Source organism: Plodia interpunctella, chromosome 13, assembly GCF_027563975.2.
Source record: "Plodia interpunctella isolate USDA-ARS_2022_Savannah chromosome 13, ilPloInte3.2, whole genome shotgun sequence".
Classification (NCBI taxonomy): Eukaryota; Metazoa; Arthropoda; class Insecta; order Lepidoptera; family Pyralidae; genus Plodia; species Plodia interpunctella.
Window position 1 is genome coordinate 4331179 of NC_071306.1, and position 142060 is coordinate 4473238.

General features: G+C 35.5%; 12 protein-coding genes and 1 long non-coding RNA gene across 32 annotated transcripts; 6 read left to right on the forward strand and 7 right to left on the reverse strand.

Annotated features, from left to right (window-relative positions):
- Window positions 1-1232: 1232 nt before the first annotated feature.
- On the forward strand, window positions 1233-14726 carry Chro (Chromator). 7 transcript variants are annotated; one of them, XM_053753383.2, is made up of 21 exons: window positions 1233-1262; window positions 1705-1816; window positions 2088-2221; window positions 2654-2839; window positions 3413-3505; window positions 3997-4098; window positions 4850-5046; window positions 5391-5532; window positions 6122-6204; window positions 6499-6641; window positions 6761-6913; window positions 7026-7144; window positions 7229-7285; window positions 7543-7698; window positions 8853-8987; window positions 9499-9741; window positions 10116-10205; window positions 11674-11802; window positions 12105-12242; window positions 12662-12824; window positions 13106-14726. In XM_053753383.2, exons 2-21 carry the CDS (start codon window positions 1711-1713, stop codon window positions 13213-13215), a joined length of 2679 nt encoding a protein of 892 aa, XP_053609358.1. In that variant the 5' UTR covers window positions 1233-1262; window positions 1705-1710; the 3' UTR covers window positions 13216-14726. The 7 variants fall into 7 exon arrangements, with proteins under 7 accessions (XP_053609358.1, XP_053609354.1, XP_053609356.1 ...); XM_053753379.2 differs by lacking the exons at window positions 1233-1262; window positions 1705-1816; window positions 2088-2221 and adding exons at window positions 2328-2488; window positions 8127-8150 and having other exon boundaries at window positions 7229-7247; window positions 7544-7698; XM_053753376.1 differs by lacking the exons at window positions 1233-1262; window positions 1705-1816; window positions 2088-2221 and adding exons at window positions 2329-2488; window positions 8127-8150.
- Window positions 14727-18169: 3443 nt separating this feature from the next.
- On the forward strand, window positions 18170-19546 carry LOC128674656 (uncharacterized). The gene is made up of 2 exons (XR_008405187.1): window positions 18170-18604; window positions 18952-19546. It is a non-coding gene; the product is annotated as an uncharacterized LOC128674656 (long non-coding RNA).
- A 114-nt stretch (window positions 19547-19660) lies between these two features.
- Bet1 (Blocked early in transport 1) lies at window positions 19661-20384 on the reverse strand. Its single transcript, XM_053753384.2, has one exon. It carries the CDS (start codon window positions 20094-20096, stop codon window positions 19758-19760), a length of 339 nt encoding a protein of 112 aa, XP_053609359.1. The 5' UTR covers window positions 20097-20384; the 3' UTR covers window positions 19661-19757.
- Window positions 20385-21525: 1141 nt separating this feature from the next.
- On the reverse strand, window positions 21526-32927 carry LOC128674795 (zinc finger protein 775-like). Of its 4 annotated transcripts, none has more exons than XM_053753696.1 (17): window positions 32771-32927; window positions 31671-31750; window positions 31009-31068; window positions 30688-30857; window positions 30514-30604; window positions 29808-30021; window positions 29389-29462; window positions 28694-28918; window positions 28150-28312; window positions 27575-27728; window positions 27090-27227; window positions 26563-26639; window positions 26237-26374; window positions 25851-25958; window positions 25364-25479; window positions 24938-25165; window positions 21526-24664 (listed from the first exon to the last, which is right to left on the reverse strand). In XM_053753696.1, the coding sequence occupies exons 2-17, from the start codon at window positions 31719-31721 to the stop codon at window positions 24410-24412; spliced, it is 2262 nt and encodes a 753-aa protein (XP_053609671.1). In that variant the 5' UTR covers window positions 31722-31750; window positions 32771-32927; the 3' UTR covers window positions 21526-24409. The 4 variants fall into 4 exon arrangements, with proteins under 4 accessions (XP_053609671.1, XP_053609668.1, XP_053609669.1 ...); XM_053753693.1 differs by having other exon boundaries at window positions 29389-29465; XM_053753694.2 differs by having other exon boundaries at window positions 29389-29465; window positions 31671-31761; window positions 32771-32903.
- A 109-nt stretch (window positions 32928-33036) lies between these two features.
- Window positions 33037-37150, forward strand: Cog8 (Component of oligomeric golgi complex 8). The gene is made up of 7 exons (XM_053754005.1): window positions 33037-33303; window positions 33598-33904; window positions 34593-34758; window positions 35328-35423; window positions 35705-35876; window positions 36030-36193; window positions 36405-37150. Exons 1-7 carry the CDS (start codon window positions 33249-33251, stop codon window positions 37095-37097), a joined length of 1653 nt encoding a protein of 550 aa, XP_053609980.1. The 5' UTR covers window positions 33037-33248; the 3' UTR covers window positions 37098-37150.
- A 104-nt stretch (window positions 37151-37254) lies between these two features.
- rad50 lies at window positions 37255-54174 on the reverse strand. Its single transcript, XM_053754002.2, has 19 exons — window positions 53804-54174; window positions 52819-53002; window positions 52176-52361; window positions 51811-52024; window positions 51631-51722; window positions 50847-51490; window positions 50521-50757; window positions 49783-49941; window positions 49331-49444; window positions 48871-49068; window positions 48384-48530; window positions 47855-48070; window positions 47276-47436; window positions 46724-46958; window positions 46180-46386; window positions 45823-46019; window positions 38349-38453; window positions 38011-38127; window positions 37255-37669 (listed from the first exon to the last, which is right to left on the reverse strand). Exons 1-19 carry the CDS (start codon window positions 54056-54058, stop codon window positions 37423-37425), a joined length of 3915 nt encoding a protein of 1304 aa, XP_053609977.1. The 5' UTR covers window positions 54059-54174; the 3' UTR covers window positions 37255-37422.
- Window positions 54175-54477: 303 nt separating this feature from the next.
- On the forward strand, window positions 54478-69036 carry LOC128674974 (uncharacterized protein). 3 transcript variants are annotated; one of them, XM_053754008.2, is made up of 7 exons: window positions 54478-54691; window positions 55906-55977; window positions 65131-65327; window positions 65693-65832; window positions 66126-66188; window positions 66486-66616; window positions 67134-69036. In XM_053754008.2, exons 2-7 carry the CDS (start codon window positions 55927-55929, stop codon window positions 67164-67166), a joined length of 615 nt encoding a protein of 204 aa, XP_053609983.1. In that variant the 5' UTR covers window positions 54478-54691; window positions 55906-55926; the 3' UTR covers window positions 67167-69036. The 3 variants fall into 3 exon arrangements, with proteins under 3 accessions (XP_053609983.1, XP_053609982.1, XP_064292393.1); XM_053754007.2 differs by lacking the exons at window positions 54478-54691; window positions 55906-55977 and adding exons at window positions 57445-57583; window positions 60096-60329; XM_064436323.1 differs by lacking the exons at window positions 54478-54691; window positions 55906-55977 and adding an exon at window positions 60068-60329.
- LOC128674973 (uncharacterized) lies at window positions 56406-57312 on the forward strand. Its single transcript, XM_053754006.2, has one exon. It carries the CDS (start codon window positions 56439-56441, stop codon window positions 57156-57158), a length of 720 nt encoding a protein of 239 aa, XP_053609981.1. The 5' UTR covers window positions 56406-56438; the 3' UTR covers window positions 57159-57312.
- A 973-nt stretch (window positions 69037-70009) lies between the features above and the next one.
- Window positions 70010-75231, reverse strand: RPA1 (Replication protein A1). Its single transcript, XM_053754003.2, has 11 exons — window positions 74987-75231; window positions 74644-74891; window positions 74292-74546; window positions 73933-74095; window positions 73275-73479; window positions 72863-72975; window positions 72520-72591; window positions 72075-72229; window positions 71472-71730; window positions 71060-71254; window positions 70010-70748 (listed from the first exon to the last, which is right to left on the reverse strand). Exons 1-11 carry the CDS (start codon window positions 75017-75019, stop codon window positions 70638-70640), a joined length of 1809 nt encoding a protein of 602 aa, XP_053609978.1. The 5' UTR covers window positions 75020-75231; the 3' UTR covers window positions 70010-70637.
- Window positions 75232-76366: 1135 nt separating this feature from the next.
- Window positions 76367-90444, reverse strand: LOC128674819 (glutathione hydrolase 1 proenzyme-like). Its single transcript, XM_053753729.2, has 9 exons — window positions 90342-90444; window positions 84348-84515; window positions 83060-83467; window positions 82355-82555; window positions 80356-80623; window positions 79893-80083; window positions 79226-79466; window positions 78478-78591; window positions 76367-77721 (listed from the first exon to the last, which is right to left on the reverse strand). The coding sequence occupies exons 1-9, from the start codon at window positions 90347-90349 to the stop codon at window positions 77566-77568; spliced, it is 1755 nt and encodes a 584-aa protein (XP_053609704.1). The 5' UTR covers window positions 90350-90444; the 3' UTR covers window positions 76367-77565.
- Window positions 90445-95735: 5291 nt separating this feature from the next.
- On the reverse strand, window positions 95736-98313 carry LOC128674740 (uncharacterized protein). 2 transcript variants are annotated; one of them, XM_053753598.2, is made up of 4 exons: window positions 97841-98313; window positions 96924-97071; window positions 96291-96442; window positions 95736-95936 (listed from the first exon to the last, which is right to left on the reverse strand). In XM_053753598.2, the coding sequence occupies exons 1-4, from the start codon at window positions 98021-98023 to the stop codon at window positions 95736-95738; spliced, it is 684 nt and encodes a 227-aa protein (XP_053609573.1). In that variant the 5' UTR covers window positions 98024-98313. The 2 variants fall into 2 exon arrangements, with proteins under 2 accessions (XP_053609573.1, XP_053609574.1); XM_053753599.2 differs by having other exon boundaries at window positions 97798-97933.
- A 1191-nt stretch (window positions 98314-99504) lies between these two features.
- On the reverse strand, window positions 99505-104642 carry LOC128674739 (uncharacterized). 6 transcript variants are annotated; one of them, XM_053753596.2, is made up of 7 exons: window positions 104327-104642; window positions 104016-104046; window positions 103323-103574; window positions 102994-103028; window positions 100736-102186; window positions 100202-100342; window positions 99505-99653 (listed from the first exon to the last, which is right to left on the reverse strand). In XM_053753596.2, the coding sequence occupies exons 4-7, from the start codon at window positions 103001-103003 to the stop codon at window positions 99615-99617; spliced, it is 1641 nt and encodes a 546-aa protein (XP_053609571.1). In that variant the 5' UTR covers window positions 103004-103028; window positions 103323-103574; window positions 104016-104046; window positions 104327-104642; the 3' UTR covers window positions 99505-99614. The 6 variants fall into 6 exon arrangements, with proteins under 6 accessions (XP_053609571.1, XP_053609570.1, XP_053609568.1 ...); XM_053753595.2 differs by lacking the exon at window positions 103323-103574 and having other exon boundaries at window positions 104331-104642; XM_053753593.1 differs by lacking the exon at window positions 103323-103574.
- Window positions 104643-106890: 2248 nt separating this feature from the next.
- Window positions 106891-133652, forward strand: swi2. Of its 3 annotated transcripts, none has more exons than XM_053753998.2 (9): window positions 106891-107135; window positions 111319-111514; window positions 113782-113941; window positions 115461-115623; window positions 120540-120697; window positions 123060-123233; window positions 125248-125406; window positions 129576-129776; window positions 133429-133651. In XM_053753998.2, exons 1-9 carry the CDS (start codon window positions 107129-107131, stop codon window positions 133609-133611), a joined length of 1401 nt encoding a protein of 466 aa, XP_053609973.1. In that variant the 5' UTR covers window positions 106891-107128; the 3' UTR covers window positions 133612-133651. The 3 variants fall into 3 exon arrangements, with proteins under 3 accessions (XP_053609973.1, XP_053609975.1, XP_053609974.1); XM_053754000.2 differs by having other exon boundaries at window positions 106895-106943; window positions 133429-133650; XM_053753999.2 differs by lacking the exons at window positions 106891-107135; window positions 111319-111514 and adding an exon at window positions 112952-113060 and having other exon boundaries at window positions 133429-133652.
- Window positions 133653-142060: the final 8408 nt, after the last annotated feature.

Consider the following 142060-nt stretch of genomic DNA (forward strand, 5'->3'; position numbering starts at 1 on the left):
TTTATAACGTTTAAGAGAGTCCTCATATGAAAGGTTCGATACGTTATTTCTATAGTTAAGTATTTTGATAAATTTCTTTTGCACTTTCTCAATTGTGTCTACGTCATCCTGATAAAAAGGATTCCAAACGTTACTTCCAAAATCTAATATAGATCTGACAAAACTGAAGTATAGAATTTTTAATGTGCTAGTATTTTTGAAAGGTTTGGTAATCCTATTAATGAATCCTAAATTTTTAAAAGCTTTTCGAGTGATATGGTCGTAGTGGTGCTTAAAAGATAGTTTGCTGTCCATGATGATGCCCAGATCTCGAATTGAGTCAACCCTTTTGACCAAGTTATTGTTGAGGTGATAATTAAAGTCAATGTACTGTTTTTTGCGAGTATATGTGATAATATGACATTTATCAATATTAAGGTAAAGTTGATTTTCTTCACAATAGTCAACAAGAGAGTCAAGATCATGTTGTATTTTGAAACAATCATTAATGTTAGTCACCACTCTGAAAAGTTTAGTATCATCGGCATATAGGAGTTGATCAGTATTCGCGAGGGCATCATGTATATCATTGATATATAAAGTAAATAAAACAGGGCCAAGATGCGAACCTTGGGGAACGCCCGAAGGAATTGGTAAAAAACTAGAGCAGTATCCTTTTACACAGACAGCTTGACTTCTGTTGCGAATGTACGAATCAATCCAAATTGCGAATGTACGACACAATTATAAATATGTAGGTAATGATGAATCCTAGAAAATTATTTTTTTGGTATTGACGACTTCTTAAATGTATTACTGCTATAATAACGAGGAAGTAATAGGAAGAGTTTACCATAGCTCTAAACTACATAGGTAGCCTACTGATTTTTTCATTTGATTCTCAAACCTCTGACCAAAATAACACAAGTTGTATTATTTCCTGTTTTAACCTAAAATAATTAAATGTCGATATAATTGACGGTGTAAATTTTCTTGTCGGCCAAAGCGTTTGGTGAGATCAAAACCACAAGTTTGTTACGTTATGCCTATTGCTACAAATTTTATGATTGGTCGACATGTCTGATTCTCGGAGCTTCCATTGGTCATTTCAGAATAAGATGTTCAATGAAAACAAGTATTGTCGCTGTTCGGTAGAGGGCAGCATAGAAGTGTCGGTGACGCTGTTTTTTTGGCATAAAAAATCTCATTCTTGAAGCGATTTGTCTCGTTTTGAGTTGCGTTCTGAAGAAGATTCATCAGTTTTAGAAAAAAAGATTGTTATTGTAAGTGTCATAAACATATTTATATTTTATTTGTGTAGTATATAAAATGTGTAGAGAAAGAAGAATAGCTTATTGACCAGATTTCATGTCTTGTCTAAATATAACACGGCACTCGATGCATTAATCAGCGCTATGTAGGTTGAAAAGTGACAGTACAATGCGTATCTTTAAATTATTTGTAATTTTTCTCAAATTTTTACTTAAATTATTCCCTGCGGTGTCCAAATATTCTTTCTCGAGTCTTTGTCTATAGCTGAATAATATTTACCAAGCGATTAGCATATATGTACCGATATTCCGAAAGTTGGAAGAGTTGGCGGGAAGACGCCGGTCTAAAACCCTAAATAGGTTATTTATCGTAGACCTTTCAGTGGACATCGTTTTCTATCATGTTTATAAATAGATAACTGAAGTCTCTTCTTATATACCTATTGTATATTAGATTACAATGACTTCAATGGAAGAAGATGGCCAGCAAGATGGCACATCAACAGCGGAAGAAGTGCCAGCGGGAAATCCTGATGAACTTACAAAAAATCCAGTTGCTTTGAAAGGTAAGCTACTAAAGCATCATTGAGTTGTACTCTTATTTAAAATATTCTTACCAAATTTTTGATGTTTGATACCTACAGTATGTATCACAAACAAGTAGTAACAAGTAAGCAGTTAAGCATAAAACAAGTCAAATATGACAAAATGCCTAAATAAAGAGATTTAGGTACTACAAAAAATTACCATTCTAGAGATTCAATTGATTTATTTTAGTTACTTAAGTTTTTCTTTGTGATTGGTTTAAATTATACTGTACTATTTGTTATATTGCAGAGGCACATGAACAAATGGCTACTTTAGATGTCCTTGTCTGTGGTCAATGCCATTCCGCCTTCCACTTTGTTGAGGAATTTAAGGAGCATAAGAGCAGTGAGAACTGCACAGGCAAATCTCCTGTGCGAGATAGTGTAAGTAAAATAAATACTGCTATAAGTCCACTCTTATGTATCACTTGTTTTTCTATGTTCTATATGGATACAATGTTTTTTTCTAATTTATGTCAATGATTTTAATGAGGACTAAAATTTAATGATTTTAATGAGGCACATGAACAAATGGCTACTTTAGATGTCCTTGTCTGTGGTCAATGCCATTCCGCCTTCCACTTTGTTGAGGAATTTAAGGAGCATAAGAGCAGTGAGAACTGCACAGGCAAATCTCCTGTGCGAGATAGTGTAAGTAAAATAAATACTGCTATAAGTCCACTCTTATGTATCACTTGTTTTTCTATGTTCTATATGGATACAATGTTTTTTTCTAATTTATGTCAATGATTTTAATGAGGACTAAAATTTTTCCTGCTACAAAGGAGATATAGTATATTTTTTATTTTCTTCCAGAATGAAAGCAAAGCTCAGGTTTGGGCATTCCTTTTGTGGAAATGCTCTTCATCACGAGATGGATCAGTTGACAACAGCTGGAAGCTGTATCAGCAGTGGTGCCGCATGGCTGAAGCCCAGCGGAATGCATGGATCGCTGCTGGCACCAATGTTCAAGCCTTGTCAAAATTTGCTCATGCTAAAGTAGTAAGTTGTATATTTTTATAAAACTAGTTATTCACCACAAATGTATACCTCGTGAACACAATGAATTTATGATATGTTTTTACAAAATTTTGAATATCTCTAAAGCGATTTTGTTGCCCCACAAACTTAAAAAATCTATTGACAGATCCTACATACCTTTTAAATTTCATAAAAATCAGACCAATAGTTCGAAAGTTTGGTTCAAAAGTTATCGCGTTATAAACATACATTAAAAAAAATTTTTTTGCCCCAAGTTCATTTGTAGAGGATTGGTAAGGGCAATTGGTTGGCAAAAGGTTGCCAATCCAATCAACTTTGAAGTAAATTTTTAACCTGCATGCCATATAAGACAATGGTGTATTTTGCATTGTCAAAAAGTTAACTTCGAAAATGACTGCTGCAACCAAACCATTTTCTACCAATGTGTTGTGGTTTCTGTAAAATATCAGAATGTTTATTATATGAACCAGAAGGAGTTCATTTTTACAAAAATCTTATTTTATCCACTGCTTAACATACATAAGCTTCATGCAAATTTTTCAAAAAATATAATTAACTTATTGTGTATAATAGATGGAAGTGAAGGGTGATGATCAGCTGGTACCAGTGCAAACACCACTTCTAGAAACCAGGAAGCGTGGACGACCAAAGAAAACTGCTAAAGTGGTATGGTATATTTTTATTTATGTCACGGTTGTGGTGTGTAAATAAAATTCAATGCTTTTTATAAGACTAATATGCTCATGTTTCAAATTGTGACATTTGGATGTATCATGTCTCTTTTTGCTTGATGATTTGTGGTAAGGTAAAGATTTCGTATATATCCACCAACCAATGTATTTCTATCCCAGTTTAGCATTAATAGAAATACACTTGCTAGAATTCATGGTTTGTATAGATGTAGTAATACATGCATGAATTGTTGCAAAAATAGACATACTATGCAAATTTTCCAATGACATTTGGGAATGGTTTTATTTATCAGTAAAGCAATAATGTCGAGTTTTATGTTATTAAATTGAATATAAATTAGTAAGTTTGACTCATACTCTTACATATGTTATACTTAAATTCAAAATACCAAGTCTGAGCACTCACCACATTCTGACCAATGTCAGTATTTGGTAAGGGGCAATAATGCTAGATTTGTTTTGTAGGATGACTCTGAAACCCAGCCATCTGGTGAGGAGAGTGATGACATTATTGTTAGCAAGAAGAAGGTATATACTAACAAGACAACAGCTCAGGCTAAACCTAAGGTTGGTGTTACTTTGTCGAGTAACTTGCATGTGTTAAGTTTTTGCTTTGTAAATATAAAATCTCAGTCCATATACCTATACTGTTTTTATTTCATTGATGTACACACACACACATTTGTCAATCACTAAATTTTTATACAATCTTTTTCTACCATGTAAATCTGCATTAAACATTGCCATTTCATTAAACACTCATGACTCATGGTCCAGTATGGTTAAGGGTTGATAAATGGCATGACTATTTTCCTCGTCACAATTAAATACTAATGTTACACAATACAACAACATCTTAAATTTTTTTTGCTATTTATAATATGGCGCACAATGCTAGTATTTAATAAAATCAAGCAGAGGAAATCTTCCATATTGATCTGGGAAAAACATAGAATGTCCATATCCTTATCTGTAGCATGCATCTTTTCATACAAAAAACATAGCTCAGCAGAACCTCTTTCCACCAGTGCTAAGTGAATAAATGATTTTTTAATGATGAATTAAGCTGGGAGAGAATGCTTATAGCATTAAGTTCGCCATTTGTTTATAAGTATGTTTTTACTTGGAACAATGAAGTTTTATAAATAAATAAATGATTGTGACTGATAGCTTATCTCTAGAGGAAAAGCACCCTTATACTTTTATCAGGATTGGTGATCTGTTATTTTTGAGTTTGTCGCGTATAGATAGACGCTACACGTGGACTTCTTTTTATAATTGTAAGGAAATAGTATAAAGTCGGTTGTGGTGGGCGCAGGAGGTGGGTGAGCGGGAGTCGGTCCGCAACGCGCAGGAGCGCGTGCCGCCCGAGGAGCGCATCGCGCGGCGCACGGAGCGCGAGGGCGCCGACCCCGCCGAGGCGGGAGAGTACGTCGTCGAGAAGATCCTCGCCAAGCGCTTCAACCCGCGCCGCAAGCAGTACGAGTACCTGCTCAAGTGGGAGGGCTACCCACAGTCAGTATACATCTCCCTCCATCTATCTCGCTCTCTCTTATCCCCGCGTGTTGAGGACGCGAAGCCCGGGGTCAAATCTTCGTGCTCTCTGCGTGTCCAACCAACAAGGCCACAGACAATGCTTTGACAGTGGACGAGGTTCTTATAAATTTAACGCTATAGTCGACTCGCTAAGAAGAATAAGCATACAAAATTAACCTAAAAAGTTTGAATTAATAATTAACTAAAATTTTTAATTTTATCACCGTCCGCCTGCCTGAAGTCAACCCTCCTTGTAGAGTTAAAAAAAAATTATCACATGTGGTTTGCCAAAATGGAAAATTTATCAATATGGTATGTCACAGTGACCAGAACACATGGGAGCCGGTGGAGAACATGGAAACGTGCAAGCATTTGCTGGAGGCGTTTGAGAAGCAGCTCGCGCGGCAGAAGGAGATCAAAGCGCTGCGACAACAGCAGCAGCAACAACAACAACACCCTGTGCAGGTAACATTGTTGTGATCTGTTTAATACCAGCACACTATCAGTTAACAGCAGCCTTACCAACAACTTTTATGAACGATTTCCACAGGGCTCTTTCACAATTTCTGTGGTCTTACTATCTGTTAATGTGATCATGATCGTCATTAATGTATGGTAGCAATAGTTTAGGACTACACTATACTAAACTGATCTACATCGCGAATTAGTACCATCAAGTTAATTTTTAAATATTAATGTGATACATTTCAAATTCTTTAGAAGCTGTATTTGAATCTTTTCCTAAAAGTTTGTGATTGTCCAGTATGGGGACATTTACAGCTAGGAATAAAAAATGATGCTAAATAACAACTACACCAGCATTATCATGATGATGATTGATTTTCTATGTAATGTCCTATTTATTTCAACAATTAATTTCAGTAAATTTCATGTTTTCTATGCATTAATTCAACATAGAAATAAGTTATAGTATTATTCAAGTAGTATATCCATACAGTATAGTAGATAGCAGCATTGTTCCTTTGCTAAAATAGCAATTATAATCATCTATTATCTCCTGGAACTAATGCTGACTAAAGATGTGTTGTACCAGGTGAAACAAATCAACGTACCTTTGCCCCAGGTTGTCAAGACCATCGTCAAGAAACCAGAGAGCCCAGCACTCACACCAACTGGGTAAGATTGTACATTTACGTTGTGAATTTTTGAAATATTTTTGAACCTGTGCACTACTTGGCTTAGAATACTTATTTTAAAATAATTATGCTGTCATATGGTTGATACGCCATTTGTTTGCTTCGGTCAACTTCAAAAATTAGTTAACATTATACATACAAAATAGTAATTATAAAGGTATAATTTACTAGCTTCTGAACAACGCAGCTGAAAAGAAATGTTGAAAGAAACTATAGTAATATATCGTATATCGTATAGTATCGTGCCAATAGTGTAGAACCTATTATGTTGCAGTCGTCTGCAGCGCACCAGCAAAGTGCGGGCGCTGGACCAGGTGAAGGCGTGGTGCGGGGCGGAGGAGGAGCCCGCCTCCAAGCGGATCAAGCGGGAGGCCTCCAGCGAGGACGAGGACTACTCCGATACCGACACAATCAAGGGTATGTGTTGTTGCGCGGAGGAGAAGTTTCTATGAAGAAGATTAAAAAGATTTCAAGTGGTTAAATCAGCTGTACAAACACCTATACCCTTATTAACAAAAAAAAAATGTTTGTTGCAGCTATAGAGAAGAAGGTTCTGAATGGACAATCTTCACCAAAGGGTAACCTGGACCCCGAGTTAGTAAAATCGTTAGGATTGGGCGGGAAAGGCATGCCCAATATCAAGGGTGTCATCAAGGTTGACCCCAAGCATATGCCCAATCTTACCACGGGTAATCATATTTTTTCATACATTTAACATTAGATTATGTACCGGCATGCAGAAGTTCATCTTCCCACTACATGATCTAGAGCTAAAATGATTTTTAAATACGGTTGTTTCAGGTGTTTACATAATGTCAAAGAGCTCTGGAATTATGAAGATTGACTCTCCAGGAAAACTGGGCCCGGGACTCAACATAGACCAAGATGTCATTCGGAAGCAGATCTTAGCTGCAAAACAGGTGATTGTCCATGTATTGTTTTTTCATTAACCATTTATCAAAGTCATTTCAGCAATTTTAAAACTTTTCTTTTTGATCTTATAGAAAAAGACTGTAGAAGAGCTGAAGAAATCTTCACCTGTGCGCACCCCTGTAACACAGGTATTTATATTTCTATTTATTATTTATTTCTCATTATTCCATCAATACTTCACTGCTATTCCATTATTGTTGTTCATTTAAAAGTAATGTGCTAACTCTATTCTAATGTTTTTTTATTCCTCACCGCGTGCCCGGTTTTACAAGGTCCAATCTGTCGATTAGTATGAAATGGAAGTTGTAAGGTCATCTCAAGTGGGTATGCTAGCCCGTCGTCATTAGTTTTGTCTTTGAGTGTAACACCATAATAACACGTCCAGGTGAAGAAAACATTCGGTTCTGGCGGGCAGCAGGTGACGGAGCGCACGATAACGACGCCAAGTGGACAGAAGATCATCCAGCGCACCATACAGCGGCCCGTGGGCGCCAACCCCGACCGCTCGCCCGTCACCATCCTCAACAAGAAGTTGCAGCAGGTGGGTTTGATATTACATTACAACGAAAAGTTATTGCTACATCGGACTAAGAAGAATTTCTTCTAGTCAACCAGCAGTACATAACCGAATGGCGAAAACCTTAGACTGCTGTCTTCTTATTGCGCCGACACAGCAGGTTTGATTAACGTTTGATTTACTGCGTTGATCAGTTGACAGAGAACGACGTCCCGCGACGAAGCGCTGGGGCCGCGCTCTTATAGGTTCGTCATTATGCTTGTCTGTATGTCATAGAGCTACAAAATTTGAACATAGGTAGATGTATTTTGTTAACCGCTATAAGATTTTATACAAAAATAAAATAATTTAAATTTAATATAATGTCAATGAAAATCTAAAACTTAAAAAAATACATAGGTAGATTTTTATTTCATGGTAATACATTCATTCGTAAATTTATTTCCTATCAGCTGACCCACCCTGGAGTGTCGCAGGTAATTAATTGTGCATAAGTTTTTCTTGTACACTATTTGTGTATCACCTGATTGATCGAACTATATTTAACAACTAGTGTATATTTATATTGACATGACTGCCGTGTTAACGTTGTCTATGGCATCCCTGTCAATTAATTGTCATAGTTACAGATTTATTTTTTATGTGTGTACGTCATAAGGCCCATGCGTGTAACCCTTCCCTTGCAAGAAATGCTAATATAATGCTAATATAAATATTCAAATCCTTCAAGGATTTGAGTAGAAGAGAATGTCATTAATTACACATAATAGTACAGACCCCAATGAATATTAAGCTAACTTTCGTGGGATTCAGCTTCGCCATGCGGACTACCAATTAATGTACTAATTCGGTATGTTTTCGTGAACACGTTAAGTGCGGTAGTTACTTCGTAAGGGTATGGAGGGGCGAGAAATGACGTAACTATTATACAATATTCCTAGGTAACTAATGGGCCAATAAATTTGAAAATGGTGTCAAATGAAAGATAATGCACAATACTCATTATTTGATTCTATTCATTTGTTGTTGTAAAACTAATACGTGTCAAAAACTTCGTGTATAAAACCCGATAACCGCACATAAATGGCATGCCATTACGCCAGTGATGAAACTGATATCAGTATGAAGTGTGTATGTACCATGTACTTATACATATATTGTCGATGTATTCGTGTCAGGGCGACAGTTTGCTGCGACGGACGGCGAGCGGGCGAGGGCGCGGGCGCGGCGGGTACACCGTGAGCACGGCGGCCGGCAACATCGTGCGCATCCGCGACCGCGCCGTGCTGCCCGCCAGCTTCGACTTCGACCAGGTACGCTACTCACCTGACGACTGTCTAATAAGAAAAAATATGTAACTTGGTTTTCAGTAAGAAAAAGTGCCGATGGACACATTTTTATTTTATGAAATTTGCCCAACGTAAAATTACTCATTAGCCTGCTAGAGGCTAGATCGTAATGTTATTAGCTTATTTAGTTTTAATAATTATCTTAAAAAAGGAGCGCCCTCATTTATTATCTCCACTCGACAAAATATGTATGGTTTAAAAAAACTATTAGAAAATTTTCATGTCGCTTCAACCATACAAATTACGATACGTAAGTTAGACTTTCTCGAAAGTATATTGCGGGAGTTAGACTTTTGGACAAAAAAATGTATTGTGAACTACATTTCTATGAAATTACCTCTTCGGTGTCTGAACTTTGAATCATATTTGTTTTAACTGTCGACCCAACGTCTTAAGTCGTTAAGACGTTGGGTCGACAGTTAAATTTTCATAGCTAGTTGACCCATGTTTATATATTGTTATTATCTCACCACAGTCGGACGCATCATCGGACACATCAGACGGCATCGTGGACCCTTGGCCGTCGGAACTGGGTCCGCTGCCTCCGCCGAGCCCGGACCGGCCGCTGACGGTGTGCCCGGTGACCGGCAAGCGGCTGGCACGCGCGGAGGGGGAGCCCACCCCGCCGCCCACACCCTCCCCGCCGCCCACGCCCTCCCCGCCGCCGCCCCCGGCCACTCCGCCCCCGTCCACTGCAGCCGGCACGATGCTTATGAAGGTAAGGACGTTGCTAAAGCAAAATTGGCCTTCATCAACAATTGTAAATAGACTTTTAATTGGCACCAGTAATGATCTACTTTCATCTTACTTTTCTTGCCTAATTTAAAATAACCAGGAAAGTCAAGCCCGCCTGTGCTCTCCTCAGGAGGTTCTAGTGAAACTAGGGTCATATCATATTGACTGAATGCACATAGCAATCGCCAAAAAGAAGTGCCTTTTAATCCATGTCTATGGATGAATAGGGTCTGAATTGACATGAGTTTAAAAATAATTATATCTGTGTGCTAATTTATTTTTAGTATTAAACACCTTTTCTGTGTTATGATTGTGTCTTGAGTCTTAGTTTTGAATATGTAATGAATAATTGTCTAGGTGGAGATGTCACCTGGCGGCACAACAGGAATGTTGGTGCAAGGTGATGCAGCTCAACCCTCTCTGCCCGTGCTGACTGATGAGGATGGTGTAAGTATACCTACAACAAACTGTGTGATAATATCTTATTTTTTACCGATAATATGATTATATAGTCGAAATATTATTGTTTATATAGTCGAAATTCGAATTCGTATCCTCATGTAAAGTTGTAAGACTATCATAAGTCTTTGAAGAAACTGAAATGTCTCAATGATTATCTATAGACAAGGTGTTTGGTCAATGGTATATAAAGCCGTGACAAGGCCATACCCCGAGGGTCATATAAGTTGTATGGTGATGAAAAAACAATTATATCTTGTAATATTTTTTTCCATACAAAAATAAAAATAAAAAAATATGGTGTATTGCCGTCCTACTTGACACCACCCGAAACTCCTTTTAAGATCTAGTCTCCTAGTACAATTTAAACTTGTGCGTCAAAATGTTTCAAAAACATACCTAATTTTCCTTTGAATTCGCCGCCTTTGATGAAGCCGGGCACGCGAGCGCGCGCGCGCGCTTCCCCGATATTGAACGACGCGACCTTGACACTACACACTTTTTACAATAGGTACTAATCTTCAACACATTCGTCCTAGATTTAATAATAAATCACAACACTTGAATATGCCGCCTTTAATGAAGCTGCGCACGAGAGCACACGCGCGCGTGTCTCCGATAGCGTCGGACGACGCGACCTTGACACTACACAATTTTTAATAAATAATGATTTATTTCATTAATTGAAAAACGTAAACAACAAACTACAAAGATTTCACATCAAACTTTTTTATGAGTAGGTAATAATAAATCATACAGAACCATGGAATCGACACTAAAAATAATAGGCAATATTTCATTCTATCAATCTCTTTCTATCCTATTTCTTTCACATTCATTCACACAGGCGCACACGTTATTTTAAAGATCAGATTCGCAGAAGAGATATTCCCTAAATTGTACCTAATTGTTTACTTTGTAATAATTTTAAAAGTTGAATTGCTTCAATTGTCAATAAGATAAAATTTCTTATTATTGCTTTTACTTACGTTTCCAATAGAGACAGTTCCGTAAAAGCTATCTTGCATGTATTTCATAATTAAAAATTTAATATTGTCCTCTCAGAGACTCAAAAATCTTAGGCATTATAATTTGCACCAATCCTGGTACTGAGGTCAATGAACATTAAGTTGTACAGATGAATGAAATCAGCTGTTCCAGGGTCAGCACTGCACTAATTTTACCATAATCTAAAATTAACTCCGTTTTGTGACGTTTTTTCCACATGGAAATATTTTTCTGAGAATGTGGATACGATACCCTATCTACCATTTTCGGCTTTATATACCATTGACCAAACACCTTGTATACTCAATATTTTTTGAAAACCTTGAAAAAAAGTCAGTCTCAAATAACTCATTATTTTTCTATTTTTTATGGTGTTTTCAATCAATATAAGCAGAGAAATGCATTGTAGGGCGATTATTAGTAAAAATAATTTTATTTATATCCTTAGACTGAAGTAAAAGTAGAAGCGGCGACAGTGAAACAGCTATTAGAAGGGGACGACGGCGAAGAAGTCAGTTTATTACACACGGGACACCCTCCCATAATGATCCGGGGCGAAGACGGCGTGCTTTACCAGGTACTATATTTTGTAGTGTTAATGAAATTTCACCTTTATTTTTGCGATTTTATGATATTATCATTTTCAATTTACAATTAATTTTCAAGTAACTGTTTGTTATTAAAAAGGACGGAAAGAAGAACATTTATTATACTATATGTTTAAAAACAAAAAACTGTGTTTAAAAATAAACAAAACTGAATGAAGTAAGTTGAGAAAAAGTGCTAATACTTAATTTATTGTCTCCTTTTTTAACATGAGTTTGAGTGTAACAAAAACTAATGTTGATGTTCAATATTAAAACCGTTCGTATGTACCAGGTGGCTGGCGAGAATGAGGCCGGACAGACTCTATTGGTCGCAGCAGAGGGGGTGGAGGGAGTGGAGGGCGCGGGAGAGGGCGAACCCGTCGACGCGGACGGAGACGGCGTCATGTACGTCACCAGGGACGACGGACAGGTCAGAGACTGTACTTCATATATTGTTAGTTTACTTTAGATTGGACCTGCAATGTAGATTGTTCAATTTTAAAATATTTTACATGTATGTTTATTATGAATAAATAGGGAATATATAACACAAAGCTAACGCAGATGTCGATACCAACACTTTCGACACAGATTGGACACTTTTAATTAAAATTTTATTTTTTTATTATGCACAGAGCAGAACGCGCTAGTGTGTGCATGAGTTACGATTTATGCGTGATTCGAAAATAGTGACAGGTTGCTAGCCCCTATGGCTATAATAAAAATCCCTAGTTTTTAGCCTATTCCTTAGATTGCTTACGATCCGTGCTGAATGAAATGCAGCTTGAAGGTTTTCGTCGTTTCCAAATGAAAATGGAAACAAATAATTTGAAATTGAATAAATTGCAGGACGTGTTGGCGATAGACCCGTCGCAGTTGGCGCAGCTAATGCCGGGTGCCGGCGGCGCGACGCCGGCGCTGCAGCAGGTGGCCGTGCAGGTGGAGGGCGAGCCCGGGGAGGACAGCACGCAGGTCATCGCGCAGCTGCTGCAGGCCGACCTGCCCTCGCCTGGTCTGTATCTGTATACCACATCACTCATATGACGACTAGAATACGATCACTCCATATCATCGGCAACACTAGGTTGGACGATTGTGATGATATTTATTCATTCTCAGTGTCACTCACTGCATTCACAGTGGCCCCAGCCAGAAGTCACGTCGCCATGTAACGTAAATCGGAATTGCTCACCTATTCCTTAGGAAACAACATTTTTTTATTGCGCTATTACATCAATAGCTCTATTGTGTAAAGATGAAAGTTGATTTTTTAAAATGTATTATTTTTTATAGGCGGCACTCGGCGGGTAGTCCTCATGCTGCCAGACGGCACACTGACGATGACGGAGCTGGATAAAGAACAGTATGAATCCATCACGGAGGCCGGAAGAGCGCAAGAATGAAAGTGCGCCGGCGATCTATTGAGTAGGACTATATGATCGACTACATCCAGTTAAGCAGTCTGCTGCGTGCAGCAGTACTTTGTTAGAAGTGGATTAACTGCCCTATTTAGGACATAATACAGATTACATTCCTTTCCGATTTATAATAATTTGAACTAGTCCAAGAATCGTGGCATATTTTTACTGACAGAATTTTTGCATGTAGTTAATAACTAGGTAGCTTTATTTCAACTACTAATAATGTACTTGGTCTGTGTATGCAAACTAATATGATGAATATTTCAAGTACCATTTTCAAGAATCATAAAAATATGCTATAAATTACAATGAAAATCATGTTATCAACATACACAATTCTTGGACTTTGTTTAGTTTTGAATTCCCTTTGTAAATGAATGATCCAAAATATTAATGCAGTGGATGAGTCAAAGTAAGACTAGTTTTTGTATAGAGTGTGAGTGATGTAATGTTCTGTAAATAGGAATAATGTTTTGAGGTAATAAATAATTCTTTGTACAGTGAGTACATCAACTTTTATTCTATCAGATAGTTACACATCGAAAAAAGAAATTGTTCATTTCTAAAGGTCGTGTCATTGGTGATGTACATACATACATAACAATGCGCCCCATCACAAAAACGACGTATTTATCTCAACGCATAACACATTCAAAATTCTTTATTAAATTTAGGATGATATACATCACTTATTGACGTCAAAAAATTACTTAGTCTACTGAAGCGCAGGTGAAGAAGAAGCGGCGCAACAAACTTGAATCCTACCCACATGCAATAAAAAATAATTAGTGAAACTCCTGTACCAACTGGTATTCACAGAGAATAATATGATATATATGAGAAGAATATGAATAGTTGCTACCCCGTTTATGTAAGGTGATATTTTAGTTTTCTATATATTCTTACAAGAAAAAAAGCATGTATACTTTATCATCGGTTTCGGTTTAAGGTGTTTTAGCTTAGGTACTCTTTCTTTTTAAAGGTAATTCATTTTTTAAAGAATTATATGCCAATGCAGTGAACACGTTTGTATGCTAATAAAATAACGGCCCACGCACAAAGGAGAATTTTACTTGAAAACTGCGCGCCCTTTCTATGTGAAAACTACTGTTCTGTGATAATTTAGGGAAAACCTTTCGTTCTTTTTTCTGTGAGTTGCGGTTTTGAAATTAGTATGGAACCTCGGGAGCTGACAGAGCAGTATATAAGTTTAGGCCAACAACGGTTGGCTGTGGAATCAATATTAAAAGGCAGCTGGACAATTTTTTAATTCACCCAAAAATCTTTAATTTTGTACTGGAGAAAGTACTAATGTACAACAGCATGTATTTTTATATTTAAAGTAAATGATATGTGCGAGAGATATGTGAAGTACCTATGTAAATAGACACGTCTGATTTGAAATGTATTACAATAATAATTCCAAATAGTGTTTAACAAAACTATTTTAAATTTTATTTTGATGATATACGTGTAATAAAATTAAACATATATCCATGACTTTTATTTAGCAAATCCCTTTGAAGCATGTATGTAAAGTACATAATCATCGTTATTTATAATACTAATATTAGTGGCGTGTTTTCGCTGGAGGTTTTCACTCCTAGAAAATGTGTAGAAAATAGAGAACCAACTCTTATGTTCTAGAGGTGAAAACCTCCGGTCGTAGAAGCTATCAATGTTCGTTTATATAGCTTCCGTAACCGGTATAAACTAAATTCAGATTTTGTGGGATTGCCTAACGTTATAGTATTTTTAGTATAGATTTTTGTTCGTTTTATACAATCATAATCAATCCCTCATACCATATAGGGTCAATACCCTGTGGTATGACTGTTCATAAAAACATTGTGGTCAATACCCACCCTATCGAGATAATATAAATACATTACTCAAAATAACAGTGCCTGTCATGGATTTAGTACGTACTGTGTTCCTACTAATTCCATGGTGCCTGTATGTACACGTACACATCTATCGTTTAATCACATATAGAAAGGTGCCTCGCGCGCGCGTTTTAATATTTTATGAACTTTTTTTTTACATTAAGTCAGACTGACATTTTAGGATGTTCTGTCCTTAGAGAATAGATCGTAATGGTTCTGTCTGAGTGCCTCATGAGTGTCTGAGCAATGGCAATGACTAAAGATAAAGAGGACTAAACTGCAAATCGTCGCCATTTTATAATGGCTGCCACTGCTAGGGATGCGACTAAAAGTTCCTTTTGGGTATAAGTAATTTAGAAGGAGAGGTAAAATTAACTTAATTTTAAATTATTTTACCCTATCTTATACTATTAAACTAATAATTTGTATATTTGTGATCGCGTGTTCGAAAACGGCGCCAAGGATTTCGTTGAAATTTGAAATATAGGTGATTACGATAAAATGACAATCTGGCTAGGTCCCACTAGTTTTCGCTAAGTACTAATGTACCAAATTACACTGTTTATGCCTGTACACCCGAAGTCTGCGGACTGATTATTGATATTGGATCGATCAGTGCCCTTCAGGTTCAATATAATAACGCATTTATAGTACTAACTTACTGTTGAGGCTGCCATGATGTGACGTTGCAGTACATCTGCATGTTTGCGGATGCAGATGGCTTTTACGCTGTGCTATCAAACGGACATTACTTTGCTGTTTTTGTCTGTTCAAGGTAATCTTACAGCAGATCCTATTTTAAACAGAGCACAATAAATAGGCTTGTCCTGAAAATGTTGTTTCCTGAAATTAAAAAAGAAACTACATTCACGCGGACGATCCGCGGACAAAAACCAGTATTTACTATTATATAAAATTAAAGGCCTGTCCTGCGTGATCCATTTATTACTTTATTTATGTACTCTGTATAAAATTAAGCTTACCCTGGGCACTGAAGACTAGTGGCTCAAAATGCAAGAGGGACATTACGCTCGGATTATTGCGAAGAGGGTATTTAGGATGAAAATAAAATAACAGTTTATTTTATATATTTTTATCAATTATAATAACAGATGGGTAAAATGTTATACTTTATTTTGATTGAGCATATCACTATTTCAGAATGTAAACAAATGACGAGATGAAATATATGAAAATACCACAAATGTACCACAATTGTACGAGGGCTGCTATTTATGTATCCGGAACTGGCCAATAATTCTAGAATATTTAAAAAGTAATTACAACATTTGAAAATAGAACTCTTCGGATAGAGAATAAATATTTTTCATGTCCCTGTCATTTGTTTTTTTTCAATTGGCGCCAATTTTGAAAATAGCTTGTCTTCATTGGCATGGATTTAACTCGTGAACATTTTCGCGCGATGATTTATTATGATTTTCGGCGTGGATTAACTCAAAAACAGTGCATCGAACAACTGATTTTAACTTTTGGAGATGAAGCACCATCGAAAACCACTGTGTATTATTGGTTTAAGGAATTTCAACGTGGACGGTCTATGCTCACGGATGAAATTAAGGAGGGTCGTCCTAAATCGGTAGTGGTACAACAAAATATTGATGCTGTGCGACAATTAGTAATGCAAGATCGTCATGTTACATACCGCGAGATAGAGGCGTCTCTGGGCATTAGTATGACGAGTATACACGCGATATTACACGAACATTTAATTGTTAAAAAAATTTGTTCGCGTTGGATTCCGCACAACTTGAGCGTAGATCAAAAACAGGCTCGTGTCGACTGGTGTAAGAAAATGATAAAAAAATACAACCGTGGCACGTCAAAAGCTGTTTATAATATCTACACAGGTGACGAAACCTGGATCTATGCTTATGACCCTGAAACTAAACAGCAGTCAACGGTGTGGGTCTTTCAAGATGAACCGAATCCAACAAAAGTTGTTCGTGCGAGAAGCACTTTAAAGCAAATGGTCGCTTGTTTTTTTGGTATCAACGGACATGTAGCTACAGTGCCACTAGAGAATAGTAGGACGGTTAATTCTGAATGGTACACCACCATTTGTTTGCCAGAAGTCTTTGAAAAAATACGAAAGAACAACCCACAACGCAGAATCATACTTCATCACGACAATGCTAGCTGCCACAAGTCGGCTGAAACAAATAATTTTTTGGAGGGTCAAAAGATTGAATTGACGGGTCATCCGCCGTACAGCCCCGACCTGGCACCCAATGATTTTTATTTATTTCCAAACATTAAAAATAAATTACGTGGTCAACGTTTTTCGAGCCGCGAAGAGGCCGTTGATGCGTTCAAAACACACGTTTTGGACATACCTCAATCAGAATGGAAAAAGTGCTTTGAAAATTGGTTTCATCGTATGCAGAAGTGCTTAGATCATCGCGGAGAATACTTCGAGAAACAATAAAACCATATGTAATAATATATGTTTGTTTAATTTTGTTATTCCGGATACATAAATAGCAGCCCTCGTATGTTTTTGTTTAGTTTTACTTTTGAATTGGAATGATTTTAATCGCTTTTTCAAAGAAAACAACTAACTAACCTATGAAGCGTCATTCGAGGTCGGTCGTCATTTCAAGGAGATTTTCGCGTAATTATGTCGCAAATCGCAATTTTATCTAAAAAAATACGACCTGTTGACAGCTAAACTACACGAAAGACGAAACCCGTCGCATAATATGGCGGACATGGCACGTACCTTTTGACAGGTGTTACCACAAATAAGCTATAAGCAAAATATGTTTGTCCTTGTCGTCAAATGCAAAACACGGTAGAAAAAAGAGAAAAGCATATATTTGACGCTCTGTACCATAATTGCTTGATAAATGTATAAGTAAAATTCGTATATGTTGACAAGACTCCTTGAGCTCAATGGAGCAATGGTCTGAGCTGAGCATGCTGAGACGTTAGACGTTATTAACAGCTGTGTTGGTAGAATTGTCTAATTGACAGTGACATTTGACTCTAACCAAAATACCACAGAGTACTTTCTACTTATAATGAAACAAAATACATACCTACCATGTGCATGTGGCCCGGCTTGTTTGTTTGTGTCGGCCGGCCGGGCCACGTAGGTAGATTAGGCATAGATAAGAATAATGTAATAATATCACTGAGATTAGGTAGGTACGTAGCTGAGTAGCGTTGTGCACAGAATACATACGTGCTCTCGTAGACACGATGTTCTATGTTGATTGCGCGGTTTCAGCCTAGCTTAAAAGTCGCAAGTGCAGTCTAGGCCTAATACTAGAGAGAGACCACACATAAGAACATTAAATTATATTCAAGTGATTAGATACTCTTTTGGAGCTATTCAAATAGTACCAGTTTCTTTTATGCAATCTGTTTGACGTTACAATTTGTTCCAAACGGCCTTGCAGACGACTTGCAATAAGTGTCCCTAATCTCAGTCACATCCCGACGTGATTCGTGAACATTGCGTAGTTAGTATGTGTGCTTTTATTTATCGCATATGAAAAACCAGTAATGTATATCGAATCCGCCAAAGTTTGGCAAACTGTTCGACTATAGTGTGGAACCGGCATTACACGTAATCTGCTTAAACACATTTCAATTTTGCACTATAAAAGTATTCAGTCATGAATTATATTATAAATGCACTAGTTACTGAGAATACTGAGTTGAGAACTTAGAAGGAAATATAATTCTTTTTTTGTAATAAATGTCGATTGTATAATAATATTAGTCTTGATACTTGATGAACAAATAAAATTATAAAATAGCATTTCTATTTTAAAATTTTGTTTTGATTTTAAGAACTTTGTTTCAGATCTGAATTTATGCATTTTATTGAAGCATGGGGAACATATGCTTGATTTAAAAACATTATAGGTACTTCATAAAATAGCCATTGCTTTATAATGGAATTTCGACAAGATAATTTATTAATTTATTATGAAGATGAACCGAAAAATCGCAAGAAATTATTTGAGGATGCCATTGAGTTTGCAAAACAGGGGAAAGTACTTTATATACTTCATGAAGAGTTGAATGAGTTGCCAGAACTATCCCAAGACCTAACCCTTATTAACAGACATTACATGAAGATGATTAGTTTTCTTTATGCAAAGACTTTAGAATCACTGATGGAAAGTATTTCTACATTGCCTGAGTGGAAAAGTGTTCCCTCATTAATTATATTAGATGATCTAAACAATTACTGCATAAAGAAAAACATGCAGGTTTTGTGTGCTATTATAGCACTATTGATAGATGCAGCTAGAAGTTGTAGTGTCACATTGGAGACACCATGTCAGCTACGAATATCAATCACTAAAGATAAACTTGGTGAGGAAAACTGTGAAACTTTAAAAGAATTGTATTGTATACCTATGTATTAAATAAAAATAATTCATTAAAAGTGATTTGTGCTTATATGTGTTAAAAATCCTATGCCAGCTGTATCCTCTACACACACTAGAGTAGTAGTGAACCATTTGGTGTGACACCAATTAGATAACATTAATAATAGACGTAACAATATAATACAGGATTTATTTACATCACAATGGGACCATCATAATAAATATATTGGGATTAAATGATGTTATAACCAGAGGGATGTACAATGTCAGATCATCTAAACTTCAAAACAATATAAAGTAGGAAGAATACAAAGATCGAGAACAAAAACAAATAAAATATATAATAGTTATGATTTCCTTTTCCCAGTTTCAGCACTCTTCCCATAGTTTTGCCCAGGAAGCCAGAACTCCGGTCAACATCATCATCGAGCCCTCGTAAAATATTACTTTGGTATCGCACTTCATCGCCGATTTGTATCGTCATGTGCTTTAATGTGCTGATCTTTCCACTGAGTTCTTCTGCCATTCGCTCATTTTCATTTTCAAGTACATCATCTGTAGCAACTCTTGGTATTGGCTGGTACGCGTACCCATCCCGGGCGCGACGCATATTGCTTCTACCCGCCGTTTTGAGGAGTAGATGTTAAGTTACTATATTAAAAAATATATTTAGTGGAGAATGTGTTGTCTTGTGATGTCCAGTCAATTCTTCTTTTTAGTACAAACGATGACCAATTACAATAAATATTATCTACAAATACGTACAATTCAGTGAATACTAGCCAATTTAAAGAAGTTTTTAGTATTATATAAACTCTTTAAAATCGGATAAATAATTCTATTACAAATTACAACACAACCGACATATCAAAACATAGTGACGTGCACTATTCTTGACGGTGTCATCATGACATTTATCAAAATGTCACATATTTATTATTTTTTTATTATGGCGCAGTTAAAGAATAGGTAGTAGGTACATACATACCAATATTCCCACGGAATATAAACTTTACCTTGTACCATACATTTAGTACGGGCCCCGCGAGCGGGTACCAGTGCAATGAGATCACAAATATAAAAACATTACTGCAATAAGGAAGTAACACATTCTAACGAGGATTTATGGTGAGGCCTAAGACTTTAGTCGAGGGCCTCGAACATCCGAGTTGTACTTTATTTCGAGTCATACATAGTACTTTATATACATATGACAGCTGCCTACGCGGTTTAAATAATGGGTATAGAAATAAGAATAAAATGCCCGCGCGCGGGCCCATTCTAAAATCCATGATAAAATGCAATTTTAATGCATAATTACAATAACGTCCATCAAACATTCATATTCGTAGTAAATATTGTTTTTAGAAATAGAATCTTTATTAATAAAAGCGAAAAACACTCATCGCGAAAACTACTGAGCCCATTAAGATGAAATTTGGCAGGAAGGTAGATTGTGACTAGGAGACGTTCGCTAAGAAAGGATATTTCGAAATTCCATCCCTAAGGGGATGAAATAGGGGTTGCCAGTTTGTAAGCAACTTCGTCATTTTTGAAGCGAGACACATGATTTTTTTAATTCGTAGTTAAAATAATAAATACATTAATTCGATTTTGAAAATTACATCCTTATAGGTCTGAAATAGGGGTTGCAAGTTTGTATGAAGCATCGTCATTTTTGGTAGAGGTGAAAATGTATCCGAAACTTTATTTTTGAAGAGGTTCATGAAATGTTCAGAAAGCGTTACGGGAAGCGGGTGTGAGACACGTAGAAGGAAATGGGATGGGGCACGTTGCGGGAAACGACGTGGGACAATTTGCAGGAAACCGGACTGGACAAGTTTTTGAACGACACGTAGCGGGAATCGGGAATCTCGGGGATTGAACTAAAGATGACGAAAAATACGAATTTATATCATAGTAACAAATAAATGTTACCAGTCTTTTACTTCGATTCCTTAAGAATTGACATGAATGTGCGACGTCTTTAATTCATGGCGCGTATTTTTCTATTATTGCTATGAAATAAAAATATGATCTCAAATTGGGACTGCTTTATTATATTTTTATTGAATAGACGACAATATTTACATAGAATAGGTGATGTGTATCTGTACAGTTGACCATACAATGTGAACGAAAGTACAGATGAAATAAGAAATAAAGTGATTTGTAATCTGGAAGCCCTTACCACATAAATAGATGAAAACCATATAAAACGTCTCAATATAAAACAATTATTAAAACAAACATTGTAAAAGTTATAAAAAGTCCATACACAGAATATTTGAAATAACTCTGATTCAGAACATTAACTGACATTCAGAACAATTTCTGACATTGATGGAAAAAATGTGGTATGGCAAAGCAACTTAAGGCGAAATAAAGTCGCAAAACCCTGAAAATCATAATAACGTTAATTTCTAATTAATGTATTTATTATGTATAATTTAGGTTGACATTGGTTTGTAATGTAATTACATTACAAAGATGGTTTATGCCTGTGAAACCCATCTCTGTTCAGTAGATTTTTTGGCATATCTTTAACTTGATAACTTATAATTAAATGTAGAAAACATTCAGCTTTTGTGAATAACATTCAATGTTCAATCTAGTGAATTGGTACCAAATATTGCAACCAAATTCAATTTTAACAACAGTATTACAATAGTCACAGTACAGGATACATTAGAAAACAAACTTGTCAATAAAGTATCACATTTGCAGATTGGGGAATGTTTTGCACTACAAAGTATTACAAGTTCATGTCTCAAATTAATTGGAAATTTAAAAAAGAAACAATGTACTGTTTTTAATCATACATCATAATAACTTTGCTTTGTTCTGTATTGTGAATTTAGATTTAGTTTCTTATATATTAAAACAAATGCATTATGGTTTGTTGACATAATTACAAATAATTATTTTAATCATGGACACAATGGCAAGTACAAATCACATTATTAAAATATTCCAGTAAAACATATTAGATTTGAGAATTAATTAAAATGAATATAAACGAACTAATCGATTATTTGAACTTTGATAATTTAGTTAATACAACTTTCTGCTGCAAGTATTAAAAAATATGTAAGAGTAAGAACAAAACGTAGGCTTGAATATTAGTAGAATTTGGCATTCATGTTTCTTGATATACTTAGCAAACATCCTTCCAGCAAGATTCAATGCGTGTAATCTATAAGACACGATCAACTTTCGCCACATTTATGTCTCTATTAAAACCGACATGTTATCACATAAACTGTACATGACACAAAAACACAGTATTTGTACTAAACCAAGAAACACTATGGTCACATACGTTATACATATTATGTACATCTTTATATCTAATATAACAATTAACATACAGAATACTAATCGATAAGTCAGTCAATTAGTAAAAATACAATGCAATCAAATACTAATTCTTGTTGTCTTAGTACTACCGACAACACTTAAACTAAGCTGGACTTACGTTCAGCGGTTGTGAGAGTTCTACTTGACTGTGGATACAAGCTATTTATATCCAACATTAACTAGGCCTTTACAAAGAAAAACAAACATACTAAGTACACAAAAGAGGTAGCAAAACTATTTGGCTACACTTGATGAATGCATCTGAATGTGAATCATGCAAGTCGATATCATAAAATTAATTCATCTAATCGTGTATGTCACACAAGTCAGTATGTATTGTATATGCTGATATTATAATCGACTCCGCAAATTTCTGATGATCTAATGAGAACAAGATTCTAGGAGATCCACAAGTTGATCATACTTAAAGTATTGTTGCAAATTATAACATTTTGAGAAATTTAAACTACCTTTCAGTGCACCCAGCCTCCATTAAAAAGTACAAGATTTATTTATATACAAAATTGACGATACCGTGGAACTGTATAGTCACTAAGCACAGAAATCAACAATAATTTTATAATTCAAATTATTCAACTATCACAAATGCACAGTACATAAATATAAGGTTTCATAAACTAACCACACAGGCGTGTATCGCGACAGACGACAGACATTTATACAGATAAACTCGGCTTGATTATTGGGTAATCCCAATTATACAATCTACAATTCTACATAATATATCAATTACAACATCTTTATCGGCTTTGGATTAATTTTACTAGATTTACAATCTTAAAGGAATGAAATAGGGAAACCGGTATTCACGGTTCACAGAGATTCATCTACATCGGATAACTGATAATAAATATTTTTTTACGTTTTCATCAATTGAGTCTTCCATATTGGTCTCGGAGTGGAAGAAAAATATAGAATATGTCATCTGCTTCTCCATCCGCTCAGATTGTAAATGTCAATCAAGGGAAAGGGCTACAAATTGGAGACTCTATAGCACGTGACATTGTATTATTATTAGATAAATATATTTTATTTGTAACACCCGTGTAAATCGAATACATGTAATTTAACATGCCTTCCCATAGAATAGTTCAACCATTCCTCCTCCTAACTTATAATCTTTGTAAAATTATTATTTGCATACACAATTCAAGTGACAACATTAACGGTAGGAATCGTGCTTAATTAAGCGCTATTACAATAAACATTCTAGACTTAATTCATAGTTCATATGTCAAACAGAATTCTTTAAACCATTAATGCACTAAGTAACACCACATATAAATGTATCGCTCGATCTCATAAAATGAGTTTTTGTAAAGTAAATTAAGAGCGAGAAAGAGCTACAGTCTGTTAATAAAGTGAAGAAAATAAATGAGGGCTGGCAACACTGGGTGTTTATCAACCAATCTCGACCAATTGGAATCAGGTTTTTTCTCTTTACAATATTGCAGTTTTAAGTGCTTTGAATCTTTATGTTTAATGACGCCTTTTAGTTTTATAGCGTTTTTTGGCTCTACGTTTCTTAGTTTTTGTCGGCTGTCAGATGTGTACCGGCACGTGTAGTAACAGAGCATCTCTACGTGGGAACTCTAGTGAGCACATCTCACACTTGTAGGGCCCGTCGCTGGCGGGGGACACGCTGCGCTCGCGCTTGACGCTGTCGGGCTCTGTCTTTGGTATCAGTTGGTGTTCGGGGGAGGGGGAGGGGGAGGGGGAGGGCGAGCGACTGCGCCGCGTGCTCCGGATCGCGAGGAGGTCGTCGGCCGGGTGCCGCGGCGGCCGCCGGGTCCGGATCTAATGGGGGCGATTCATTTTTTTAAAAGATTTTTGCAAAATAAAATATAGTTGTACAATACATAACATGATAGGTACATGTTTACAGTCTGGCACATCACATTTTTACATTAGTATCCTTAGTATGAATGGATTAAAAATAGTGCTTTTGACACTACCACAAATGACTATTCGAAAGTGAATTACAACAACGAAATAGTTTTTCTGTAACATATAACTTTATTAAAATTCGTTTAAAAATATTGACAACGATTAAATACACATATTACGCACCTGCTTAGTCCTGGGCCGTGGCTCTTCCGCGGTGTGGATCATGCGGGGGCGGGGCGGCGGGGCGCGAGGGCGGCGGCGGCGGCGCGGCGGCGGCGAGGGCGGCGGGGAGGAGGGTGGCGGCGGGGAGGGGGAGGGCGGGGCGGGGGAGGACGCCGGCGACGCCGAGCGCGAGCGAGACCACCGTTCAGGCTTCACTTTTCGCCGCCGCTTATATTTCCGGGGACCCGCCTGATCAAATATTATGCCAAATTAAAATCAACGTCATCTGCATTACCTTATCTCATTACCTGGGGTCAAAATCTTATGAAATATTTATCTAGGAAATGTTATCATTTCGCCGCATAAACTCATTTTCTACGACGACAAAATCTTTAATAAAAGTTTTAAATTAAAATACAAGACCTATTTTATACATATTCTTCTTACCTGCGGTTGTCTTTTGAGAGCGGTGTTAACGTCACAATGTTGTATCAAGTGTTGCACTAACTCCGCACTCGACAGAAGAGTTTGTTCACACACCACGCAGCAATATGAGGGACCACCTGCAACCAAACATATTTTATTCTTTATAATTACCATATAGCTATTATTTATTACATAACAATTGAACCAATAAGCAATACGAGCTTAATGGTTGGACAAAAAAAATCTGTTGTGTAAATTCTGACTAGCAAGATTTGCGAGAACGTAAAGTACAATGCTCTGATTTGCACCAAAGGGAATACAAATAACAAAAAGCTACCACACAATAACATACAATTGTTCGAGGGCCTTGTTAGGTAAAACATCCGTGCGATGACAATGCGGTCAGATTTGTCACAAAATATGAAAATCGCGACACTTTATCTGTCTCGATTACAATTATTTTTCAAAAAAGACTTGTATTTAGCATGAACACAGCAGAAGCACTGACCGGCGACGCGGCGGTCGGGCGCGGAGTGGTGCGAGCGCACGTGCTCGCGCAGCACCACGCGCTGGTTGAATGCGCGCGGGCACACTGCGCACGCGTACGGCTTCTCGCCTGCAACGTGCGAAAAAACAGACTGACAAAAATTACAATTTTGTAAAAATGCGTTGAGAATACAGTTGCTCATAAGTTAGTAATTGACATGTTTATATGTTACACCCGAAAAAAATATTGAATATTATTCTTGTTAAAAAAGCAACAGAGATAAATAACTAGAATTCTGTCATAATTAAAAAATCTAGCATCTGACATTTTGTCGAATGCGAATTTTCCAGATGCGTTATTTTTCTACATGGCGGCAAAAATGTAGAGTTAAAAAGCAAGCTATAGACCAGTGTGTATCCGCTCGTGCTTGCGCAGCGTGCCGCCGTCCGCGAACGCCTTCCAGCAGAAGCGGCACGCGTACGGCCGCTCGCCCGTGTGGATGCGGATGTGGATCTGCTGAGAGCTGCGAGAACCGAACACTTTGCCTGCGGATAAAAAAAAAGTGGTTTAACTAAACCGAGTTAGGTTCGACCGTAATCATACGAGACGTTGTATTCCTGGTGACATTTATATAATTCACTATCTAGCTCAATCTTGAAAAATGCCGATTTTTTTCCTTTACAATCACAAGTTACAAGAGATATGAGCAATCATGTAAAAAATTAAAACTCACCGCATTCCTTGCACGGGAACTGACGTAAATTATTTGACGACATGCTGTTGTTTCTTCCTCGTGACATTTTTTTTAATCTGTAAAAATAGTACTTATATCAGTGAATTACCATGAATTTCATATAAAAAATGGGATAATGAGCAAATCAAGTAGTACTATTTGCTCGACATCACTAATGGTAACCATTTAATTATCATGTTAAATTTTTTTTCTCAGCGCCTGACGATGAATGTCGTCAGTCAATATGTGTTCGTCCCTCCGGATGATCAAAGTTGATCCCTTATTTGGTCTCATAAGAAGGTTTACTCAAATATCACCAATTCGTCGCTGTTGTTGTGAAAACAAAATTTACTTTTGAGTTAATATGCGGGACATGCGCACAACCAAAACGTCAAAAATTTGATTCGCTCCATGTGCTACTTGTGCTATCGTGGCTTATGAACCGTCATGTACATTTACCATCTTTTGTAAACCTATGATCAATAAATAAATAAATAAATGACTGATTGATCGGTCGGTCACGTGACCTGGTAGCGGGCATCCGCACGCGCTCGGTGTGTAGCTCCGCGTGGGCGAGTAGTTGTAGCGCGTCCGTACAAGTCTCGCCGCAGACGTCGCAAGTGTGCTCGCCCCATGTGCTGCTTGTGCTGTCGTGGCGCTTGTAGCTGTTATCGAAAACACGGAATAATTGTATCGGAATAATTATATACGAAGTTTTGTGTATATGGAGGAACCACTTATGCCACTCGTCTGCCTTAGCCCCGCGTATCGTGCCACATATTTCGTTAAAGTAATGGCAATAAGGGTGGAAACGCTGAGTTAATGAAAAGTTTATTAAACAAAGGTAAATAAAAATACATATCGCGTGTTCGAAAACATTTTTCATCAAATTGACAAGTAGGCAATTGGTGCTACTTTAGATAGATTAGCTAACTTTTTATTGCACCATTTACACAAGAAATCCGCCTCCGCGCCAACGACGGCGCTAGCGGCAGTATGTAGGTAGAGGTACCTGTGAGCGGCGGCCACGTGCCTCCGCAGCAGGTCCGCGCGCTGGAAGGCGACGCCGCAGTGCTGGCAGAACAGCGACGGGCCGCGGACCGACTCCGCGCCCACGCGCTCCGACCCGCTCTGCGCTAGCGGCGACAACCGGAAGTCGTCGTCGTCTGCACAGGAAATTATATAGGGTATTATTCCGTATATATATAGATATATCGTAACATTCTGTAATTGCATCCATCTATATACATAAAAGGATACTGAATGACTTGGGTAACTTCAAAATTAGCATGTAGGTTCCTTATGTGGTCTAGGGGTGCACTAAGAAAGGTTATTCAAAATTCATCCTCCAAGGAGGTTCAAATTTGTATGGGGAAACCGGATTAGTTAAAATATCTAAATATTCCACTGAAAGGAAAATCACGCGGGCGAAGCCGCGGGGAAAGTTACTAATTAATATAAATGCGAGAGTCTGTCGGTCTGTCACGTTAACAAGCAATATTTTACGAATCATCAAAACTCGTCGAACAAAAACCATTGTTTATAACGTCAGCTATGAAAACATAGAAAGCCAAGGTAGCTAGTGACCTGATGCGGAGTCCCCGGCGGGCAGACGGCGGGGCGGCGAGCGGGGCGGGGAGCGCGGCGGCAGGTGCGGGTGGCGGAGCGCCGCGTGCGCCGCCAGCGCCTCGCGCGACCAGCACAGCTCGCCGCACTCGCCGCACTCTATCGGGGAGTCGCCGCCGTGGATCTGACCGATACTTCATTTTTAATAGCTCATTTTCAGATTTCATATTGGAATTTTTGAGAGATTTGAAGTATGTTTCAACATTTACCTATCTTTTGTATCAATCTATTTATAAACATGTTCTCATTAAAGTTCTATTGACTTTACCTCAACTTATCGCATTAATATTTTTGAGGTACAACATTAAGTTTTTATTTTCCTATTCCTTTGTATTTTCACAAAATATTTATTTTATTTGTTTCATTCCAAAGTACATAAAATACAATACTCTTTATTCTACCAAAAGCGAAAAAAAGAAATAGCATGGGCAAATAATATGGGCTACAGAAACTTTCACTGAAATTACATATAAATTTTAGATTTAAAAACACAATGGTCAATTACCCGGGAATGTGACTGTAACGCCTTCTCCCTCGCGAATCCAACGCCGCAGTGTCCGCAGACGAAGGGCCGCGAGGGGTCCGCGGGCGTTGGCGGGGTGGGCGGCGTCGGCGGGGAGGGCGGGGCGGGAGGGGCGGGCGGCGACGCGGCGGCCGCGGGGCGCGCGCCCGATCGTCGCCGCGACCACTGCTGCGTCCGCGCAGACGTCATGTTCTCCCATACGCCATTCTGTATTAACACCACCTTATGTTTAAAATTACTGACAATTGCTCACAATAATATCCTTACATATTATAAAAAAAGAAATCCGTCACATCAGTATGAACGCGGTAAAGTGAAAACTACCAAACTAATTTTTTTACGGTTTTCACCAATAAGCAATGTCATGGGTGTGATAAATATGAAGGTTTATAACGTTTATATTATGGTTTCACTCGAGCGAAGTCAGAATGGGCCGCTAGTAAATCAAAACTATATCAGTACCTAATAACTAATTTGAACTTAGTCCTTTGAATCAGTGCCAGAAAGTGAGGGTCACTTGCCACAGCCATCAGAATGCTGTTAATTCACCTTCTATTTGTATGTAAAAATTTACCAATATTGATTTGATTGAGTGGACTAACTTATTATATTTATGATAAAACCTTTTCATAAAACTAGGTGAAATAGCAAATTATTGAGATAATCCTCTTACATACCTCAACTGGCTCTGGGATCTTTTTTCGTCGTCCCCTTTTTTTCTTTGGCTTGATAATCCGTTCGTCTAATAATTCTTCTGAAAGCACATTAATAAATGAACTACACTTTGTAATCACTGTAAATATAGTAGTAAAGTAGGCAGTAGAAGACAGCCAATTGAAAAATTCTAGCCCAATCTTCAAAATTTCTAGGTTTTCTTCTTACGCTGACAACATAGACTTTGCGTCGCTTTAAATGTAACCAGAGCGCGAAGTGCGTGTTTGCATTTCATGATGCGAACCAATGTGGTTATTATGCCACACTGTGATTGGTTAGTTGCGTCTCACTGAGAATCGACTCGATGGTGAGATGTAAATAGCAAAGTTATACACAGGAACATGCAAGACTGAGACAGTGAGAGGCAGTTTAGGTTACTCACCATAGTCGACAGGATCATGCGAGTCGGGCACGAAGGCGTGCACCTTGAGGTGGTTCATGAGGTCGCACTTGCGCACGTAGCGCACGCCGCACAGATTGCACGCGTGCGGGCGGTCGTTCTGGTGCGCCACCATGTGGTTCATCAGCGCTGCCTTCTTGCGGAACCGCCGCGAACAGAAGTCGCAAGGCCACGGCCGCATCGCTGTGTACTCGTCCTGACAATATTGTGCTTAACTTGAAGCTTATAGATGATATAGAACTTATTTTATGTCGCCTATACTCTATCGCCGATTAGTTCGTCCAACTTTGACGGAATCGGTTTTTCATTGCGGTAAATAAAAGCTCTCATACAAACTCCGCAATGGTTTCGTACGCATTGGGAAGAGATAATGCTCACTGCAGAACCTCTTAAACCACCTTAAGAACTAGCACATAAACTAGAAACAAAACACCATCTATATTAAACGGCTAAAACGACATGACATTCAGGATTTAGATCACTATACAAAGAAAACTAAGTATATAATAAAATATAGACAAACGAGGATATATATTTATTTTACCAATTGCTAATTATTTCTCATAGGTATTTGCAACTAAACTAAGGTTTGTACTAAGGTATGCAGTCTTAGTGTTTGTTAAAAAACAAATGTTAAAATTGTATTATTAGTAACATATAAATGAATTCTGTATGGTAAATAATTTACCTGGTCAGTTGGCAATGGCACATCATCAATGTTGTTTTCTTCATGTACATTAGACACAGGATTCACCAAGTGCTCCAAGGGAACTTCCACTCTAAAAATAAAGTTAACATTAAGTACCAAAGCAGAAATCAACCAACACATATAGAGTTTAAGTATAATGTTTGGGAATTTCACCTTTCCTGGCCTCCAGATATGACCCAGTCATCAGTTATGACCTCTTCTGTGACACACTCAACATTCGGATCAATTTCTACTGCCTCTGTGTAGTTCACTATGTCTTGTGATAAGTACATCAGATTTTCTGCTGCCATTTGGTCTGTATGCTCTATCATTTCTTCAGAAGTCTAAAAATGTAGAAATTCTTTTAAATTACATGTGTGAATAATTAGATGTCTAATTTTAATTGTTCTTTCATAACAATACTAGTGTACAGAATCAATTCTATGAACTAGTCCTGGAAAAAAGAAGTTGAATAAATATAATTCATATTATTACCATTGTACTATACTCAGTTCCTAGGATTACTTCTTGCTCTGCTTCAACCACAGATTCTTGCTGAAAACAAAGTTCATGATTCAGAGTAATATGCAAATTAAAAGGACGGCATGTGATTCCTGCTCTAGAATGGGACCACACAATACCTCCCATAGATGTCTTAAAGCCATGATTAAAGCCGATTGGCAACAGATTTCCCAAGTGTTTGGCTTTTAGTTTGGATTAGTACCCTGTAACACAGGTTACTAACTAGTTATTTAATATTTTTTCATCAAGGATTCATTTTAATTATAAATAGTAATAATAGAAATAAGTACCTAGTAATGTTGTTCCGAATATGTATTAGTGTCTAACTGAATATTCTATTTTGGTTAATTTTGGATGGTTACAGCTTCAACCAATAATAGCTGAAACTTCAAAGGTACATTATGTAAGCTTTTACACACCATTAAGGCTCTAAGGAGACAAAAAATGTCAATATCAAAAATTTGAGCAGAATCAAATAAATATCACAATTGGATACTAGTATCTATTGATTCTAATGATTGAGCCAAATGCTGGTTAAGAAAAATTACTCCCGGACTCTCATTCTATGTTATGATGTCAAGCCCTAATGGCTTGACACATGCATGGGGTTAAATACATTACAAGATTATACAAACCTTCACATCCTCATCCTCCCAATGAAGGGAAAATCCGCTGACCCCGTCCATTCTTCACTATTTTATGATGTCCTCCATGCCTGGAATTACACTTTCATTCATTCATTAAAAAAAAACAACTTGAACATATATCCATCTTAGGATTTTACACAAATAAATAATGTATGCTATCAAAATGTTGTAACTGAACTAACTCATAGAATAATTGCAGTCTGAGATCACACATTGGCATATTGAGAACACAGATATCGGGCCAGACTGCAATAGAATAAAATTGCACTTGACAACTCGAACCAGATCTAAGGGTGACATTACAAGAAGTACACTTCATAAACTTTGGAATAATCTTATTGGATCATTGAGTGATTATATTACTTCAAAAACATTTCAGTTAAAATTTTTTTAAAGGTGAAAAAGCAAAACAGATATTATATAATGCAAAAAATAAGTAGGTATTTTCTTATTAGAAAACCCATAATGGAAACCTCGGTTGAACTCCAGTGTTGTGAAAATTAATGAATAAAACAGTACCTAATATAGTGTGTAAATAAATTCAACAAGTTTCAAATGAAAAATTATAAGTAGTGATATAAAATACTGCCAATTCTGATCGATTTACCTGTTACTATCAAATGGATTCTTAGGTAGCAATAGGGATTCTGTCAAAAAGTTTTTAGGTAATGGCTTTCCCAATCAAAACATCAACATAACCTAATCACAAGCAAAAAACAACATCATTCTTAAATCATTATAAGATCATAAGAAATATGAATAAAAAAAAGGCAATTGAATAAGAATGTCCATTTTTATAGGCTGAGGTGAAACAAAAATGGTGCCAGGACTAACAAAAAGCTTTAGGTTATCCCTGTCAAAAGAAAAGGTTAAGATAAACAAAAACTTCTCCAATTCGAAAATGTTCACTTAAACGTTATGAAAATCACCATCAGTATGCAAATAATGTAATGATTTTCATTTTATATGAAGCTACCTCGTATATCTATACGTTTACATGACGCAATCATAGAACTAAAGTGATAGTTCACTGAAGATGAAAACAATAATATAACCAAAGTCGTAAAAAAAATATTATTGATACTAACCCAGAAATCAATTGCTTGACTTATTTATAGTATTTTTAACACTTCAAACGGTGCAAATTATCAGAAATTTCTATTATTTGGTTATCAGACAAATGGCTATCTTCCATTTTCATCCAGTCAAAAAAATTAATACCAAAGACAATTTTTATAGTTTATCCATAAGAAAAGGCAAAGGGATCTAAGCCGATACAGCCATCGTCTGTAGAATACCAGAGACGCGCGCGACCTTTTCGTCTCTTGATTTGACAACTTTGATACGTCACGTCAGTCCTTAATAGATTAGCATATCAGAGACTAGTTAGTTGCATTAGTCGTGTCGTGTTGACTTTGCCATATGACATTTGCTTTGCTGTGTTGGTGTTTTTCTTTAGTGGTTTCGACTCGGTTTGGTTGGTTTTGGTTTTTAAACACATACCTACCTATCTATTGTAAATTCATCTCAATGAAGCACTAAATAAATATTCAACTATCGTGAGCCATGGCACAAGAATTGAAAGAATTATCTATCTTACTTTTTCCTGAAAATGATGCAGGTTAGTTTACCATCCCTTAATGCGACATTTAGTTTAATAATTAATTAGTTTTTACTGCATAATCAACTAATAGATAGCCATGTAATCATATCTGAACGTTTAATTAAGAATAGAAGAGTCTTTATCTCATGAAAATTAGACTTTACTAGGGGGTGGCAGCTTCCTTGAGACAGAGAAAAAAAAAATGTTTTTCATGAGTATTCCCAAGGTCTTGTGCAAGCCAAGCCAAAATATTCATAAGACTGTCAATAATAAGATATGTGTAATTACTATAATTTTCTTTATCAATTCCAGGAAATGCAGAAACATTTGCAGAGATTTCTGATTATATTAAAAAGCTAGGATCTCAAAATTGGGATCATATTCGAAGAGAGCCTGAAAGACTGAGTGAAGAAATGAAGCAGTTAACAGAACATACACAGGAGCTGGCATTTACAAATTACAAAACCTTTGTGGAGACTGCAGAAATATCTAGAACTATTATGAAAGACTTAGGGAAATCTAAACAGTCATTAGATAAATTTTTGGAGACAACTCCTGTTTTTATTCAGGAAGGTGAAAAATTTTCACATTTGGCTGGTAACATAGTAAAAGAAAAAAGGTATGTATGCATGGTAAAAGAGATCAGTGGAATGATTTCTTTTCAGTTTTAAAATATGTCTCTGTGTTTTATTAACATTTTAGCACTGTTTTTGAAATCACATGAGAATGATTATAAACTAGCTTTAGACCACATCTCCACTCATGTTTATTTCATGGGTCTGCTCATAACTTATTATTAATATCTCAGGTTCTAAACAACATATAGCGATGAAACCTATACCAGGGCCTTATACAATATCATTATTGTTTAACATTACAATATGTAGTCATCTACATATTGTAATGTTTATGTAGAATGCAAGTTAAAAAATTGTATTTAAATAAAGAATATAACTTACAAGTTTACAATGGTGGAAAACCTACAAAATTTTCAAATTGTAGCTACAATTTTACATAATACATATATCTGTTCAATAAAGATTTTCTCTCCACAGGCGAAATTTTACATATTTGTAGGGGAAAATGGTTTATTGTATTTGTATTTTTAATTGTATTACAACTTGTAATCTTTATTGAATAGTGCCCAGATTTTAAGTTAGACCATGTGCTTGAAATCTGCATCAAATTCCATTCAATAGTTGAACCGCAAATAAACATGCAGGTCGACAAATATACATACAGCCATAGCACACTTCTAGTTTTATTATATGTATAGATAATTTACGTTATCTTTTCTTCCATTGCAGCCGCTATAGTTCTATACGTGGGCAAGTAGACAAAATGTTGGAACTTCTAGAGCTACCATCCTTAATGCGAGAGGCTTTGAATGCAGAAGATTATGAAAGTGCTTTGGATATATTCTCGTTTATAAGAAATCTATCAAAGAGATACTCCGAAATTCCAATTATAGAGGTACATACATAATTTTGTATAAAAAATATGTCCCATAATCTATATATATAAAAGCGAAAAACACTCACTCATCACGAAATCTCGAAAACGACTGAGTCCATGAAGATGAAATTTGGCAGGTAGATTGTGACTAGGAGACGTCCACTAAGAAAGCATATTTCGAAATTCCATCGGGGGTGAAATAGGGGTTGCTAGTTTGTGGGAAACTTCATCATTTTTGACATGAAATTTTTAATTTAAATTTGTAGTTGGTAAAAAATAATAATGCATTAATTGGATTATGAAAATTACATTCCTATAGGGGTGAAATAGGATTGTAATACGATAACAATTATTTGAATAAATTTATAATTTTCTTTTTTTAAAATAAGTAAATGGAGACTTCACTCGACTTTTGTCACACTTAGCTTTTATCACGGGTCCGATGGACATAAACCGACGCAACACACCTAGAGCCGCAGACAAATATTTGTGATTACAGTACAAATATTCGCCCTTGCTGGTTTGACCTCCAAGAGCGGGCGGGCGTTGTGACTCCTAATTATTGACAGTTACACGTATTGTTTCAGAGTACAACTTCAGAGATCATGACCCTGTGGTTTGAGACCTTATACCACCTCTTCAATCAGTTACGGTATGACTTACCTTTACCTCAATGTTTGCAGGTAATTTCAATCGAGTTATAAACATATTTCAATAGATATAAAGCTACACCAGCATATTAGTTGGGGTATTTTAGGTAGATTGATCAAATATTGTTGTTCAAGTAGGTACCTACTTGATCCGACCTAGACTTCTCTATCATTTATAAAATGTACTATGTCTGTTCAATATAGCAGTCCTAATTTAAAACGTTCCCTTTTCATTTCATAATATGTTAACATATTGAAAAATATGCTGCGAAACGAAAAATCATCATATATAACTGTACGATTTTCCTTTTTAGATTTTAGGGTATTTACGCAGGGCTAACACAGTATATAAATCGACTGACGATGACCTGCAAGGACTCCAATACAACAAATCTATGGCAATGTCTGATGGACTGCATTTGCACTTTTTGAAAGCAAGGAATGCTTGGTTCGAAAATGCATTGGAGGATGCCAAGAACAATGAATGTATGTATTTGTAATAATAATAATACTGAATTCAAATCATTTACTATATACAGCTATTTACTATTATTCTATTCTGGCCAGATGGCCATATGACAAGATACAACACATAGATACAAGTGTTGTAAATGAAATTGTAATGTCATTTGATTCCAGCACCTGAAAAGTTACTGAGAAAAATAGTGGAATTGCACCGAATTCATCTTTTCAATGTGCTTACGCAGCACAAATCTATATTTCTATCAGACACTCAAGATACCAAAGCGAAACATGATGAGTTGAGTGGAACGAGTGCTTTGTCTTGCTGGTTAAAACAAAAGGTAAGTTAAGGTATGGTGTACAATAAAATGTCAGGACAAGGCTATATAAAAAAATAATAATATGTAAAAGTCTTAGATTAAAGACAATTAGGACACTCATTTATAATATCAGCTTTGTAGTTCTGTGTGGTTACCTCGTGTTTTACAAGTAACTGTACAACTGTTTTAGAATATTTTTAATATGCTAATTCCAGATTTTTATTTGTTCCAGGTTGAAGCACTGGCCCAAACATTAAATCAAGACTTGTTCAAGGAAGATGAGTCAAGCTTCGAATCGCTGCTAAATCAGTGCATGTTTTTGTGCCTCTCGTTCGGTCGTGTCGGCGCTGACATGAGATGTGTGCTCACTCCGCTATTCCGGAACAGTATTCTAGTGCAACTAAGCAATGGCTTAGAACGAGCTGTCAACCAATTAGACAAGCAAATGCGATCATACAAAGTGCCCAGTATAAAAAATGTACCCAGGCCTGTCAACGAAAATATGGCCTCTGGGCCTCCTGAGAATCTACTTGACTATTACCCTTTGGCAGAATTTTGCAATGGACTTCTGACTGTGCTCAATTCCTTGAGAGTTACAGCACCCTTGAATATTGTCAAAGAAGTTTATAGTGGTTTCCGGAAATCACTTGAGAAAGCTGTACAGATCCTAGTAGCATTTTACCATAAAGAACAACAGAGTTTCACTGATGTTGAGAGGCAAAACTTTGTTTTATTTTGCGTTTGCTTCAGTGAGGATTTAGTTCCATACATTATCAAGTGTCTTTCGCAATCATTCCCTTCATCACAAATAGCAGAACTGTTGGGCGTAACTTTGACGGTCTTGCAAGAAAGTAAAATTTTACACATCAATTTATTAGCTATTTGTGAGCCATTGGGCAGTATCACTGGTGTAGCAATGAATTAGAAAATAAGTTGTAAATTGATATGTATGCTATTAATAAACGATATAAATTATAAGGATTTTTAAATTCTAATTTTACCCTAGACTTAGAAGTCTGTGTTATAAAGAAGTGTTGTGAAGTGGTTAATTTAAATGTGACGGAATGTGAAAACAAAAAATATGTACGTAAAAATGAATTATACTTTGAAAAATGTATCTTCTCTTAAATCAAAATAATGTAGTGATTACACAGTTATTGTAAGGCACAGCCTTCTTAAACAGCTATTTCACTATAAATCATCAGAAAAAAGGAATGGCAAAATTGTTGAAATCAAAAATTAAAAGATATTTATGAGAATCTGATTCTCTTGATTCGGGATCTTCCTTCATCGTTTCTAGAAACTTCATAATAGTGAGTGACTTTATCAATGTTGCCCAGTGACTCGATAAATTCCCTGTCGTGTGTGATTATGATGAACATAAAGTTCCTCTGGGTCATTCTCTCCTGGACTATTTCTCCGAGGGCCGAGCACAGACTTGTAATGTTTTCTTGATCTAGATTTGTTGTGGGCTCGTCCAGTGCTAATATTCCGAATCTAAAAAAATACACACTATTAAGTATTTGAATAGAAACTAAATTGATTAAATGTTAGTACATTTAATTAAAAATAAGAAAAAGTTTTAATTGGTATTTCCCTTTTAGTAGTGTTACTCTCTATTGTAAAATCTATAGTTATGTAATAACCATTAAATATTGAAGATATTCGTCAACCAAATGCAGTTGTTTCGTAGTTGTCAAGGTTTTATTTATTAAACTTTATCAATTGCATTATCTCGGAAACTATCTTTAGGCGACTAAGACATGCGTCTTTGTCGCCTCGTGGAACACATCATAAAGAGGGAAAAGGTAACAAATATATGAGTATAAGTACAATACCTAGCACTGAAGGTCTCCGCCAGCGCGAGGCGTATGATGAGGCAGGCCAGCACCTTCTGCCCCGCGCTGCAGCGCCCGCGCATGTCGATCTCCATGCCGTTCTTGCATTGCACCACTCTGTCACATTCACACACATCATTTCAAGGGTGCTGTTCTCGAAAATTTCCGAGAATTTTCTACAGATCACTCTCGTAAAATTTCCGAGCACAGAGAATTTCTCAACGACAAATCGCTAATTATACTGTCAAAATTGCAATTATTTTTGCAAACTGTCATGATAATATAACACCTAGTGAATTAATCGATAAATTAAAATAATATATGTTGCATTAATTTACCTGTAATCGTATTTGCGCCGATCAGAATCTGAAGTCATACTGCCCTCAGTCTTAATTTCAATGTAATCTATATCATTGCCACGATAAATCTTTCTCCACATTTCTCTGAAATGTTTAATAAATTAATAAGCATATTATATTTCACGACCTCGGTGGCGCAGTGGTAAGCCACTGAACCAAGAGGTCCCGGGTTCGATCCCCGTCGGGTCATGATGGAAAATGATCTTTTCCTGATTGGCCCTGGTCTTGGATGTTTATCTATAATGTATTTGTTATAAAATATAGTATCGTTGAGTTAGTATCCCATAACACAAGTCTCGAACTTACTTTGGGGCTAGCTCAATCTGTGTGATTTGTCCTAATATACAGGGTGATTTTTTATCCAGTGTCCAAATATTTTCTAGGTATTTTGAGTACCATTAATACATTGATTTTTTGAAAAAAAAAAAAAAACAGTATGAAAAATTACAATTTAGAAATAATTTTCTTGTACTCCTATCAATGTTGACACCCGAGTAAACAGTACTCACGGGCCGGCCGCGCCCCGCCGAAAGGGAAGGCAATTGTAGTAAACGCCGCGCCGCCAGTCGCAAATAAGCCTAGCTCCCGTGACGTACGCGTGCGCTCTTACGCAATCGGCTTATTTCGTGATTCGCGATAGAAACTCGTTCGTATTGTTAATTTTCTACAATGTACTCGAACCGTGAGTACTACCGAAATGGTGCGGTGCTACATTTTGAGTGGTGAAAGTTTAAACACAGCCCAGAGGATGTATCAGGCCGAAAGTATTCCTCGAATTCGCGCTACGGGCATACTGGAACCAGCAGTTCCTCACCGTAGAACAATTTTGCGAGCTAACCAAAGGCTCTTGGATCATGGCCAGTTTACTGCACCCAGCCACTCGAGAGGAGGTGGTAGACCGGCATTGGCTCTGGAAATTGAAGACGATATTATAGTTTTTTGAAGCTGATCCCAGGGCAAGTACGCGAGATGCCGCACGGCGTTTTGTCCTGAGTCAGTCTTTAGTGCTTTAGTGTGGAAAGTGCTGAATACAGTTGGACTATATCCGTACCACTTTCAAAAACTACAGGCTTTATTGCAACCAGACGCCGTACGCCGTCGTACTTTCTGTGAGTGAATACTCTCGCACTCTGAAGCCTTAATTTTATGGACAGACGAGGCAATGTTGGTATTTATAATCAACACAGCACTGGTGGTCGTATAACAATGAACAGATACTCGGGCCTTACTTCATCGAGGGGCGGCTTACAGGTGGTACCTACCTAGACAGGCTGCAAGGTGTTATACCTGAGCTAATGGAGGACGTACCGCTCGCCGTTTTGCATCACAGAGACTTTTATTTCCAGCAGGACGGTGCAGCACCCCATTATGTGCCGTGCTGTGAAGCAACATTTAAACAGAACATACCCAAATCGTTGGATCGGTCGCATGGGCACCTCGGTCACCAGACCTTACGTCCTTAGACTTTTATTTATGGGGTGAAGTGAAAAGACTTGTTTATGTTGAAGAGGCCCAAAGCCTCGATATGTTAAAAACACAAATTGTGCGTGCATTTGACAGTGAATTTCTTAAATTATCTTTTAACTTAACTTATTAAGCACTAAAGTGTCACTTACTTTAGTGCTTAATAAGTTAAGTTAAAAGGTAATTTAAGAAAAAGAGCCAGGATCTGCTTAGAAAAAGACGGTTTACATTTCGAACAGGTCCTGAAGTATTGTGACTGATAGTGTAGGTGTCCTCGTAACTACACGTAAGTTGATTTTAGTAAACTTTTAATTAGTTAATTTTTAATTTTGTACATAAGTTGATTAAAATTTTTTAAATACGCCTGATTGCACGTGTTTTTTTTTGTTTTTACTCGTACCTATTCTTATTGTTAATTTTATTGGAATGAATCCAATAAGTATGTTCCTTCTCGTCCGAGCATTAGAAGTGAACAGACGTGTGTTGTGTCTTTTTCCATTAATTAATTATTAAAATTACTAAAATACAATATAAATTCGTGACGAGTACTAGGAGAGCAGAAGCCCGACGTAGTGGAAGACAAGGACAGGACAGGTGAAACGAGCGAAACAAATAGTGAGTCACACTTCCTACTTTAACTACACTCGAACTGGTGGTCAACACCACAATAACTGTGGACCTGTCTCAATTTTTCGGTAAAAAAATGCCTCGAGTAGAGAGATCACCTCCATCCACACCTGCTCACACTTCTGAGTCTGAGGCTGCCCCATGTGATGACAGAATAACGGAAGGTGTCACAAAACGACAAAAAAGAAAAAAGGATTCTCCTCCAAGTTCCTCAGGAAAACCACGAGATGATATCATGAATATGCTTAACAACTGGAAGTCCGGCCAGGATAAAGATATAAAAAACCTTTGTTCAAGTATGGCGGACATTTCAACACAGATGTCAAAAATGACGCAATCACATGACGAAATTATGAAACTGGTGGACTTCATCTCAAAACAATATGATGATATGAAGCTTAAAGTAGAATCACTGGAGAAAGAACGTAACCTTCAAAAAGAACACATCGTATCACTGGAAGCTAGGGTCGAGGATTTACAACGACAACAAAAATCTTCTCAAATTGAAATTCGCAATGTGCAGACAGCTAAGTTGAAAAGCAAAGAAGAACTTTGTGCGTTTACTGAAAAATGTTGCGAGGCCCTAGAGGTGCCAATCAAATCCTCAGATATCAGAGACATTTACCAGTTTAACGACAAGAAGGGAAATAGCACCATTGTGACCGAATTCCACTCAGTCCTCACCAAGGATAAAATAGTTGATGCAGCCAGGACCTACAATAGGAGATCTGCGACTGAAAAATTTAACTCCTCCAAGATTGGCTACAATAGCCCCAGTTTTCCCATATACATCTCCGAAAGCCTAACACCTAAGACCAAGAGAATGCTATTCCTGGCACGGGGCGTGGCAAATGATAGCGGGTACAAATTTTGCTGGACCGTGAGAGGGCGAATATTCCTGCGCAAGGACGTTGGCCTCCCTGCCATCGAAATTAGAAGTGAGTCACAGCTGCAAGCACTAAGAGAAAAAACCAAATGACTAGTCAGAGTCCACCAGCTAATCTGGCCCTTGACAGTGGGCATTTCCCCAGGCATGGTCCTTGGGTATGCTGTGTATTCGTACTACTATTTTACCTTCATACAATATTTGCAATTGTGTAGTTTTTTTGAATTTGTCTGTTTTTGTTTTCAACTTTCTTGTGTGGACTATTGTAAGGTTGTGCGCTTTGTGAGTAACTTATCTAAAATAATAGGACTTTTCTTTTCAAACAGTGAATTAACTAAAACGATTTTAAACTCAGAGTCGATTAACCCCAAACTTCAAAATTCGATTGTGTAAACCAACTTCTTAACAGTATTGACGATGTCTCTAATAATAATTCTAGCATGTGTAGCCCTGAGCAATGCCCTTCGTTGCCTTTCAAAAACAAACTGAAAGTAATAACGCAGAATATAAGAAGTGTATCGCACAATTTCGACCAATTTCAATTACTTTTAGCGCGAATAAAAGTAGAATTTGATATTGTTGTACTCACAGAAACCTGGAATTCTACAGTTGTTGTTTTTCCTACTCTTGAAAATTATACAATACACTTCACGACAAAATACAAAAATCAAAATGACGGTCTTGTTGTATACACAAAAGCTGACTTACCTTGTTCAATCGAGGAAATACCAATGATTGATGCCACGTGCATGACTATTAAAGTAAACTATGATACTCTTATTATTGCTATATATAGATCACCATCATTTAAAAACATTTCTAATTTTCTTGAATCATTAAATGACATTCTAACACGTTTTAAGTCTTTCTCAAATATTCTGATAACTGGTGATATTAATATTAACATCAAACCTGAAAGTACCAACACTGACTCATCCGACTACCTTAATTTGTTAGCTTCACACGGTTTGACAGCGGGGCATACTTTGTGTACTCGTGAAGATAGATGTCTGGATCACTCGATGGTTAAGTCTATAAATTCGACCACAAACATAGTTTTAAACTCCCCGATAACCGACCATAATGCAGTCATTGTTGGACTTGACCTTAGAGTAAAGAGAAATAAAGCTCAAACTCACATCAAGCACATCAATTTTGAAACCACTGTTACGGACATAAGCAACACTGATTTTAGTAGTATTCTATCGTCGAGTGATCCGGAATGGTCCGCCGAAGAACTCGTTAATATCTTATCTACGTGTATCACCAAAAACACATCCCTTAAAAAGATTCCGAGACAAAAAAGAAATATAAAACCGTGGATTACGCCAGGGCTAATGCGATGTATTTTAAAAAGAGATAAAATGCACATGCAATGCAGGTCAGAACCAAATAACCATACTCTAAAAGAAGAATACAATTTGTATAAAAATCATTGCAACGATTTACTTAAAAGACTAAAGAAACTATATGAAAAAAATGAACTTGAAAGACACAAAAACGATCCTAAAATGACATGGAAGACAATAAATTCAATCACAAATTTGAAATCTCAAAAAACACCGCCAAGGAATTTACTCAATATTTCGGCTACTCCTGAATCGTCCTTAGACCAAATAAACAACTATTTTGCAAACGTTGGAAGAGACTTGGCAGAAAAAATACCCAATAACGATAACTGCCCCGGTGCTTCAAATGGTGGAAACTTGGTAGGTAACTCATTATTTTTGGATTGTACTACTAAATACGAAGTTGGCTCGATACTGTGCAAATTGAAAACCGATTGTGCTGTGGGTTGGGATGGCATATCCTCTAAAATTTTGAAAATGACTCACCCTAAATTAGTTCCAGTTATCACGCACATATTCAATCTTTGCCTATCTGCAGGTGTTTTCCCGCGGGTATTCAAAAAGGCACTTATCCACCCCATACATAAATCCGGAGATAAGAACGTAATAAGCAATTATAGACCCATCTCAGTACTCTCAGCTCTCTCAAAAATATTGGAAAAAATCATGAATAAAAGATTAGTAGAATACCTTAATAAAAATAACATCATTTCCAAAAAACAATTTGGATTCCAAGCTGGAATGTCAACTGAAGATGGAGTGGTCGAGCTTACAGAACATGTCGCAAAATTAATAGATAATAAAAAGAAATCCTTAGGCATCTTCTTAGATTTGGCTAAAGCGTTCGACACGGTCTCTATTCCTAAGCTCTTAAAACAAATGGAACGGCTGGGTATTCGTGGTCTGGCTCTAAAACTATTTAGGGACTATCTTTCTAATAGAACGCAAAGAGTTGTCATTGATGACTATGCTAGCTCCGATGCTGCAGTAACATTTGGAGTACCACAAGGCAGCGTGCTTGGGCCAAGCCTCTTCTTAATATATATTAATAACCTGTGCAACATGAACTTATTCAAGGGAGAAATATTCGCATTTGCCGATGATACCGCACTAATATTTCATGGTGACACTTGGGAAGAAACTCGTAAAAACGCTGAGGTAGGGCTGGGACAGGTAATGAGTTGGTTATGTGCTAATACCCTTACACTAAATGTTAAGAAAACTAACTTTATTACATTTGGTATAAACCGTAACCAATTGCCATCCTCCTCAAAATTCCAAATTAAAGCCCACACCTGTAACCTCAATGCTCATTCAGGATGTGCCTGTAGCTCTTTGGAAAGATCTAGTAACATTAAATACCTAGGAGTACTTCTTGACGAAACGCTTTCATGGCAACCCCAAATAAATGCACTTACCGCGAGGATTAGGCGTCTAATACCAATCTTTAGGAAACTGAGGCACGTCGCTGATATTAAGCTTCTAAGATCCGTCTACTTTGCGCTAGGACAATCCATTTTAACATACTGTATAAGAGCATGGGGTGGTACCAGAAAGACAACTCTTTTGATTCTGGAAAGAGCACAGCGTAGTCTATTGAAGGTACTCCATTTCAGGCCATTCAAGTATCCGACCCAAGCACTATACACAGAAAGCGATGTTTTGAGTGTGCGACAGCTTTATGTAGCAAACATCGTTAAGTTTCAGCATAAAACAACACCCCTTAAACTTGATCAATATAATTTGATGCGTAGAAAAGATAAAGTCTGCCCAACATTTAGTCGTAAAACCTATTTTATTACAAAATTTCAATGTTTTACAGGACCTAAACTTTACAATAAAGTAAACGGAATAACTGAAATACACAACCTTAATAAATATCTAATGAAGAAAAAACTACAAAGATGGCTTAAAACCTTAAATTACGATGACACGGAAAATCTTCTATCAATCTTGTCATAATAAAGTTGTAATCTATATTAATATATAAATCATAATGATAATACTTAAATATTAAAAATACATTTTTAAATATCATATATATCCTAATTACATAACTCACTATATATACATATATTATACTTTACCACATAATATAAAACTAATAAAATACCTTTCAAAATCAAACTTAATATGTTAATAAACTTTGTACTAAACTAAAATACTAACAACCTGAATTTATATAAATAAAAGCGTTAACTTATTTGCCACACTCCATATTCTTCGTAGTCTAACTAAAATGAATTGAATGCTCACAGTCGCACGGCGCATGAGTCATGCTTGTTTACGCCAATCTTGGGATATTTTGTACCTCCGTGGTAATTATGTAGGTAGTTTGAATTGTTTAATTAGTTAGACACCTTTATGTTCGTAATATATTATAATTTTGTACTTAACTTGAGAAAATAATAAATGTTCTTTCTAAATGTAAATAAATATTCCTAAAATGTTATTTTGTGAAGGGACCTAGTGTTTATAATACAGGCTCGGCCTAGTTTAAACACTAGTGTGATGGACTCAACCAATAATTATGTGATTACGATTACCTAAATACATTATTACTGTACCTAATTAGACGTAAGTCCAAATATGTATGTTTTTTATGAAATAAATAAATTATTATTATTATTATTATGTTATTTTGCATTGCAATATGACGGTCCTAAGCCCGGAAAGTATGAAGGGAAAATTTGCAACTTATGTACACAGCAACTATGAAAAATCTGTATTTTGTCAATGGAAATGGAAGGGGTCAATGCCTACGAGAGGCGGGGCGATTGAAAGCGCGTGATCTTACCTACCGTGTTTATGGCGCGCGGTGTCAACTGTTGTAAATACTATTGGGATAACTTTAGCACGCTTTATTTAGATTTTTTTGTATGGAGAGGTACATAACGAAAAAATACGCGTCTTATTATTTTCGAGAAAGAATATAATACATAAATTTGGACACTGGATAAAAAATCATCCTGTATATTATATATTATGCTGTGTCAAATTTATTGCTTAAAGTAAATATATTATTATCTTTGGACTCTCCAGACGGCAGACAGCTGTTGTAACCATAAGTAGATTTTTCGAAAACTATTTTTAGTTTTATGTATATTAAATATATAAATTCACTTACCTAATAATAAGATTGATATTCTCCATTTTTTCTCTATGGAACTCCATAAGACTCTTCTCCAAAGCCACAGCGTAATCTCTAATATCCTTATCTATGGCTCTAGTCACATGCAGCTCAAAGAACTTTTCTTTATACTGCTTTTCAATGTTTTTAGCTTCGGCTTTTTTCAATTCCAGTTTGTTTTGTTTCAATGTGATCTGTAAAGTGTGTAAAATTTAGGATACAAAATTAAATTTTGTTTGATATTTTTGTAACACGAAATAGTGGGAGATTGATGTGATAGAGATAGTTGGAAGGCTGAAAAGTGATAAACTACACTGTGCATGTAACAGCTGTGAAATAATTGGCAAGTCTTACATTAAGCTGGCCAAGTTTCCCTTCAGTCTGGGCCTTCTCCCTGAAGATCTTAGTCTGCTGTGTGATGAGAGGCTCCTTTTCCGAAAGCATCTCGCGATTGAGTCCGCTCATATTCTCATCGTTCTTCTGTTGCGCCACCTTGCATTTCTCTATCTCTTCTTGAGCTTTGCGTAACTTCGAATTCTTATCCAAGTCGTTTTTGTAAATCTAAAACAAAATCACTTTATAAATCCAGTCTAAAATAGTACTGATTGAAAATAGAACTTTACATAGTTGTTTTAACCTTTCAAAAGATTGTTACTGCTACTTCAAGTGTTAACTTATATAATTATCCCGTTATTTATAAACAAGTTAAACCATACTTTAAGCTGTAAAATATGTTTTGTCACTTTATGTATATTACCATTTACAGAAAAAGACAAAACATACTTTAGCTTAAGGTACGTTTTGACTTTTTTATGAATAACAGGTAACAGGGTTCAAGTTTTGTTTCAGAACTTATTAGCTTTTAATATTGACTATTAAAATATATAAAGATATTTACATCTTGTTTAGCCAACTCATCTTTCAAAGAGTCTATCCTTTTGGTGAGAGCGTCGCGGTCGATCATGATTTGTTTCTGCTTCTCCATCAGCTTATCATTCGCTTCCTTTATCTTGTCCATTTCTTTCTCAATGTTCCTTTCTATGTGTTGTTTGATCTCTGCCTCTATCGTTTTCACTTTATCGAAAGCTGACACTACTTTGGTTATAAAACTATTTTTAACTTCAAGAGCAGCCCTGAAATTTTTTATTCATATCCATCATACGTCTTCACAATTTAACGTAATTGAACTAGAACCCCCCCGTGTGCTACAGGATCCTAGTTCAATTACGTTAAATTGTTTTACAAAATAATTAGCCCTATATGTGAACTTCCGCAACGATGCAAATTATATTAATACGACCTTGAACTGAACAATGAACTGCCATGTTTGAACCTACATTTGAACATAAAAAGGTAATAAATAATTGTACAAACTACTTTGATATTTAAAGATATTCATGGTCTTTGTCTTCTCAGATTCCGAAGAACTGATTATCTAAGCTTGCCTTACCTGTTCTTCTTGACGACCTCAGCCTTAGCTTTCTCTTTCTCTTCCAGTTCCTCCTTGAGGGGTGTAGTGCCGTCTTCCAATTCCTTCAGCTCGTCATTCAGCTTCTCCTCGTCTGTTTCCAACTGCTTTCTCTTCTCTTGCAACGTGACTATTTCTTGGACCTGAAGCATAAATTACCACAGGAGCCATATTAATTGTCAGGTGGCTCTAACCATGCCACTCTACAGCAAAATTGGCGCCACAAATGTACGTACTTTTACCAAGAATTTTTTTGGCGTAATGTATGTATAAGCCTTATTTTTTGTATTTGCGTTTCTTTTGGCAATATAAAGTATACTATTGTAAATGTAGGCTGCGTGGCTGAGTCATCTGAAGAATGCTTGAGGATCGAGGATCGTGGCTGTCTAATAAGCCAATCGTGGAAGAGTCGGGCGCCACTGCGGAAGCTACGTAAATTTGAAGCTGTCAACTGGCGAATAATTGAGCAGAGATTCTGGCACTCTCTTATTTCTGAGGCCAATAACCACTTTGGGGTCTCTCGAGCCAGAGGAGTAAGTATATTTTTTATAATACAAATACCTTTTTCTGTAAGGCGAGCAGTTGTTCCTTCAGCTTATTCTTCTTGTCAGCCATAGACTGTATCTTCTTGTTATACGCGTTCAGTTTCTTCTGGTTGTTCTTGACCCGCGTGCGCAGTGCACTGATCTTAGTTCTCAGGTCCGTTCTCTTGGCGTTGGCGTCGTCCAGACTCATGTCCGACTCCAGTTCAGCACACTGTTCCTTTAGTTTTTCATACTGTAAATAAATATTTATTTTTTTTTAACCCGAGTCTTCATTGATATTTATTACTGATCAAACGTTTTCATATCATGTAGGTGTCGTCATAAGACAAGGGGATTAGTAAACGGGGGTTTTGGTAAGGCCAAATATCATTGAAAAACTTGAGTTGTTTTTTGTCATATCTTGGGAAATACTTGGGATGTTGATGAGATTTTTCAAAAAGGCATTAAATCAGAATTTGTCAAAATACTGATTAAGTAGTGAATTAATAACATCACCTATTAGTATCAAATGTGATACATTCAAAAAGCATTACCACTAAACTCACTTTTTCAGTATCAGTTTTGATCTCCTTTGTGTAGCGATCTAGCATCGGCATATCACCCTGGATCTGCTTAGCAGTTTGCAACTTTTGCTCAGGTTCGATTACAGTCATAGATAACTCGTCGACAGAGTTTGATAATATTGATATTTTCTGAAAGAATAATTTATGATTAAGAATAACTTGATCACACGCTCAGAACTTTTATGTGAGAATGATCTCAAAGACATAACACTAGCAAATACTTAGTTTCTGCAAAGGTACAGGTAGATTTAACGGGTCGCCACCACATATAACAACACACTACAAAAAAGGGGTCTCAGGGAACTGGGTGAAATGGTCCCAGAATGGGAAAGTATAGAATAATAATTGAGACTTTTACAATAGAACTTACAATGTTAAATATTGGGAGACTCTCCCTTTAAACTTTGTGGAAAAGTATATGGAACACAGCGGAGTGAGAAAGCATAGTAATGATAGCCAAAGAACTTACTGCTTCAATATCCTTAAGTCGAGTTTCGAGATTTGGTATCTCTTTCTCCTTCAGCGAAGTTATCTTCTCATTGACAGACTTCATACTAAGCAGTTCATCTTTCTTGGCTGAATTTCTTTGCAGCTCTTCCGTGACTTTCTCTAATTTTGAAGGTACATTCATCACTTGAGTGGTCAACTGAGAGATTAAATCCGTTACCTGAAATAATTTATAGAAAATCTATGACTATAATAATAACAAAACTTGTTTAGCTGAGTTTCATAAAGTCAATAAAAAAAATGTTTATTTACTAATTATTTAATTTCTACAATTTATATCAGCATTTTCTCATTCTTTGAAAAAGTATAAAAATGTCAAAACAATTTAATTTTAATTACGTTATTATTTTACGAATTATTAAGACCAATCTATATGTGATGTCCCTGGTTCTAATCTTAAAAATGAAAACAATGAATGTTACCTCTGAATCATTGTCGAACCCTCGACTGCACAGGGGGCAGCAGCTGTTGTCTTTCAGCTGTGTCTTATATTTGGCGAAGATGAACATAGAAGATTGCAATACATTTTGTTCATCCTGAAATCACATATTACATATCTAGTGCATGAATTAGTTCAATTTTAAAGAAAATAGCAAACATCTTGCAGGACTAAAAGTTTTACAAATTTATTAAAATGCTCAATAAACAAATTTGTGGTATCTTTAACAGTGAAAGTACGATCTGCGATATAATGTAATGGGCCACATAATAAAAATATATCTTTAGTGAAAGGAAATTATACTAACAAAATAGATCTTGTTTATGTGAATAAATGAACATTGAATTGAATAAAGTTCCCTATCATACATTGTAATGTCTCTACTGCAAGGAAGCGAAAAGATAAAGCAATTTTATGTCTATGAGGCAATCAGACCTGGAGTGATTCCACAGTGGACGTCAGTTTAGCGAGGGTAGACTCGTATGTCTGCGTGCCACAAGCTTGATACATTTTGTCTTCAGCCTTGGTCAATTCACTGCGTTTCTCGTTGAGAGATTCCCGCACATGTTTACGTTCGGTCTCCAGACTTTTTTGCTGTAATTTAGAAACATATTACATCTTATTAGATGCTTAGGTTAATCCAGGATTTTGGCGTTAACTATGAAGTAGGGGGAGAGAAAGGGCTAAATCGACAAGGATGATGTCAGGGAGATTGAAGATATTAGGAGTGAATCTCTGTATGATTGAGCTATTTCCGGTCAGATCTGAAAGAAAGGTTTGTGGATAAAATAGACATGTTGTGCTGACTCGAAATAATGGTTCAAAATAAGACAGATAGATGAAGACTTAAAATCAGATCAATAGGTACTACACTAGTTATAGTTACTCCCTTTTGAGTTGGTTATATTACTGTGGCTGGGTGATAGGACTAACTTGCCAATACTGCAAAAAATACAGGAAAAATCTACTGTTAGCCAACCCAGTGTTATGATCATGGAAAACACAGTAATGAACTAATTCAAAGACCTTAGCTCTTTAAATAAACACCATGGATGCCACTGGCACTCGCCACTACGAACTGCTCATGTGGTCTCTATAAAAAAGGTTATATTAGAGTTGTGGATATGCCTAGCAAAGTTAATTCAGAGTGATTGTTAGTGATATTTAACCCACCTCCAATTGTTTCTCCTTCATTTTCTGCTTCATGGAGTCAACTTCATTGCGTATGTCACATTCTAACTTATTGACAGAAATTGCAAAGCCAGATTCAGGCATACTACCCAACAACTCTGTTAGAGCAGTCTTATGTTTGTTCTTCAATACTGCAAATTTCTTCTCTTTCTCTTTCAAAGAATTTTCTATCAATTCTCGCTCTTTTATTTTATCATTGTGTTTTTGAAGTTTCACTATCTGTGGGAAAAAATATATGATACTATAAAATATGAATAAAAATATTTATTTATTACACTTTGTCTTGATTTTTTTTTTACCAAAATTACCTTTTCGTCAAGTTCAACCAGCTCATTCTCGTGTGTCTCTACAGCCTTCTCATCATCATTGATCTCTTGCTGGCACTCTTCTGGACTCATTTCACTCTGCGCTTTTTTTAATTCCTCCTCAGCATCTTCACTTTTCTTCTCCATTGCTTCCAATTTCACTTTTGATTCATTCGCATCGTTGATAGACTTATCCAATTTGACTATTTCTTTCTTATTCTTGTTTATTTCTGTTTTTTTGCTACTTATTTTCTCTTGATGTCGCGAATGAGCCACTCTACACGCGTCTATAGCTTCTTGCATCCTTTGCTCTTCAGCATCAGCTGCAGACTTTTGCTCGTTAAGATCATTTTTGAGATTAGTAATTTTATCAGTAATCAGTTTTATACCCTTATCAGCTTCTTCATCAGTGGTGATTTCATTGACATCCTCAATTTCTGCCACTTTAGCCACTTCTACAATCATTGTCTTTCTCTTATCAATTTTTTCTTGGTTCTGGCTTTCAAGTAAAAGCAACTTGTTTAGTTTTATTTCATTAGAGGTTTTTTCATTTGCAATCTTCTCCTCCTCTTTATTAAATGTAGTGTTCTTCTTGTAAGATGCTTCCAGTTCTTTCTTCTTCTGTATAGCTGTTGTTACATAGTTGTCTGAAAATTAAATACATGTTTAACATAGTAGCCTCACATAGTTTTATTGCTATCATAGAACTGGCAGTAATTTGACACATTTGAATTCAGTTGATATACTGTACTTCAGGAGTCACATAGCAACAATAAAATAAACAGACTTATTGCTTCCTCCAGCTCCGCAGTGGTTCCTTCAAAAATATTTTTTATTTCTGTTTTCAGTTCTTCTTCTTGACTCTGACAATGCTCCAGCCTGAAAAAGGAATGGAGATATAATAAATTTGAATCTCAATAATAAAAAAAATAATAAGATGCATATATAATATAACAAATATATGTACTTTGTTTTTATTTTCTCTTTTTCAGTTTCAAATGTGAGTATATTTCTCTCTAACTGAGATATAGCCTTTATTTTATCAGTTATTGCCTTCAGTTCAGTTGTTAACTCAGCTAGTTTCAGTTCAGCCTCGGAAATTTCAGATTCGCCATTGACTACCTCCAGTTTTTTCTTGTCTAGATCCTCTTTTTTCTCTGTCAATATAGATACTTCTTGCTCTGTAAACAATTGTTAGAAAAAAACCATGACTGAAGATTTCTCAAATTCAATGTAATGTAATTACTATTAAGTAGTAAGAATGGTCCATTAAGTCTTTGCATAATAATAACTTTTTACTTAGAAATAATTAAAAAAGAGAAATAGTCATACCAAGTAGTTTTAAGATAATAGTGTAGTCTTTTCTTATTTTCCTCAACCGATCAAAACAATCACTGTACTTGTCTGCATCAAATATTTCATCAAATCGTTCTTTTACTTTCTTGCCTTCATCAAGTGGCCAGCTGGAATCTTCTTGATGACAAAATATCACTGAATTCAGGATCGCTTTTGACACACCTAGAATAATTATACAACATACATTATGTTGCTGAAACAAAATCACTTGTGGCTCTTTTATTTTCCATTTTCAATTACTTTCCATAATGACCAAAAGATCTTTCCAATTTTTTTTTAAATTTTAACTTGGAAAAGCTAACCAACAAGTATAAATTTTTATAATTTTATAGTGGTAAACTTTTAAAATGTCAAATGTCATCCTACTTTTTGTTTTCATTGTATGTAAAAAAACCACTAAGTCTATGTAGGAGTATTAATATATGTATGTATAACATAGATTTTACACAACATTATGATACAATTAATGTCCTGAAAGAAATGCAGACAAGGTAGTAGTTCATCTTCAACTGCACTTGTAGTGATGATAGAGTATAATCCCCCTTTAATTAAATATTTTCGTTTTTCCTACCAAGCATAGTGAGAAAAAGTAAACTACTACATAAGAATTGCAACATACCTAACTGTTCATACATGACAAAGTCCAAATCTGCACATCTTGATGAGATATCTTTAGTTTTGCCATTCACATCAATAATAGAAAGAAAGGAGTCTAATGTCTGGAATTTGGTTTTTTTCTTCTGCAGTGCTGTAACCTTCATGGATCTTGACACTTCCAGTTGTTCATCTTTTGCATTAATAATCTGAAATGGTGGAAACCAAGATTTGATGTAAACTAAAAGCTTTTTAGCTTATGTCAAAATGCTGATGTTATTACATCTAAGTAGCTGTGGCTCCAGCTCTCCAACTATCCCTACACCTCAAACAAACACACTTTCACATTTATATAGTTTAGCTGGACCATTATGACTTCTCTTCACATATTCCAGATCTTTGATTTTTATACTTCAACAGGAAATGCTCACCAGGCTGAACAATTTTGTTAAGGTGTCATTTCTTTATTTCCTATAGTTTAGCGGGACTATGATGGTTTTTATTCAGGCGTAAATGTTGGCTTATGTTGATCATACTGTACTGTACTTGAATATGTCTTCTAGAGGAAAGAAAGTACCCATTTTGGTTAGCTCATATTTATATATTTATTTATTCAAAATAAAAAAATAGCATTAATACAGACAAATTTGGCACAGAGATAGACAAAACCTTCGGGAGTAACATATGCAAATTTTTTGTTATGGTCTTACCCAAGCATATCCAGGGCAGGCCGTTAGGCCGCTATTATATGACAACTCTGGCACAAGATAGCAGGGAGGGCTTAATAAAGCCAGAATTAACAAAAGCTGAGGCATTCCTAGTTTGTAATGACTATAGACTAAAAAATTTATTTTATTATTCAATAAGTCAACCTTCAATACTGTAAGATGTTGGTGGAGTTTCATTGGGCAGAATTGAATGAATGACGGGCATTTAATTTATCAAAACCTTTAGGTTTAAATGTGTACAAACAAGTTAGAAGACAGAAAGACCATATCGCATACATTTACCTTCAGTTTCACTTGAGCGAGAACTTCGGTAGACCTGTTTACTTTAGGATCATGCACGAAGCATTCATTGCGGCTGCCTGGTGGCATATTACCGGTGATGGCATAACGTACACATTCAATAATCGTAGTTTTACCACAACCATTTTGGCCCAAAATAAGAGTAAGGGGTTTATCAAACAATATCCGTTGTTCATCTGCTTCTTCTGGACCGAAACTTCGTATGCCCCGAACCGCCAAGGATTTAATTCCCGCCATTACAAATTAATAAAATCTGTAATTATCACGCCTCAATATTAACGTAGAATTAACAATTTTGGTAAAATTAGCAACCGCCCGGCATATTGCATGCAAGACGGACTTAACATTTCTCAATGTTGCCACTAATAAAAACAGCAGACGCGACGCTTACTCGCTCGACGCATTTAAAACCTTTATGCTTATTGCCATAGATTTAGAAGGACGCGCTTAAAAGCTTTAAAAATGCTTTAAATGTTGCGTAGTTTGTATGAGAACTTTTATTTACCCAAAGAAAAAACCAGTAACGGATCCAAACTTTGACAAACGATAGTGCATGGCCAGCATACTTTACTCGTAGGTGGATCACCTTAGTGTATGTTACTATTTTTTTATGTCACTGTCAAATTTAGATCGCAGATTGAAGGAAGATGCTTGCTTTGGTTGGATTTTGATTCGGTAGCGTTGTAGATAACTACGCGTCGTCTCGTGTCGTCTGGTTATTTATTTATTTTTCTAAACACTGATCAATAAATATTGTTCATCGCATGAGTTAGTTTACTCATTATCTAAAGTGAAGTCACATGTTTTTGTTTTTATTTGGCTAAATCTGTGTCTGTAAGTTTAGTGATATAAAAGTGTCCCAATTTTGTGGTAAGTCTACTCGCAAACATTTATTTTCGTATCTTTTTGGGTGAAGGTTTTACATTTTATGTGATAGGTACCTACCTAGTTAAATAATAGTTAAATACTTTGAAATGATTTCTGTATCTATTCTTATTCAGGTAGTTCTGTTAGAAAATTATCTGAGTACTTACCTATACAAAGAAATCCTTGAGAGACATAGTTACTTCTGACTCATTGTTTAAATTCAACTGTTATTAATAAATTTATATCAGGTTTAATTTTAAATCATGTTTTTAGATTTTTGTGTTTAATGCAATAAAACATACAAATGTTCATATTTAACACTTGTCTCATAATAATGTCCATTCATTAATTCACAAGTTCACCTGTAATGATAGTGTAAGATATAATGTATGAAATAAATAAATTCATGTTCTATACCATATGGTACAGAAGTTTTAACAGTATTTTTATTTCTGTAAGAATGATATTATTGTCGATACAATAAATAAACACATAGGAACAAATCAACAAATATAAATATATCTCACCACAGGAACCGAGAAGACAGGATTTCAGTAATAGTAATTAAAATGTTCTTCAGTGAACTTTTATCAAATTTGAGTATATATTCTTTTTTTGATAAAAAATATATTTTTGGACAAATAACACAGAGCCAATTAAGTTGTTTTATGGGATAATAAAGATTACTATTTTTTTTATACCCCCTTTTATTTATATTTTGTTCCTCAAGTTGACCGAAAGAGATTGTACTAACAATATGGCTGTTAGTAATAAATTGTATCTTTTTTTTGGTGCAATAAAGTTTTTGCTTACTAACTTACATATACATTTAAATATGTGAGACCTCGGTCTATCTGAAAAAGATAATTTTCCATCTTGACCTGACTGGGGACTATATAGCAGCCTGACATGATGATCTTTAGGTTACAGTACAGATGTCGTAATTTATGAACACGCTAATGTTAACAAGAGCTTCAAGTCAGTTTCCAAAAAAGGTCTAAGCAAGTTGAGGTGTTTTGTGTTTTAAAAGTACTTGACTTTGATTGCTTAAAACTGTATTCAATCTTTAGGAATTTCTTGGCATCACAAATTGACAATAGGTAATACTTTTTACACAATTGTATATATTATACAAAAACATCCACAATAAATTACAGAAAAAAAAATTACAGAATTCTTTAGTCATTGTGAATTAAAAAGTATAAATATTGTTACAGGTAAAACTGGAGCTCAACAAGATGGCATCTACTACGATGATCGAGACTGTCACCATCACAAGACCATTAAAGGTAAGTGTGCCTAATAGTTATTGTTTTCAGAACCATGTTTTATTATGAAACTAAATAACAATGATAGCTTTTATAAATATTTGTTATTTTTTATTGTGTGCAGTGCATTGTCTATCAGTCAATTACAGAAGAATTTAATATATTTTGATGATGATTATAACCCACAGACCATTTAACCTTTACGGTTTTTAAGGTTAAATGGTCTGTGTTATAACCCTAAGGTTGGTACAAGTCGACGTCAATCTTGCAAGACAACAATAACTAAATGGTTAGCAAAATGTTGCTCTTACTTTTATGCAAGTCATTGAGTAACAAAATGGATTACTTGCGATTGTAGTTTATTAAATATTCGCTCTAGATCCAATTTAAAAGCCTCGACGTATCGTGAATACTGCTAAGTGCGCGAAGCCTACTATTGGATTAGCGACAGTTCGCGGGCGTTAGTGAAGATTGGAATCGTGATGCAAACGCACGGTAACCTGACCGCGAGCTACCTGTGGCAGCCGGGCGAGCTGGCGCGCCGCATGCTGGGCGAGCGGCCCTCGCCCGTACCGCCCACGCGGGACATCTGGCCGCCGCCGCGCCAGCCGCTCAGCATCAGCACTCTCCATGTCGCCTATCTTCAAGACGAACCCGTGCCGAGGAGAGCTGCCACTCTCCCCCCACAAACATACGCCCCCACCACGATACCACTTGAACATGAACATCAAGGCCACAGTAGACCCCGCGTTTGTACCGTTGGCACCAACACAGACCCTCCGCTTACGGTACTCGGCAGGTTGAGACGGCTAGTTAAGAAAGATGAACACGTCCCCACTGGTCATCCTCCACCCGGGAGGCTCACCGCAGTTCCCAGGGAAACTGCTCTCGACGTTAAAGAGGATGACAATGCAGCAAAAAGGGCATTGAATGGCATCAGAAAAGCAATTTCGGGTGCAAAGTATCGAATAGCCCCAGGTTCTGAAATAGTGGATAGTCCGAAGATTGTTTACGATATGCCTAAACCAGGAGATAGAATGACTACTACATTTGGCGTTCGAGAATCTAGGAAGTGGTTGTCACTGCCGTCGTCAGCGACTTGTTCAAGAAAAATCCGATCTCTGTCTGAATGGTGCAGACCTCGTCCCCAGCGCCCGCCGAAACGCCAGCCACAACCGCGCCTGCAGATCACTCAGGTGTGATGAGCGAAGAGTAGAGGATAAACCATGGACTAGTTCGCTATATTGCTTACCTATGTATGTACTTAAATGAGTGCCAGTTCGGTACGCTTAGAAATGTTTGTGTTGTACGATCGAAATTTAAGTAGCGTTTTGGCTAATAAATGTGTTTCCATAATCTGTGTTTTGTTGGCATGGGAGGGCGGCAGACGCGGCGGGCGGTGGGTCGCAGGGCGGCAGTCCCGCGTATGGCGCCGCGCCGCCCACTCCTCACCGTCGAGCTCTGTCCGCCCGCCCTGCGCGTATTCCGCTCGCATCCTTTATTCTTTGGGCTGATTCAATATTATTCCACATAAACAAATTTCCTAGCAATCATAAGATTATTGTCGTTCTTAAAATTGTAGTGGTTTAGTACTTAGTTGGTATTTCGTGCGCAAAGATTAGTGAAGGTGATTTTTGTGTAACACAAACGCAGAAACCAGCGCGTTCCAATGCGCAATTCTCAGGAATGGTCCAAAAAAATTGGGACACAATATTGTAAATTTTACTTAGTACAAGTTAGTACAATTAATTTTGTCAGAAAATAATTATCTAATTAATCTTGTTCAAAGAAAGTATAAATAAGGTTTGCTTTTCGATAGTGTATTCATGAAGACCTTTTAAATTATATTTATTCAATTATCTAGATAATACATAGATCTGTGTGAATACTTACACAGTATGTACATTTATCTCTTTTATTTTACTTGAATTATACTATAGATATAGAAAATGTAGGATATTTAAGGAAATTCGACACTTAAAAATAATGCGGCAATAGTTTTAGCGGAAAAGAGAGAAAACATAGGTGTTTAATTTTGAAAACTGTCTCCAACCTCTTCTTTTCGTCTTTCTGTTCTTCAACTATAGAATAAACGTGGTATTTTTATCGTTATCAAATGTGAACAACACGTGCCCAATAACTGTGTGCTTTAATACTAATTCCTTTGGGATTTCTCTTACACCACGGAGTACGTATAGAGTCTTACACCCTTTCACTTTCAAATGAGCTTGCCGCTTGCAATAAAATTCCGCTATATTTATAAATGTATGGAAAGTATTGAGCATTTGTGACTCATCTCACTCGTTGTCGATAACCAACTCTTATCCGGATGTTCTTGTATTATTTATTGTTGGAAACTTCTCGCTCCCCAACTGTTCGGAACGTCTGAAAATAAACATCTCAGCAATAGAATATTGTTTATTAATTTGTGTTTATTTGCATTTTCTCTGCAGCAATTTCAAATTAACATTTATTTGAGTTATGATCAAATAAACTTAAATTACGAGCTGTTAGCATAAATTTCCATTCCTTGCTACCTTACAAAGTCACATTTAGCGTTCTAGTTAACATGTTTAAATGTGCCTCTGCTGTGTTCTGTGTTTGATGGAAATTGACCAAACTATGCCAGAACTAACAAAATTCTCACACTTACTTCCATCAAGCAATTCAACAATCACATGAATAATCAAAAATATAATAAATTAAAATAATATAAACTAGGGTTCATGTAACGTTGAACTTTTGACATCGAAGATATTTCGTCTACGTCTTGTCTCTTTATAGGCGGGTCAGAGAATCTGATATCGCATCTACATAATTTTTGTCCAACGTCACTAGGACGGCCCGCGGCCAGTAGTCGACCTCATTCCGAGCACTGTCTCTCCGCAACGCGCGACTTCTGCTCTGACCTAAATAGAGGAAAACATGTAAAGGGGTAAACACTAGTCACTAATCTCCATTTTTTATAAATTCTCTAGCCGGCTACTTCCGACATTGATTTATAATTTCATCGGCACTCATTAAGGTTAAGAGTTGAACTCGTTTGTCGCTTTATTAATTTATCAACCCCTAGGCTGTGATTTCTGTCATAGTCCAAGTGGTCTGATTTCCTGGCAAATCACGGCCCCTTTTCATTTATTTTCCATTGATACAACTCTCTCACAATTCAATCAATGGTTTACATTTCCCTGGCAAGGACGATTTTTCTGCGTTGTCTGGATTTATATTGACATTGATGAATTATGTTCTATCAGTTACGAGCTTTTCGAAAATCCCCTCGTTACCTGTCCCTTCATTATTTTTTTAAGTTAGTGTTAGTTCGTGATAATAGTAGTTCAGTCAATTTTTATTGAAGCGGTACTGCATAAATATAGTTTGTCACATAAATAATATCTTTAACGGGTTCGATAAAATAGTATTGTAATATACCTAGTGATAACACGGATATTATTCGAATGTCATTAATTTCTATCTTGTCCTACTTTGATGTTACTTTGTTATGCACCTGCTGCCTGAGAGACAATAAAGTAAGATTGCACACTTTCGCGCTGGTATTTACGGATCCGACGATATATTTTATGTATGTATTGTAGGCGCCTTGAATAATGAAATCTTATTCTAAAGGGTTAGCAAGGGTACACTATTACACGTGTTGTCGGGTGCTATACTCGTGTTATTGCTTACACTTTGTTATGCTGTACTTGATCGCACGAACCGAGTAGAGACAGTGCTTTCGGCCGATTACTCGCTGCGTCTAATAGAAACATTCCGTTTTTACGCACTGAGTTTTGAAGCGATGGTGTTCCTGTGACCGCATAACATGAGTTTGTATACCAAACTGACTCATGTATTCATAGATCATTTGTGACATTGCTTCCGAAGTAGGGAAATTTAGTGAGGAAATCGGAACACTGGTTGACAGTTCAAGTTCACTAGTGTGTAGGTACCAATGCGATTACTTGCCACTAGACGGTAGGTAGTCGTAAAAGTCATGTTAGATGCCTCTAGGTGATTTCAATAAAATCAGACACCAGTCATACGACTCGTTGAGTAATCGGTCGAACGCGGCACTTTTGCAATAAGAACATAGAATAAAATTTTTGATTACTAGGCTCTAACACTAAATCCCTGAACTACAGAAAGACTGATTCAGATAAAGACAAGTGTATTAGTGGTTTGTACAGTGTAATGTGCTAAGTTGTCGGAGTTGTGTGCGGTGTGTGGTGGCGGTGAGGTAGCAACGCATGCAGGGGCGCGCGGACGCAACCGCGGGCGGGCTCCGCACACACCCGCGCGCCCTGCCGCCCGTGCTGCCGCCTCCGCCGCAGTTCGCCTCTGAACAGGACGAGATGCCGCCCAATCAGATCGCTCAGGTGCATTTTATTGCTTGTGATTGCAGCTATTTTTGGGTAACAAAGATCAACGTAATGTATTCAATCTATCGGAGAATCTATCAACACCCATCCTCTATCCTCCATGGATAGGAATATCCCTGTCAGATGTCAATTTAAGTCAAGCGACGAAAGAGCCAGGAAGTAATGAATATAGTCATTCTTTGGTAGGTAGGTTCAGCCTTAAGTCTAAGTTAGTAAAGTACTGTAAAGTTTAGCGGTGGTAGTACGATGCCACATACGGTGCTGTTGTCTATATTAGTGATAGTGTTCGTTCATCACAATGATTGTACATCATCGCTGTAATATTGTGGTAATATTATACCAAGTATATAAAGTTCTATGAGTACCTATAAGTAAAATCTATGCAAACGCGACTTCAAAAATCATCTTGCAAATACTCTTATTGTATTCTGACAAAACTATGTTTAGCCAAAAATGTGTTTGTTTTGGCATTGTATAGATAGATAGGTACTTAACCAAATGTTCGTTAGCCTAGCACATTATATATATCTCGATATAAAATGCATTTTCCATAATGTAATTCCAAATATAGTCTAGTAGTTGGTCGTTGTTGTCTATTTTGACAAATATTTTCCGCAGTACCGTATCAATGCTTCGGCAAATATTTACTGTCGCAAGAATCGTTTCTATTCAATAGATATATCGATATAATCTGAAACGAACTGCCTCGGCGAAGTATATTGGTGCACTTTAGTTCATGTTTACAACGTCATGGTATAAGGTTTTCAATCTAAGGTTCTATTTCTCGTGATTTCCATTTTTAGTGGTATGATGGGACCACAAAAACCACAAATATTTTGGGCACAAGCATTCTTCATGTGTCTACACTATAGTACTCCGGATAGATAAAATAAATATTCACGTATATACAGTACATGTATTATGTGTATATAGAAATTATATTCGTTTCCTTTTTATTATGACATTATCCCTTTCCGTGGCACCCTAGCGTCAATACACGGTAACTGTCCATCAAATTGGATAAATACACGAGACTCCTCATCTGAATCCACCACACTTTGTGATAGAAGCGTCTACTTTTTTGTACGGTCGACAATCTGCACCAATGTCCGGTGTTTTATTCCTCTTGATTTATATGCCACGCAGTGTCCGGTCAGCCGTGCCATTATATTATCAGTTCGCCCTGTGTTTGCCGTTGCAGTGTACTGTAGTATAGTTTTACAGTATTTATTTTTATAGTGTATCTAGGTCAGCCAGTAACTATCCTGCTTGTTTTGTACCCGTTGCTTGCCACCTGAAACTTTACAACCGCTTAGTTTATCTTGCATTTGATAGTTGTCAAGTTGTTTGCAAATAAACAACTAATTAGAGTTTCCGGTTTGTTTTTGCCAAGTATGGTCTACGCGATCAGCATATTTTTTGTTAGTTTATTTAGTAGCGGTCGCCCGCGAGTAGTAGTCTGTGTCTACTAGTAGCTTATGTTACTCCTAGTGGTCTAGTGTATCTATGTGCCTAATTTCATCAAATAGGTTTAGTAGATTTTGAGTTTATTCGATACAATATCATCCAAATAATATTATAACTGCGAAAGTAACAAACAGAAAGCTGTTTGTTACGCTTTCACGGCTAAATCGCGGGACTGACTGATGAAATTTGGAATAGATCTTAGATTAATAAAGACTTGTGGAATAGATATTATAGTAGCCGCGGTTGGACATGCTCGTACAATAGCTTATTACCTATATTTGATTATCTTCTATAATGTCTAATGAAATATTGGTTTTGTGGACTGAGAGTATCAGGACGTTAAAACAATCAAATTTCGCGTACGAATATACAAGTTTTATGTATATTTCCTTGGAAGGTTGAATTATAATATTGGTCATGGTCAGGATACGACTGTAGCCCAAACTGGGCTGGTCACTGCTGTCACTGTGTATCTAAGATTTCATTTTAGTAGGTACAATGTTGGTCAGTTATAATAAGTTTGCAATTTCCATTCCAACAGGGTGTTTTTACATCCACCAAATCTTAGCAATATACCTAGTACAACTTTTAAAAATAGGTATTCAGGGTGTCAGGGAAAGTAAAGACTTTATGTTCTTGTTTCACTATAAATTTCTATTGGAAGTTGTGTTCCATGTACTGAGAATATTATAAAAAAATTAAGTGTTAAAAATACAATGTAAAATGCAATATGGACATATCTACCTATATCTTTCGATATGTTCCTTGTAGTGAAAACCAGGTTACGAGTAGAGGAGAGTGAACTAAATAAAAACATCATCGATTTATATGATTTCGAGTCGAAGCAGTGTAGCCCCTCGAGCTCGTGTAATATTTTATAAATGCTTATAATTCAATGAATGCAAGCCCTCCTGATGACAGATGTTTCCGGCGGCCGCGACCGATTGACTAATGGGAGTGCTGGCCCTTTCAGAACCGTCTCTAAAGACCAATCAACTTTTCAATAAATCCCGTCTGCTTCCGAAATGCATGCAGCGCTTATGACAGTGTTTGTTTTGACATAATTAAATATTTTATTCATATTATTAGTCACCTGCATCGTTTATGGTTACACAATAATTCTCTAAAAACTAAAGTGTGAAAGGTCTCAGCTTAGACATAAAACAAAGTAGGTAGCTTCCACGCAAAGTACTTATTTTTTTGAAGGTTACCCGAGTGAAGCCGGGCCGTATATGTATATATACATTTTTTGAAATTACTGAAATGTTAATTGTGGGCATTAATTTATCCGTACTCATCTTATTGCTATTTTAATGAGATGCATTAACTGCCCTGTTGGATTGTTGTAGAATGCATTAATTTTCATGTTTAATTAGTTAAGACAATCAAAAACGTAATCGCGCTATTTGTCACAGCTTGGCTGCTTTGTGGCAAGAAATTCCTCGTTTCCTATCCTATAATATTATAAATGTGAAAGTAAGTATGTTTGTTACCTCTTCACGCTCTATCTACTCAACAATACATAATTATAATAGGTATACTCTACACAGGGTGTTATGTTGTCTGTCATATTTTGTTAATTACTGGTGACGTATATGGCTGTAAAGTACGTTACTGTTCCGTATGAACCTATTTAAATTTTTATCACAATATCCTTCTTCAAAATATGGTGTAGTTATAATTGGCCATTTTTTACAAATATTCACAAATATTAGACAGCATACCGATCAGTGCAAAGATCATAAAAGAAAAACGGCTATAAAATTTGCCTTTTATATTGCACTTCTGGGCTTTGTTTTATTTTTGTGGTGCGCGTTTTTAATTTTGGGATGAAAAAATGACGATTCTGAAAGTTGGTCGGGAGAACTGTTCGACGTCGACAACAGCTGATGGAGTCCCCGCGGCACGAGCGTCGGGACTGCGATCGATGACCGCACCCCGCGCCCTCTCACCCTCCCTCACCTCGAGACAGCCACCTCTCACTTTCCCGCTTTTCTTTCCCTCGGATATGTACAATCGGGCACAATATCAAACGGAACGAAAATTAATTCTTACGTTAGAATCGAAAATGGAATGAGATTACAATTTATAAAGATATTTAATTTACCAAGCCATCGTTTAGTTCTAAATTTAATTTTGGACTGTGTACTTTTGACTTTTGATGTCGATTGTACTCGACTACTGTTTTGATTTGGAGTGCCTAGTCTTATTTCGCCAGGGACCCGGGGGACGCACGATGGATGACAAGTTATGAGTGTAGTTCTTGTTGCGACTCATTTCACATCACTTTCCTTTTGTCCAGGGGTAGGTTTTTATATGCAGTTACTATAACTGGGTTCTGGCGCCTTCGGCTATAACACATACAGCAAATATCTATGAATAACCTTTGTTTGCTGAATAATTACAATGATCCAATCTTGCGCGTGTAGTGTTAATAAATGTATCCCGATTTTGTAGTTAGCTGGGATTAGTTCGTACTCTGGTGTTATTGGTAACACTAAACTTATTCCTGACATCGTCATTTGACCAATCTACCTCCAACTCTTACTATACATTCGAAAGATTAAATGAGATTTAGTGTGCGAAGATATGTTTCTCAATCATAAAATTTATATTGGACGGATTTGGTAAACGGGGAGAATATAACCGGAATAGCACACAAGGTACTTTTTATCTCGGAATCCTCACGGCCCAGGGCGCACATAATACTATTAAAAATCTTCATGCAGTCTTTTCAGTTAACCTGGAAAGACAGGAGTGCAAGTGCATACTTACGATGTTTAACTTAATATATTAGGAAGAAAAGCATCTTTTACATTACTTTCAGTGCAAAACTACGTGTGCTGTCGCGCGTTATTTCTGTAAGTCGGCGTCTAAGTAATAGGAGCAGAAAACTCCCAGCGTATACAAATAACAATGCCGGCGGCGCGAGATCGCCTTTCTTCCGAGTAAAAGAAATGGGTGTTTTTACAAGTTTCAAGTGAAACTAGCTCAGTCACCGTATACAATCTTGGAGGATTTATAAGAATATTGTTCACTTATCATTTCATTTAAAAAAAATGTGTTCTACTTTACACACAGTACGGTAACATGCAAATTTAAAATTTAAAACCAAGTACTGTGTATGTGAGGATGAGAGAAAGAGAGATGTATCTCATATATCATACTAGCATGTTTTCAGTTGCGTTGTCTGCCTGTGAAGCTCCAAACTCCAGCGTGCACGTAGAAACAATTAATATTTAGGAAGATTCAGTTGTTGTTTTACCGACTGATTTGTGACTATGATAAAAGTGAAAATAAAATAATTTAATATTGAAAATTTATATTCCAGGTGATCGCGCTGATATGCGGGCTGTTGGTGGTGGTGTTGATGGTGCTAGGATTGGCGTCGGCTGATTGGCTGATGGCGGCGGGCTGGCGACAGGGGCTGTTTATGCACTGCATAGACCCTGACGCGCCTACCCCTCTCCCCTTCGACATCACCGCGCAGCCCGGTTGCTACGCCGCGAGACCCGCGTCTTACATTAAGTGAGTCTCCCCCAGGGAAAGGGCTATTCATACACTGCACAAACCGACACAGCCACACACATGGATCGTCACTTACAATCACAAGGGAACACGACCACACAGCATGGCGCCAGAGATATTACAACGCTCGCACAAATTCATAATACACCTAAACCTTTTTCACAAAGCACATTATCTATTGGTGATAACCGGACAAAAATCCGTTTGCAAGTTTATCGCGTGCACGTGCATACAGTCGGACAGACGCGACAGGAAACTTCTTTTCCTAATATGAGTGCCAGAAGGGCTTACCATTATTGTTTCTTTTTTTCTAATAGTATAATAAAGCATGGTCAAAAAGTATATAGTGACAATGTAACTTGCAGGGCCGCGGCGGGTCTGTGTGTGGCGACGCTGGCGGCGGACGTGTGCGGCGCGCTGCTGACGGGGCTGGGGCTGCGCTCCGCCGACCACCGCACTAAGTTCCGCTACTACCGGTTCGCCGTCCTCGCCATGGCGCTTGCACGTCTGTATCAAATTTCTCTCTCTCTCGTGTGCGCATGTTTCGGGGATGTGACGCCAGGAAGCCCGGGATCAGCATAAAAAATACCCATATTTTTTTCCAAATTAAAGTGAAGTTAAAGTTATCTCCTCGGGACGCTTGCTCGCTAGAATACTTCGTCAACCTAGCTAGGTTGACGAAGTGTTCTACTTTTAAAAATTCTGATTCATAGATTCATCCAAGTAGGTACTGGCCACAAACTTGCTTTTTGTGATTTTATCGGTTATATTTGTAATGTATTTTTGTTCTATTTTCAGTGATGTGCATTTTAATAGCGCTGGTCATCTACCCGGTCTGTTTTGCCGCTGAATTAAATTTAGGTGAGTTTTTTTTACTAAGGTTCCACTTCTTGGTAATATAATAGTTATGACATTTGCCTTCTGTATTTCACATATTATAGTTGATAAATCACAACTCACAAGGTCACAGATCTCCTTATGTTTTCTGCGTTTATGGGATGTTTCAGACCCCGAAGAAATACTGATTAGCGTTTTCCTGGACGAGTAATTTAATAACAAATATTTGTCAGATTTAAGGCTTGTTTCACCTGATATAGTATCGGAAAGCTCAAATATTAATATCAATTATCAAATCGTGACGACGTGTGATCGTGACAGGCAACAGATCAGTGTGGGAGTTCGGGTGGGCATACGGCGTGGGATGGGGCGCCGCCATCTTCCTTTTCGGCGCCGTGGTGCTGCTGCTCTGCGACAAGGAGAGCGAGGAGCTCTACTACAAGGAGCGGAAAGTGAGTACAGTCCCATATTAAGAATACGTTGTCTGAAGGAGCTAAGCTGGCTTGATGAAACAGTAGCTAAGTCTTCGCACGCAGAAAGAGCCCAGACTAGAGGACTACCTGCGGAAAATAGTCCTCGAAGGAAGTAAGTAAAGTTGCATACACGCACATTTGTGACAATCATATTGTTATATATTTTTATCTACAAGCGAAAACTGATATCAATCTTTTTCTAACCTTTGCGTGTTCCCGGTTACATTAAGGGCTATGACGCCGGGTCAGAGTAAAAGTTATTCAAATTTTGAAGATTCATAGCCGAATCTATTATATTATGTTCGGCCGCCTGCCTGATGTTAATTCTCTTTGGGAATGCTTTGAATGTTGACAATGATAAGTTATGAGCGAACGCACGAAATAAAAGCGGGTAAAGCTGCGGCCAAAAGCTAGTGTGACAAATAATCAAGTTTTTAATTGGAATGATGTGTCAGGTATAATGTATATATAGTATAGCAGCTAAGTGTCCCCGCAGGTGGTGTCGGGGTCGAGCGGGCAGCGCCCCTAGGGCCGCGGGCGCCTGCCCGACCTCGTGCCGTGAGGCCACTGAGCGCCCCGGCCCGCATTCACACGCGACACTCTTCTACGTCTGACCTCACACGCACAATGCGACAGCTTTTACTTTATTATCGCTCTTCTCGTTTACACTCTTTTGTTTTGATTTCAGCCGGTTACATTTTTTAAAATTCCAATCGATCGAATCAAAATTCGAGTATCGATAGAGAATACTTTTTGATTATTCGACGCGTGCTCATATAAAAAACCTTCGATTTTGCTCTTAACTTTTAATTTCTAACGTACAAATTTTCAAACTTCACGACGTCGTGAAGTATTTTTCGGCACAAACATTTTATAACATGACTGATCTCCGTGTTCGCGACGAGACGTTGATATTGGATGCGGAATAAAATCGATTAAAAATTATTGAAATAGGTTCGTTATTTCATGGAAAGCAACGTCTCAGTCAGAGCCATATTGTTAATGATTTAAATTAGGTTTTAAGTTAATTTAGGCTATTTAATTTAGTATGTACTATATAATTTAGGCATCGATCCTATAGGCGCGAGTCGCTATCGTAGCGGGCGGAACACATTCAATTTTTAATCTGTACTACAGATTCGAATATAGAACGGAATCGTATATATATTTTCGTACCTCGAATGTAACCGTTCCAAAGAGCGTCGTTTTAATTTATTCGCTTTATTTATTGAGTTACTAGTAGTATCGTGTCGTGGAGTGTGACGTAGCTGGGTCCGCGCGGCGGTGGGGGAGGGAGGGCGGCCGGTCGGGCAGGCGACAGGACTCCAGCAGGTGTACAGAGTACATAGTGTAGTGCAGTGCGCGTGCGCGAGGCTGACATTCCGCGGCGGCACGACCGTCAGGCTATGACTATTGAGATATTTAAAGGAATTAAATGTATGTTTCAAAGTTACCTTTTAGTGCGGTATACTCGCTATTGTGTAAAATCTATTTTATTAATGTTTATACATAGTATTCCTCTGTATACCGTGCTTGAATATGGAAATTATTTTTCACCTTTGCAGTGATATTTTAGAATCTCATTCCATTTATTAATTTACGAAAATGACTGTAATATGATTGTAACTTTTTTGGAATTGAAAATTATTTAAAAATAAACTTGATATTTTCTTAATATTTATCTTTGAAGTGAAACAATGTATTATTATCGTATAAACAAGTGTTGATCAACAGTAATGTTTAATATAAGTGTAATCTTAATGTTATAAATTATGAAAGTAATTGTTTAAGATCATTATTAGAACATTATATTTTCAGTTTATAACACCACATACATTAATTAATCAAATAAAATAATTGTAGCATTGTGTCCATTCTTTTATCAGTTGGTTATGGCTTTAATTTCTAAATTATGGTTTATCGTTGTGATAACTATAAACATTGGAAAGTATATTAAATACATATACTTTATTATATTATATTTAGAGTATTTAGTATACATACATATATTGTATTTTTTTTATAAACTAAAAATATAAAATGTTGGGTTCAAAGTATGGAGCTTAACGCCTGTTCACGTACACGCCTGTTGGAATTTGTCAATTGAGCGTTTTGATATCGTGTAAGTATTTAGGGCTACATCGTGTGACTTTATTTACTGTTAAGTGCATGAACTAGTAGATATTAATTTATTCCAGGTGAATAAATTTACTATAATAAGTCTGTATAAAGGTCTGCACATATCGGACGCGTTAAAGTCTCTTGTACTGTTTCTTATAGTATATGTGTAAGAAATTCGGCAGCTACTCTGCATACCACGTCCGATATGTATTAGAGAGGAATAACACCATTTGTATTCGAAGGTAAATATTGGCTGCATATTAAATAAGGGCCGCCAAGACGCTACTATAATTATTTATTAGGCGTTTATTTTTAAATCATCTTCCATATCGCACTTTACTTTATCGTGATCAAATTGCATCGTAATATTTAAGAGTAAAGCAGCTATATTTATCTCCAAATACGCGTTGATAACACGCATTTTTTAAATTACACTGCCATGTAACAAACCAGTTAATTCTGTTATATAGTCATCCTTATTGTAATAACGTTAAATTATTTTATTTGTAAGTGTACATTCTAATAGAAATGATAACCCCTCGTAATTAATGAGTGACGTTAGCTACTTATTTTTGTGCACTTCTTCACACGTGCTCGGGCAATTGGCGATGCGTCCTAGTCAATTGGCCAGGTAACTAATTTATTTAAAACTTATATAGTCGGGTCATCCATTGTACTATAAACTTGACGAATTCGTATCTGACAATACCATGGTTTGCGGGGGGCGTAAATTAGAACATAGCAGGGCGTGAAAGGAGTATTGCGGCGTCACCCGCACCCATTAGTACGTAGTGTTGCACGAAGCAAATACAAGGAGGTTTTATTACCATTTCTCTAACAAAAGTAGTCTGGCGATACAAGGGGCTCAGGCAGACGGAACGGGGAAGTAGTTTCGCTATGGCTTCGCCCCTTTCTGAACGGAAAATTAAATAATACGTATTTCATTCTGCTTAAGTTGAAACACCTCTTTATTTGATCCGTGGAGTGCCGTATTTAGTGTACTGTATATCAATGCACGCGCGGTGAGGCACGTGGTCTCATTCATGCTAGCCTTATTGTTTTCCTTTTATTCTTTAAGTAGAGTCGACTGATGTCTATGTAATAAGAAATCTCGTTTGGAATCTCAAAGACATATTTTAAATTTTATATTGTTTACATTATACGCGTTGCAGTTGCTCGAATACGTCCATAATAATGTCCATTTTTAGCCAAATTATGAGTCATATCAATGAGATTTAATAAAGTACCTAGTGAATATAAATGTCTTTAATTGTTCACATATCGAAGTCCAGAGATACAGAAGTGAAACACCAAAAATAATTATAACATGGTCTCGGCTCTGCGGGCCTGTCAATAAACATGAATAAAATGCACTCGGTAAGGAAATTCAACCCTAAGAAGGGTTCTGCAAGGAACTGTAAGTCTCAATAGTAATAGTCACGACAGCTAGATTGATCTAGATGCTAAATGCGAAAAATGACAATTTAAGAGGATAACGTGAAAGACATGTTTACAAAAATAATTTTACTTCTTCAATATACATCTTTGCATTTAGAATGACTAACTGTAACAATTTCGTCCAGCGAATATTTTAATCACAGGTTCAATGTAGAATAGAATGAAATAAGACACTAGTTACATACTTTTCAAACATAAATATTCCATAATTACGAATAAAAAAATTTAATTCAAATGAGACAATGATTGTTCCACAAAATTATTATTCAAATTGAAAAAATAAATAAAAACTAAAACTTAATTTTAAAACATTAGGCATTATTGTTTTAAGTAGAAATCTTCACATGTACTTGGTACCACAAATAAAAACAAAAATCCTTATAAGTGGATTTTTTAAGGCGTTAAAAGGGTATAATAATAATTAGATTTCGACCCCAGCTATAGTTTTGATGTTTTTGAGCAATCTCGCGTTCGCGTCTTTGTAGTCTATTGGCTGGGCGTTCATAACGACTGTCTTGAGGCGGGTCTCGTCCTGAAAATATGTTATTTGTAGATCAGAAAGGCTTCATTTTGTAAGCAAAATAATATGTTATTATCGTTAGCGCAAATTCGGTGATGTGTTCCAATATCTCAACAATTAAGAAAATTAATAACTAATAAAATTTTAATAAGTAATAATTAGTAGGTATTAAAATATAAAATGAAAGAAATACGTTTGGTAAGATTTATGAATTATTTACAGTCTTCGAAGAAATAATTGTTAACAATATCAATAGTAAATAACCAGATAGATTTTATTTGCATTTTTAAGACTATGTGAAGGATATTCCAGTGAAATCTTACGTTGTAGGTCTCCATTTTTGTTCGGAACTTGAAGACGAAAGTCTTAAATTTGACCTCCTCGAAGAGTTGCGCGTACGCATTCTTGTCGCATTCGAACATCTGTCCGATTTCAGCCGACGTCTTCCCGAGCATCGCCTCGGCTGTCTCATTGAACGCTGTCACGCGTTGGTCGCCCGTCGGGTCCGATACATTAGCCTAAATAAATATTAAATTTAATTTCAGGTCTATCATTGACCAAATATAAAAAAAAAACTATCTAACTACGAATCACGCTTTTGAGTTTATGGCGAACAGACGCGGCAGAGGACTTTGTTTATAATATGTAATGTAAGGATGTATATATATATTTGTAAAAATTTGATATAATGGCTGTTATGTGCCAAATAAAATAAAAAAATATGTAAAAACTCACAGCCAACAACATCCTATGTTTATAATTAGGGTACTCCCGATTACACTTCTCGCATCTGTACGAGCCGTTGTCCTGGTCGATGACCTTCTTGTTGCACTGCTCCTGCGGACACGCCTTGTACACAGCGTTGTCCGAAAATGTGAACGTCAGCACCCCAAGCAAGTTGTAGTAGTCTCCCTTGTCTCCGGAGCCCAGTTGTCTGGCTTCAGTTTCTGCGAATGTCAGCCATTCGTTGCTGCCTCCACCGTATGCTCCGGTTCTGGAATATTTTTTTTTTACACGATATTAGTGAAGTGAATTGAGTATTTCAAAGCTGATATAGACGCATGCCTATATTATACGTTGCACAACTGACAGCAATTTCTTATGAAAGCTGGTAAAATTGTTACCATTGTTTAGTTTACATATAATAAATCGATAAACGTTACACATCCAGTAGTTTCGGCTGTTCGGTTGTCTGTCAGTCAAAATGAAATAATTTGAGTGTGTTTAGCCTTTGTGTCTTTTATTGTCTTTTTTGTATTTAATATTTCTGTATTTCGGTGCAATAAAGTATTGTATACATATAGGTCGATTTCCCACACGAGAGCCACTTGGACATACTTGGCAGAGATGTTGACGACCTCCATGTCGGCGCCGCCGTGGTCGTACCAGCCGCGCAGGCGGTGCGCCGCCGCCAGGTCGGGGCTCAGCCGCAGCATGGTGCTCGACAGGCACGACAGCGACTTGCTGCCGTTGAACTCCGTTACACGGGCGCCCTGCGGCATTTATTTATTACTAGCTGCGCCCCGGGGCTTCGCTCCCGTCAGAATTTCGGGATAAAAAGTATCCTATTTGTTATTCCGCTTTATATTCATAACAGGCCGTCCGTCAGTAGTAGATTTCGCGTGAAAGAGTAACAAACATGTCATTCTCCACTCTTTCAAATGGACTAAAAGGAAGACAAACACACTATTATAAATAAGCCATCAGGTCATTTTTGAGTTTCTTCAGGAGGGCAGTTCTAATAAGCATTTACTGTGGTTGAAATAAAAATGCCAAATCTTACCTTTGCTGCCACTACTGGATTAGTACTTCCATCAAAATTTTCAGCATCAGTTCCCCAGAGTGTTAGTACAACCTGAAAAAAGGAACAATTCTTATTCTTCGTCAAATCAAAAACAGCCTTTGCAAGACGACATCGGAAATTGACAGGACAATATGAACACTCGACGTTCCTCATCATCATCACGCCCATTCGCTATCTGGAGGTCCAGGGTTCAATTCCCAGCACAGGCAAAACTGTCTGCAGTTCTAGGTATGTTGAACGCTTTTCTGTTTTTGTGTCCATTGGCCCCGCTATACAAACTTACTGCGTAAGGCCCGTGTTGTCCACACAATAGCACACTCACCGCGCCTCCCGAATTGTCCACGAGCGTCACTTCTCTCTTCTTGAGTAATTTTCCTGTGCTCTTAGCTGTTAGCTCTTGAACTTCCGCAGCAAATTTGCAAACTCCAATTACATCTGAAATACAAAGCTTTTGTATGACTCTCGTTGTCTGGGCATGATGGCGTGGGCGTATCTAAACTTAAGACATATACAACCGGTCGCCTGATTGACATTATCCCTCTTTGAGAATACTACTGTTGCCTATCAGCTGCCAAGGCTGTTTTCTTTAGTCGTCTCGTACGGGAGGATAAGGAGTCCATTATAGAGCGGAACCTCACGCCAAGCACCACGCATTTATTCACCTTCCTCCATTCTTATATATTTATTTATGTTATTATTTTCTTCACAGACCAGCATGGAAGACAACAACTTACCCAATAAAGAATCAGGATTCTTCTCAGCAATCTCATTGATAGGAACGAAATCGTATTTGACGCATGGCACAGAGCCGGCATCTTCCTGGCACTCCACGACCACAGTGTTGCTATTGAATGTCATCTCGTAGTCATTCTTCAGGCTTGTGAACTGTTTGTTTGCTGTCTTCAGTGTGCACTGGCTGATGTAGTAGACTTTGTCCACCTGTTCAATATTTTTTATATATGAATAAAAAGAGGAAACTTGTATATTGGTTAATTATTTAGTTCACTAGCGTGTATGGTAATTGTAAAAGTCACATCTGAATGAATATGAATTAAATCTGACACCAGTGTTAGTATTATTGCACAAACCGGTGAGTGGTCACTATTTTGGAGTGTGGGTTCAGTGACCTGACCAGATTTAGTAACAACATACTTTATAAAAGAACATTTATTAAAAGAATATTAATGTGGGGTTAGAAGCTTTATGACTCCATCTCAATTAGACTAGGTAAACAAATAGACTAAATTGTGATATTAGTCACAATTTAGATGACAATGAAATGACATTCTTAGTGCCACCAGTAGACCCCACACAGCACTAGACGAAATCACTTAGATACAGTTTTTAAGTATTTCAAATTAAAAACATAGTTAAAAATAAAAATTGATTTACCTGTATCATATCATAGAACTTGTCACACTCTGCCTTGAAAGCCGTAGCCCTGATCTCCCCGCTCTCATCACAGAGGTCCATACTGAACAGTTTCCCTTCACCTCTTGCATTGCTCCATGTTCTGATTGCAGACTTGTTCATTACTCGTGCCTTGATCACCCATCTGTAAGTTTTTAAGGACTATTATTTTTTAATGGTTGGGGATGCCATTTCAAGCAGATACAATAATTGATATCATCAGTGCTCATTGCTTTTAACTATTTTAATTTTATTATTTAGAGGAATATTCAATCTAATGTCTATATTTGGTTGAAAATTAGTTATTTACAATCCATTTAAATAAAATTATTGTTACTCACTTATTTTGATATGGACTTAAACTAGCAATAGGATGTGTCATTTGTGAAGACAAGATACTGGTGTCAAGTCCTGCAGATGGTGCAGGGCGAGGAATCTGCACAGGTTTGGCAGGACTTGGTGCCGGGACATGTTGCATAGCGGACGGAGCTGGGGCTGAAGCAGTTTCTTCTGACCAGGTTTGTGGGTTCCCTAACTTTTTGCCCACTTTTTGGCCAGGAGCAAGGATTGTGACATCTAGTATTATCATAACACGTCTGTTGAAAAAAACACCATTGTTTTATTTTTTTAGAAGAAAAAAGATGTATTGAAAGAAATTTTAACTAAGAGCAATAATTAGCAATATGTGCTTACTTCTCTCCTTTACCAGTGTTTTTCAACAAAGATGTAACAAAGCGGTCAATTTGCACCACAGAATAGTCACAAAGTTCTCCTGTAATCAGTTTGTCATTGAGTTGTGTAGCAAGCATGGCAAAACTGTGAGAGTGCTTTCCATCAGACACCAACAGCCTGAATCTTTCATTCGCACCGCTGCCTTGTATTTTCTTACTACCCAGCACTTGCATGATAGGTTTATCATAATGGCCGCCAGTCATTATAATCTACAACAAAATATCAAAGTTTTGAAAACTGTTGAAGTAAACAACTTGAATCCTTTAAAGGTATAAAGATTTATCTTAACACCCATGTCACTTACCTCGAGGGAACCTTCGGATAGCTTGTGATCCATTGTGAAGAGCAAAATCAGCTCACGATTTGAACAGACTTTAGATGTATGAAGGTTTGGAATAAACAATTTATTTTGATGATACTATATGAAAATTTTCTGAATAATTCTAAACTATAAGTAGGTATTGTATTGTATTCAGTTTTTACCGCGAAACATACAAGACAACCAACCAAAATCTGTTTGTCAAACAAAAAACGCAATAGGTAGCCGGACCGGTGACGTTGACAAATAGATGATAACAAAGACAATGACAGCAACACAAACAACCTTTTTTCCCAATCGGCATGTTTGATCGCGGAATTTAGTTTTTTGTGAGGTCGTCTTGGAGGTGAGGAGAACCAGTGTGGCACTTCGGGGTTAAGACATATATAGGTGGCTACTTGGCCATAAAAATCTAGACCACTGGAAACCGTTCTCAGTATAAATACACTCGTTTTTATATCTGTGCCGTTACTATACATTTGGCACTATACCGTCAAAGAGTAAATTATCTTTCTTTTATGTTGATCTATGTTGCTAATCAAGAAGTCTCCTCCATGGATTTAGTAAGTACTTCGTAAGTACTTCATACAACTAGATTACTACGAAATACCTAACAAACAATAATAAACTCAAATTGCAAGGCACTAAAGTCTATTTTAGAATAAAAAAAGAATTGAAAGACAACACTGTGTCCCTTTTTTGTGTATTGTGACCATATATTTTGATTTCTAATCATATTTTATGGAATATAATATCCTTATTAAGGATAAAAAATCCTTATTATAAAGAATTACAAAAAAAATGGGCTGAAGTGACTCCCGGAAAATTAAATAATAGCCAGATTATGCTAGACTTCACAGAAAGTGGCGTAATTCCATATTTTTTTATCAGAAGCGAGCGAGGTCTATAAAAAAACTTGAGGCAAATATGGTATTTTTGTATGTATGCGTACATAATGTATTTATGTATACATGTATGGATGGATAGATGAATGTATGTATGTAACGCGACATGTATCAATAATGAATTTTAAAAGGATCTGTCAATAACATTTTTAAGTTCGTAGGGAACCAAAATCGGGTCGTTTTTGAAAAATTCACAAATATTGTGAGGTCAAAATTTGTTGCAAACAACTAGTATTAACTTTCAGCTCACTTATGTGATTCAGAGACAGCGTGACTTAATACTATTTGGGTTGTATGCATAATATAATGTATAATATCCTTACTAATTCCATGGTCTCCTCACCTGAGGCCCTTCTAAATCTATATACTCCCACCCACACTCCTTTTTTGTTGAGTATAGGAGGTAGGTAAAAAAAGGGGACCGTATAGTCTGTTGGTTGAGGAAATAAAAATGCAAATGTTAAACATATTCATAATTTTATGAAATTACGTACATACATTAACAATAACAGCACCTTAAATACTCGACTATCTAAATCATTTAAATATTTACAAAGAAATTAAAAGATAGTCCTCTCAACTACAAAACAAAATATTCAACAATCGGTCTCTAAAATTCATAGGTGGCATAATTTTTACAACACTGGTAATTTAAATTACATTGTTGTACTGTAGATATATGCATGTACAGCTACGCGTACTATCGATTGCCATATTATAGACCATTATAATTAATAATATTCTAGTCCCTTACTCTCCTCTTCTCGTCTTAAGAGACAATAATTTCTAAATCGATTAAAAATACAGAGCAAGGTATGTCTAATAAAAATTTTGATCATCTAAAATCCATAGCTCAAGTATTAAATAGTTATGAATAGTTTAATTTATACCAATCATCTGAATGTAATAATATATCTAATAGTAGATAAGAATATCACAATGTTCACTGTTGTCTACGAAGCCCTAAACGCATGAAGGTACTTTTTAATAATTTCAGTAACCTAATTCCAAAGTATGAGACAAAACAGTTTTACAGAATAATACGAAAAAAAGCCATGGCATTGGCTACCCTACTTAGGGTCGAGATAAATTTATTTTCACATTTATTAAACTCTTAGTCGGTGTTAATAAGTACTACGAACTAAATGAAATGCGTCCCTTTATTCCTTTCAGGATCTCCATAAACAAAAGCGGTCACTCACGTTCACGTGTTTTTAATGAATGGGCATACTAGTTCGTGCAATAGAATATAGGTCAGGGGCGGCCCTACCTGGAGGTGCAATGGGTGTGCCGCACACGACTGCCGTGGCTCAAGGGGCGCGGTTAAATTCTCCAATAACTTTTAGGTCATAGCCGCCCCTGTACGTGCTCACGTTGTATGGAGCGCTTGATGTTAGAGATCTTACAAATAATCACAAAGCCAGTGGCGCAGCTAGGTAATCATAAGCCCTGGTGCAAGGGCCCCAAATAAGCCGTTTAAGTTTTATTAGGTATATGAAATGATGAGTAAGTACGTGACGAAATAACGCTGGTCAGGCGGTCCCCTGAGTTTGGGGTCTCAGTGCACGACATCGTAAAATTCTTTGGTAGCTACGCCACTGCATATAGCATAACCTCGATTAGGAGTCAAGGTCTTTCCACTTATTATACTCTATGGATTTAAAGTCCGTCCTGGCTTCCGATGCGCCGAGGGTCCGTGGCTGCTACGATCCTGCCGTCGGCTTCTCTCACTGCTGCTATCATGGCGGCGAAACCTGCAGTTCTACTCAGCTCGGTGGTGGCATGGCCCCGGTTTCGGAGTGATTCGATGATGGACTGTACAAACAATTCTATATTATTCTATTGTACTTAGGTTAATTTACATTACAATCAAAATAGGAAAAATCCTAGGATTACAAAGATCACAGTCACAAATAAATTAGCATGAAATGAAAAAAATAGACATACATAATCTATGAGCCCCTGTGCTCAGTCCGGGTCTTTGTGATATACTTAAATGACAAAATGGCTATTGTTACGTCATAGTTATATAAGAGCTCAAGGTTGGAGTGAGCGCTTTGTATTGTGATCGCCGTAGGCACCTGAGATGATTTCATTTGAATGCAATGATTCAATATACCTAGGTTAATTTTATTGCTAATTCCTACTTTTTCTATACCACTTAGCACGATCTTCCGCATCTTTAGTAATTGGCACGCAAATCGTGCTTGGCAACATTTAAGCCATCACTTTTTGATATAACTTCAGAGATAACAACGATTTAGCGCATCTTTACCTGATCCCCACGGAAAATAGACGTGACAATAATAATATACTTACATTGCCTCAACTCATTATTTTTCCTTACGAGACCTAACATGTAAACAATCTTTAAAGTATCTACCTACTTATTATTGAATTTTGTTGAAAATAAATCAAATATTATATTTTAAAGCAGATAGGTACGTTCGTAAAAGTATAATACGTAATAAATATAAACGAATAAAAAGATATAGTACATGGTATTTATAATAAGACTTGTAACTAAAAACAGAGTGTACATGAAACGACACTTGAGAATCATTAATTTACCTGATCAAAATCGTGTTCATATTCCACCTCCATTGGCACAAGTTGGTGATGCACACGGGGCCTTCGGATCGTTTCTGGCAAACGGCCGCCTTCCAAGAAGATTGCTCTTACGGCCTAGAAAAGGAAATGGTCAATTATTAAGTGAATATATCCTTTGAAACTATCGCTCGTTAACTGGAATTACCTTCTTGTTGTTATTAAAATATGTTCTTTGTATACCTAAGTACAAATAAAGATATTACAAGCAAAAAAGTAACGATATAGGGACAAATCAAACATATTGAGTTATCTAGAAGTACTTATTTCTAAAACCGGATGCGTCGTTGTACCAAATAAACGGTTTTTCTTTCTTTTCTACTCACTTCTTGTTGGTGAGTGATTGAAGTTTTTACGGCAAACCGAAAGTCGAATGGTTTGGTAGAGAAAGGTCATGAAATATTTCGTCAAACTTTAAAGAATATTGGGTAAGCAGATTTTTAAATACTGTAACTTCTTAGAATAAAAATGTCTAATTCGGTGAAATGTATTTGTTATACATGTGTAAATGTAATATGTATAAACTTGTTTTTTATCGAATATTTTTTCTTTCTGTCACACTGGTTGACAGATAAGTTCATTAGTGGTTTGCGACTACTTGCCACAGATGACTTTAGGCGATCTGAATAAAATCTTAGAAATAACAAACTCTATAAGAAGAAGAATGTGTCTACAGTAGAGTTTAATGGAACAGATGGATTTAAGGACTAACCATAGCGACTTGAGTAGTAATTTTCGTGCCGCCAGCGGCGCCGCACACCATGGCAACCTCGCCGTTTTGGCGAAGAGTTATGGTCGGCACCATGGAGCTCAACGGCTGAAGACCTGGCCCGAGCAGGTTCGAAGGCGAAGGCAGCAGACCGTATGCTGACTCTCGGTGGGGAATAGCGAAGTCATCCATCTCGTTGTTCAAAATGAATCCAAGGCTTTGTGATCGCCTCAGAGACCCCCAGCTGGAAATAAAATAATAAGTATTTTCCATTTAAGACATGAATACAAAAGGTAGAGTCTATAAATTAGAAATTAAGGAGTAATAGATTGACTTGGTATGGACATGGAGAGAAAACGAACAGTTATAGAAAAGTACGTTGAACAAGAAGGTTCCTTCCTTGTTACAGAAGAAGAGGGAGACCAAGAAAGTAGACAGTAGTGAGTGTGACAGTAAATAGAAACTTATGGATAGAAAAGGTATATTGTACCGATCCCAAATTAGCACTGGAGTTCAGATCAAAATACGAATTTTTAGGTCTGAACTGTGAAATGTAGTGCTGTAAATTTTTTTTCTAATCGAGTTCCTCCTAGGGTCCCAATAGGTACATTGTCCGTTTCATAAAATAGAAGATGAATGATGGAAAATCTGTGAGAAAACAATGCCTTACATATAATTCACAGTACTGGTAACAGACACAGCGCTGCCATCAGTGCCAATCACCACCACCTGCGCAGTGCCGTGGTCGTCCGCACCCTCGAAGTCGGCGCCGTAGTGCTTCCAGTCATCGTACGTGCGCGCGTCGTCAACCTGACCCCTGTACGCGGTTGCCCATGAGGGCTGGCTCATGTTGGTTTCCAGCTGTAATGTGCAAGAGGTCACAAGTAGGTTAGATAATGTGACTTTATTATTGTGATGATAGAAGTTATTGTCTTTCCATAAAACAAGGGTGGTTATGATGTTTTACATACAGACGAGTGAGAGGCTGAAAATTTCAGTTGTTCGACTTACAGGATTATGCTGTAGTGCAGGTGAGTCTTCGGAAGAATGTGGTGGAGATGATGATAATAAATTGAATATATGGGGCCTATTTCAAATGGGCCCCTTCGGCTAAGATGGTGATAATGTCTAACCTCATTGATGCTGAAGGTCAGGTTGTACTGTTCCGGTGATCGTGAAGGGTCTCCGAGGTGTGTGCGCAGGCCGTACGCGTACTTGAAGGTCTCGATGACGCGATGGTAGTACAGGTTGGAGCCGGGCGGCGCCGACGTGCCGACCTCGACCCAGCCTCGGAGCATGTTGAGGATGAATGCTAACACGCCCCCTGACCCGGGGAGGGGGGAGGTGTAAAGAGTCAGGTCGTCTGTTAGCGGCACTTCTACTGGCTCTTGCCATACTGGCCTGAAATATAGCTTGTCTTATGATTATGTCAACTAAGACCGCGATTGGATGGTTGGATGGTTCATTGTAATGCATTAGCTACCTATGTCAATTGTTTGTCTGTAATAATTACTTTTTTGAGTGAAAAATAAGTACATAAAATAATATTAATGAAAGGAAATACACATATACAACTTATCCCATGTAGGGATCCATATTACAGTCAACCGGCGATAGCCTGCTGTGGCTTGCTACTGTATAGAATAGTCTTACAGAGGCAGGCTAGACACATACGAATTATCGACTGGATTGTACAGGACAAACCAATGTTAAATTTTTTGTAGTATTTTAATCATGATTGATGATGAACTTGTTATAAATATATTTTGATATTTTGACAGAAACTGAATAGTATTAAAGGAGAAATGGCGTAGACGCTGCACTGCACTACGTTGTACTGCACTCACTATATGTAGGTATAGGAAATACCTAGTCTCATTTAAGTTTGTATCTTTTTGTTTTAACAATATTTAAAATAATGAAATATTGTTATTTCTACTAATCTTTTTTAGGATCACGCAAAAAAATAGTTTGATATGATATGTTTGACCTGTGGCCCTGAATATATGACGTCAGTATCAGTCAGAGTCAAGTCAATGATAGCAATCTAACAAATATTCAATCGGAAAGGAATAAATACTAAGTATAGTTACTTGACGCAAATAATGACAGATACCATGTAGATAAGTTAACATTTATGTCGTTTTAAATGATAAGGCATAAAAATATAGTCACGAAGCCACGAAGCCTATAAAAATAGGACGTTCCAATAAAACACCAATTTATATATTTCACTTGGAACGTCTTGATTGTCTAAATTGTTTTGGAGATTAATGTACCCATTCATGAATAAGAAATACATTTTACTCTTCATATGTGCATTAAATGTATGGAGAAACGCCCTAGTTGTAAGCCGATTGGTCACGTCACCATGGTTACATGTGGTACCTATACCAATACTTTAATGTATCGTCTGAATGGAATTTTATGACCGGTGTAAAACGGTCGCGTGTGCGATACAACTTTGAATGGGTTATTGTATATTCGTCACAAAGTTAATTCGTCACGTTTTTGTACTCTCCATACATTCAAAGTAAATTCGTCACATGTATTAAAAAAATGTGTTAATTATTAATAGGTAGGTAAAGGTTACTGTAAATTCGTCACAATTTCACATTTTACATACTTTTTGCATGAAGTAGCGATAGCAAGCAAACTTATGAGCTTACGAAAGATTATGAGCGCTTGGAACGAGAGAAAATAAATCTTAAATTAAGAAAGTACTTACAGGTAGTAAGTACTAAGGTAAAATTTAAAGACATGACGATGGTAACTGTGATTGAATTATCTTTTTTATTTATAATTATAATGTGGGCAAGTCAGCTACTTAAGAACTACTGTTGAAACTGATGATGTTGATTAAAAATAAATAACTTTTTTATTCTATTTATTGTTTGATTTTTTCAGCTGTCTGTATTGAAAATAACGATGTGACGAATTTACAATAATCAAAATTAATATTTATTAGAAAATTATAAGTGTGACAAATATACACATACAATTTTTCGTGACGAATATACAATAAATAAAGAAGAGTTCTTTATTCAAAGTTGTTTTTACTACAGCTGGGAACCAAACAAAATAACTATAGAAACTAAAGACGTGTGGCAAGAGCTATATAGATATACAAACTTGTAGGTCTTGAGGTCTTCCTCCGTGATGATGCCACCGTGCTGGCGAATGTCTCTGACGAGCGGAATGGTAAGGGAGCCGTTGTGAATCGCCTCCGGGCCCTCCCGGGCGATAGTCTCCAAGGTAACGGCTAGTGTTGGGTGCCGGATCAGGTCTCCTAGCTGGTACACCTCGCGCGTCTCCGGGTTCACGTACGTTTCCCTGAAATTCACAAAGAATTCTGAGAGTTGTGCGGACAAAAACGGTCCGACTATTATCTTTTCCCTCTGAAATTCTCTCTTCTAATAACCGGAAGGCTGTTGCAACATAAGTAGGCTACGATGATTTGTGGAAATTAAGTATATTTAGATCGAGGCCGTTGGCTTTGTTGTCACTGGTATACCTAGTACAGAAATTGGTCCAATGCCCATGAAAAAAATAAAGAGAATTTTTATTTCATTTCATAGCTGGTATAAATGATATCATTACGAGGCCATGAATTACCTAATATGGGAGATCGGCTAAAATACTCAAGTCTAAAAGTTAAGATAAAATAGCATATCATTTTGTCCTGTGTATTTGCGTTCTGGTCGAAGAACATGAAGTGTTTCTTATTTAATCTACTTATGTATATTTATTGCGAAGTCGTGAAGCCTGTGGCGATCAAGCGATTAAGTAAACATGGTAATCTTTTATCTTAGAATTACTAGTTATAATCATTCATACCTCATGGAGGGCTCCGCCTTGATTCTGTCGCTGTAGCTCAAGAGCACGCGCGCCATGTACTCTGTAACGCGCACTCCGTTCTTGCAGAGGTCTATAGTGGGCTGCACCAACTCCGCCCAGGGCAGGCGGCCGTAGCGGCGATGCATTTCGCCGTAGCCGCGAAGTTCGCCGGGGACCGCGATGGCTAGCCCGCCGACGGTTGACGAAGCGTTCGCGAACATGTCCAGAGTTGTGGCCATCGGCGCCCGCTCGCGGGCGTTGAGCACGTCGACCTGTCCGCTCGCCGCATCGTACATGGTCGCGAGGAACCCGCCGCCGAGCCCCATACATTGTGCGCACGCGATGCCGTCGCAGAATAAAGTTGCAATGGCCGCGTCTACGGCTGACCCGTTCTTTTCTAAGATTTGTCTGTAACAGTTTATTTTGATGATCATTTTCTAGATGTGATCTTCAAGTAATAAGATGACTTGAAGAAATCTTCCTTCAGCGTATCGTGGCACGTAACTTATTATGTCCTTGGTTTTGTGTATAATATGTAACCAACATACGAACTAGTTATAAAAACTTGCTAAATTTGGATCTGAAAGGATCCGGAAGTATAAGTTTCCCCTGTGTGTGTGTGAACTTGACTTTCACCGCTGAAAGAGGCCGTACCTATTGGATATCAATTTCAACTCGATATTTCATATTTTATTTTACCATGGCAGGTACAGAACCCTAAAAACGAACTTTATTTATGAATTATTCGACATAATTCATCGTACATTTATGTAGTTCGTTTCTATTGTAACGCGTCGAGAAGTAACAAAATGGTAAGTTGAAATTGTACGTGCAACGAAATGGCGTAACAATTGATTGGATTCATTACAAAAACAGTTTTAAAATTCATGAAAAGGAAAATCAGCAAACTGCCGTTCGTCTTATCTTCTCTCAAGGATATTACTGTCTAATAAGTACTAGTACCTACCGGCTACACACTATCAGCAGAGACATTGCCGATCTTTGGCGGATTCGATATACGTTTCTGGTTTTTTCTTGGGGTAAAAAGCTCACATATAAACGCGTTATACGTTCATTCACGTCGGCATTTGTGTGCAGAGATGGGTTTGCGCCCAGTATTTGCCATGTTTCTTCCTAAACAAACCATATACTAGTTGGGGTTGCTGGCTTTTTTGGTAAATTGGGCGTAAACCCATCTATGTCTGTGTGAGTTCGCCATGTGAGACCACAAGTTGTACAATGTTTTATGCTCCAAATAAATTAGTATTTCTAAGTTTTCCAGACTCACCGCCCGATCCCAGAGCACTCGTAGCCATTCGCCGCAACCGTGGCGCGCTGGTAGCGCGGGTGGTCGTCGGCAGCCCACGGCTGCAGCACGAGGACAGCCACCAGCGCGCCCAACAACAGCGTCGCTAGCACGCTGCCTACCACACAACACCGCCTTGACCGCACACAGCTAGAAAACAAATGCCCTTAGCAAACTAACACATACAAATTTTATCCATGTAATATTTTGGTCAATTTCAAATCAAACTGAATTGACGGTTGGCAATGACATGTTTGGTGATTTAAAAGAAAATCTGTGACGGGTGCCGAGGAGGTGCGTTTGAATATGTTTGCTTCGATGAAATCGTTATCGATGTGTTTGAATCATTTTTTGCATTCTGCCCGCAATAAAATGTGTTGTGTACTTTTCATACAAATTTTCACTTTTTTAAACGTTGCGTGTGTTTGACCTCGGATTTTTAGTTAAATCTAAACTATATTTCATTAAATCAATCCAGGCATTTAGGCATAAAAGCGTAACAGATAGACTTCTCCATTAAAAATATTTTTTTAAAATGGAAATATGACAGTGAATTGTGCATTTCATCATCGAAATCTAATAAATATTAGATTTAAAACTTAATAAACAAATCGAAACGCTAAGCGCTAAGGAAAAAATCAATCTATTAAAATTAGAGTGACGTATGTTAAATACTGTTGACCTGCGGTTGGTAATTCCTATTCGTTGGTAATTATTGGAAGTAAGTATATTACATAAATCTGTGCTATGTTTTTAACCACTGCAAAAACATATAGTTTCATCTATTTTTTTTTACACTGTTAAAACCCTTACCTGTAGCGACAAGGCCCGCAATTTGAATTCTACTTGAACGTCATGAGTTTTGTAAACTAATCTCATATATTGATACAATACGCGTTACCATTAGCTCGCAAGGAAGGAAAACATCGTGAGAAAACTACACCTGCTTGACAGTTGATGAGATCAATTTGTGTGCTAAATTAACAAACATCCACGTTTGATATAAGTAGATGTGTAGGTTGTTATGTAAATATCATTTCACATAGCTTTTAAATAAAATCACTATATTAGGTATGTAATATAAAATAAAGTCGTCTGTCTATTTCTAAGCCTTATTCTTTTAAACCACGCAAACGGGGTTTTGATGCAATTTTCAATGTTATTTATACAATTTATTCCCGTAGGTTTATACATACATAGATGAAACTATATGTAACACGAATTACTTAATTATATTCTTTAGCGTTTATATATGTATATATAATTATGATATGACTTCTTCTTCATTTTTTTTAATCATTGCAAAAAATACGCCGGCTCCATTTCATAGACCAGCGATGTTCGGCGATAATAGCTGTAAATTCGCAATGAATGAATGAAAAAATGAAATATTTTATTGCAAAAAATACGCCTGACAACATAATTAATTACGAACTTGGCGGATTCGGCATACATTGCTGGTTTTCATTGCGATAAATAAAAGCACTCTAACTACGCATTCTTTATGCACTGTGAGAGTATGGCGATAAGTACACACGTACTTGGCATATAGGTCCACGCCACGCGGTCGATCTGTAGTTGTACTAAATTGTTTGCTTAGCTACCAGTGTTGTTGACTCACAAATATATTAAGTGACTTGTGTGCTGTACATATGTGTATATTTTATAAGTTGTAAAAATTCATCAACTAATAAACACATTTTTTTAGTTTTACTTAATTTTTCTATTTGTACTTATGATGATTTGTGGTAGACATTTGAAATAATATTTTCAACCAATATTTGATTTTTTGATAAAACATTTGAGGCGAAGCGAAAATTTACTTAAAAAGACATCAACGCGTTGAATGTATCTTTTGGAGATGAGTGCATAAATATGGAAGTTTAAGAATGTAGGTATAATGTAGGTATTATTTTGTTTTTGTATGTTATTCCTTATAATCATCTATAAATTCTATAAAGTCATTTACGTATATTAATTTTATTTCTTTAATGTATTTAATTTTACGTAATATTTGAAATCTTGTTGTTAATAAATACCGTAAGCCTCACATAATAAATGGGTTTAGATTTTAATAAATTATGTTAAGTATATAAGATAAGTTTTAAACTAATACATTACCTTTTTGTTTTCAAATAATGGTACCTTGTGTAGGTACTTGGTACCTTGGGTAGGTATTTAATCAGGCTCTTACTATTTTAAGGATATGTCTACGGATATTTAATATTAATTGTGAAAGTCTCGCTCGAAACTTCGCTAGCTGACACATTATCATATTAAGGTTGGCTTGACCTCGGTTAGGATCGCCTTTGATCAAGGAATATAGGATTTCTGATAAATATTTCGTACAATATCGGGTTGAGAATGAAGTTTGTGTCAATAATTAAATATTTGTTTATTTCTTTCAGGTGCATATCTCAAAAACCAACCGGTCGTTTTGTTTAAATTGTCAATAAAAACGATACCAATTTGAAATCACATTCGGAATGACCACTGCTGAGAATGAAAAAAGTGCCGAAAGAAACTTATTCAAACAGCTGGTCCATGAGCGACATCCATCGTAAGAAACTTTCACGTCTAAGACATGCATAGTTTCGTTTTGCCATAATTAGAAAGTAGACGAGCCGCGCTGTGAGGCCCATATTAGGATGTATCTTTATGTAGGATCCTGTAGCTCATTAGTTTTGTTTCCGCTGTTACCCAACCAGTGGGTCATCGCTCGTACGTGATAGCGGAATGACATTTGGCCCAAGGCCGCAGAGCGGTCGGTTCGAGCCGGCCGGGCCTTTGGGTCGCGAACTCTCACTATCTCAATTTGGTTACACGCAGTTACTTTAAAAAAAAATTAAAAAAAAAAAAAAACAATCAGCCGCATTTATTATCTCTATTGGCCACTTCCTATTTTTATTTATTTCGCAAGCTATAATTACAGTAAGTACATATCTTGATTTGTATTGTTTATTATGAAAAACTAAGAGAAAATTGCAATACTAGATGCAATTTTCTCTTAATTCCTAGATAACGATCTAACAAATTATGTATACCTAGCCGTCAATATTAGATCGATGAAATCAGGCAACGATTACCTACCATGTCAAATGAAACGTAGGTAAATACAATTAAGTAAGTATGCTTATCCCAATATTTTTGCTGAACATTGCACAGCAAAAATATTGCAGTACTTATAAAGTACCTACAATACAATTACATAAGTAGTACGACAAAAATTGATAGCACTCTATGACATGTGTGATAAGACCTGACGATGTATGCCTTAAATATTTCTATTTCATGCTTGATAACATTGTTGATAAATATATTGTAATCAATGATTGTAATGAACTTTCTGTACTTATTATGTAAGATGGGACGAAGTATTTCAGGGATGTTTATGTCACCAGTACCATCGTTAGATTTCTTATTCCTAGTAGGTATCTAACATAGATAAAAGAAATGTATATATATATATATACACATTTCTTATTATTTTTATATATATATATATATATACCTAACTAACTAAATATTACAAATAATATTTTTCGTCATATTTTTAAAACAAAAACTTGTCGATAACGCTTTAGAAATTTTAAATTAAAGCTTACATTTGTAATCTGATTTTGCAAGAGTATATAATAAGATTAAAAGTTATTTTACATAATATTCAGAGGACCTAGAGGACTATAGGCAGTTTGCGACATGTGATATTCATAAGGTCGCAGACTCCGCCGGCTATATGATTATAATAATAATAATAAAGTTATTGTTACTCGTAAAATGTGACTAGAAAATCCGGATTCTAATTTCTAAATGACGAAAACAATTGCCGTTTAGTTGGTGTATTTAGTATGTAATGTAGATAATGCATGGTATTTATTTAATTAAATCTAGTTATCTAAGATACGACTGCAAACGATGAGAAGTGAGATACGGCGTCGTAAACTTGCGATTACGCAGTTGGTACATCCGTAACGGGATTATTAATGAGCGCGGCAAATTCACTGGAAATTATGTAAATATAACAGCAGTATCAGGGAAGACAGCGCTGATGATAAACGTCGAATATCTCAATATCTAAATTTGATAAAAATTGTACCGTGCTGAGCACAAATGATTGTGGATTAGGTATCTACAACAACACCAAGTTATCTTGTACCAACTTCACTACATAGTATAAAACAAAGATAGGTTTCCCGCTGTCTGTCCCTATGTATGCTTAGATCTTTAAAACTACGCAACGGATTTTTTATAAGGGTTAATAGATAGTGTGATTCCTGAAGAAGGTTTATGTGTTTATGGTTTAACCCGAGTGAAGCCGGGACTGGCCACTAGTATATTATATTTCTTATGAAGAGCCGTATTTTGGTGGTATTGAGATAGTGATGATCTATAAATATTTTCTTTTTAATTTTTTGGAAATTTTAATAGTAAACCTATATTAATTGCGTCACGATCATAATGAAACGAAGAACGGGAACTTTGTATGACGTGTATGTAATATAAGTACCTACCCATAACGTTGGTTACTGATATAGGTAGCGAAATATGTAGGAACTAACGATGTCTTTTTAGGAACATATCTAAACAAAATTGACAGGCGATTCCGTAGACTGGTAATTAATAAAATAATACTTAGCACAAAAAAGCGATGACCGATGATGATGAAGCTCTAAGTCGACCTCTGGTGTTTCGCCGGATGATGTCATCACAATGGAATGCATAACGAAAAAAGTGCAAAAAGCGTAAGTAGCAGAAAAATAGACAATAACTGCCATACATCTTTTTGAAATTAAATAGTGGATTTTAACATTTTACGAAGTTGCACACTAGAATTCTGTTTGCATGAGGAAAGCGTTTTATGTGTTATTTCAGGTTTTATTCTTCATGTAAATAATTTCATCGAAATCATAGATTGCTCTTACTCAAACGGATTATGCGATATTCAGCAACAAACATTTAACGCATAAAACCTCCGAATTTTTAAAATACCACACTTTTATTAGGTTTTTCATCTATTTTAAGGGCTTTCCTTTAGGAGGACTTCCCCATACTGCCTAAATAGGCAAACGCTGCCCATGGGCAAAAGTTAAGATTAGCACACTGCCCCGACCAAAATACGTGACGTTGGTTACCTCTTCAAGCTTTGTATACTCCACCAATCAAAATCCAATATTATTTATTTGAGGAGCGGGATATATTACTTTCCCGAAAAGTGTTCCTGTGGGAAATTCACCTGGTCGAATCCGCGGGTAAGCCATAGTCATAAGCGGCTATAAGATTATTTCACGGCGATTTCGTCATTAGCTGACATGTTACTGATAGTCCACAACTTGATTAAGATAATATTCGCGCTCCACAGAGCACTTCAACGCGCAATTTCAGTTCTATGCACAAAGGTATAAGTGGTGAAAAGTAATTTATTATATTTAATAATTACACAGTATTTCTTTCTTCAAACTTAGTTAACTATAGCACTTAGGTACAGCCTTTATTTATACAATGAAAAAACAATACGACCTAGTTATAATTAACAACTAGTTTTTCATGTTTTTTTTTAGTTTAATTTTGAATCTACAGTTACAGTTAGGGGTGTCCAGTGTAAGGTACCTAATCAATTCAAAATGTTTGTAAGCATGATACTTATATGTTATCACTTCACTATATCACTGTATATAAAACAAAGTTGCCTTCCGCGTGTTTTCCTATATGAGCTCCCAAAACTATATTGCACAGATTGTCACCTACACGTATGTAAAAAATACCTATTATTTGGCACCTATGTTGCTAATATTATAAACGCGAAAGTTTAGATGTGAAGATGATTGTACTCGATCCATTGGACGAATTTCGATTAAATTTGGTAGTAGGCTATACTACTTGGAATAGCATATAGGGTACTTTTTGTCTTGAAATCAGTGAAGCATGCAGCGAAGCCGCGAGGCGCAGCTAGTGCGTAATAAATAGTCACGTTCTCACCTCAACATTTTGCTGTGGACGCGAGTCGACTCGCGCGCAGCACCTCACTGACTGATTGCGAACAGGCAATCAAACACAGTATTAGTCGGTTACGTCCTTTTGTTATTGTAACAATGTATGATTTACATGCTTCTGCAAGTTAATAAGATAAAAATTCACTGTAAAACTTATCTGTAATATTTGTTTATCCTATTAAAAGCATTCTGTAAATAAAACTAGCCAAGCAAAGGTCTCGATGATGCTGTTTGATTTTCTATAAAAAGTAATGAAATCTCTTGGTAAAACTAAGCCAAGTCTAAGGTTCCTTACTGTGATTTCTTGATTAGTATAGTTAGATTTTATGTGACCGATCGTTGGATTTCTTTAAGCATAATTCGTGTTGATAGAGAAGACAACACTAAGTTAAATTATTCATTTTATGCTATTAATGAAAGATATTAATGATGGTATACGCACAATCACGAGTTAAATACATATAAATTGGGCTTATTATCAGTTTCACTAAGGCCGAAGTTACTAATGATTTATTAAAATTATGATTATGTAGGTTTTTTAAAAGCATTTTAGATTTCTTTACTTGATTAAGTTCAATCAATTCTTAGTTGGCTTAGTTTTACCAAGAGATTTCATTACTTCTTATAGGTAAAATACATACAGGTGTGTTGACTCGAGTCGCATAAGTAGGCATAGGTAAGTTCCAATGAAAACTAAAAGATTACTTGTAAAAAATATTTATTTAGAATAATAACAATTTTATATACATTTATAATTATAACACCAAGAAAAAGTCATTTTAGCATGTGATGTTAGTTTTTATTTTGGATAAAAAATATAATTACACGTTGGTTTATTACGTACGTATTACGTTAGTATATTCTGTAAAAAAACACATATTTGCGTACGCGCAAAATGTATTGAGAAAATAAAAGGTCTAGCAGGCTTTGGATATTGGTGAAAAATAAGTTTGTGGCAAGTATAAATCGTAACACAAATATGGCTAATGTGTGTATATACTTTCAATCACTAAAATACGGCAAACTAGCTGCGCCCCGGGCCCTCGCTCCCGTGAGAATTTCGGGATAAAAAGTACCCTATGCGTTATTCCAGGTTATATTTTACCCGTGTACTAAATTTCGTAACAATCCGTTCAATAAATACACATACGTCCATAACAAATATACACACATACATCCCCACAAACTTTGAATTTATAATATTTGTATGATGGGAAGAGCCGCTGCCGATCAGTTAAAATGTTCGTGTAATAGTATAACGCATATTAATTATATCTATAGCAAGAGATCAATCTACAAAACGATAAAAAATATCTATTATTTTACAGTGCTTTGGGGGTTCGTTGCTTTGCGCGCAGTTACGACGTCACTAAACACATGCATTCGGACAGAAATCTAAACTGTACTGCATTGCAAATAAGTACCATCTACTTAGTTAAATTTTAATACTAATGCGAGGCTAATGCGAATTAGAACTCAAGTTGGTTGAGCAAGGCTCCTCAACCAAACCAAATATTTGTAGTATATAAGAAGAAAGAAGAACTGCATTTGAATCGGGAAGTCGACGGTAAGTCGGCAGGGTCGTAATCTAGGGCGGCGTCGTCATAACTACGCGTACGCACATCAATTGTGCTTGCACAAACCGCAGGCACAGATATACAAAAATAATACTTATTAAAAAAGTAGTGAATATACCGTAGACAGAGATAACTATAGACTTACGAGAAATAAACCAGATGAAGCGGGACAGAGCTCTAGAGAATATGCCTCATCGTGTGCATGGGTTTGGGAAGTTGTATGTACATTCTCTCTTGGCTACGCTAGCTCGTCGTCTTTAGTTTTCTTTGACTTTGGAATACACCAACAATGCAAAGATATCATTATTTTTTGCATTGTCATAGTCTATCGTTGAAGTCGTTGTGTAATTTAAGATGCACTTTCATTAAAATCCTGAAGTTTAGACCGAAACACCATTGTCTTAAAGCTCAAACATTTATTGAACGTAATGAACACCTTGGCATCAATTTGACACGCGATAAAAAATTGGTATTGGACTGTTTTCGCCACTGCTGTATATTGTATGCTATTAATTCATTAAAAATTATAAATGCAAGTGTTAATTCCGCATATCTGTAAGGTGAATAAACAGTTTTTTTTTGTGGAATTTGTTATTTTATTTTGCTGAATTTTATAGGTAATTAGGATTCAACGATAATGAAACGATAACGCGGCGAGGCAAAATGGAATATCAAGAAAACAAATTATTTCAATAATTTAATAGATAGTAAGTAGGGACGGGCCTAAAGGGATGCAAGGGGTAGTGGATGGTTTTTGCACACTATAACTATAACACATACAACTTTACAGGTACGAGGCTCGGTATAGCTCGCAGAGTCTCCGCTCTGCTAGGTCCGCCTCTAATAGTAAGCTATAGTCCAGCCTGTTTCAAAGGGAGTTATGTTTTGAAACAATGTGTTACCTACGTACTGAACTATTCAAATACGATATTTAGTACATGTTATGAAACTGCCAGATTGTAAATGTTTAAAATATAATACCATCTTAACATCAATTAAACTAAGTACTATGTTATCTTAATTATTATACAAAGGGTGTTAAGACACTTATTTCTTTGGTCTTGAGTATATTTGCTCATGTATTTTTTAGTTTGACGTACTTGCTACCTACATGGTTGATATACGTTTTATGTATTACACCAAAAAATGAATATAGTCTAAAAAGACAACAGCTGAAATTTTGTCTATTCTGTTTTTGTGCCCATTGCTGAGCAAAGGAACGGTTCTTTCTTTCAACAATTTTAGTTATAGATAGTTATAAATTCGTGCGTTTAGGTAGGTATTTTTTATATTGTTACTTTATTATATATATAACTCTTGAGCTACACTAATCAACTGTGTAGGTACAGTCTCTCAAGAAAGTGATGTAAATAAATGAGCGCGTTGTCTCGCGCGCGATCAACCAATCTTGATCTTCTACTTGGTTTTACAATGGCTAAATAATGTAGTTAATTTAAAAACAGTTTTGTTGTTTCTTGATACGTACATTGCGAATTAATTAATAACAAAAGATCATCGCATCGCCTCATTGATAATAATGCTATTTTCACAAGAAGTTATTATTGGGGAGCCATGGAGGCATTTAGTAATTTCTTAAAACCCGCACACTAGCGCCACCATTATAAAAGAAATGGATTTTATTAAAAAGTAAACAATGTAGTCAGAATTTACTACACAGGTTTTATAAATTGTGGCAACCGAATGAAAATTATAATATTTTCTAATAAAATCCTTTATCTTTTATACAGCCTAATGTGCATATGTTTTGTAATATAATGTAACATTATTTAATTACTGATTATGTTATCTTCCGCGATCATTACTTTGCATTTATTGTAGCCCAGACATTTCTACACCGCCATTGATTTACATTATTTTTTTATTCCTGAATATAACTTTATTTCCTGATATAGTACGTCTATAAAATGCTGCATCAATGACGCAGTCACTGGTGTTTGTAGCACGAACATTAACATAGGTAAAAAAATACATTAGGCATATTATTATATTACATAAATACTAAACTTAAACGGAGGTCACTATTGCAGCGCCACTGCCAGCAGTAATATGGATAATACTTCATAATATCAATCTTTTTATTATCTTTTCTCTTTCATTAATTATTTTGACGTTATCTTTTTGTTAATGTAACTATTTGTCAGCGAAAACTTGTAATTGGTCATATCTATTTTTGTTATCATGTTCTACATATGTAATTAGCTGTAAGTTTTCCAAAAATAAAATGAATAAATATTTTTGCGATTATTCAAAAAGGACTTAACCGCATTGATACACAAATTATCATGTGAAGCTACAATGAGAAAACAAACAAACAATATTGTGTTAATAACACAAGCATAGATTTACACTCTACAGGTGATGTTTAAAGATAAACACTTGCTAAACCTTCCGTTAAGTAATTTTAAGTCCCTTTCACACGACTGATATACCCACGACACAACCGGTACGATGGAGTAGTCGGGAATTCAAGAACTAACTGCTCGATTCCCCCTAATACATATAGGTAGATGTGTTATGGGGTATCGAACGGTTACTTTATACTAAGTTTAGCGGAGCTTGAATAGTCTAGCTCTGCTAAACCTAATGTTGTGTGTCGCGCAAAAAAATTAAATTCAAGACATGGCCAAACACATACTAGGGCCATCACATTTTTATCAATTTATATTATTTAACAGCGAAAAATAAAAAAAGTGTTCTACAAACTATGCTATATGATTTATTTCAGTAGAAAGTGAAACGTGACGATTTGACTAAGTTTATGACGTCTCACCAGGAAATTGTGACTATTAATATTTTATCATTTTAGATTTAGATAAAAATAATGTTATATAGTTATCGATATCACTCATATCTATATGCAACCTAACTATATTTTTACTTGAAACATACTCTCTTTTGAAATAACAACAAATAACGTTATTAATATATTAAGAGGGCATTAAGCCCAATGGTATCATTAAACAAAATTTATGCTTACAGAAATAAAAAAAAATTGTGATCTTAGATTGATTGAAATATTGACTTGAAATGAGGTCACCACTGGGTTTATCTTATTGCTAGATAAATGTATTGATTTAAATATCAACATTTGACGAGGTAAGTGTTAAATATCACTAGTAAAATATCACATAACAAAATAATAACGGGAATTAGCACGAACCTATATATAGCTTTTGTAGTTATTGTTGCTATTCAGTTGAGACGAGCTCATAATGCGGTTATGACAGATCATCAAAATAATCAAATCGTAACTTGTACATGGCGGCGTTCCATTACGGTTTTACGGTGGAAATACCGTATTTACCTCTTAAAAATTATCCTATACATATTTCTTTCAATGTAACCTTTTCAAAATTTTAAAAGCTAGATAATAAATAAATAATAAATAAATAAATATATTAGGACAAATCACACAGATTGAGATAGCCCCACAGTAAGTTCGAGACTTGTGTTATGGATACTAACTCAACGATACTATATTTTTATAACAAATACATATTATAGATAAACATCCAAGACCCAGACCAATCAGAAAAAGATCATTTTCCATCATGACCCGACCGGGGATCGAACCCGGGACCTCTCGGTTCAGTGGCAAGAACTTTACCACTGCGCCACCGAGGTCGTCTAGATAATAAAGCAAGATATGACATGTGTCATAACCGCATAGCGAGCGCGTATTCGCGTAACTAATTCATTATCCATATTACTACACAATAACGCAAACAAACAGACTTCATTACAAATTAATAAATCCTAAAGCTACCTGCTACACGAATTCTTTAATCCGGTGTTCTCGATCTCGGCCGTTCATCGCCGAAGCAGTGTTTATTCGCTGGGTCTTTGTAGGAATTCTCGTGCAGCACGCTGTGGGAACTCGTACGGCATTTTGTTAAGCACAGTTCGTAGTCGTCCGTCAGTGATCGGAACAATACGTTCTCCTCTGCAGACAACTTCGACAGCACCATTTCGAGCATGTCTCTCTGGAAAATCATTCAAACAGTTGAAATATAGGAAAGGAATGTATACCGGCCATTTGCCTAGAGAAAATGTTTTTTGTGTAAGTAATAATTGATGTTCTATCTATTTTTCATGCAATAAAAACCATTTTGATGACTCAAAAACTAAACAGCAGTCTCACATATTAAAAGGTTATCTTTTCTTCAAAAGGCATTTGGACAATAACATAAGAATATGTTTCTGGAGCGGTGTCTCCTGGCTCAGGCATTTATATGCTTAAAAGGGGACACCAATAAACTAAACAATTTTTATAAGAATGTATTTTTAAAAATAAAGAAATTATTAAATTAAGAATCAGAGACTAAATGACTGCACACCTTACTGGGATCCAAGCAACATGCAACACAGTACTCGTAGATCACACAGCAATTGTTTTCCTTGCATGTCTGACAGCTGTATCTGCTTGTATGATCAGAGTCTGGGTCACAACATCCATTTTTCATAACATCAGTCCTCTGGCACACATAACCTAAAACGGTAAAAATAAAAGTTGGTTATATTTATTTCAAGTACTTATGTTATTTCAGCTGTCTAAACTAGGTGTGATTGGCCATTGGTCAAACTCAGATATAATCTACCGACAACTAGATTTATTGATATGTGGCTCCTGCCCTTGATCAAGGACCACCCCCATACCCTTGTGGATATTGGAGATTTCAGATTTGAATGAGAATAGAGTATCTTTAATATAGGACACAAGGCAGGGCAGGTAGCACCTCCATAAATATTGCAAATGAAGTTATAAAATATATATGTATAATAATTCGTAAGATTAATGCAGATATTTTCCAAGAAGGACGAATTTTAAAACTTGCCATAAATGTCTTTGGAACTTTTGAAATTACTTTTTTTTAGTTCACATAATAATATTGCAAAACTCAGCTAACTCAATCACTGATTAATATTACAATAAATAATAAGTCTATTAAAGGATTAAAAAACAGTCTCACCTCTGTCATCAACTAAAAGCATTTTCCCTTGCACTGAATTCCTACACATAATACCATCATTGGTATCATTGTGTTCCTGAAGGGTCCTCCATACAAATGGCTTTCTTTCTATTGATATATCCTGATACATAATGTTGCGATTGCTACCCTGAAAATTTTAGTAAGGAAAAACTGACATTTACTCTATAACTATCAAAATGTTATCACTGTCTGAATTATTCAGTTAGCTGCCATTTGGCTGTTAGTGGAACAGGATATTTGGCAGAATTATTCTGTTAACTACATATGTAGATGAACCAAATATTAACATTATATTTGGTTATATACCAAATATATTCATTATATTTATCTTGTTCCACTAATAATTATTTATCTACATCAAGAAACACCTCTATATCTACACAGCAGTTTTCTTCCTCAGCTATTAAGTGACCAAGCTCTTAGGCTTCATTGCATGTTAAAAGTCAAATTGCATAGCCTTCGGTATCAGAAGGCTAGGTAGAATTCAGACCATGCATATCCTCATTGACAAAATCAAGCTTGCACTTTTTGGGTTTGTTTCTTTCTTCCTTATGTAATTCACACCAACAAACACCATAGTCAAAAACTACTAAGTTTACTCTAGTGTTTGTGTCTTTGCATGTTACTTTTTGAATTTGATTTTGTTGTGTTAATGAAAGGCCTAAATAAATATTAGGAACATTGTGTAAACACACTTTATTTCCATAACATACAAGAAAAGTTAGAAAATACATACAAACCAGGATAACTTGCTATAAACAACGTTTGACCATTGGTACAGTTAAAATTACAAATTGGAGTATCATTCTTTGGTGTTGTACTTTTGTAAATTGCACTGCCAAAACTCATCTACCTTGTTAATATCAATCATAGACGTATTTAGCAATAAAACCAACCTCTCGTAGAAAGCTGACAATGCAGTATGTTAACGAAGAAGCAAAAATAATTCCCAACACTAATCGTCTCCTAATAAACCGTATCAGGGCAGCATACCACATTGTGTAAACAGTATTTTTTTCCGATTTACAAGAATAGTAAATACTGTAGACATTTACGGAACAATAGAGACATAGGAACATTTTCTTTTAGTTTAAAACTGCATGGATTTTATTATTCTTAACACTTTCTCCAGTATCATTTTGTTATCATATCGTCACTAAGTATTGGTTTCAATCACAAAATATTTTCGGATCAACGTTCACGAACCAAGTATTGAAATAAAACTTTATAAAGTTTTTAAAAGGTTATCCATAACGATAAGCCAATAGTGCCACAAAATGTATTTTCATATAAATGTGCCTTCGCAGTCTTCCAGACCGCAGTTTCTCTTTCTCAATTCTCTCAGTCTTCAGCTTGCTTGTTTGTTTGAAGTAATTTGACAATTTTGACAGTGACAGTTTAGCGATGGTTTAGTCATGGAATTAGTAGGTACTGCGGGTTTAGTAGCGTATACGCCCAACAAACATGTTGGCTGCCTAAATACCTACTTTATTAAGCAACCAGCAGAAATCTGTGTAAAGGATAACGTGATACGGAACAAAGAACCTGCTTTCCGTTACATTTGTAGGCTCAGAACAATAACTACTTGTAGCCTACATAACACCACACTAAGCCACACTAAGAAGATTAATTAGTAAGATATGTTTGCTTGTTAGCACAAGAAAACATATCTTACTAAAGTTTAGCGGCATAATTGGTAGACTTTGTTTTTATGCATACTATGTAGTGATTTCTGTAGGCAGGCCTGCGTGAGTTAAACAGACACTCTGCCCATATCATTCAAAAAGACCAGACAGTATCAATATTACGAAATCGATAATGGACAAATACCACATGTACCAGAAGCCCTGCTGAAGACCAACAGGATCTCATAATAATCGATAACGGATAATGCAACCCGATGACAGAGGTAGCAGACTCCCGCAGGGGCAATCGAGATACTATAACAAAGATGAGCATTTTCTGTTGAGGTATAAAAATCGAAGAACACCTGATGGATACCCAAGATGATCTAGATAAACTATAGGAAAAAAAGAAATGATGCCTTAACAAAAGTTGTTCAGCCTGAATAGCATTTTCTGTTGAGGTTAAAAAAATTGAAGATCTGGAATACCTTATGCAGACCCAAGATGGCACAGCTAAACTACAGGAAATATATAAATGACGCCCTAATAAAAGTTGTTCAGCCTAATGAGCATTTCCTGTTGATGTATAAAAATCGAAGATCTGGCACACCTGAAGAAGAGTCATAATGGTCCAGCTGAACTATAGGAAATATATGTTTAAGTCGTATGAGCATCTTCTGTATAGGTATCGTTATGCTTTGTCTACAGTTAAATTTCTCTAATAATTTTGATTCCTTACCAAAAATTGTTCGGCAATGCGAACGAAATCGCGGGCATCAGCTAGTTTAAAAATAAATGAATAAATAAAGTTTTTCATTATTTTTTCGGAAAACACTGTTGTTGAATATTAACTAGCGCGCCTTTCTAAATCTATGTCAGCAGGTAATAAATATTGTGAATATGAAAAATGTTTGTAGAGGAATAAAAAAGTGAAGAACAATCCAAGTTTTTAATAAGTAACAATGTCTTAGAGGTCCTTAGTATAAGTAATCAAGTATAATCAAGTAATAAAAAATCAACTCTTCCACTTCCCGGTCTTGTCAAGTCAACGACATATCAGTCGATGATTCTCCCAATCTACCCTCTGGAACAAAACACGTAAAATATTAAAGTAACACGGTTTAAAATCATTAAAATTGCACTCTATTTATTTGTTACGATTTATCAACTCAACTACGTACTACGGTACGGAAAAGAACATAGGGTACCTTTTATCCTGGAAAAATAACTGCTTCCGTGGAAATATCACGCGGGCGGAGCCCCGGTTAAAAGTTAGTCAAAAATAAAATCAGTGTTACTAGGTAGATATTACGTTTAGGAAAAGCAGTTGCTTTTCCTGGTAATATATTCTACATGTAGTTACATGTAGTATATATTACCAGTTAAAATATGTGACTAGCAAAGGTATCAATTGAAGGCAGCTGTCAACATAACAGGACGGGTGATAAATATATTTAACCATAGGTATACATCGCATCGCGTAAGAAGGAGAGGACGAACTACGTACGACTGAAAGATATAGCAGTACTTATATGTAAAAGTTTTTAATATCTAGTGTTCCCCGGTAAGTTATTATCTATGCATAGCACTTATTAGGGAAGATAAATATAATACAATTCATCGAGGATTTACCTGGCATTGAGTGCTACAATAATTCGTTTTGAAACATGCCGCGCACATTAATGTAGATTTTGCGTGACATACATGGCAAGTTATCTTGGTAGCTGGTGATTTGGTCGGTTGAATACTATTCTCCAGTTCGAGTAACTGATTCTGTAATAAAGGTACATTGTTGCTTTTGAATGTAATACATCTGTAGTCATATCATTAAAGAAACATTTTTCAAATCAGATCTGTTCCAAGGACTTTTCCAAACAAACAAATTGGACTTCTATATTCTTTGACTCTCATCAAGGTTCGGTCCAAATTTGAATTGTAAAGAGAATTATTTTCTAAAAATATAATAGCCTGAGTATATCGAAACTGCTCTTGAGATGATGGGGTTGGTATCAGTCAACACATTGTAGGTATGCATCCATTCTCACTAGATGGTAATCATTCGTAAGTCATGTTAGATGACTATAATAAAATCAGACACAATGTTAGCAATAACGCACTCAATAAGAAAGTGGTACCTAGGCACAATTTAACAAGTTTAATAATTACCACGATATCTTCTATAGCGTTACTACAAGTTTTTGATCCAATTGGGCTAATAAATCCACTATCCGTAGAAACAGATGATCTTGTGAGGTCAGGGCCGCTTGACATATCTGACTGCACGACAGGAGCCTGGTTAATGAGTTCTATCTGATTTCGATAATCCGCTATCAGTGAACTATACGGTGGTGGTCTAAGCATGTCTTGTCCAGGTGTTTGTGTGTAAACATTTTCTCTTCTAAATGATCGTAAATTTCCATATTGATTTCGAACTACTTTGGGAGGTAATTCGGCAGTTCTGTGCATTATATTATTTCCAGTGAAGTTATTACTTTGATAATTGTTCGTAGTATGGTAATAATTGAAATATGCGTTTTGGCTAATTCCATTATTTTCATTCACAACATATGGTTGATATTGTTGTAACCTGCTTTCAGATTCCCGAACATTTTGTTGAGCTTCAGAAATGGTATTCGGAAAATTTATGTTATGAAATGAAAGGTTTCTATTTAATGGCAATTCATTATGGTGCTGAATCACTTGATTATGTTCTAATTCAACGGAATTTCGCACTGGCTCTTTATTATGATTCGGTATTTGATTTTGATTTGGTATTAAAGATTTATCAATATTTATACTTATTTCACTTCCAATGGGCCCAGAAGAAAAAATACATAATTTGTTTGGGTTTGTATTAGATGAATATAATTGTTGAACATTCATTGCAATATCCTTAGCTGATGATATTTTCGATGGATCATTCAAATGTTTTCTTAATATTGATTTATCTATGCTATTATTCAACATTTTAAATTGTCTTAACTTTACCCATTGAATCATTTCAAAATACAATTCTCTGATACTTAAATAATAGTCAGTTTTGATTCTTTCAATTACTATATTGCTAGTGTAGTTTAATAGTAATTCAGTGAAGGACTGGTTTGTTTCATTTGGCAAAATATAGCTGACAACGTAATTATAAGCTGCGTTGAAAAAGTGTTGTTTGGTTATCAAAAAACTTATTTTTGATTGAGATACATAATCATATGTGTATTTTTTGTTTTTGAGGACGGATAAATAATGGTTATATGATTCAATAATTAGGGTTAGGTATTTTGATATAGTTTTCAATTCCTCAGTAACATATTCATGACTGATGTTAGAGACTTTCTTCTGTTTCCGATTTTTTGAAGTATTGCTACGATCAGTCGTTTGTTTCCTTTTGTTATTCTTTTTTGAAACGTTAAATAGTTTTTCGGATGACTTTTCACTTATTTGTGTTTGGCCAACGTTGTCATTTCTAGCTTCCGTATTTAATAACACGATTTCTTTCTCATTAGAATCCGGTGAAGATGTTAAATCAATGTTAATAACTTCATTGGAATTTTCTTCATCAAACCAAATAATATCTATGGGTGCCTTAAAATCATATGAGGCCATACGATTTAAAATATTGCCTGAAACAATTACAAAAAAAATCAGACGTGGAAATAAAAAATCTGTAACAATAAACGCATATATTTATACACAATGTAAAACTGTTAATTTTATGTTTGTATGAATACGAGTTCAGGAGCTATTAAAAATATATGATGATGGGTCTTTATACAGATGGTCTTTTTTAACAATTTTTGTCTGTCTGCTTTTCTGTGTATAAAGAAAGAAAGAAAACATTTATTTGCCAAAAACATGAGTACAAATAGACAAATTGATGTCAAAATGAATTAAACCTACATGTTTTACCGAATAAAGGTATGCAAATAAGCTGTAGAAATGTTTTTTATTTGATACAAATTATAAGTAGATTTCGAAAATATCTTTCTAATTACAATAATAAATAGAGGGAGGTTCGTTACGTCCTGAATTTGGATCGTTTACTTTTTTCATGTAATTACCTATATATGTATATAATATTTAAATATTGTTTCCTTTTCCGTGAAGAAGTACCAGGGTTGATTATTTTCGAGTTACCAGCAAGAAACGAGAACCAGTCCACAGGATTTAATCAAAAATGTTAGCTATCGGTATTTGTATGTTAGTTATCGGTACCTATTTGACATTTTATATGTATGCATTCCTTTACAAATAGACAAAACAATTGTGTTCCAATAATATCAAATTTGATCTAGAATTAATAAGCAGATCGCAATTTCGAACTTATGATATTAATAAATATCTGTAAGAAATAGCATATTATTTATTATAGTGTATGTTGTCCAATTGTTACCAAAAAAAGAGAAGTAGGTACTTATATATATACTTACTTGATTCCATTTCGCAGGCTAAGGAAAATTAATATCTGTAACAATTGAAAGAGCAGCATTTACTGAAAACTGCAATGTTTTCTTTAATTAATTATTGAATTGGATTTGCTTAACACTATTATAAAATACATTCAACAATATGAAGAAAGTTGTAGAAATATTAGTGTAATTGATTTGTATAGTTGTAATGTAAAAGATGAAGTGTAGGATATCGCCAGACTCCTCATCAATTAATCTGATGTTATAAATAAATTTGAAACCGAAATGTTTGACGCAATCCCGGAAAAGAAAAAAAAGAATAGATGCTATCTATAAATTTTGCAGAATACCTTTGTTTTTTTAAATAAATTTTTGTATTTTTTGCTCGATTCTGAAGAGTCTCCGTATGACACACATAGTGACACACTTTATTTACCAGAAGAAATAGACTGCGTAGAGTCGATCACGTTTTCTGATTATCACGGAATATTTGGAAATCAACCAATTGATGTTATTCCTCTGATGAATCAATATGATGTCTTGCTTCTTGTTAGCGCTGGTTAAACGAAGGGACAATATGCCTTTGAATATCATCCATTATTCTAAAGAGGTAAGCGTTTGTGAGTTTGTATGTTTGAGGCGGGTTATTTTCGAAACTACAGAACCGATTTCAAAAAATCCTTCACCATTAGGAAGGTATATTATCCAAGATTGCTATAAGGCTATATTTGATCGCAAAATTCCCACGGGAGCGAAGCCCCGGGCAACATCTAGTTAATAATAAAGCATATGTTGACTCCAGAAACTTGTTTTATTTTTATATAAGACAAAATCAGCTTCGTTTAGGACATTTAAAAATAGATATTTCAAAATAAAATAGCCGAACTTTGCGAAACGTAGACTGAATTCATAATGGAGAAATGTTTTTTTTATTGCTTTATATATGTTATGGCTAAACCCCGAAATTATTGAGATAATATAGTCATACGATTTTAGGTTCCTAATAACCCATTAAGAAAAATACACAATCACCAGGTACTTACAAATAATCACAGAGGAAACAATATTAACACTCTGAAAATAAGAAATAATCATTAATTTATAGATATGTAACAATACAAGAAATATGACTCCTTTATTATAGCGATATAATGCATTCAAACTTTGATTACATGAAAGTAGTAGTCATTTTGGAATTTATTATATATTATTAATGCGAAAGTCAATCTTCACGGTTAAACCGCTGGGACGTTTTTGATGCGATTTGGAATTGATACCGTTATTATTAACATTCCCATTATGAACTGCGGTCAACACCTAGTAAATAACCATATTTAAATCAGGATGTACCCACCTACTTGCTTATTTGTACTAATCACCCAATGACTCTCAAGCGTTCCAGATAATAAAGCTTTAAGAGATAAATTTATTCCATAGGTAACCAATCCAATTTATCACTAGACAATATCACTAAAACACAATAAATATATTTGTGACTTTAGAATTTCACTTTTTCATCAAATCATATGCACTGTTTAAAAAACTAAATCTAATGAAGTATGATACGCGCGTGCGCAACCCTAGGGCGCTGCGGAGGGAGTGAATAAATAAAGACCGTGAATGAATGAAAAGGCATGACAACAAACTAACCGGTCACACTACCTAGACAGATCGTAGTACTGTCCCAAGTCCCAACCCAGCCCAACTGTCCCACATTCTGAAGATTCTGCACGAACTATGAATGAAGACCTACTCAAACTATCTATACATGTTTTACTATTTTGTTTATGCTTTTTATAGTAACAAAATATTATGTCATGATTAAAATAGATCGATATGGAAGCATCTCATAATATTCCACCTCAGTGCCACAGATTAATAAATTAGTGTGGCCGCCACATATTGGTCTGTGGTGTGATGTCACGTACGTCACGTATGTCACAACATTATTATTTTGATTATTTAGATATTTCTATCACGTAGTATCATACTATCACGTAGTATTAAGTATATATAAGTATATGTGATAATGAATAAAGGCAGATAGAATCGGAATCTTATCCGAGAGGTTGTCCTCAAGCCTTGTGTTTTCTTACCATCGCTACCACCCCTACACGCCACACCACAGGTCGAGTATAATGTAATAGCCATTTCGACTCGATAAGAAGTTATTCTTGTCAACAAACAAGCTACCACACACATGTCAACAATGTATTTATACTTTGTTTATACTTATAACACTGGTAGGTATACTGACGCTGATAGGATCCCTGATCTGTTTATAATATAATTTTCGATGGATCAAGGATAGGGTTGAACCATATATTTCTTTTATCTATGGTTGTACTTTATCGTGTGAATTCATGTGATTCTATTTATTATAAAAAGTGTACCCCGGTATTACAAAAGTTGAAAGCATACTTTAAGATTTAGTATTTTCGTAGTTTATAATATTTGAAATTGACAGAGAGCGACAATAGATAGTTTTCAAAATATATATATTTTTATTTTTTTTATTTATTTATCATAGAATCAACAGCACTTGAACAAAATTACATTTTATCTTACAGTGTTAATCTTAATGCCAATTACATATTCTTGTTTTGTAAATTAAAAAGTTATAAACAGCTTAGAACAGAAAGGAAAGAAAAACAATATAACAGGGCTAGTGCATAATGAATGTTTAAAGATCGTATATTATTATGATTTAGAATGCCGTTTGCGCAATATTTTATTTAAACAAACGAAATTTTATAAAAGTAAAGTCTTTCATCTTGATAAAGTAAACGGTTGTGGGTAACTTGAAAAACATCATAATACAGAGTAGCAAGTTATAGTGCATTTAAAAGGTGAACCATCACTGACTCATGTAAGAAAAATACATTGGCATTGTAGGTAGGACTGTCATAGTCTGGGTTAATAAAGTAAAATTTCTGGGTTATTTTACAATACATACCCGGCATGCTATTGACCAAATTTTGACAACAGAATACTAAAATTTATGTAGTACTTTTAACTAACCATTGAAAAATAATTCATAAAACGTTTTATGTTTTTCATGCAATGACTTTAAAACTAGTAACAGTTTGAAATTTGTATGTTATCAGTAAGCCCGACGACGCCACCATAAAATTATGACCTTCCCTTTGATTTTTACCGCCACCAGACGTCCTCTCTATTCGGGTGGCCTTCTGCTCGCTTAGAATTTTTGTTTCTTATTTCACTTCAACAAAGCTTAACTTAACTAAACTTATTATACGAAATTGTTTGTATAGCCTAATTGATGTACTTGCAATATAATAGTTTAGCCCAAAAAATATGGTAACCAATATAGGCTATATTGTTTTTTTTGTTCCTTACACCGTAACATTACGCGCAGGCCACGTGGTCCGACTTCCTTTGTTTTAGTTATAATTCTACTTTAAATTATTTCTTACTTAAGCTATAGTTATACCCTGTTATTCATAAAAATGTTAAAACGTACTCTAAGCTAATTGTTTTGTCCCTTTCTGTCAATTTCAAGTATTATAAATTGCGATAATAATAAAACATATTTTAGCTTAGAATATGTTTTGACTTTTTTTATGAACAACAGGGATTATGTATTATTATATCATTATATACAACTGATCGCATTCCAGAGCTCCAATCCCGTGGGAAATTTAGGATCCCTAAAGAGTGCATATACACGACATGCTATAATTGCATTCTAGAAGGCAATGAAGTAAATATTTGATATAACGTCATAGAATATGTATTTTTTTCCTCTTTGACCATATAGGACAATCATTGCAGTTTACAAACCAATTAGATTAGAGTATCTAATCTCTGTGTAAACGAATACAACGAGTCGTGTTGATTTTTTCCATAAATTTGTAGGTGGTTGTTTTCTTGAATTTCAGTTTCAGAAGACTTCAGTCTCGGACCAGTCGGCGGGTGAGCTCCACGCATTCCCGAGCCCTGGAAAAAGGGTAGTTTTTCGCGCGCTTTTCTTCGAAAAATACGCACAGTAACTTTTTTAAAATACCGTAATGCATTCCTAAAAATACTAAATAAATTGCAATGTCTATTTAAAAGAAGAAAAGTTTTATGGTTATACCGATTTTTTTTTAATTTGTAAAAAATATTATTTATTTTGGACGTACTAATTTTTGAAATGAAAGGTGAGTAAGCTGAATGGAATTTTCATTCATTTGTATGAATCAATCTCAAGTTAATTTACGAGCAGTTAAGTCAAGTCGTCCTAATGTTTTAATAAAGTTGCAAAGTGTTTGCTTAGGCAATTTTTGGTATGTATATTATCATAAAATATGTTTACTTAGATATACAGGGTCCTAAAAGAGATCACAATATTTCTCATAAGCCAAATGCGAGCGTGACATAGAAGTGAAGTAATGGATTTGAGAGTCACGCTCAATGATCACTACTAAAATTGGTAAATGACATATGTATGGTAATATAATCGTAAAACTAATTAATTAATGCGATTGTAAGTACTTATTTTAAAAAATACACCAAACAAATAACGTGCATGATAATAAGTATAAGACAATAATAGGTAAGTAACCTTATTTTTTATCAAATACATAAAATAAATTAGATAGGTACTTAATTGGAAAGTTCGTAAAACCTTATTTTATAAATATATATTACTTTTACAACAGCAATGTTGGTATCCTAACAACTTTTTTGTATTTTAAAAATAGTATACTTATATAATATGCTTGTCTGTGTTTGGTTTAATAAACTGGCACGATAAAAATAATAAAATTTCAATTATAACTACTCCTCAGTGAGCTAATATAAATATTTTCATTTTACCGAACATTAAAACAAAACGAAAAATAACTTATTAGGATGTAGAAAAAATAAATAATCTTATTTTTATTTTAAATTTAAAAGTTGTTGCTGTGCATGTCGCGAAGGTAAAATATATTTTTTTTTAATATTAGAATGTACCTGCTCTTTATTATGCTGTGACAAAACTATACGAAGTCTGGCAGTAGCGGCAGTGGCAGTGATGTCTGACAATGTTCCGAAGAAATTATTAAAAAGCTATCTAACGTTAAGTACTTTAGCTAAATTAAAAGTATAGTGTAAAATAAATAATATTTAGAACAAAAGAAGTATGATCTAAATTTCATACTTGCAGATATTCTCATACCTGCCTACGAGAAACATCCACAGTGATTATTTTAACTTCTGTTGTATCGAGTTTGGCTGCTTTCTATATTGTGATTAGGTTAAAAAGATTTCTATTAACAACAATTTCATTTCATTTCCTTTGTACAACGTGAGCTCATTTAAAGTCGTTGAATTAAATATAAGAGCCAAGTTTCTTAATTTAAAGCGTTTGCTCGTAACATTGCATTGGTTTGTAAGATCAGAGTGGACGACTTCGCGGAGTTATGCTGTTCTGCGCACCACTTCAAGTGCTCTTACCCCAGAAAAATATTTACCAATGCTCTGAACATGTGTCAAAACACTATTTTTATAGTACACATTTTTAAAATTTTTTATTTATATATTTTTTTATTGTTAAATAACAAAAGAATCAATAATTATTTTTTAGTTATAACATAATTATTAAAGAAAAAAAAGATTTTCGCCATTCGCGTTTGATTTTGTACCTACTGTGAAGGTGGAAAGATACATTTGTGTAAATGTATGGGCGTCAGAACTCACTGAATCATAACACGAACAGGAAAACATTGGAATCCCTGACGATTGACATTTTTGCCAACGAGTAGGGACGCGATAATGAAGGAGAAAACTATTTTTGAATAAGACAATATTGAGATGAATCAGTTAATTAGGCTTTAGAATTGGAGATCATCACATGCAGTTTAAGCGTTATGATTTGTAGACAAAAGGCTATTTATTTATAATAAATTGCCTAACGGTAGTCTGCGTTAATTGACTATGATTAAGAAAATAAGGTAAAATTGTTGCTGCTGTACATCACGTACGTAATTTTGGTACTTCACACATAATTCATTTTTTCGCCTATTGTCTACCATTTTCGAACTTATTTATGCATATTTAAAAGTGCGGATAAATTTAAAGACACTGGACCCCAACTAAGTACCAAATGGAAGAGTGGATAAAGATAAGAATGTTTCAGAAATAAACCTTTTCTTATTCATAAATAATTAAATTAACATTAAAGCGTTAAACCGTATTATTTATAGGTTTGTTTGTTCGTTTCAAGGTCGGTTGAAATGATTTTAGTAAATTGCGATGTCACGAGTGTACTCTTTAGAAAACAGATGTGTTCGGATACACATGTTATTGCTTCTCGTTAACGCTAATAAGTCACATTACGTAGACCAAACGAACTATAGCTCAAAGTATGAAATTGAATGCTACAAATACACACAATAAGACATTTTATAGACAAAGTAAGAAAAACAAAAATAGTAATAGTACATTCAATGTAAATGTAAAAATGTTTGTGTTGAAAAAACAAAATGTCGTGCAACAACCGCGTACATACCCATTATAATGATCGTCGTATATGTTGCGTGGTTGTCACGTCGGGGTGTTTTGGCGTTGAAGTTAAACCACAGTTACCGTTAAAACGTAAGCAAAAATATATATACCAAAAATAATTATTTACATGTATAGAGTGGGTCGCTGAGTTAGGAACGCGTGTTTTGGTGTAAGTACGTGGTTGAATATTACAAAATTGCAATGTTAATACACTTCCTATAGTACGTCAAGTTCGTATTCCTAAAGTTGCTATACCCATCGCGCCCTCTGTCTCTGTTATGGCAAAATGTGGCAAAACAACGATAGAACGCAATTCAATAATAATAATTTTAGTAATAACGCGCCGCGACAGAATTTCTCTCACCAAGCGTCACAACGCAACCTATCGGCGATTCAGAGCCCATCTCATACATACATGGATAAAAATAAGCGACAATACATCGTTTATACACCGGTCGCTGAAGGCATTGAAGTGGAATGTCGAGAAGGTGTGCGACAGACTCTGTCCTCAAAAAGGAAACTCCGGGGGAAATCCTAAGAATACCCGAACTGAAAATGCAAGCAATTGAGCAGCCAATACCTATTCAATTTAACATTGATGAAAACCGAATACGGCAACAATTGAAACAATTGGAAAACCTGCAAACTCTCCAATATCACAACCTCTTCTCTGTTATGATCACATCAAAATGTCATATTAAAAATTGAGCATTCACGAACCCGACGTAACAGGAATTGTGTTGAATATGCAACCAACATCTGAACCATCGACATCTTCAATGTCCCTTCGTCCTAAAGGTATATGTACAGTTCCGGAGAGGAAGAGTTCTGCTCCTATCAGTCTAGACGCCATAAAATCCCCATTATGAAGATAAAGGCAGAGTAGGCAGTATAACTATAATCACTAAGTACAATTTCTATTAATTAATAAAGTTTTCCTTTTTTTTGGGCCGTCGTTTCGCTAAAGTTAGAAGTCGCGTGTAACAAACATATTCACAACTATCTATTTTATAATATTAGCGGCGGGATTAAGGTAAAGTAGGTTATTATAAGCAAGCTGACATTTGAGTTTATAGTAAAAATTAAGTTACAACTAAAAATCAGTTTATTTGTGATTTCTATGAATTTTGTAGTGACAAAGTTTTTGGTAACAAAAACGTATTTCTCAAATTGGTAAATTCAGAAGTTGTAACTTTACGATACCTTTGATTTTACTTTTGTACACCAAATAATTTTGCAACTTTGATAATTGTGAATTATTTTCAGTGAAACAATTAGAAACAACAAAAGTTTCGATGGAACAAAACAGTTGATGAGTTGAACATCGGAATTTTGAATAAAGATAACTGGGAGCTTGAGTGAATCTCCGCCAAGTCGGGCCAACGAAGAAAAAGGCATTCACTTTTTTTTCTCTGAACTGTTTCGTCGTTATTTCGACCCACATCATACCACAATCTCAAAAAGTTCATTTTCCATATTGATGGGGCTTCGAACCCCAGTCAGGTCTTCGGTATAGCAGACCGGCAAGATCACCATTAGGCCACAGAGCTCGTCAAAATATAAATAAACAGAATAGCATTAATTTCAATTCAATTCATTCTTCCATTTAACAATAAAATATTTTGCCGAAAATTAAAAGTAAGTAGGTACATAATGGGTACAGATATATAAATATAAATATTTTTTATAATAATAAATATTTTTTATTTAATTTTTTTATAATTACGTCTAATAATTAATTATAAAATTATTTTTGTCAATTGTTATATAACAATAGATATTAAAAATAATAAATATGAATAGGGAGCATTTGGCCTATAACTTTCGCATTGAAATGAACCCACTTTTTCACAGTAACTCAACAGTGTCTCCTGCTGTTCATTCTGATTACTACGGTGGCGCCAGTCATCCGAATCCAGACGAACAACACGGAGCTGAGCCGAAGGGACTGTCCTGTCCGGGAGCGCATCACCAGGGCGCATTGCCATCAGATACAGTACCGGCTGATATGCAAAGGAGGGTTCACCGGTGAATGGACTATGGGAGTCAGGTAACTATCTGTTGAATCGTGTTTTACTTGAGTCTTTTACTTGAGTTATCCTGAGCTCCGACGCTCAACGGCTGAGACAGCTCAGATTATAGAGAAAGATTATTCAAGTGTAAACTTCACATACAAAATTTAATTTTATCATCGAAATAGAGCCATCTATTGTGGATTTATAAGTAGTAAAATTGCATGGCAGTGGTGGAACTGGATATAGATATTTGTAACAAAACAAAGTATCAAAAAAGGTCTTTTACTATTAGTCAACAAAAATATTCAATAAACTCTGTATTACGATTTCGTAAAAAAAGCAGACTCCAATTTTTGAAGGATTTTATAAACAAAACAACACATTATTTAATATTTTTGATGTTCTGTAAATCAGAATAATAGAGTAGTGACGGGTATGGCGCATCAGTCGAACATTTTATAATTTCATGTTCAGTGTATGTAAAAATGGGGTTGAAATAATTCTAGTTCACTCAATCCCTTATCCGCGTACGCTATGACAATCTACGAGAGAGCTACGAACGAGTACTACGATCGTAGCCCACTTCGGTGGTAAATGACGCGAATGAAGAAAACGTGACTTTTCAGCCAGTCCACGTGCGGGTTTACAAGGAAAATTTTAATATGTAAATATGAGTGTACCAATTAGCAATAAGTACATATCGTGTATCATAAAGCTACGATACTGTATGTCTATTAAAAATGAACATACATATAAAATGTGGAAAATCATTTTATTGAAATGTAAAAATGTTTAAATACTTTTCCATTCAAAAAATATTACTTTACAAAATAAAATGCATTATTTCAATTTGCGTTATTTTCAGTCGTGTACGTAACGGAGATGCAACGTCATCTAATAATAAAATGTTCATACTTTTATTGTACGTGGATCAAATTCTATCCATAAATGTGTGATCGAGGTTATTGCCCTTTGTTTACTTTGATGTATTGCGCAAACGATTCAAATATAAAAACGAAGTGATGATGTTAGTGAACTTAAATAACTTTATTAGTTAAATTGAAAAATAATTTCGAAATAAATAAAAAGAATTCATGCCCTACTAAAAAGGTACCTACAGCAAATAAAATTGCATTGGAAGCATGTCGACAGCTTTTATCACGTTTATAAGTACAAACTTAGTAACATTTACATAATAGAACAAGTAGGAAGAGCAGCGTTTTATGCATGTGCAGATAACTCCATGTCAAGAGAGCATACATAGACATCTATTCCATATTTAATATAGGATGCATAGTAATGATGTCCTCTTGATTACATATGTGTGTTACATATGCAAGTGAAATGGCTAACAAGCTTGCGTGCCTATAACTGGCATGTACTACGTGCTGTCACTTTGACACGCTAGTTACATGCATGTATGCATGTGTTGTATACATTGACATTTGTCATCATCAAGAAATATATATCTTTTAAGTTTTACTTGACTAGCTTGGAATTTTGACTGTCTTTTTAATTCACGGAGAGCTGAATGCTTTCTTTTGATGATTACGATCAATTCTATAACGGAAAATTATTGAAGTAAAGTTGTATTATCGTGTTCTTTAAATAAAGAGATTTCATTACATATTGAAAGTCAAAGTTTGTATTTAAATGTCCAAGTCGTAAAATGTCAAGGTTTTTAATCGTGAAAAATAACCAAATTTCAATGATTTGTGTTTTTTGAATGCGATCTAAATTTAGCGATATTTTGATAAGAAACCTTTTGATTTTTAACTTTTAAATTTCTGTTTCCAATATTGGAACGTATATCGCTCAAATTGAGAACTTAGCATAGATATGTATATGGGTATGTTTCACATGGGTTGAGCATGGGTTGCTCCAGTCCACTTTGACGTTAACTTGCAAAGATTGCTATTCTAGAGCCATGCATGCCTTGCTCAGACGCGCTCCGTCATTTTGTATAGGGCGTTTCTTATATTGTCCCGGGTTCGATTTCCGGTCAGGTCAAGATGGAAAATGATCTTTTTCAAACTGACATACTACACAAATATAATATTGTTAGTATTCCATTACACAAGCCTTGAACTTACCTCAGTATGTATGTCCCCCAACTTCGTTCGGGTAAAACCATAATAAAGTGAGTGACATAGGCTATATAGCCTATGTCACTCCTGAAGGTTTCGCCTATCTCTGTGCCAAAATTCATCAAAATCGGCCTAGTGGTTTTGACTTTATTCATTACAAAAAAAAAATATTTTTCCTCTTTATAATATTATTATGGATATAATTTTTGGTACAGGTACGACATATCCCATTTGCGCCTGGTGGGCTGGCCGGGGGAATGTTTGAATGTGGACGATATCCAGGCGCACCTGCCTGGGTTGAGGAGTTTAGAGATCGTGAACTGCACCAACCTTCATATGTTTCAGGGTTACTTCACTTCTCATAGTAAAATCGAGGTAAGCACACGTAAAATTTAAGAATTGTATACGTAGACCAGCTCTTGCTCGCAGCTTCGCCCGCGTTTATTTCGTGCCTTCGCTCATAATTTGTTATTGTCAATATCTCTAGTTCTAAGCATCGTATTGCGATGAAACCGATGCCAGATTTTAAGTTCGTCTATCCTCTATACGACTATGAAATATATTACAAAGGACAATTTGTAAATCCTGTGATTTAAAGATGATAATATAAGGCTACAGACCACTGAGTAAGTAAGGAAAAAGATAATACTCCCAGGCATTTTTTTATATTGAAGTCCATTTGCTTATCTGCAATTACATAAATGATTTAATTATTTTGTTAAGAATTTCAAAAGGTTTAAGGGAATTCAGTAGATTGGGAAATATTCCGCTTTAAATTGAGGACGAAGGAGTTTTCGGGAGATAATGGGATCCTATTTTAATTATTCAAAGCAATACACCGCTTATACGTTTTTCGCAATTTTGGCCTTATTAGAAATATAATTTTGACATGTCAGCATACGAATACAAAGTAAATATTTTGTCTTAATTGAGTCTTTTGAAATAAAAGTTAACAACACTTATCTTAGTGTTCCACGTCATTTAAATTCGTTTTCTATCAATTGGGTATGAAGAAGATGCCACAATCCACTTTTTACAAGCTTTTATTTAGTTTATAGAAAGATTTCGTAAAGAAAAACATATGATTTTGTATTATATGTAGTCATATTTACAAGTGCAGCCTTCGTGGTATTTACAGGAACAATAAGGGCTCTCCCTGTTGTGATGCAAGGATTTTATATCTATTAGGCTATTTTCGAAACATCGTATTTACAAAAAGACATCTAAGAAACCATTGGATGAGATGTTATCCAATGGTTTCTTGTAAATACCCATAAAAGTAAAATAACTTCCGCTTTATTGTTTTCAGATGTTTTTAGAAAGAATATGATTGTATTTTTGCATTTGTGTTTTTTATCCACGTAGACGGACATTCTGCTAGCAGATGTCGGACATGTTATACAATTGTTTGAAAGTTTTGTGTTTATTTTATTGCATCCCTTTCATTCAGGGTTTGGCATTTAAGAATAGTTGCTTTATAAGTCCAAACAGATGTTTCGACTATTAACTAAATAACTATTGTTTAAACTATACCAATAAAATAGTTTAGTAATTGGAAATTAGACAACGCTTTCTTTTTTCTATTCTTTTTATTGTCAAATGTCAACCTCTTGGCTGGTAGCAAGATACTGTAGGTACTATAGGTGTTATAAAAAGTGATGAAATTAACCTAATGCGCCTTGTCTGGAATTAGAATAGCTCATAATAACTAATTAGAATAACTAGGAGTCTCTCGGGTTTAACTTTAGTATCTACCAGTTAGTACTTCGTTTGTAATAAGGTTTTTTGGATATATGCTTTCAATCTAGTTTAAACTTTGTAATAAAAATAGCCTATTTATAGAATAAGATTAGATTAGAATAAAAGATAAAATAAGAGTTTGTTTTCTTACTAGAATATCACAATGCACGGGTTGCAGTCACTTATGGAGGTGGCACCAGAGGTGATGGGAGAAATGCCAGAATTACGGATTTTGGACCTGAGGGGCAATGAGCTACGACACATACAGTCTGCACTACTGAAAGGTCCGGCTCGACTTGAGAAAATTTATCTTAGTCGTAAGTATTTTATCTGAAGGGGGACATTTTATTTGTTTGTAATAACTTTATTGCACGAAAATAACACAAATAAATACATATAAGTGGAGTAAAATACATAAAGATAAAAATAATATAATAGCAAAAATATATTATATAAGTGACGGCTTTAAAAATCTTTCTTTAAATGAGTTTAAGGAAGTAGCAACCTTAATATACTTTAGATGTGACTTCCACTGCTTTTATAAATACATTTATTCAGGTCGTAGTGGAAATTGGGACATTTTAACTGAAATGTAATTCTCGACGCGAGATCTAACTCACTCTGGATCATACAAAATATTTTGGGATGAGAAAGAAAGCTTTGGTTTGACAGTAACATCTGCTTGATATGAAATTGAAATGACTTCGGCGACCTTTATTATTTCAACGATAAATAATATAGAATACCATTTCAACAACATAAGTTATGTAAGGAATAGAAGCATGTGCATATTTATACGGATGGATTTTTATACAGTTTTCACCAATATGTAGAGTGATAGTGATAGTGATACCTGAGAATAGGATAATTTATAATGGTTTTACCGGAATGAAGCCGGAACAGGCCGCTAGCTTAATAATAAAATTAGTTACAGCCTCGTGACATATCCATTGTGAAACTTGTTATTTTGGGCTCCAATTTATAATGTTCCGGGAATTTACATCCTTTTGCTTATCTACTCATTGGTTTCCTAGAAATCCTTCCTCATCCCATTTAGATTTGATAACGGAATCAGTAATTATAAGATAACGTCCCAATGGCGACTATTTTATTCTCGTTTACGTAAAATTAAATAACAAAATTCACGAAGCAGTAAATATAATTATTTAAAAAATACATTTTACGTCAGAAATATCTGTGACTAAAAAAATATTTTTAGATAATTTCAGTTTGAATGGCAATTTTTTTTACACTAACTCCGGGTTTACAGATATCTAATGTAGGTTTCTATAATTATCATATAAGTATCTAGTAGATAGAGTACACAGTGTGACCAAAAATATATTAACTTGAGCTCCTCCGTGCTTTGGATTATATTTGCATTGGATGAAACACGCTAATCAGCAATAGGTCCGCGTGGTAGATCCTGGCTTAATACTCCTTATCCATCCATAAGGTAGGCCAGTGCTCCAGCAGTGGGAACGTTAAAATGGCTAATGATGATGATTCTTTTTATAACACGTTTTAGTAAAACATTTTTTATCTACAAGTAAACATTCCAAAATAATCTTTATTTTTCCTAATACCTATCCGTAATGCTGTGTTTGATTTGAGATATTATTCGGACCCAGAAGAATTGCGGCATAATAATGTTTACATATGATTTGGGACATGGGATTATTACATTCCATGGAAATGAATTAGCAATGAACATAAAATTACCGTGCTTGAAGAAATGCAAAAGCAACAAAAATCGACGAGTTACTTAACCGCTAAATCTCATTTTCTAATCATACTATTGCGCTGTTAGTTTTTCCCAAAATACATTAAGGGGGAGTTGCTCCAGTCAACTTTGACATTGACCTCAACCTGCGCGCCGCCGACGTTTAGACAAAATGGCGCACTTTGTGTTTTTCTGCCACCAACTCTTGGCCCTTAGTTCGGTTACTATACTGGATTGTGGATTCAGCGGGTGGGTGCGATAAGACTAATGGCTATGAATACAAAGGCTATAAAAAACCGTTTGTAATGATTCTATTGGACATATTTAGTGTTCCGTACTTTGGGTTAGGAAAAATATAGTATATAGTTATGTATACCGAGTATCCTTGTGTCCTTATGAAGGGCACAAGTAATGCGATTCTATGAAATTTTTATTAGATCTGTCGATGTGGTTAATCTGAGTAAATCAAAATTTTGTAATATGATTGTATTTGACATTGTTAAGTGAAATATACATAGTAAGATGGAATATGTACCTAGGTATACATTTAATTATCAGATATGTGAAATGACTAAATAAGAACAAGTGTAATTTTCGTACTGTAGGTGTCTCTGGCGCAACTCTCAATATCAAAGCTATGATGATAGGTATCATTCCACGACATATAACATGATCTGCGCAGGATGTGTGAAGTGTCGTTACAAACACTGAAATGCTTTGTTGAGTTCTTGACAAGTTGGATTGGATTATAGTAACGGTGCGCATATAATTATTGCTATATATTTCCCGTGTCAAGTTACCAGTGACAAGTACTTAAAATACAAGTATTGAGACTTTCGAGGGTTCTGTTGCATGGTTGGGTATGTATTTAATGTAAGTAATGTATATTTATATTTATTACTAGCGGCCCGCCCCGGCTATGCCCGGGTAAAACCGCAATAAAAAGTAGCCTATGTCTCTCCTTTAAATAAAAAATTGTTCCCACATCGCCATATGGTGGTAGATTTTCTAGAAGGCTGGCGAAATTCCCACCTGGGATAGCCAAACTCAAACGTTGAATACACAAACAATAAATGTAGTATCTGTTTAATTGATAACCTATATCTAAAAAGTTCAAACACGATATTGCGCAATAAAATGTAAGCTTTGTCAATAATTGCATTAATGAATGGCACTCTTTGTATTGAAAGTCAGGAAGCGATAAAAAAGTTTATGTACGCACAAACATAAACTAATAGTAAAACAACGGAGCTCTTTGTGACCTTCGTCTACTTTTCTTATGACTTAAAAAAAACAAGTGCAATCAGTGTTTAATTTAGTGTTTGTTATTTTTAAATATATTTAGCTGAATAGTAAAATTGAGACGGTTCTTAAAACAATAGACTAACGTTTAAATTACGAGGATGAAGTGGTTTGTTTTTGAGAAGAAGGCCGAACATTTCATTATACAATAAAATTTCCAGCCGAAATATCAGCCATAAGACCATAAGTCAACAGATATTTCAAATCGTGTTAATACCTCTGGATTAGATTGTAGTTTTAGAACATATTAAATTTTATGGAAACCGACCACTGTCCTTATTTCTTGTTTCTCCTTTATTTCTTGTCAGGTACCTAAATAGCAGATACATTAAACACCACGTCGATTGATAAATTGGCGTTTAACGTGTTATAACGTCCAGGCTATTCTAATGTTAAGCCCATTTGGCCGCGATGGACACTGGTGCTTGAACTGGTTATCAGTATGTCGCCCAAGCGGTCGCCTCCACGAAGTACATATATATATATATAGATTATCTCAGAAACTGATGACCGCACTGATGACTGATGACCGCGTACCATCCTACAGTACCATTTCTACCACATGACACTATAATAATAAAAAAGAAACATATGTTTAGTACCAATTCATTACAGAGAAACGCCTGAATATTACATCAAACGGAATAATGCCGATCACCCCCTCTCCTCAAATAAACGCCTCGGACCAGAAACAAGAGCCCATTATAAGAAAAACAATTCTTAGAACCGAAACCCAATTTACGCAAAGGTCCATCTCTAGTTTAGTAACATAACACCTCCACCTAATATTTAAATAAACAATCAAGGTTCCGTTCCATGAAACAATAACGTGAGAATTCAATAAAATTTCAAAAAGGCCAAGAGCAGAAGTATCACATGACTGGCTTGAAATAAACATGAAATCATTCGTATTTCGACTTTCTTTTATATAAAAATTCATAGAATAATTGGTATAATAGAAAAAATCCGGTTACGTACAATAAGCAATCAACAATTTTTTGTATTTTTTTCAAACTAGCGCCGCGCCATCTTTACAATTTTTATCGAATTAAGCAGAAAAACAATAGCGCGCACATTGAAATCCACTAGTGCCATCTATCCTATTTTTCCGCTCATTTTATAATAATATTTGATATTTATGACAAAATAAGGTTTGCAATTTTTTTTTATAATTTCCTAATTTCCCGTAATATATTCAAAAATATATTTACTCTTCACGTATGTGTTTGGGTCATAGGACTACCATCTTACGAAATTCCACCTGTAGTCCAGTAGATTCGCAAAAAAATAGCTGTGATACATACGGACCGACAGACAGACGCACGAGTAGATCATATGAGGGTTCCGTTTTTTGGTTTTTTTGGTACGGATCCTAAAAACTATCTAGAATCTAGAAAAACATTAAATCACTCTTTATTCCCACCTGACCTTAAATTATAAATTACCTCTAAGTACCTAGTAGGTAGATACTATAGGTAGTACTACGCCTCCACTCCTTCATTTAGTTTCCGCTCAGTCTCCATATTTCCGCTCCAGCGATCACTTAAAGGCTGAAAGGAGGCGCCAAATTATTTGCGTTAATTTATAAGTTTATCTCGAGGGAAGTTCTCGATTATGTTATATTATTCCGCAGTGTATTATTAAATTGGGTTCATACTTGAGGAAAAAGTTGACTCGGTTTCAAGAAGTATTTTTTGGCTGAATTAAATGTTTGGAGATGGGGTGTGATTTGCGTAGCCTTTTATTATTTCCGTTACGCACAACTCTTTTTTTGTGTAATTCAAGCATTATTTGCAGATCAGTATGTAAAAATATGAATTCTTTATTGGTCACGTCGAGTCGAGAACGGGTCAGCAGGTATCCCGAATTTGTTTGTTTTAATTGACTTAAAAATACACGAGTAATTAAAAATACTGATGCGATTTATTTAACACAGATAATTACACACCTATGTGTGTACATTACACAGTACATTATAGTACATTCATATAAAAAATCTTAATTATGTGTCTATACACATAATTAATAATTTTTATATGAATGTAAACGTGCAAATGTTCAATTTCAAGCTAAAGCTTGACGCACGTATGACATACATAGTTCTACGGCTGCAGAAGAAGTTTGCGTTTACGATTACGACACAATTTGGTTCAAGACCTCTCCTTGTTTGCATTCAATGAAATTTTTAAAAGGTTTTGTTCGGTTTAGGTAACCAATGGGACTGCAGCGATGGCGGACTAGATTGGCTGGCCATGGAGCGAGAGAACGGGACAGTAAGACAGAAGATTGTAGACTACTACGATTTGGTCTGCCACCAACAGCTCTACAGAGGAAAACCTCTGCACAAAGTTATGGATATTATTTGGGTAAGGTTAGCCTCATTTATATATTTTTGTGTCTATTGCCTGGGACTAGATGATCGGGTGGGCTTAGATTTCGACAAGAGAGACAAGATCACACACATGGAAACGTGTACCAATCTGACTCATGTATAAGTTTTCATCGAATACCACTTGCTTCCGGTGAAGGAAAACATCGTGAGGAAACCTGCACACTGCTTGATTATTATTAACTTGTGTGTGAAATGGATAAAGCAATGGAAAACCACTACATTAATAATGCCAAGAAAGTTGATGTGTGTGTTTTATTTCATGTAATCACCAGCCTCAGCCATGAGGAATACGACTATGAAGATAATATTATTATATAACTAATGTATCATTCAATGTGAAAAAGTACCTTCGGACTTGAATTACCTTAATTGGATGTCACGTTGATTTTTTGAATTTATTCTGTTGTCTCATGATGATTCTGTTGAAATCCTATTTGGGTTTTGACATAATTGGCGTCTAGCTGTGCCCGCAACTTCGTTTGTGTGCGGTTAGAAACTAATAGAGTTTTCTTTGTTTGTATGATGTTATTCCGTGTAAGTAACTTTATATACCAAATTTCAAGTAAATCGGCGGGGTAGTTAATTATTTGTAGTAGGTAGTTAAGTAGTTAATTACTTTCTTACGGGAATACCGCAATTTTCTGGGATAAAATATATCATAGTTATATTTACCCAGTTAGTTAGTTAACCCAGCACATAATACATCTACTTACCAAATTTCAAGTAAATCAGTCGTATAGATTGATTGTCGCGATGCGAAGACAGACAGACAGAAAAAATAAATCAAAATTGTAGATTTATAATCTATATCGTCAGATAAGTCCATTCCAGTAATAATTTCCAAAAAAATATTAAATGTACAAATTTGACCTGTCTTTAGTATTACTAAATGTATATTGATTCAAATATTTGGCGACGGTAGATTTTTTATATATATATATGTCATTATACATGTTTTAGAGACTATGTAAAAAATAGTAAGTATTGAAAAAATAAAGGGGATCGCCCTATTTTCTTAATCGTAAGCTGTTAATACGCGAATTTAACGCTTAGACCATCATACACGTTCACCATAAGAATTCCAGAGATACTATTAACTTAGTAACATAATTACCGCAAGCTCTTACTCAGGTTTTTGTTTTAATAATTTTGTTAATTTTGTAACAAGATAATAAGTTAAGAATTTTAAAATAATAAATTAATAATAAAAATAATAAGAAGTATTTAATTACAAGCATTTGGTTTAAATTAGATAGAAAAAGAAGAGAGTGCGCAAACACCCACTAAACTACATACACTAAACTAATTTGAAATCCTCAAATACTCCCAGTTATCAGTAGGTATAGTAAATATTACACATCACTTACTAATCCACTATTTTTAACTCTAATCTATAGCGTTTTTTATGAGAAAACAAAGTTCGTAATCCGATTATTCTTATCTTTGTGAAAGTTTGTATTGTATTACTATGCAATGTCAGTCTATTTTTAGTTTCAACAAAGAATGTTCTGAAGGAGATAAAAACATGCAGACATGCACAGCACAGCCCTGCATTCTATGTAACCATGTGAACCATCAATTATATAAGCCTGTACAGATTAATAACATACCGCTCTTTTTTGCCTTTGTGTAACATTTACGAATTTACTAACACACTGTGTACCGTAAAAAAGTTTTAGCGCCATGTATGTTATTTGGAATCGTTTCATTTTGAAAACCGATTCGATAAGGCGGTGTCCGGATGAAAGACTACATTCCTGTATCGATGTTAACACTTCAATAATTCTGTTTACATCTGTGGCGATCAGAGCTCCATACAAGCACATTAATATACTAAAGATACGATCTTATTATTATATTACCTAAGAGTGACTATAGATACGATCTTTTTATGGATTAATTTTAATAAAACATAGAACACGTGTTAGTGTAGGGAGTTGTATAAAGACACAAAAAGTTTAAGTTATAAAACCCCTATTTTGAGTTGAGAAAACAGGGTTGTATAGGAAGATAAGTTTATGATTTTTTGGGAGCATCGATGCGGGTGTCACCACTGTGGGGCAAGCACTTGGTCGAAATTGGTAAATGATACCAGATACCCGAGACCAGAGTTTAGAATAATATAGATTTATTTGTGAAGTGACATCTTATATAGTGAAGTAATCTATGGCGTTGTCTTGGAACAGCACAAAGTTGCGCTGAGTGGCAAAAAATTATTGAGAAATTATAATTTCTATTTACTTACACCAATCACGTTCGGTTAATAGGGATATTCCATAAGGGTCGCCACAATTTCAATCCCATTATCGATTTATTTATTTTTTCCTTGTTTTTAGACAATGAGACGCACATGTCCAGAGCCATGTATCTGCATGATGACTCACGTGGTGTCAGATGCTGCGGGGAACGTCATTCCCCTCATCACAGTGGACTGTGCCAACAGGGGCCTGACTGAGCCGCCCAGCAGTCTGCCACCCAGCACCACAGTCCTGCGTTTAGAGGGCAACAAGGTAACACGGTACGACAGTTTTGATGTTAGAACTTTATTACTATATGTTTTATTCAACATTCAACAAGGAACAGAAAGTGATGTTATACCCAGGTGATATAATGTGTCCCAGCCATTTTGTAGAATCCGCTAACCCGGAATGGTAGGCCGCATGCCTGTTTGGCATGCGATCTACCAGGTCCTACCTGATGGGAACCGCGTGGTCGTTCTTGAATACATTTTTCACGCCCTTTTTAAGATCTCCATGTCTGCTAGTCACTTCATGATTAGTATTTAAAAAATTAGAAATGATTATATAAAACCTTTAGCTCCGCCCACGTTGTTTCATCTCGGGTCATTATCTATTCATCAAAATCTTGACAGACTTTCGAATTTATAATTTTATTGATGTTCCACGAGTATGAACTTTCAGATTCTGAAATTTCTGATTGAATGATTCTGAAATTTTATGTTAATAAAAGCCAGTTTATGTCCATTTTCATCAAAAATATTAAGTAATGCAGATCGCACAAAACACGAGGAAAGTCGGTACTTATTATGGTACCCTCACCACAATATAATTGCAAACTTCAGCTGTCAGGTGTCAGCTTGCTGCACTGGAGTTACATTTTGCACACTCATTGAAAGTTTAGCGCTCGTGGCTTGTTTGTTCTCAAGAATCGACCGAGCAATTAAAATTGCTTACCTTGTAGAAAAGTCACATTACTGCTTCTGATTAATTATTTTAGGGCTTCCCACAGCAATTATTCTTGTGATATGGATTACTCCACCCGCTGCTTATTTGTAATGCTAATGTAAATTTGACTATTACTCATAAACTATGACCAATTTTGATAAAAAATGGAATGGAACAGACAAACTTGGAGCTCTATAATGTGTAGTTTTACTATGGCTAAAAATAGCTCCCGTCGAATATATTGTCGCATAGCACCATACGAATTGTAAGGGTATTTTACTAGTGATTTAGCAGAGAATTTGAAGCGATTTTCGAGCGTCCTCTTCCTTGCTGCGGCTTTGGGATTTTCTACCTAATGAAAGCTACCCGAATACATAATGATCCAAATAACAATAGGTATCAGGGTATTTAAAACTTTATAATTTCATTTTAATATTTATTTGTGTAGATTTACATTAATCAAGAAGTATGGACGACGCGAAGCCTAGGTACACCAGTTTTAGCTAAAAAATGCTTTAAGTTGTTAAGAATGATAAGGTAAAACAATCATAATCAACAAGTTTTTCAGCTTGTTCGTTAATAATATTAATAAAGTCAACATCGTCATCAATTGCAGATGTCAGTGACCCATTGCTGGGAATAGGCCTCCTTACGTCTACGCCAACCATCTCTGTCATTGATAAAATAATGTAGTATAATTGCTGTATTCATGATCAATATCACTATCTAAATTAATACTTCTTTTGATAACAACCCGTTCTTGACTTTAACTATCCTATTTATTGTTCCTGTTATAGATCTTCCCTCTTGATAACAGATACCCTTTATCATTAACCCTTAAATCTTATCTACATAAGACAAATGTTAGACCCCGAGTTTCAGAATATTCTATAACAAGGGTTAGGTTGGTACTTGTAATTACTGAGCTGCTAACGGACAGTTACGTTTTTAAGGTTTTAAGTGGTGGTGTATGAAAAGTACTATGTACTCGTAGATGAGTCAGATTGGTATTATTTTTATTTCTTTGACACTACAATAAATACCAAATGCATTCTCAAATAGGGCTAACTGGCCACGTGACTAGTCGTAACTTTATTTATTTCCAAAGCGTAAATAAGTACTGTATTTTCTCAGTCAACCCCAGAATTCAGCGCGTGACATCAGAAATACAAAAATGATATCCGGCCCGGCTTTGTAAAAGGTCTACAAACCGTCGGCAATAAATTGTCTACTGCAACAAAATCCGGTGCGTGGTTTAAAAGAAGAATGCTTAGGCATACAGAAGAGACGACATTCTTTTATAATATGTAGTGATAACCAAGTAAATTTTTTTTCACAGTTGGGTTCAATAAGCAACATAATCCACAATCCTAAGTACCAGAAACTGGTGGACTTGATTCTGGACAATAACAGCGTTTCGGCAGTTAAGGAGTTGGAAGGATCAGAGTGGTTCAACACATTCAGGGTGCTGAGTCTTCGAGGGAACCGGTTGAAACAGGTGTTTATTTAATGGTGATACAACCCAAATGTTTATGACTAGTGCGCATTCATTGTTCCGTCATCCTACGTTGTTTTAAAGTCCGTCGCAGAACGCAGAACATTATAGAATTTGCATGGAGTTTGTTCGTAGGTCGACGCATGTCAAGTCAAAGCTATGGAACGGAGTGGTCGCTCCGGCGCACTCCGTCGTCGCAAAAGAGGACGACGGAGCAGTGAGTTTGATCCTTAAGTCGACGTTACATAGTGTTGTGACGTACAATTTGACTGTATGCACAGCAACTAGTCAAGTTGGATAACTTGACTTGCTATTGTGCATAATTCCCAATATAAGGTGAACTCTTTCTAAAGAGAACGCCCTTGCAATCAGAGTTAAGCTTATTATGGGATATGATATTTTTCTGGCTGTTTGCAATATCATTACAGGAAGGTCAATCTTAAAATTTTGGAGGCCAACCAATCTCTCATAGACTTATATTAAGTGATATTTAACTTGTCCGTCTCTCTGTCAAGAAAGTATTGCTAGGAATACGTAGGAGGCGTTAAATTGTAATCAATATTTGGGCGATCCCTTGGAGCTGTGATAAAATAAAGCTGTTAGTCTAGACTTTTTTGTTAACTTTTAAATTGTGAAAGAATTTTGACAATAAGAAACATCGAGCGTAAGTGGAAAGACGGGGAAAACGGAAAACTATTTACAATGTGACTACCTACTCAAATTCAGTGAACTATTTAAATTTTGAGATAGACACTTGACGTAAAATTAGGGATTTAACATCAATACATATAATAAAATTGAAGAAAGGCCAAATTTGTACATTGGATATTTTTTTTTATTCTTCATCGAATATACTTAGTTACTGATATAGATGACGAAAATATAGTTTTGGAAATTTTTGTCTGTCTGTCTGTCTGTCTGAACGCGCATCACTCGAAATCTATTGGACCGATTTGCTTGAAATTTGGTATATAGGTACCTTATATACCGAGTTAACATCTTAGATACATTTCATCCCGGTAAATGGTCAGGTTCCCGTAGGATAATTGAAAAACTAATTATGAATAAAAAAAGCCTCAGAATTCCGGGTTAACAGCTTATAGACATTTCATCCCGGAAAATGAGGGGGATCCTGTAGGAAAGTTAAAATAACAATCCACGGAGCCGATTTACTTTAAATTTATGTAGAAAGGTGTAAACAGGATATAAACAAATTGTTTTTATCGATTAAGTCTGATATAGATATAATGGGCGCAGTATATATCAATATATCAGTATAAAACTCTTGACTGACTGACTGACAACGTACACCCGAAACTGCTGGGCGGGAAGCTGAAATTTGGCATGTAGGTCAGTGTAGGTGAGCACTAAGAAAGGATTTTTGGAAATTCTACTCCGAAGGGAGTGAAAGGGGTGAAAAACTGTAAATATGAAAGTTCTACACCGTTGAAGTTAGTGATTTGAAAATTTGGATTTTGATTATTTACAACAAAGTAATGAATACGTGCTTCAGATTTTTCTGAAAATTAACCCTCAACCCCTTTATGAGGGGGGTTAGGATAAGTATAAGGTAAAGATTGTATGGGACTTAATACAATTTTCAAGATAAAAAGCTGAAAATTGGCACACTTACTTTTTGTAGTCAATAACAGTAATAGTAAATACAAAAAATGTTTAATTTACGTTTGTGGTTAATAAAAAACCGGGACGTAAAACGTCATGGAAAATGGGACGGCACGCGTTGCACAAAGCGGGAGTGGGAGTAGGAGCGGGAAATGGGAAGGAGACACGTAGTGGGAAACAGGACGGGACACATTGCAAAAAACATGATGGCACAATATGTGGGAAACGGTACGGGATATCTACTTTACATTTCATAGCAGGAAGCGGGATTGGATAAGTTTACGGGACGAGACATGCAGTGGGAAACAGAAAATTGAACTAAAGATGAGAAAAAATGCGAATTTGAATTATATATGTTTACCAGTCTTACAGAGTACGTGATAAAAAAATTACTGAGATTTTTCTATGAAATTCACGCGGGCGAAGCCGCGGGCAAAAGCTAAATAAAAAATAAAAGAACAATGATGATTGAAATAACGTATGTATTGTATATATTATGTATGTATTATAATAAAGCCGGTGGCGATAAAAACAAAATACCTATAGGTGATGATAGCTCAGTAGAGCTGAAAAAGGAGTCCCCCTTTATCACATAGCCCCACTGAGCTGATCTCCAATTGATCTTCGTTGTCCTCCGTAGTTTTGACGTCCGTCGACGGATCAACGTAGAACTGTATGGTATTCCAAGTACGTCGACGCACATCAACGTCAAAAGCAATGGTAAACAAGCACAAGGGATCAATGGAGCCGGGCTCTAACTCGGCTCGGCTTGACGGCTAGAGTATAGTGGCTATCGACACTTCGAAACAGGAATATCGTGTTAGCATGCTACTTGAGAGTCAGCAACATTGTCATTGAGTGGGCTTTGTGCTGGCCTAGCACTTAACATTCTGCATCAATTGAGTTTATGTCATATTTATGGTCTGGACACACCGAATGCTTATGTAGCACGGCCCTTTCGCAATGTTGTACCTACATGTAATTGCAGTTTTTGTTTCATGCCCATTATGTTAATTTTTATAACGATTTAAGTTTTAGATAGATGTACTGCCTGCTAATTATTGTAACTGTTATTAATCTTATGAAAAAAACATATATAAACACAAAAAGGAACAAATGAAGAATTGAAATAGTGAAATTAAATTTACTTCTTAGTTTGTTATATTTATGGCCTTTACATTATATAAAATGGCCCTTCTTCCAAATGTAAATGTACCTATAGTATGAACTAAGTTGGTTGAAAACATGAAAGTTTGAGTGAAATAACTAGGTATTGTTTTCACTGACGACACGACCGGGAAAAGTTTGTCCATGAAGTGTAAGAAAATATGGTAATCTGGTATTTTCTTCAACAGATCCTCAATATATTTTCCTTTGATCCTTTGATTCAATAATAATCAATCGAAACATCGATCGAGGATCGAAGCTTTTATGTCAGAATGCGTTCGGGGCTGTGACGCCATGAAGTCAGGGGTCAGCGCAAAAAATAACCTTAAATTTTTGACGATTTCGGCTATAATTTTACAACCTGACATTAACCCGCCTATTGTTGCCTATCAGTTGCCTAGGATGTGTCCCTTAATCGTCTCGTACAAGATGGGAGGATATTATGGCGAAACCACGTCTCACTGAATTGTTCGTATCTATTACTTATTTATCCATACTAATATAATAAATGTAAAAGTGTGTTTGTGTGTTTTAACGGGTTTTTTGTCATGGAGATAGTTGGAAATTTTTTATTTTTTGCCGCGAGCAACAGCTAGTTACAAAATAATTACCTATTCTAAGATATAATTCACGAGTACGAAAACGTGATGGAAATTGCTAAATATGAGTATAGCTAAGTCGTGAGTAGACAGGAAATAGAAGTCGCTAATTTAGGTCAAGTTATTTGCTTCTACTTGTTGCGTAGCAATATCTTCAGTGTCAGGTTACATTGTTTTCGCAATATTATATACTACAAGTTGTTGTCCACAGCTACGCCCGTGATAGATATTGATGATAAAAATCGGGTTATGTCGTACAGACATACAAATAGAAAGACAGACAGATTTCCGCAATTATTTTTAAAATTTAAAAACATTTTCAGAAGTTTAGAAATTAATCCTTCGCAGGACACTTTTCACGTCAAATTTTAATTTTTAAAATATAATTTTCAAAGCTCTAAACCACAAACAAATTGAAACCACTATAGTAAAAAATCATTTAACACTATTGGTCGCTATCATATTTTTTCTAAATGATTTATCCTAGTGTAACAGTCAAAAACTACGTATTATTAACCCCCGACACAAAAAGAGGGGTGTAATAAGTTTGAACGCTTAGTGTGTCTGTCTGTCTGTGTACGTGGCACAGTAGCTCATCAACGGGTGAACCGATTTGAATGCGGTTTTTTTATTTGATAGCATTTTTTTAAAATATATATGTTTAGATATATATGACTTAGATATGTCTGATCGAAATCAGCCGTTCAAAAGTTGTAGCGAAATGAATATTGAAAGTAGTTTTTTTTTTAACCTGTCTAACAAATGAACTTGTTATTCCTGTAGATACCCCTGTACGCCTTCGACCAAGCATTCCAAGTGAACAACAACATAATGGAGGTGTACCTCGGACATAACCCCTGGAGATGTGATTGCCATTTCATCCCGAGGTTCCAATCTCTGCTTAGGAAGTATAAGAGGGTGATTCGTGATTTGACTGACATTAGATGCTCCAAGTCTAGCGACAAAACCACTTCATTGATGCAGGTAATTATTTAAATCAATAAAATGATTTATTTGTGAAACATTGAATGCAGTCTGTCTCTCTGTTTTCTTTTTATCTTTTTTTCATTCGTGGAGAGTTCTCCGAAGTAAAATAATATGTAGGTACGTAATGTGACACTTAGTTAGCTGTCCTTATGACATATGTAAACGCAGATGCAACCATGTAGCTCGCACAGAATAAGCACGTTTGAAATATTAGTTATACTTCGTTAATTAACATCCGTGAATTTGAGTTGCATTTACAATAGAAGCTGCAATAAGTACAGTGATTAATTTGCATTTTACTTACTACATTTCATAAAAAGGGAAAAAATGCCTTAATAGCTGATAGGCAGCAAACCACATCATACTCAAAAATGGTTGACGTCATCTTCAACATTCTTATGACATCATTATTTGGATCAATTTGTCCATGGTCAAATTATTGAATCAAACGATTAATAAGAAAAGTTAAAAGAAATAAAAGAAAACTGCGTAGAACTCCAACAGTGAAAAATCGTATCGATTTAAACAAAAATCTATTACTAAATAACTATTTGCGTTACTGATGGCGTATTGAAACAGTAACATAAAATGTTTAGTACGAAAAATTATAAAATTGATACTTATGTTAATAGATGGTTTATGAGGGTATATTAATGGAAAGTAAGATCGTGCCGATTCGAAAAACAAATTTCCTTATTGCTGAGCTTCTGTTAGACAAGATTTATGTGCTTTGCATTTAAATCATCTATTTATATAACTAAATACACTACCGTTAAAACCTCTAGACACATTCTAAATCACTAGGAAGATCCATCCATCCAGATATTCATATCGTTACCATATTATTGCGACTGTCTGTATGAGCGCGATAAACTCAAAAACTGCCCAACGGATTTTTGTACGATTTTCACCAATAGATAGTGTGATTTTTGAGAAAGGTTTGCGTGTATAATTTATTATGGTTTTATCCAAGCGAAGGCGGGACAGGCCGGTAGAAACCCAGAAAACCATACCCTTAATACTTCATGTAAATAACATTTAACTACTTAAAACACATTACACAAATAAAACTTTAATTAATTCCTTTAACGTTGTTTGTCTGTTGTAAATCCTTGCATAAAGGCGGGGCGAGAGACTAAAACTTCATGTGGGCAAGGTCTCTTCGGAGTTTGTCCAATGACATGATTAACTTTATACGGTAGCACTATAGCATAAGAAAAGTTATTTGTGAATGCATGTTTTATGTCGTAAGACCGTATGGTTTTACAACCTAAAAAAATGCACTGACAAACTAAAAAAAATAACTGCCATATAAAAAATTTTTAAACATTAAAATTGAAAATAAACTTTACAATTACACTATTTGAAATTACACACATGAATAAAAATATAACATTTTTCTCTATACTATACCGTTTACCGTGTACTTTCTCTATACTGTTATAAAACCTTGGTTGCGCGAGGCCCTTAAACCCGAAAGGCTGCGGCGACGCTATGGGCCTCCCACGGACCTCCCCATATCATTTATGTCTTCCATCGTCTCTTTGCATATGAATAAACCATTCACATTGAAGAGCCTATTCACATGTTTCCAGTTCTAGGTACTAGAATTTACTGGAACACGTTACAATAACTTAAAAAGTAGGTACATTGATTATTATGAATCGAACAATTTAGTATCGATTTGCGAATATATATATATATATATATATATATATATATATATATATTCGCATTTCGTAATATTTTCTATACAAATTCGCTACAGTTATATTAGATTAAAGCTAAAGTGATTATTATTAGATTGAATTGGTTTCTAAAAGACGTAAGTAATTAAATTCACAGATTCTCTGTATCACACGTGCTTATTTACCTCAAAGGAAGGGAATGATGTAAGATTTTCACATGCTATATGAATATATTATATAAAAAGATCGAAGCAATAATTTACTGAATGGATGTCCATGTTATATGTTGCCGATAGAACCTCGCAGTTTGCCTGGATAATGTACCAATCTAAGATATCCAGCTATAAGTTACCAAATTCCAAGTAAATTAGTCCAGTAGGTAGTTCATTATTTGCCTTTCCCACGGCAATGCCAGAATTTTTCGGGATAAATTATATCGAAAATTTTAACACTGTCTTCACCAGAAGACAATGTCATCCTAGCGCTATAACGGAGATGAAGAGAGATCACCGGTCTCTCTTGGTCTCCATTCTAGCGCTCATCTTGTACTCGGTGTTAACTATCAACATGTTTCCGAACGTATTAATAATACCGTCCAGAAAAAAATGTACCTACTGAAAAATTTGTATTAGCGATATCTAACTAAGTATATGTATATATATGTATAGAAGAGGAAGAAATTCCACACCCCAATCAACACAACATTAACTTATTACCTCCACTTATGATTAGGAGGGACTCATGTGACCTTATACCGTAATTAGGCGATAAGTAGTTCAAATATTTTCTTTCCGTTATTTATTCCAGGAAATTGCTTGTTTGTAGTAACGATTGTTATGTATCAAATAGATACCTACTTAACGATCTCAATACTTCCTGGTATTCATATATATAAGATACACGATAGAGTTTACTTATAAGACGAATCCAACAATGAAAGTTAGTTGTGGTCGAGACGCACACACTATTTATATATGTTAGCTTGTTTATGTTCGGCTAGATTCAGTTGTTTTTGTAAGTTTTATATTTACACTATTATTTTATGTACATAAATAAATAATATATGATTAACAACTCATTCATATCGAGTTTGTTATTGCTAACCCTGGTGTCAGATTAACAATAGATTTAAAATATCAAATCAAATGGTATGTTTATTGGAAGCAACAGGAGGTGCATTTTTTGGACGTCCATTACCCTGAATAAATTGTGAGCATTACCAAGAAATACCACTTTCGTAGTTAGTGGATAACTATGAACATCTCCAAAGTTTGAAGGAAACTCTAAAATTATAACAACACTAACGAAGATCGAAACGGCATGTCCATAACAGCTTAAGAGATTATTAAAGCCTTTCAAGATAATATTAGTAGTTTGGAAGTTCCAAAGTTTTCAGAAGAGTTGGCCAAGGGGTTTCCTCTGTCCGTAGATTTAACATATTTAATGTCGGCTATACATTATCGCGTAACTGGTCGCCGAACTTTGGCGGATTCAACATACATTGCTGGTTTTTCTTTGGGGTAAATAAAAGCTATCATACAAATTACGCAATGTCGGCATCTAATCTAGTTCGGCGATCAGCGATAGTGTTGTAGCTGGGACAGTGATACTGGACTGAAACTTAAAAAATACCACTGGAGAGTATGTTACACGAGATACCTAATTTTATGTATTAAATAATATTTTATATTCTAATTAATATTATTAATTATACGAGTATGTATTATACTTAAAACTTTTCTATTGGACACATTACTGAAAAGGTGGCCAGCAAAACCCTTGACTACATTGTACATGTATAATGGAAAACTAAATTACTATCAAATAATATATTATTATTTCTAGTGTAGCAGGCCCAGCGGTATAGCCGTGAAAGCATGACAGACAGACTTTTTTACTTATAAGCATATATCTACATTTATATACATTTTGAAGTACTAATTATATTTATATTTTTCCAGATAAGCACAATCCCCCTCGGAAATGTCTGCAGTGACGACGTGGAGATGCCTATTAGTACAATAAATATAGTTAACTTGACACTACTGCTCCTTATCCTGCTGGTTCTGGGCAGGTTTCTTTACGACTGGCGAAGTTTTAAAGCCACTGGGAAATTGCCCTGGCTCTCGTCTATTTTGCCATAGTTTTGGAAATATATTTGTTATTTTTAAATGCTAGTTGTTCGTTTTTTAAATAATTACCTCCTTCATTGGGCGTGGGGATTTGATAAGTTGCGATATCATTTAAAAAACGTAGATTTAGACAAAAATATCTATTAAAGTTTGACATTATAATATTTCCCTTAACCGATTTTTTTTTCTTGCTCACTATAAGTTAAACTTATATCACTCATCGAACGAAACTTTTACTCCACTTAAAGTGAAGTGGGCCGAACAGGAATCCATCAATACTAGGGATCGGTTGGGGATTTTTTACTTCTTCATATTGACGCTTGAGTTTTTGATACACGTATTTGACAGTTTTTTGTTGATCCTCTATTTACCGGTAAATTGTGCATCGCACTTGTAAATAATTCGTACATGGACGTATAAAAAATATTTAAAGTTTACACGTCCATGGGGTATAAAATGTTTTTGAAATTTAGTTTACTCCGATGTATGTACATAATTGTATCTCTCTCATCTAAGTATACTCCCATGTTCCATTCATGGCTATGGCCTTTGAATCTTGTTACTTGTAAACCTGAAAAATAAACATTATTTGAAGATTGTGATTTTACGACCGGCCACCATGGCCTAACATGAACGCTCTTTGAGAAAAACTTACGCAGGAACTTTTACTAAGGATTGTATCTTTACTAAGGAAATATATATAACTTTATATGCCTTTATTAGTCATTGATAAGGGCAAAGCAAGGATCCTTTACATACATGGCACAAAATGACTTCTTTCTACAGTTTACAGTAAAAATGCTAAAAAAGCGACTAAGTTTGCTCTCAACGCTTACCTATACAATAAAACTATTAGCAAGGTCAATTTTAACCTTTTGTAAGAAAAACGGAGCAATTTTGTTTTTTAATATTTCATTTTCGGTTCTGTTTACAAGTTACGTGACTCCGTCGACGTGGGCGTTAAACACGTTTTATGTCTTTCAAAACCGTAAATGTCATGGTCAAAATGAGATTTTTTTTATTACTATACAATTTTGCGTGGATCGCCCTTCATCAAATGTATAAAATAATAAATTAATGTGATGATGATATTTTAAAATAGCTCAATATATTCCATAATACCTAGGTACTCAGCAAAAGTTTTTGAAGTAATATTTATCGTGAATGGAAAATTTGTATTTTTGGAGATAAAAAAGTTTTTTTTTCAAAATATTCTTATAAATCATACATTCATTCATGAAAACAACGTTTTTTTATTTATTTTAGCATGACAGTAGACTAAATATATATAGAAATTTCAAGTTCATAACCCATGCATTTAATATATGTATAAGTACCTACTGTTGGGAAAGTAAATTAATTTGTTTCACACCCTCGTAATCTACCCTCATCTCTTACGATATCCCGGGGATATTCCATTGTCAAAAACAGATAGCAATTTGTATATTATGTAGTTTACGATTATAAATAAATCGCCTACAAATAGTAAAGTAGATTGATATTGCGTTTTTATACACAACTCGTTTCGTTCTGGGGCATTGCCCCCGCGGGAATATTGGGATAAAAATTCCCTATAGCACTCAGGAGTACTATAGTTATGTAGAGCTCGTTTGGTGAAAGAATTTACGAATTAGTTGAATAGGTAGTTTCGAGAATAACTTCTACATACAAACTTACAAACACTTACTATCTCCTTATAATATATGGCGATCCACGGGCAAAGGTATTTCTGTAATGTGTTACTTAAAAACTATTTAGATCAAAAATGAAAAAACATACATAAAAACCTTCCCAAATTTCTACCCGAGTAACCTCACACATTATAGAGTAACGTCACACATTAGTATAGAAGTATATTTTATAATAGTGTTGAACTTGAACCATAAAGCCGATGTAACTTTAAAGGCTTTATTTATGGCATAGTATTATTTTATTTTTGATATCATAGTAAGCTGAGACATCAGGCAACTCGCATACTCGCATTGCCTGATGGTAAGCAAACACCGTAAGCCAAAGATACCAGCAGTCCGATTCATTAATACGAGATACAACAATACCAGCACAGCTGTTTGGCGGTAAAAACAGATAAGAATAAGGTAAGTAGCCATACACATGGCCTTTATACTACCTTTATGTCTACTTCTGGTAACATATATAAGGCAGATAAGCACTCGAGTCAGACAGTAAGGATTTATGGCAACCATGAAATTACGAAGTACTTATTAAATCCATTATGGCAACCCAAAAAGAACCGCTGATGCGTTAGATCTATTTTTTTCAATATCAGATTGAAGTTAATATAAAAAGGTTTGTATCTCAGGATGAGGTGAACTTTATTGAGTTCCTGTTTTGTCTGCGTTTCTCAAAGCAAATCTTTGATGTATATTTTTTATTATAAGAAATCTCATAATCGTCTTTACATTTATTTTGCAGAAAAGTACTCGTATCGGCGATTTTTTCATGTGTTGCCAGAATTCATAATGCTTATAACTTTAGTGAGATCATAGACATATATTATTACTTATATACACGTAATAACTTATTACTTATTATGCAATAAGTACTTATTACGTAATAAATTTAATATGCATTAAATTTACAAGACATTTAACTAATAAATTAAAGGTAAATTTTGTTTGAAAAGTAAATGTTTATAATGTACCGAATATTGTAAACACAGAAAAGTACATTCTCTGAAATCTATTTTTGCGTAAATGAGTGAAAAATGAAGTGAGGTATGTGTCACGTCCTAAAGTAGAATCACCTCTTACGAGATCCACGGAAGGATGTGCCTTCTGTGGATATCGTAAGAGCGGTTAAGGGATTTTAAGTAAAATACCAAAGAGAAATGTTCCTAAAGAAAAACGATCAATGGCAAAAGCTGCCATGCAGCTGAAGTTAATTAACGTGATACCTACAGATGACAAAACAGAGATCGCTTAATATCTGTGTATTAATTATTCAATGTATTGCAAACCATGCAAACCATGATTAAGTTCACATCAGAAATGCTAAACAACTTTCGCTATCTATATTTAGGAATATAAAAACATTTTTATAATGTAGGCAAATAAAAATTTGTCCAATTTGTTACCGAAACCACTCTCCAGCAATGCTAATGGCTTCGCACAATCGGCAAACAGATCTTGGCGGCTTCGACATTCATTGCCCGTTTTTCCTTGCGGTAAAAAGCTCCCATAAAAATAATGCAATGTACGTTCGAATCGGCATCTGTAGAGAGTCACCATGTTTTAAGCTGTTGTTGGCGCCATCTATCCGTTCAGTGTGAAAGTAACAAAGATTTCAGCATCAAATACTGAAAGCATTTCGTCTTTTCGGTTTCAGTTTTCAGTTCAAAATTGCGTTATAAAAAGTGTTTAATGGAACACATATGTGGCGTTGTATCTATCTAATTTAAATTTGATAATTATAGAAATGGAAATATTGCACTAAAATACACTTACAAATTTTCTGTTTCTTTTCAAAATGTTACAGACCTTTTAATTTAATTTTATGATTAAAATCTTGCACGATAAATAATGTAAATACTTTTTTATATCTGTCTTGTCAATGTCATATAATTTTATTTTAAGGTTTTCGGAGCACAGCACCAAGATGGATATTTGATGTGATTATTATGCGTTTAAACTAAATAGCCAAATATTCTTCCATTTAATAAATGAATACCTGACGAACGGTAGTAATTAGGTACATTCTTTTTGTACCTAACCAGCAAAAGACAACGGGGTTCTTAACAATTACCTAACCTTTGAAATTTCTAAAATGACAAATTTGTAATAAATTCTGATAAAATAGTATATCAGCGTGCGTTATAGATATATCTTACGATAAATCAGAGAGCATGCTTCAGGAAGATAGCAAAGATATACCTCTTGAAATTCTCTTCAAAGGGAATGTAACTGATAAAGAAGTTGTGATTCTAAATGAGAAAAGAACCAAAATAGAACCCCGTTGTTGGGAAAATGTGAAGAATATATCAAAACCTATACTAAGAGAATCACTAGACAAACCCGAGTTCAAACAAAATGACCTTCTGAGAAGTAAGATACAGAAACATTTGGAACTGAGTAGTCTCTTAGATTCGATAGCAAAGAATGAGATCCAATTATACAAGAATACAGAGAAATTCGTCCGCGGTATATCGGCTATGATGACTCAATTTAATGATGTCTTAAACAAGGTCCAGGATATCAAAATTACTTATGACAGAGTCATGAAATCATTGGAAGCGAATGGAAAATCTGAGCCCACTTGATTGACCATTGTAAAATATTCGTTATAAAAATTCCATAGTTACTTCTAAAAGTCATGTTCACTGTTTTGAACATATAGGAAACATATTATTTACAAATATTGATGTCTTTCAGTAAATATTATTTAATAAGAAGTTTTCCGTTCATCACTACAGCATGTGTCTATAAAGGTTATCTAAAATAAAGGAAAATGTGAATCAAAAGAAATATCTGTCTCTCATCTCCGCATATTCCGGTCTCGTTCGGGGCTCTGACGCTGATAAGTCCAGGGTTAGCATAAATATATATTTAAAATGTTGAAAAACCGGCTATAGTTTTACAACCGGCCGCCTACCTGACTTCAACCCTCCTTGCGAAAGCCATTGTTGGCTATCAGCTGCCTGGACTATATTATAGTCGTTTCATACGACATCCATGGGAGGATAGAGGATGTGGCCTTATCCAAGGGCGGAACCAGTCACAATACGACCAAAAATGTTTGTGTGTCCTATTGCTTTAGGGCAAAGGCCTCCCCTCAGCTTCGCCATGCATCCCTTTACGTTGCGTAACTTCCTAATATAATCTATATTAAAAAAATATAGTTACATTGGGGAAATATATAAAGAGTATGCATCCGGATTGGCACAAATAAGCTGAACTTGTTTCCGTCATTCGGCCGACTCATTTCCGACTTCCGAGCAGCCAATACGCTCCGGGATTTATTGCCGAGGCGTCACGGATAGCTCGCTGTAACCTTTCCGCGTCCAAAATATATGTTTTGCTGTTATTTCTTGGGTTCGAAATGCAGTTCGTAAAATTTAATTTTTCTGGCTTCGAAACTTCTTATTTTAATTGTCTAGTTCGTACATGTGTTGTTGTTATGTGTCGATTTTCAGTCTTTGGGCGTGGTTCACTTTGTTATAGGCCATGCATTCGACCATGTATCACAGTCCACACACAGGCACGTATTCAAATATAATTACCAATCGGAAAATATGCCTTTTGGAAAATTACGCCAACTGGGAAAGTGGAGCTTAAAGTGGATGTCATTGGATTCCTGCTCAACTATTTCAATCAGTTTATTACTTTATACAATTCTATCATTTTATCTGAGAACTTACATTACTTAATTTTTATAAAACAAAGTCCTTTGCCGCGCCTGTCTCTTCGCGATAAACTAAAAAAACTACTTTTTTCATGCGGCACGGATTTTCATGCGGTTTTACAACGTGGTGCGTAGTCATAACGGAGCTAGACTGAGCAATGAGGCATGCCTCTTAGGTTATAATTTATATATTTTTACCCGAGCGAAGTCGGGACGTACAGCTAGTCAAGTAACATCCAGGTGGATAGTAATATTGCAGTTACGAAACAAAAACATAGCTTCGAAGTTTTACACTAAGTTTGTCTATATTTTAACTAAGTTTTCCTAAAGTTTTATGCCCATAGGAATCGGGCAGTGCAAAAATCTTAGCAAATAACATAATAAATAAAAACGACTAACAGCCATTTACCAAACTGAAAAGATGATTATGTATTTTAAGTTAAAACTTAAGAGTAAGTAAATACAATATCAGTAAGCCAATCCAATGCAATAAATTGTAACATGTAACAGTTAAGTTAATATCTCTGGAATGTCACCGCCTATTAAAATCGATGGGATAATTGAATCTCCCATGTGCCAATAAATTGTTCAGCCGGTGATTTATCTTGCTCTGACAACCTTCGTTACTCGGCGTCCTGGGTGAACGACAAACTCGGCAAGGCAGCGTTACGCGGCGCGGCAATAACTAACGTATGTATATATTTTGTTTGTGGGGTGGTGTGCTGGGGTAGTCTTGATTGATCATGCAGGCATGATTTGGTTCAGTTTACAATTTTTAATAACTAGTGGCTCTGTTAGCAGTCTATTGGTGAAGCAGTGCCACGCTTTATTATGTTTTGTTCATACAGGCATAGCGTTGTACAGTGTTCCGCCGCTCAGCGAGGACATCGGGTTACCCGCGTTGCGAATTTAGAGTGTCTGTAATATTATTGAGTAGTTCGTGTTAAATTAATCTGTGGAAAAGTTAAGCTTATTCTATAGACATTTTGCTTTGAAGTTTATTAGTTTTTTTAATATATTACGAATTATAAAAGTACGATTTTGGTACGTTTATAATTCGTAATATATTGGTGGTTTAGTCCACACCGTGTATCATAAAATCACTATGCAAAAAATACTTATGTTTTTATTACTCGCCGCTATATTTTGTACTAATAACATGGGCGGTCTAACGGGTACATCGCAAATACAGGCGTTGTCTATTTTCAAAGTATAGCTCAAAAATGACTCACTTGAGCACTCGATGCTCGCGGTCTATTTCCATTAGGCGGCTGACAGTCAGCACAATGGTAAGCAAGCTGTTAGCTATAATGAAGCCATTGTAGTAGACGCCAGTCGCGGCTGCATTATGTGCCGGCTCAGCGATGTGTCGTATAGCGAGGAGCACAGACCCGTATAAATCGAGACTCGGTTTTTTGTTTAATTTCGAGATAAAAACTAGTTTACGTGCTACTCTATCCGTCCACTATTGCACCTATATTCGTCCACTAGATTTGACGAAATTTCATAAGAATCGTCCTCACACTCTCATATTATTACTAGTTGTGTCCACAATTTCGTTTGCGTGCGGTTTAAAAAAGTAAGATTTTCTTTTACATGGCATATAAACATAAACGCTTCAGGTGGTATTAGGATTGACGGAATTTTATAAAGATCAAAAGTTTCGTTGTTTATATTTGTAGGATTGACGACATTGCGCTGCCGTGTCGTATTTGTTAGAAACACATCCATAGACTTAGAATAAACTAGTTAAAATACTATATCTACTTATAGGTACTATATCTACTTATAGGTATAATGGTCAGAAATTACACTGGAGAGAGAAAATTGGTGGAAAATTGAGTGTCTTAAAAACGGCATCAGTTAAACGTTTTCCAGAAAGATAAAGATAAACATTAGCTAAACTAATTTATTCTTTATGAGTTGATCCTGCAAGAGATACGACGGCCTCATGAAATAGCCTTTAAGATCTTGCCCTTTGTTGGGCACCTGAACAATGAGATGACCCGATTAGGGCCGGGTCTCAGCTAAATTATTGGGAGTAAATTACTGACCTTTGTATAACAGGAAGATACACTCATATATTAGAAAATAATAGGTCATGAAGACGTATTATTTCCTAAAAGAGCCTTGTATCGAAGCTATGACAAGTGGATGAAGTGGTTTCCGGTCTTCGTAATAAAAATGAAAAGGAGTTTTGGGAATTTTTTTTTGGAACTGTGGCGATATTTTTTTAACCGCTAAGAATAATTTTATTTATATATAGCACCTAAATGAAGAAACATATCAAGTTGTAAAAATTGGTCTAAGTAATATCGGAACTGATTGAATTTTTAAATTATTTTTTAATATCTACATTTCCTTTAAATCGTAAAATAAAATACCGAATAACTCAGTTCCGAGATAGTTTAGCTGTAATATACTTCAAGAAAAGTTTGATACCTACTTTACTTTATATGTTCTGCTATGCATTACGGTGAAAACAAAATTAGATAATCTTCAATTCAATGACTCTCAATATAGGTAGTCAATTGGTAAAATAGTAATAAAAATTATGAATATTAGATATACCGAAGGAGGCAAATAGTTTCTCAACACAATATTTTGGCACAAAATCGCCCGTGCAATCAGTTAAGATGGCCTTATCCAATCTTACTGATGTATTTTTCATGGAATCTCATACATAATATTTGAATTGATTTGCTCTTTTATTGAATACGAAGTAAGTCTATTATAATAATTACATTAAAGTTTATAGAGGCCATTATTTTGATTACACTCATTCATATAAGTTTACTGCTCTCTCTTTTTTGCAAAGTAAGCAAGCAAGTATTTTTGACATTGAGAAACAAATGTAATGAAATGAAATTATAAAACTTAACAGACCATAACAAAATAATTAATTTATATACGCTAACAAAAAGTTTTCAATCGTTTTCCGTCGAAAAATTAATTTTATATCAGGTGTTTTCATATTTTTGTTGTTGTTGTATTCATTTATCATATGGCAATTTAGTGAGAATCCATTTACTTAATGAGGTTGAGGAGGAGGTGGTCATTGCCTGAATCCATAATGGATCTAATGGATGTAATAATAATATAT

Coding starts and splice junctions, on each gene's coding strand:
- LOC128674795 (XM_053753693.1), bottom strand. CDS start 31,721: ATGGACGGGGTCAGCGGATTTTCCCTTCATTGGGAGGATGAGGATGTG. Junction 31,069..31,670: donor GGGAGGATGAGGATGTGAAG/GTTTGTATAATC, acceptor CTTTGTTTTCAG/CAAGAATCTGTGGTTGAAGC. Junction 30,858..31,008: donor GAACTGAGTATAGTACAATG/GTAATAATATGA, acceptor CTACATTTTTAG/ACTTCTGAAGAAATGATAGA.
- LOC128674974 (XM_053754007.2), top strand. CDS start 60,201: ATGCAGGGGCGCGCGGACGCAACCGCGGGCGGGCTCCGCACACACCCG. Junction 65,328..65,692: donor AGACCCGCGTCTTACATTAA/GTGAGTCTCCCC, acceptor TGTAACTTGCAG/GGCCGCGGCGGGTCTGTGTG. Junction 65,833..66,125: donor CCTCGCCATGGCGCTTGCAC/GTCTGTATCAAA, acceptor TTCTATTTTCAG/TGATGTGCATTTTAATAGCG.
- Chro (XM_053753383.2), top strand. CDS start 1,711: ATGACTTCAATGGAAGAAGATGGCCAGCAAGATGGCACATCAACAGCG. Junction 7,286..7,542: donor TGCGCACCCCTGTAACACAG/GTATTTATATTT, acceptor TAACACGTCCAG/GTGAAGAAAACATTCGGTTC. Junction 11,803..12,104: donor AAGACGGCGTGCTTTACCAG/GTACTATATTTT, acceptor CGTATGTACCAG/GTGGCTGGCGAGAATGAGGC.
- LOC128674819 (XM_053753729.2), bottom strand. Junction 83,468..84,347: donor GAGTGCTCTGGGATCGGGCG/GTGAGTCTGGAA, acceptor AAACTGTTACAG/ACAAATCTTAGAAAAGAACG. Junction 79,467..79,892: donor ACCAGTACTGTGAATTATAT/GTAAGGCATTGT, acceptor TTTTATTTCCAG/CTGGGGGTCTCTGAGGCGAT.
- LOC128674973 (XM_053754006.2), top strand. CDS start 56,439: ATGCAAACGCACGGTAACCTGACCGCGAGCTACCTGTGGCAGCCGGGC.
- LOC128674739 (XM_053753594.2), bottom strand. Junction 100,343..100,735: donor ACGCTATAGAAGATATCGTG/GTAATTATTAAA, acceptor CCTTTATTACAG/AATCAGTTACTCGAACTGGA. Junction 99,654..100,201: donor ATTGTAGCACTCAATGCCAG/GTAAATCCTCGA, acceptor GTTTTGTTCCAG/AGGGTAGATTGGGAGAATCA.
- LOC128674740 (XM_053753598.2), bottom strand. CDS start 98,023: ATGTTCCTATGTCTCTATTGTTCCGTAAATGTCTACAGTATTTACTAT. Junction 97,072..97,840: donor TTGTCAGCTTTCTACGAGAG/GTTGGTTTTATT, acceptor TAAAATTTTCAG/GGTAGCAATCGCAACATTAT. Junction 96,443..96,923: donor GCTTTTAGTTGATGACAGAG/GTGAGACTGTTT, acceptor TTACCGTTTTAG/GTTATGTGTGCCAGAGGACT.
- Cog8 (XM_053754005.1), top strand. CDS start 33,249: ATGGCACAAGAATTGAAAGAATTATCTATCTTACTTTTTCCTGAAAAT. Junction 33,905..34,592: donor AACATAGTAAAAGAAAAAAG/GTATGTATGCAT, acceptor CTTCCATTGCAG/CCGCTATAGTTCTATACGTG. Junction 35,877..36,029: donor GGATGCCAAGAACAATGAAT/GTATGTATTTGT, acceptor ATTTGATTCCAG/CACCTGAAAAGTTACTGAGA.
- swi2 (XM_053753998.2), top strand. Junction 111,515..113,781: donor GAATGGACTATGGGAGTCAG/GTAACTATCTGT, acceptor TTTTTGGTACAG/GTACGACATATCCCATTTGC. Junction 125,407..129,575: donor GAGGGAACCGGTTGAAACAG/GTGTTTATTTAA, acceptor TTATTCCTGTAG/ATACCCCTGTACGCCTTCGA.
- Bet1 (XM_053753384.2), bottom strand. CDS start 20,096: ATGCGTCGCGCCCGGGATGGGTACGCGTACCAGCCAATACCAAGAGTT.
- RPA1 (XM_053754003.2), bottom strand. CDS start 75,019: ATGGATCACAAGCTATCCGAAGGTTCCCTCGAG. Junction 72,592..72,862: donor TGGACAATTCGGGAGGCGCG/GTGAGTGTGCTA, acceptor TCCTTTTTTCAG/GTTGTACTAACACTCTGGGG. Junction 70,749..71,059: donor CAAAAATGGAGACCTACAAC/GTAAGATTTCAC, acceptor ACATATTTTCAG/GACGAGACCCGCCTCAAGAC.
- rad50 (XM_053754002.2), bottom strand. CDS start 54,058: ATGGCGGGAATTAAATCCTTGGCGGTTCGGGGCATACGAAGTTTCGGT. Junction 51,723..51,810: donor AAAGAGAAAATAAAAACAAA/GTACATATATTT, acceptor TTCCTTTTTCAG/GCTGGAGCATTGTCAGAGTC. Junction 46,020..46,179: donor GGAAACTTGGCCAGCTTAAT/GTAAGACTTGCC, acceptor CACACTTTACAG/ATCACATTGAAACAAAACAA.